Raw genomic sequence first — 136854 nt, forward strand, 5'->3', positions numbered from 1 at the left:
GTCAGGGAAACGGTGACTGACCTATTCTCAGGGAAAAAGTGATCCTGTTGCCAGGGAAACAGTCGTGTGATCCTGTTCTCAGGGGAAACAGTCGTGTGATCCTGTTCTCAGGGGAAACAGTCGTGTGATCCTGTTCTCAGGAGAAACAGTCGTGTGATCCTGTTCTCAGGAGAAACAGTCGTGTGATCCTGTTCTCAGGAGAAACAGTCGTGTGATCCTGTTCTCAGGAGAAACAGTCGTGTGATCCTGTTCTCAGGAGAAACAGTCGTGTGATCCTGTTCTCAGGAGAAACAGTCGTGTGATCCTGTTCTCAGGAGAAACAGTCGTGTGATCCTGTTCTCAGGAGAAACAGTCGTTGTGATCCTGTTCTCAGGAGAAACAGTCGTGCGATCCTGTTCTCAGGGGAAAACAGTCGTGCGATCCTGTTCTCAGGGGAAACAGTCGTTGCGATCCTGTTCTCAGGGGAAACAGTCGTGCGATCCTGTTCTCAGGGGAAACAGTCGTGCGATCCTGTTCTCAGGGGAAACAGTCGTGCGATCCTGTTCTCAGGGGAAACAGTCGTGCGATCCTGTTCTCAGGGGAAACAGTCGTGCGATCCTGTTCTCAGGGGAAACAGTCGCGCGATCCTGTTCTCAGGGGAAGCAGTCGCGCGATCCTGTTCTCAGGGGGGGGAAGCAGTCGCGCGATCCTGTTCTCAGGGGGGGGAAGCAGTCGCGCGATCCTGTTCTCAGGGGGGGGAAGCAGTCGCGCGATCCTGTTCTCAGGGGGGGGAAGCAGTCGCGCGATCCTGTTCTCAGGGGGGGGGGAAAGCAGTCGCGCGATCCTGTTCTCAGGGGGGGGGGAAGCAGTCGCGCGATCCTGTTCTCAGGGGGGGAGGAAGCAGTCGCGCGATCCTGTTCGCAGGGGGGGGAAGCAGTCGCGCGATCCTGTTCTCAGGGGGGGGAAGCAGTCGCGCGATCCTGTTCTCAGGGGGGGGGGGGGAAGCAGTCGCGCGATCCTGTTCTCAGGGGGGGGAAGCAGTCGCGCGATCCTGTTCTCAGGGGGGGGAAGCAGTCGCGCGATCCTGTTCTCAGGGGGGGGAAGCAGTCGCGCGATCCTGTTCTCAGGGGGGGGAAGCAGTCGCGCGATCCTGTTCTCAGGGGGGGGGGAAAGCAGTCGCGCGATCCTGTTCTCGGGGGGGGGGGGGGAAGCAGTCGCGCGATCCTGTTCTCGGGGGGGGGGGGGGGGGGGGGGAGCAGTCGCGCGATCCTGTTCTCAGGGGAAACAGTCATCTAATCCCGGTGTCAAGGAAATGATCCTCTAACCCTGTTGTCAGGGAAATGGTCAACTCATCCTGTTGTCAGGGAAACGGTGACCTATTCTCAGGGAAAAAGTGATCTTGTTGCCAGGGAAACAGTCAACCGATCCTGTTCTCAGGGAAACAGTCATCTGATCCTATTTGCAGGGAGACCATCAACCGATCCTGTTCTCAGGGGGGGAAGCAGTCGCGCGATCCTGTTCTCAGGGGGGGAAGCAGTCGCGCGATCCTGTTCTCAGGGGGGGGAAGCAGTCGCGCGATCCTGTTCTCAGGGGGGGGGAAGCAGTCGCGCGATCCTGTTCTCAGGGGGGGGGAAGCAGTCGCGCGATCCTGTTCTCAGGGGGGGGGGGGGGAAGCAGTCGCGCGATCCTGTTCTCAGGGGGGGGGGGGGAAGCAGTCGCGCGATCCTGTTCTCAGGGGGGGGGGGGGGGGGAAGCAGTCGCGCGATCCTGTTCTCAGGGGGGGGGGGGAAAGCAGTCGCGCGATCCTGTTCTCAGGGGGGGGGGGGAAGCAGTCGCGCGATCCTGTTCTCAGGGGGGGGGGGGAAGCAGTCGCGCGATCCTGTTCTCGGGGGGGGGGGGGAGGAGCAGTCGCGCGATCCTGTTCTCAGGGGGGGGGGGGGGGGGAAAGCAGTCGCGCGATCCTGTTCTCAGGGGGGGGGGAAGCAGTCGCGCGATCCTGTTCTCAGGGGGGGGGGGGAGCAGTCGCGCGATCCTGTTCTCGGGGGGGGGGGGAGGAGCAGTCGCGCGATCCTGTTCTCGGGGGGGGGGGGGGGGGGGGAGGAGCAGTCGCGCGATCCTGTTCTCGGGGGGGGGGGAGCAGTCGCGCGATCCTGTTCTCGGGGGGGGGAGCAGTCGCGCGATCCTGTTCTCGGGGGGGGGGGGGGAGCAGATCGCGCGATCCTGTTCTCGGGGGGGGGGGGGGGAGCAGTCGCGCGATCCTGTTCTCGGGGGGGGAGCAGTCGCGCGATCCTGTTCTCGGGGGGGGGGGGGGGAGCAGTCGCGCGATCCTGTTCTCGGGGGGGGGGGGGGGGGAGCAGTCGCGCGATCCTGTTCTCGGGGGGGGGGGGGGGAAGCAGTCGCGCGATCCTGTTCTCGGGGGGGGGGGAGCAGTCGCGCGATCCTGTTCTCGGGGGGGGGGGGGGGAAGCAGTCGCGCGATCCTGTTCTCGAGGGGGGGGAAGCAGTCGCGCGATCCTGTTCTCAGGGGGGGAAGCAGTCGCGCGATCCTGTTCTCAGGGGGGGGGAAGCAGCCGCGCGCTCCTGTTCTCGGGGGGGGGGGGGGAGCAGTCGCGCGATCCTGTTCTCAGGGGGGGAAGCAGTCGCGCGATCCTGTTCTCGGGGGGGGGGAAGCAGTCGCGCGATCCTGTTCTCGGGGGGGGGGGGGGAGCAGTCGCGCGATCCTGTTCTCAGGGGGGAAGCAGTCGCGCGATCCTGTTCTCAGGGGGGGGGAAGCAGTCGCGCGATCCTGTTCTCAGGGGGGGGGAAGCAAGTCGCGCGATCCTGTTCTCAGGGGGGGGAAGCAGTCGCGCGATCCTGTTCTCAGGGGGGGGAAGCAGTCGCGCGATCCTGTTCTCAGGGGGGGGAAAGCAGTCGCGCGATCCTGTTCTCAGGGGGGAAGCAGTCGCACGATCCTGTTCTCAGGATTTGTTTGAAGTATTGTGTTGATTTTTATTTGTTTTTCATATGCAAGGCAGCTTTCTCGTGTACATGTGACGTTTCGGTCCTACTTGGACCTTTTTCAAACACTAAATGAGAAAATACAAGAATTCATATGAGTATCAGAGAATTTGACAAATTGAGACCTTTGGATATATGGATAGACTATACTCTGCTCAAGGGGACCCGGCAGAGTATAGTCTATCTAATAGGTCTCACTTTGTGAAATTGGATCTATCTCATAATATGTAACAATATTGTCATCCTTAAAGGGATTCTGTCACCTCATTTTACCCTATAGAGCTGCGGACATGCACAGCTAGATTGCCGCTAGCATGTCCGCAATATACCTGTCCCATAGGGCTGTGTGCTTTTATTGTGTTTAACCCCTTAGGGACGCATGACGTACCGGTACGGCATGTTTCCCCGAGTCCTTAAGGACCCATGACGTACCGGTACGTCATGAGTTTAAACCGCGATTGCGGCGCGGCGGGGGTTAATCGGAACAGGATGCCCGCTGAAATCATTCAGCGGGCATCCTATAACAACGCTGGGGGGGGGTGACCCCCCGTATCGGCGATCGCCGCAAACCGCAGATCAATTCAGACCTGCAGTTGCGGCGGCGGTACCATCAGGTCCCCATGCGGCTGTGGGGGGGATCCGATGGCATGGAAGGCAGCGCGATGTCTAAGGAATGCATTGTAAAGGAATATACCACCCAAAGTTCAAGTCCCAAAGTGGGACAAAAAATAAAGTGAAAAAAAAGTTGAAAAAATAAAGTTTTCCCCCCAAAAAATTAAAGTTTCAAGTAAAAATAAACAAAAATTAAATTTTCCCCAAATAAAGTAAAAAAAAATTGGTAAAAAATAGGGGGGAAAAAAAGTATACATATTAGGTATCGCCGCGTCCGTATCGACCGGCTTTATAAACATATCACATGACCTGAACCCTCAGATGAACACCATAAAAAATAAAAACTGTGCTAAATAAACAATTTTTTGTCACCTTACATCACAAAAAGTGTAATATCAAGCGATCAAAAAGTCATATGCATTCATATTCCTAGACTCTTTTTTCACAATCTTTTGAAAATGTTGATCCAGTTTCTTCAAGTTGTTCCACATATTACAGTGTGGTATCCCATTGGGTACTGTGCTTCTTTGCCTAAAAATTGCCATTTGTTATATTACCACCTTATTCTGTGAACTCCGTTCAATCTCGGATTCATGACTGTTTTGATTCTTGGTAATTGAAAATGAAAATGGAAAATCTTAAATAAAGAATTTACAAAAAAAAAAAAGTCATATGCACCCCAAAATAGTGCCAATCAAACCGTCATCTCATTCTGCAAAAAATGAGATCCTACCTAAGATAATCGCCCAAAAACTGAAAAAACTATGGCTCTCAGACTATGGAGACACTAAAACATGATTTTTTTTTTTATTGTGTAAAACTTACATAAATAAAAAAAAGTATACATATTAGGTATCGCCGCGTCCGTATCGACCGGCTCTATAAAAATATCACATGACCTAACCCCTCAGATAAACACCGTAAAAAATTTTAAATAAAAACTGTGCTAAATAAACAATTTTTTCCCCTCCCCACGACAGCACCATAGAGAGAGGGATCCACCCCCAGGGACAGGAAACCTACAGAAATAAAAGGGTGGAGCCTCTCCTCCTATTCAGCCTTAAAAAAACACAAGGGGATGTTGAATGTCAGGATAAAAATTTCAGACACAACCAGAAGGAGTCTATCTTTGTGGCTGGACAGGGACAATCTAGTTCAGGGGGTTCCATGGTCCTACCCAGATCCTATGGTCCTGACCACGGATGCGAGCCCTTGGGGGTGGGGTGCCCACATTCGACAATACAATTTTCAGGGTCTATGGTCCCCTTTTCAAAAATCATTCTCTTCCAACTGGAAAGAGTTGGTAGCTGCAGGAAAATTATCAGCGATGCTAGAGAAACAAGTCAGCCACGTATCGGCCCTCCACATAAAAGGAAAGGAGAATGTTCAAGCAGATTTTCTCAGCAGACATCCATTAAAGCAAGGGGAATGGTCCCTGAACACCTCAGTATTTTCCAGGATCAGTGCGTCATGGGGCATGCCAGTCATAGATCTCTTCAGTACAAGCCAGAACAAGAAGGTGGAAGTCTTTTGTTCCCTAAATCCAAGAGAATCCCCATATGGGGTGGATGCTTTTCTACTGAAGTGGGACTTTCCCCTAGCATATGCTTTTCCCCCCTTCCAGTTGATTCCAGCAGTCCTAAGAAAGATCAGAGAGGACAGGGCAAGGGTCATCCTTATTGCCCCCTTTTGGCCCAAGAGGGCATGGTTCACCCTGCTCCGGACGATGTCGATCTCAAAACCCTGGATTCTGCAGGACCTGCCGGATCTGTTGTCCCAAGGTCCAGTTTTTCATCAGGCGGTCAGTGGTCTCCATCTGACTGCATGGAATTTGAACGGAGCTTATTGATCAAAAAAGGTTTCTCCCAGGAGCTCATCACGACCTTGCTTAAAAGCAGAAAACCTGTTACCATTTCCATCTATGCCAGAACTTGGAAGAAATTTATTGAATTCAGTAATCTGAACCCAGGGCATTTACCCTTGTCTGTCCCTATTTCCCAGGTTCTGGAATTTTTACAGAAAGGCCTTTCCTTAGGTCTTGCTAAGAGTACCCTTAAGGTACAGGTCTCTGCCCTGTCAGTTCTATTCGAGCAGAACTTTGCCTCCAATCCATGGATCACTAGATTCTTTAAAGCGGTAGATAGGATGACGCCAGTTTTATCCCCTAGAGTTCCCCCGTGGGATCTTAACATTGTGCTTAACTCCTTAACCAAAGTACCCTTTGAACCTATTGATTCTGTAAGCATAAAGCTTCTTACTTTCAAGCTTGTTTTGCTAGTGGCCCTCACTACTGCTAGAAGGATAAGCGAGTTACAGGCCATTTCCATTAACCCCCCTTTCACTATAATTCTGGAGGATAGAGTTATCATTTTGCCTGATCCGGCCTTTTTACCCAAGGTGTCATCTAAATCAGCGGTCCCCAACCGCCGGGCCGTGGAGGATTGTTAGCCGGGCCGCGGCGATCAGGCTCTGTACTAATGAAGCGCTTCCATTATGGAAGCGCTTCATTAGTACAGAAGGACCAGGAAGCGGTGAGGGATCTGTACTCACCGCTTCCTGGTCCTCGGCTATCGGCTGTGCAGGGCTGCGCACAGCGTAAGGTCGCTCTGTGACCTCACACTGTGCGCCGCTATACACAGCCAGAGTCGACAGCAGAATGAAGAGGATCGCGATGGTGACCAGAAACAGGAGAGGTAAGTGTTTTATTATTTTATTTTTATTTGCACTGGGGGCTGATGGCTGACATGAGGGGCTAATGGGGGGCTTATGGCTAACATGAGGGGCTAATGTGGGGCTTATGGCTGACATGAGGGGCTTATGGCTGACATGAGGGGCTAATGGGGGCTTATGGCTGACATGAAGGGCTAATGGGGGGCTTATGGCTGACATGAAGGGCTAATGGGGGGCTTATGGCTGACATGAGGGGCTAATGGGGGGCTTATGGCTGATATGAGGGGCTAATGGGGGCTTATGGCTGACATGAAGGGCTAATGGGGGCTTATGGCTGACATGAGGGGCTAATGGGGGGCTTATGGCTGACATGGGGGGCTTATGGCTAACATGAGGGGCTAATGGGGGGCTTATGGCTGACATGAGGGGCTAATGGGGGGCTTATGGCTGACATGAAGGGCTAATGGGGGGCTTATGGCTGACATGGGCTAATGGGGGGCTTATGGCTGACATGAGGGGCTAATGGGGGGCTTATGGCTGACATGGGGGGCTTATGGCTGACATGAAGGGCTAATGGGGGGCTTATGGCTGACATGAGGGACTAATGGGGGGCTTATGGCTGACATGGGGGGCTTATAGCTGACATGAGGAGCTAATGGGGTGCTTATAGCTGACATGAGGGGCTAATGGGGGGCTTATGGCTGACATTGGGGGGCTTATGGCTGACATTGGGGGGGTTTATGGCTGACATTGGGGGGGTTATGGCTGACATTGGGGGGGTTATGGCTGACATTGGGGGCTGATAGATGGCTAAAGGTTTGGGGGTTGATCTGAGACATTGGGGGTCTGATCTGAGGTCTGATTAACATTGGGGGTCTGATTGCTGGTCTGACCTGAGGTGTAATGAAAAATATTTTTTTCTTATTGTTCTCCTCTAAACCTAGGTGCATCTTATAGGGCGAAAAATACGGTACAGTGCAGCAGAGACCATAGTCAGTTTATATAGTCAATATATAGTGTTATATATTTTAATATGCACCTTGTGTTTTGTTATGCACGTGAATCAGTCAGCCCCCCCACCCCCTAAGCCCCGCCCCAGAACCCCCCCCCCCCCCCCCCCCCCCCCACCCGGTCCCTGGGAAAATTGTCTTGCATAAAACCGGTTCTTGGTGCAAAAAAGGTTGGGGACCACTGATCTAAATTTCATAGGTCTCAAGAGATTATTCTTCCCTCCTTTTGTGACCATCCCAAAAACTCTGGAGAGTTGACATTTCATACTCTAGATGTACGGAGATGCCTAATTCAGTATCTCAAAATTACGCAAAAATGGAGAAAGTCTTCTGCTTTATTCATCCTCTTTTCAGGACTGAATAAAGGGAAGAAGGCTACCAAAAGTACCCTGTCTAGGTGGCTTAGACTGGGCATTATACAATCTTACCTGGAGGAGGACCTGTCTCCTCCAGTCTCGGTGAAGGCTCACTCTACTCGCTCTGTTTCCACTTCTTGGGCAGAAAGGTCAGGGGCCTCTATCGAGCAAATTTGTAGGGCAGCCACGTGGTCTTCTCCCTCTACTTTTTTCCATCACTACCATTTGGATCTGCACTCTTCTTCTGATCTTTCTTTCGGTAGAAAGGTTTTGCAAGCGGTGGTCCCTCCCTAGGAAGGGTTCTTCCTCTGTAATTCTCTCTATGGTGCTGTCGTGGGGGAGGGGAAAAAATGAAGATTACACTTACCGGTAATCAGATTTTCCAGACCCCACGACAGCACCCTTCCTAATTCAAGATTTGTATTGTTTATGCGAATATATGCTGTTCAGCTCAGACTGATTAATGGTGTAGGAGTCCCTCTCTTGCTCTGTAATCCACTGAATAGGAGGAGAGGCTCCACCCTTTTTTTTCTGTAGGTTTCCTGTCCCTGGGGGTGGATCCCTCTCTCTATGGTGCTGTCGTGGGGTCTGGAAAATCCGATTACCTTCATTTTTGTCACCTTACATCACAAAAAGTGTAATAGCAAGCGATCAAAAAGTCACACGCACCCAAAAATAGTGCCAATAAAACCGTCATCTCATCCCGCAAAAATCATACCCTACCCAAGGTAATCGCCCAAAAACTGAAAAAATTATGGCTCTCAGACTATGGAAACACTAAAACATGATTTTTTTTGCTTCAAAAATGAAATCATTGTGTAAAACTTACATAAATCAAAAAAAAGTATACAAATTAGGTATTGCCGCATCCGTGACAACCTGGTCTATAAAAATATCACATGATCTAACCTGTCAGATGAATGTTGTAAATAACAAAAAATAAAAACTGTGCCAAAACAGCTATTTCTTGTTATCTTGCCTCACAAAAAGTGTAATATAGAGCAATCAAAAATCATATGTGCCCTAAACTAATACCAACAATACTGCCACCCTATCCCGTAGTTTCTAAAATGGGGCCACTTTTTTGTAGTCTCTACTCTAGGGGTGCATCAGGGGGGCTTCAAATGGGACATGGTGTCAAAAAAAACAGTCCAGCAAAATCTGCTTTCCAAAAACCGTATGGCATTCCTTTCCTTCTGCGCTCTGCCGTGTGCCCGTACAGCTGTGTACGACCACATATGGGGTGTTTCTGTAAACTACAGAATCAGGGCCATAAATATTGAGTTTTGTTTGGCTGTTAACCCTTGCTTTGTTACTGGGAAAAATTGATTAAAATGGAAAATTATCCAAAAAACTGAAATTCTGAAATTTCATCTCCATTTGCCAATAAGTCTTGTGGAACACCTAAAGGGTTAATGATGTTTGTAAAATCTGTTTTGAATACCTTGAGGGGTGTAGTTTCTTAGATGGGGTCACTTTTATGGAGTTTCTACTCTAGGGGTGCATCAGGGGGGCTTCAAATGGGACATGGTGTAAAAAAAAAACAGTCCAGCAAAACCTGCCTTCCAAAAACCGTATGGCATTCCTTTCCTTCTGCGCCCTGCCGTGTGCCCGTACAGCAGTTTACAACCACATATGGGGTGTTTCTGTAAACTACAGAATCAGGGCCATAAATATTGAGTTTTGTTTGGCTGTTAACCCTTGCTTTGTAACCGGAAAAAAATTATTAAAATGGAAAAATCTGCCAAAAAAGTGAAATTTTGATATTGTATCTCTATTTTCCATTAATTCTCGTGGAACACCTAAAGGGTTAACAAAAATTGTAAAATCAGTTTTGAATACCTTGACTTCAGACCTGAACTGGTCCCTAAAAATTTGGTTTTTGAAAATTTCTGAAAAATTTCAAGATTTGCTTCTAAACTTCGAAGCCTTGTAACATCCCCAAAAAATAAAATATCATTCCCAAAATGATCCAAACATGAAGTAGACATATGGGGAATGTAAAGTAAAAACTATTTTTGGGGGTATTACTATGTATTACAGAAATAAAGAAACTGAAACTTGGAAATTTGCAATTGTTTACAAATTTTTGGTAAATTTGGTATTTTTATATAAATAAAAATGAATTTTTTTGACTTCATTTTACCAGTGTAATGAAGTACAATATGTGACGAAAAAAACAATCTCAGAATGGCCTGGATAAGTCAAAGCGTTTTAAAGTTATCAGCACTTAAAGTGACACTGGTCAGATTTGCAAAAAATGGCCTGGTCCTTAAGGTGAAATAGGGCTGAGTCCTTAAGGGGTTAAAAAAGGATTTTATAGATATGTAAATGAGCCTGGTAAGGAGCCCAAGGGTGCCCAGCCATGCCCCCCTGTGAAGAAGCCCAGAACCACCTCCGAATCTCCTCCTTGCTCACAGTCAGATCGCCGTAATCTCGCGATGTGCAGTTCCTTCCCTGAGGCTGATGCCAGCACAGGGAAGGAACACTATGCCGACACTGCGCATGCGCGAGATTACGGCGATCTAACTGTGAGCAAGGAGGAGATTCGGAGGACGCAGGCGGTGCTGGGCCCCAAGAAGGTTAGTGCAGCCCCTTGGGCTCCTTACCAGGCTGATTTACATATCTATAAAATCATGTTTTGAACACAATAAAAGCACACAGAGCTATGGGACAGGTATATTGCGGCGATCTAGCCGTGCATGTCCGCAGCTCTATAGGGTAAAACAACGAGGTGACAGAATCCCTTTAACCTCGATCTACAGTGAACCATGTAATGTCTGTTTTCACCTTATCACGTATTATTGTAGGATCAGCCCGAAACAAATGTCTGTGTCATATTTACACGCTTTGCCCTATTTTTTTTTTTTGTCATTGTCGTCTTTCTCCGTTTTTGACTAGCTTTATTTTCGTGTATACCTATCCATAATGTGATGTATATAAGACAATGCAGCCCCTACAGGAGGATTCCAGCCTTTGGCGCTTATACTCTGCCTCAGTAGTGCTCTTTTGAACTTGGCATACCACTTGATATCGTATGCCCTGTAAGGCTACTTTCAACACTCACGTTTTGGGCGGATCCGTCATGGATCTGCACCGACGGATCCGCTCAGATAATACAACCGTCTGCATCCGTTCAGAACGGATCCGTTTGTATTATCTTTAACATGGCCAAGACGGATCCGTCTTGAACACCATTGAAAGTCAGTGGGAGACGGATCCGTTTTTTATTCTGTCAGTGAAAACGGATCCGTCCCCATTGACTTACATTGTTTGTCAGGACGGATCTGTTTGGCTCAGTTTCTTCAGACGGACACCAAAAAGCTGCAAGCATCGTTTCGGTGTCCGCCTCCAGAGCGGAACGGAGGCAAACTGATGCCTTCTGAGCGGATCCTTTTCCGTTCAAAATGCATTAGGGCAAAACTGATCCGTTTTGGACGGCTTGTGAGAGCCCTGAACGGATCTCAGAAACGGAAAGCCAAAACGCCAGTGTGAAAGTAGCCTAAGGCCCCTTTCACACGGGCGAGTATTCCGCGCGGATGCGATGCGTGAGTTGAACGCATTGCACCCGCACTGAATCCGGACCCATTCATTTCTATGGGGCTGTGCACACGAGCAGTGATTTTCACGCATCACTTGTGCGTTGCGTGAAAATCGCAGCATGCTCCTCTTTGTGCGTTTTTCACGCAACGCAGGCTCCATAGAAATGAATGGGGTTGCGTGAAAATCGCAAGCATCCGCAAGCAAGTGCGGATGTGGTGCGATTTTCACGCACGGTTGCTAGGATACGATCGGGATGGAGACCCGATCATTATTATTTCCCCTTATAACATGGTTATAAGGGAAAATAATAGCATTCTGAATACAGAATGCATAGTAAACTAGCGCTGGAGGGGTTAAAAATAAATAAAATTAAACTCACCTTAATCCACTTGATCGCGCAGCCCGGCTTCTCTTCTGTCTCCTTTTTTGCTGTGTGCCTGTGGTGACGTCATTCCGGTCATCACATGGTCCGTCACATGATCTTTTACCATGGTGATGGATCATGTGATGGACCATGTGATGAGCGCAGTGACGTCACCACAGGTCCTTTTCCTGCACACAGCAAAAAAGAAGACAGAAGAGATGCCGGCTGCGCGAGCAAGTGGATTAAGGTGAGTTAAATTTTTTATTATTTTTTAACCCCTCCAGCGCTATTGTACTATGCATTCTGTATTCAGAATGCTATTATTTTCCCTTATAACCATGTTATAAAAGAAAATTATACAATCTACACAACACCGATCCCAAGCAGTTCGGGTTTGGGTACCAAACATGCCGATTCTTCTCACGCGAGTGCAAAACGCATTACAATGTTTTGCACTCCTGCGGAAAAATCACGCATGTTCCCGCAACGCACCCGCACCTTTTCCCGCAACGCCCGTGTGAAAGAGGCCTAAGACTTGTTTTGACTCTACTAGGCCATCCTATATATATATAGAATATCACAGACGGATGTCGTATAATCGTGTTTTCTCATTTCCTGTAATTCTCTGAAACTCATATGAATTCTTGTATTTTGTCATTTAGTGTTTGATAAAGGTCCACGTGGGACCGAAACGTCACATGTACACGAGAAAGCTGCCTTGCATATGAAAACCAAATAAAAATCAACACGATACTTCAAGCAAATCTCAAGGAGTGCCTACGTTTATTTTACCCCCTGTCTTCTACGGGGTTGGGACCCCACAACTAGAGCACCCAATTAATAGGACACGAGTGCCACATGCTACCAAAAGTTCTCAGGAGTCAAATACACTATTCATACGCAGTAAATGTCTATAAGGACTCATGCACACGACCGCTGGGTGTTTTTTGGTCCGCAAAACAAAGATACCGGCCATGTGCATTTCGCATTTTGCAGGACGGAACGTCCGGCCCCTAATTGAAAAGTACTATCCTTGTCCGTAATGCAGACAATAATAGGCCATGTCCTATTTTTTTGGAGATCGGACATGGAATTCACACGGCCCCGTTGAAGTGAATGGTTCTGCATATGGGCCGAAAAAATTAAAAAAGGACACGCCCTAATGGGTGTATTCTTACAGGTGGCCAGTAGTTTTGGACCTGGTGGCTGTGACCTAACCCTGGTTTAGCAATTGTTGGGCTTTTTTTTTTGTCACGTGGATGGAGGCCAAGCCTAGCAGCAAGGAATGCAATAGATGAAGATTTTTAGAATAACAACTTTTCATATTAGTTTGATTAGGTTGATTCTGCATTCATAGGTTTGTAGAAGTTAGGATTAAGGTCTTTTTCTCAACTCTGAGAACATTTTTGCTGTGAAGAAGAGGCATGTGATCTCTGCTGAGTCAAATTCAGTTTTGAAAACTGCAAAAGTAAACCAAGCATCTGTGATAATATCTTGTAGGCACAGAAACTGCCCAATAATCTTAGGCTACTTTCACACTTGTGGCAGTGTGATCCTGCGGGCAGTTCCGTCGTCGGAACTGCCCGCCGGATCCGCCGATCTGCCGCTGACTGAAAGCATCTGTGAGACGGATCCGGATGCGGATCCGTCTTACAAATGCATTGCAAGAGCGTATCCATCTCTCCGCTTGTCATGCGGACAGACGGATCCGTCTTGTATCTTTTTTCAAATTTTTACCGGTCTGCGCATGCGCATGCCGGAAGGACGGATCCGGCATTCCGGTATTTTGAATGCCGGATCCGGCACTTATAAATTCCTATGGGAAAAAATGGCGGATCCGGCATTCAGGCAAGTCTTCAGTTTTTTTCACCGGAGATAAAACCGTAGCATGCTACAGTTTTATCTTTTGCCTGATCAGTCAAAATGACTGAACTGAAGACATCCTGATGCAAACTGAACGGATTACTCTCCATTCAGAATGCATGGGGATATGCCTGATCAGTTCTTTTCCTGTATAGAGCCCCTAGGACGGAACTCTATGCCGGAAAAGAAAAACGCAAGTGTGAAAGTACCCTTAGGCCCCTTTCACACGGGCGTTGCGGGAACATGCACGATTTTTCCACGCGAGTGCAAAACATTGTAATGCGTTTTGCACTCGCGTGAGAAAAATCGTGCGTGTTTGGTACCCAAACCCGAACTTCTTCACAGGAGTTCGGGCTTGGGATCGATGTTCTGTAGATTGTATTATTTTCCCTTATAAAATGGTTATAAGGGAAAATAATAGCATTCTGGATACAGAATGCATAGTACAATAGCGCTGGAGGGGTTAAAAAAAATAAAAAATAATTTAACTCACCTTAGTCCACTTGATCGCACAGCCGGCATCTCCTTCTGTCTCCTTTGCTGAACAGGACCTGTGGTGACGTCACTTCGGTCATCACATGATCCATCACCATGGTAAAAGATCATGTGATCCGCTCATCCCTAATAGCCATCACAGAACAAAACTGGCAATCTAATTATGTAAAAAAAAATAATTTTTAAATACCCCTTCTCAGTGCCCCCGTAGATGACCCCATAGTGCTCCTTCCCCCCACCATAATATGCCCCTATACAGAGCCCCCCGTATAAAATACCCCTTCTTTTTAGCCTCAGTAGATGCCCCTATAGTGCCCCCAATCATGTGTCAGTAATATGTGCCCCCATAGATGCCCCCCAATCATGTGCCAGTATTAAGAGCCCCCCCACCATCATGTGCCAGCAGCCAGAGCCCCCCCACCATCATGTGCCAGTAGCCCCCCCCTTATGTGCCAATAACCCCCCCTTATTATGTGGCAGTAACCCCCCCTTATGTGCCAGTAGCCCCCATATCATGTGCCAGTAGCCCCATATCATGTGCCAGTAAAAAAATAAATTAAACATTTCTTACTACCCCTATCATGTCCTCTTATCACCAGTACGGATAAGACCGCCATGCCGTCTTAAGGATTCTCTGCATCCGCGCTCTCTCCGTCCTATATTTCACTTCCCTCCTGTCCTCAAAGCCTGAGGCATTTTCTGCATCAACATCTGTTGCAGAGCTTTAGTGCCGTTACCATGTGAGAGGTCCTTAATTATTAACCCTGTGTGGTCAGAGGAGGTACGAGCAGCGCCTCCACAGAGCCAGGAATAGCCAAGTACCCTATAGAGTTAATGTGCAGGAAATACTTGGAGAAATGGGATTTATTCATAAAGCTTGAGAAATGGTGGGAGAGGAGCAGCGTGTGAATGTGTTAGGCATAGCCGCCTATCTCCGTCTGGTCTGCTTAGGACTGCCGAAAGGGCATCGAGACTGGGGCACAATGCCGCACAATAGAATATTTTTGTTTCTCATTTTGATTATGGAAAAGGGGGACACCGTTTCATAGCGCCATAATAGGGGTTTCCTGCTGGGAAGGCCACTGATCACAGGGATCGTTATTCCCCCGGTGGACAGGTGTGACCGGCGCTCCTTTGGGATTTGTGGGACGGCTGATTACAACAGTGATAATAAAATCAAATGGAGCGGTGGCCAGGCACTTGCACTACAGCGCCGTTCCTACGGAGGACTCGGGGACCCCCCAGTCTCATTCTCAGCAGTCGGACCCCCCAGTGATGATGCATTTATCACATAAGCGGTGGGCATGCACTTGCACTAAAACTCCATTCCCGTTCTCAGCAGTCGGCCAATTTCATGTCGCCTGCCACCTATACAAATGAATGGCCATCCATGGGTTCATCACGTAGAGGAGGGTCATGAGTGGGGTTCCTGACACGCCATGTGGAAGCTGTCGTCATAAGAACTCTTGGCGGCCGCCAGTAGAGGTGATCTGTATACGGCCATGTACTGTTGATATTCCCTTGATCAGGAAGTGCAAACAGGTCAGTCCGGAGTGTGAGTGGGGGGTGTTTTAGGAAAAATCTTCCCCCTCCTTTCGCTTTAACTAATCATGGCTGCGGATATAATAAAAAGCAGCTTCTTTGTGGGGGGTCTCCACCAGGATAGTCCGGGGGGCACAAAGCCTCTGAATCACGCTCCATATTTTATTATATTTACAGGCAGACAAAAGAGCACACCACAATGCACTGGAGCGCAAGCGCAGGGACCACATCAAGGACAGCTTTCACAGCCTAAGAGACTCCGTCCCTTCACTCCAAGGCGAAAAGGTGAGCTGAACATCGTAATCGGATGTGTGATATGTAAGGGTTAGGCTAGTTTCACACCTGCTGCTGTCCGCCGGGCAGGCTGTTCTGGCATATAAGGCCAGGAATTGGCCAGACAAAAACCGTTGCGTGCAGTCGTTTTTGTCCAGCCGATTCCCAACAACGTGGCCGGTCTTCTGGGGTCCGGTGGGCAGTCGGCAGAATCGGGAGAACTCCAGCAGGCTGCTGTCTGCCGGGACAGCCTGCCGCAGATGTGAAGCTAGCCTTAGCGCTTAGATCTTAGAGGACATGTCCCCTCTCCTGACATCCGTTTTTGTGACTACTTGCATTCCCCATGTAATAACCATTCTGGAGCATCTATTCTTACGACTCTATGATCTTCCATTCCTTTTTTATTCGTAGTAGAAGTTTATTAATGATTTGCAATCCAGGTTGGTGGATATTACCAGTTAGTCTGAGAATATCCAGTCAGTTCTGCTGGTGTCGGACTGTGCACGGGCACGCCCCCAACTGGTTACACTCCTCTGAACCTTCATTGGAAACTGCTGGCATTTCATTCATAACGTGTGGATGGAACAACACAGCAATAGATGCTCCAGAATGGCAATTACATGGGAAATGCAAGGAGTTACTAAAACAGACAGAGGTGACAATCAGATGGTATTAGGCAGTCAGCAGTTTTGACCCGTCCCGGTGATAGGGGGAGCAGTGTGAGCATAGCTGGGGCGATGCTGATGCAGACTGCATGACCACAAGTGCCATGGAGGCGGTCGCCCTCCGCTCTGTGCACTGAACACCTCGTCAGCCCCTCCCCTCTGCTGTGAGTGACAGCTCTCGCTGGTTCCTGATTGGACGCAAAAACAGAAGAGCGGGGCTGGCAGGGGCACTGAACGCATGGCGGGACTAAGAGTTATTTTTTATTTATTTTTTAGTCCTACAACCTGTATGATCCTCGCCCCAGGTCTGGCTTACACTGCTCCCCTGTCACCTACATGGCGCGGTCAGCAGTATTGAGGGGTCAAACCTGCTGATAGACTCGCTTTAAACCCCAGAAGCTTTGATTTAAAATGCGGGTGCAACACTTTTATATTTGAAGTCTGGGAGCAGCATTGAAATGTGTAGTTCCTGGTTGGGTCTGTGTGTAAGGGAGGTGGGGGGAGGGGTATGATGCAAGTAACGGCAGGAGTCAGACAGCACGCTTTCTTTCGTTTTCATTTTACAATCATCGGGAGGGGTTTGAACAAACACGCGATCACTCATTCCACACCCGCCTTCCTGTGTCTTAATTAATCTGACAGACATTAAAGGGGTTGTCCAGCTTTTATTAAGTGATGGCCTGTCCTTAAAATGAGCCATCATTAGCGGATCAGCTTCGGCCCAACATCCAACACCCCTGCCGATCAGCTGTGCCGCCGAATCTCCAGCACTGACTCACGGCAGTCAGTGGTATCTGTGCTGCAGCGATGGGCTGTGTAGTTTTGGCGCTGGACTTACTCCCAAACAGCTGATGGGTGCGGGTGCCGGGTGTCAGACCCCTGTCAGTCCGCTAGTGATGGCCTCTCAGTGTATATGCTAGGAGAACCTTCCGCCATATACGCCAAATATCTGCATCCTTTAAGGCAGGTTCTCCATTAAATTGGTGTTCCGGGACCTAGTGCGTTACACACCTGTAGGAGAAAGTTTGTAATATACTTAACCACTCTGAAGTTGCGTGGATCAGCCACACGGGAACCGAGCCACGTGACACCCCTCTTCTGAAAGTCCTAGATCCACCGACGTCACATCCTTTACTAAGTTTTTGGCCTGGGCTTTGGATGGGATGTCGTTCTGCTGTGGACGGGACCAGAACTGTAGCTCTCCCTGGTCCAAGCGAAGATGAGATGGATTCCGGATTTTGTGTAGGCGCCATGAAGAGGACTAGTTCTGGTCCGGCCCATAGCTCAGACTGGAAACCTGGTAAAGGGTGCGACCACAGCGGAAGCTGGATTCTCAGAAGAGGAGTGTCACATGACCACGTTCCACGCACCTTCCGAACAAAGTATATTACAAACTTTCTGCTGCAAGTGTGTTCTGTGTAATTAAGGTGGCTTTGAGGGACTCGCTGGGTCCTGGAAAACCCCTTTTAACACTTTTTTTTTTTTGGATTACGTCTAGGTAACAGTCTATGGAAAGGTTGGTATTCGTTAACTGAACGGTATTGGTCTAGTGACAACTTTTCATTAACTTAGGAGGAATAATGTTGATAAAGGTGATCAGGTGTAACCCTTTTACTTCATCCCTTCAAGGCTTCACGGGCTCAAATACTGGACAAAGCCACAGAATATATACAGTATATGAGAAGGAAAAATCACACACACCAGCAGGACATCGATGACCTAAAGAGACAAAACGCTCTGTTAGAACAACAAGGTATGGACGTGTATTCCAGGAGGTCCACCAGGTCCATCCGGAGGTTTCCACCCATTAATAGTGGGGATATCTCCAACGATGCAAACCACGTCTGGACATGTCCCCTACTCCAGGGCTGCATCACAAGCATCTCCTCCAGTCTAGTAGTGCTCAGTATTGGGGAGGGGCAAGAACCCCAAAATAGCTGTCCACTGATGGGTGTCTGTGGTGTGGCTGATATGAGATAGTCTGTAGTCAGCACCTTAGGGTGCCTTCACACATTCATTTGCATCTTTGCCTCCCATGGACCATTGCCCGTAAATAAGTCTTTACACATCAGCTCGGTCTCCCTAATGAGTCTCCCAAGGACATGGGACAACCCCTTAAGGGTGCCTTCGCACACTGCACACTTAATAGTGGGGATATCTCCAACGATGCAAACCACGTCTGGACATGTCCCCTACTCCAGGGCTGCATCACAAGCATCTCCTCCAGTCTAGTAGTGCTCAGTATTGGGGAGGGGCAAGAACCCCAAAATAGCTGTCCACTGATGGGTGTCTGTGGTGTGGCTGATATGAGATAGTCTGTAGTCAGCACCTTAGGGTGCCTTCACACATTCATTTGCATCTTTGCCTCCCATGGACCATTGCCCGTAAATAAGTCTTCATAAATCAGCTCGGTCTCCCTAATGAGTCTCCCAAGGACATGGGACAACCCCTTGAGGGTGCCTTCGCACACTGCACACTTCTGAGGCTGACAACCAGAAAGTCACGTGCCAGTGAATCAGATGAATGGAACTCATTTTCAGTTTACGGAAATTTCTGCAGAATAGTCTTCCACGTGTGAAGGCCCCCTTAAGGTTATGTGGCCCTATTTGTGGGACCCTGAATACGTCTGGGTTAGGCTAGTTTCACGCTAGAGATCCGGCAGGCTCTGTGGATCCAGCATTGCCGGACGCTTCCTGAATGCCCAATAATGGAGACCGGCCGAGATCCGGCCTCAACCCGGTAAATATGCAGAGAATCGGCTGGACAAATATTGCTGCGCCAAATCTCTTGACGCTGGTGTGAAGCTAGCCTCATTCAGCGATACGATGATTACTTCATGTAGGCCGCAGCTATGCTTTGATCGGCGGCACAGTTTGATCGTGGCTCAAACGTTCAGCCATTGTAAAAACCAGGGCATGTTTTTTTTGGGACAGGGCCACCAACCTTTAAAAGGGGTATTCCAGTGTAATAAAAAATTATATTTGTAAGCCCTTAGCAAAATCTATATTTTTTTCTTCCAGCATCATTTCCGCGAGACCAGACGTTCAGTAGTTACTTGCCTCTCAACACATATGAATCAGATTTCACTCTCGCATTTAATCAAGTGACCAGTAGGGGGCTTTACTCGCACACCGTGCTGATAGTCGGGCCGATTATCAGGGGCGAGGCTTCTGCAGCCTTCAATGTACTGTGAAACGTAGAAGGTGCAGAAGCCAAACGAGCAACATTTTTTATAAAAACGCTCAGGTGTCTGTAGCCTTAAAGGGGTTGTATCACGTCAGCAAATGGCATGTATCATGTAGACCAAGTTAATACAAGACACTTTCTAATGTATTTTGTGTCACATGACCACGTTCCATGCAACATCGGAACAAAGTATATTACAAACTTTCTCCTGAAAGTGTGTTCTGTGTAATTAAGGTGGCTTTGTGGGACTCGCTGGCTCCCAGAAAACCCCTTTAACACTTTATTTTTTCCTATCGCCCATGACAGCACCACCGGAGAGAGGAGGATCCGCCCCACAGAGACAGGAAACCTGCAGAATAAAACGGGCGGGCATACTCCTCCTCGTCAGTGTGGTTTCCTGTCTCTGATGGGAAGCCTGCAGAGCGACATGCTGGATCCTTCCCTCCGGTGGGTCCCCCACTTACCTGCGATCCTGGAAGCTGCAGAGCCAGCAGGGCACATCTGAGCTCCGGAGGGGGCGGCAGTGTGCGGGGAGACGGCGGCATGTGTGGCGCCGGAGGAAGAACGCTGACCACCAGGGGGAGGAAGAGGAGCGGCTCCGGCTGTGAGTAGGCCGTGGAGCGCTCCTAAAGTCACATGACGCCGGCTGTGACGTCATCTGCAGGCGCCTATGAGAGGTGCACGAGTTGTCGGCCCGGCGTCTATTCCGGCTAGAGCATGGAGGATGAGAGCCTTCAGAAGCGATCTGAGGATCCCACAGTTCCTGCCCCAGCTAAGCCCAAGAAAGTGGGGGCAAAGAAGAAAAATAAAGAATGTGCGTTATGCAGCAAGGGCTTGCCATCTGAATGGGATAAGAAGATGTGCCAGCCCTGTATAGATAGGACGGTGGCTGAAGAGTCTCCCTCATTTTATAAGTGTTTGCAGACGTTGGTGCGCTCTGAGATTAATGCATCCCAGGTAGCCCAGAAATGGCAGAAACCTAAAACCAGAGCACCTTCCAGAGAACCCCCATCGTCAGACGAGGGTGAGATCCCTTCTTCAGTATGTGGTCCTTCTGATATCTCGTCACAGGACTCGTCAGGGGAAGAAGAAATAGGGGGGAGACCCTGTTTTCCGGTTGAGGACACCGAGAAACTCCTTAAGGCTATTCGCTCGACTATGGGCATAGAAGAAATTCGGGAGCCCCGCTCAGTTCAGGATATTATGTTCGGGGGGTTGGAGTCCAGGCAGCATGGTACCTTTCCAGTGCATAGGAATGTATCAGCTCTGATTAAAGGAGAATGGAAAAAACCCAATAGGAGGGTATTTATTTCCAGGAGTCTCAAGCGTAAATATCCTTTTAAGGAGGAAGATTCTGCGTCTTGGGATAAGGCACCTAGGATAGATGTGGCTATATCCAAAGTTTCCAGGAAAACGGCCCTACCATTTGATGACACGGGAATCTTGAAAGACCCGCTGGATAAAAAGGCGGATGCCTTTCTGAAAGGGGCCTGGGAGGCATCTACCTCTTCCTTTAGGCCTAGTATAGCCTCCACTTGCACGGCCCGGTCTCTTATTGTATGGTTGGATGAGCTTGAATCCCAATTAAAAAATAGATGCCCCCGTGAAGAGATATTAGCCTCCCTCCCTACAATTAGGAAGGCAGCAGACTTTCTGGCAGATGCCTCAGCCGACTCAGTTAGATTGGCGGCCAGATCAGCGGCTTTGTCAAATTCTGCACGGAGATCTCTTTGGCTGAAGGGATGGTCTGGAGACATGTCTTCTAAATCCAAGCTTTGTGGTGTTCCATGTGAAGGGGAATACCTTTTCGGTCCAAGTCTGGACGACCTGCTAGATAAAGCGGCAGACAGGAAGAAAAAGTTTCCGGGGTTTCAAGGATCCTTTTCTAGCAGAAATAGGTTTAGTCGGTCCTTTCGTCCCTTTAGGGGTAGCCAGGAACAGGATAGGAGAACTAGGGAGGACCGATTCAGAGGTCAGAGGAAAAATAGAAATTTTTTCTTTAACCAGTCCTCCGCAGACAAGAGAAAGCCTGAACAACAATGACGCCAGGATTCCGGTTGGGGGCAGGCTGAAGGGCTTCTTAACGGAGTGGAAGAAAATTTCCCTAAGTCCGTGGGTTTTAGATACAGTCAGCCAAGGGTTAAAGTTGGAATTCCTTCAGTCCCCTCCGGCCCGATTCCTTCCAACCATAGTCCCCCCTTCAGTCCTAGGGAAATCAGTGATACAGGCAGAAGTGCTGAATTTAATAGAGAAATCGGTCTTGATCCCAGTATTAAAGGAAGAAGTAGGCAGAGGATTCTACTCTCCACTTTTTTTGGTAAAAAAACCAGACGGTTCTTTCAGGACCATTATAAATCTGAAAAGATTAAATCAGTTCATTCAGCCCAAAAGATTCAAAATGGAAACAATACGATCAACAATCAATCTTCTTTATCCATTATGCTTCATGGCCGTTCTCGACTTAAAAGACGCATACTACCACGTCCCCATTTCAATAGAACACCAGAGGTTTTTAAGGGTGGCCATCCAGTTGAAAGGTCAACTGGAGCATTTCCAATTCCAGGCTCTACCCTTTGGCCTTTCCATGGCCCCAAGGGTGTTTACAAAACTAGTGGCGGAAGTAGCAGCCCACATAAGGGAAAAGGACATTCTCTTCGTCCCTTACCTGGACGACTTCTTAATAGTAGGTCAGACAGAAGAAGCATGCATCTGGGCAGTATCAGAGATCCGGGTTATCCTGAACAGGTTAGGGTGGATAATAAACGAGGAGAAGTCAAGACCCCGTCCATCGAGGAGGCAGACCTTTTTAGGCCTAATACTGGACTCTTCTCTCCAAAAAACCCTTTTACCTACAAGCAAGGTAGTAGTTATCCAGAACAAGATCCAGGATCTAACCCGGAGACCGGTTACTTCAGGAAGAACAGCAATGTCGGTCCTCGGCTCCCTCACATCCTGTATTCCGGGAGTAAGGTGGGCTCAGCTGCACTCCAGAGCCTTACAGTGGGAAATCCTGTCTGCTTGGAAGGAAAGCCGGTCCTTGAATGCGAAAATGGAGATCTCAGCGCAGACCTTACAGAAACTATCATGGTGGCTGGATACGGAAAATCTCGTCCAGGGGATCCCGTGGAAAACAGGAAGATTGGTGTGCCTGACTACAGATGCAAGCCCGTGGGGGTGGGGTGCCCACATTCAAGGAACCTCCTTCCAGGGTCGTTGGGACCCCCTACAAAAAGTAGAGTCCTCCAACCTGAAAGAATTGATGGCAGTCGGCCTTGCGATGAGGGCCTCCCTCCTGAAAATAAAAGGGAAGGACCTAAGGATCCTTTCGGACAACAGGACTGTAGTCTCCTATTTGAACAGGCAGGGAGGGACAAGATGCAGGGCTCTTATGGAGGAAGCCTATGTCACTCTGAGTCTAGCAGAAAGAATATGCACCTCGATTTCAGCAGTCCACATCAGAGGGGTAGAGAACAGACAGGCAGATTTTCTGAGCCGCCATACCCTGTCCCCAGGGGGAATGGTCCCCTAGACCCCATTGTTTTCCAGAAGATAGTAGATCTCTGGGGAGTTCCCGAAATCGACTTGTTTGCCACGTATTCAAACAAGAAGGTGGCCAGGTTCTATTCCCTAAGCAGAGCGGGATCCCCCTGTGGGATAGACGCCCTGACACAGGAGTGGGAATTTCCGCAAGGCTTATGCCTTTCCCCCTCTTCCCCTGATTCCCCGAGTTTTACGGAAAATCAGGGAGGAGCGGGCCACAGTAATCCTGATCGCGCCCTTCTGGCCCAGGAGGTCCTGGTTCACGGGACTCCGAACCATGTCGATCGCCGATCCCTGGGTGCTTCCGACGGTCGGGGCCTTCTGAGCCAGGGACCAGTGAGACATCCAGCTGTAGACAGCCTACATTTAACGGCCTGGATTTTGAAAGGTGGTTATTAGAGAAGGAAGGGTTCTCTAATGCCTTGGTTTCTACCCTGCTAAAAAGTAAAAAGGAGGTTACTATAAAGATCTATAGCAGAGTTTGGCATAAATTCTTAAATTTTGCCCAGATCCAGTTAAGGAGCCTACCTAGGGTTGCTCCCTTGCTTTCTATTCTTGAGTTTCTCCAGAAAGGTTTAGAAATGGGTCTATCAGTCAGTACCCTGAGAGTTCAGGTCTCTGCCCTGTCGATTCTGTTTAATCAGAACATAGCTAGTAGCCCTTGGGTTGCCAGGTTTTTTAGGGCTGTGGAGAGGTCTTCCCTGGTGGTAGTTCCAAAAGCCCCCCCCTGGAGTCTAGAGGTGGTATTAAAAGCTTTGTCTGGGCCTCCCTTTGAGCCCATTGATTCTATTTCGATTAAGCACCTTACCCTAAAGCTATCTGTTCTGATAGCCTTGACTTCTGTTCGGAGGATTGGGGAGATCCAGGCCATCTCCATCAACCCTCCGTATACCTTGATTTTAGAGGACAAAGTTATCATCCGTCCTGACCCGGCTTTTCTTCCAAAAGTCGCCTCCAAATTCCACCGCTCTCAGGAGATTGTTCTTCCCACTCTCTGTCAAAATCCTTCCTCTGAGAAAGAAGAATCTCTCCACTGTCTGGATGTCAAGAGAGCCCTTTTGGCCTATCTGTCCTCTACCTCTTCCTGGCGAAAATCTTCCTCACTCTTCTTACAGTTTCAAGGGAGAAACAAAGGTTCTGCTGCCTCAAAGAGTTCTATATCTCGGTGGGTCGTGTCAGCCATCTCCTTATCCTACCTTTCATCGGGGTTGTCTCCCCCGGGGGGCCTAAGGGCCCACTCAACCAGGGCAGTGGCTGCCTCCTGGGCTGAGAGGTCTTCTGTTCCAATGGAGAAAATTTGTGAGGCAGCAACCTGGTCTTCCCCTTTGACCTTTTTTAGGCACTATAGGTTGGACTTGAACTCTTCTGGTGATCCTTCCTTTGGTAAAGGGGTTCTTCTTTCTACTTCCCACCCTTATGGATTACTCTAGTAAATCTCCGGTGGTGCTGTCATGGTGCGTTAGGAAAAAAATGGTATTACTTACCGGTAATTTGATTTTACAGAGCCCATGACAGCACCCTGGGTTTCCCTCCCTGGTGGTTCTTCTTTATTACACGGGTGTGCAGAGAAAAAAAAAAATAAAAAAAAATTTTATATAAAAAAAAAAAAAAAAAAGAATATATATAATATATGTTCCGGCCTTCCTCCGATACTTGGAAAACTCACTGACGAGGAGGAGTATGCCCGCCCGTTTTATTCTGCAGGTTTCCTGTCTCTGTGGGGCGGATCCTCCTCTCTCCGGTGGTGCTGTCATGGGCTCTGTAAAATCAAATTACCGGTAAGTAATACCATTTTTTTGGGATAACCTCTGGATAACAGTCTATGGACAGGGTTAGATGTATAGGCTAGGTTTGGTATGTTTTTTTTTTTTGTTTTTGTGAGACAGGGCCACCAACTATTAGTCTAGTGACAACTTTTTATTAACTGAAGACAAATAATGATGCTGGCTTTATTCATTTTTCCATCACATTATACCCTTCTCGGTTCCATGGTTACGTCCACCCTGCAGTCCAGCAGTGGTGGCCGTGCTTACACACTATAGGAAAAAGCGCCGTATGTGACAGGAAGTAGTCTTGTGTAGTGTTCAATGCAGAGTATCCGAATGCCGACTGGAGTGTCCTCAATGGGAGTCTATAGTCACAGGCAGCCCACCCCCTACTTGTACATCATAGCTCCACTCAATAGAGAGGGGGTTGTTTAAAGGGCAGTCCCCCAATATGGTCTGATCTCCTTCCACAGTCAGATCCAGAGCAGGATGATCGGCTGATCAGCGATCGGCGACTTCTGTAGTGTGAAGGGGGCAGCCGCTGACTTTGTGCAGTTTGGATATAGATATAATCCACCCCCCCCCCCCCCCTAAGCTTTTTCTGGTATTAGACCATATTAGGGGATTGCTGTTTGAGCAGTTGCCCATATGTCTTGTAAAAGTCTATTCCAAACTACAGCTTTATGTTGATGTTATTTTTTCCAGTTTGTATTTTTTCTTTATTATGTCTTTTTGGAGTGTTTTTACATCGTGATGTATTTTGTCTGTGAAATCCGCCATTTGCTAGAGGAGGTTCCCTTCTTAAAGGGGTTGGCCCATCTGCACCTATATGCTGTCAATGTCAGATGGGTGCAAACCCCACCTCTGGGATCTGCTCCTTTCTAGAAAGCGGGGCCCCTGAAGTGATGGAGAGCCGCGCGCTCTTCATTCATCACTATGGGAGTTCTGAAAATGGCCACTAGAGCGCGCTCCTCTATTTTCAGAAGTCCCATAGACGTGAATGGACAGCGCACAGTGCAAGCGCGGCCACGTCTCCATTCACCGCCACGCGACTGCTGGAACTAGCCGAACCAATGCTCGCAGCGCAGCGAACGCAGGGTGGCCACCCATGAATGGCTGCTCTGTGCTCACTTCGGGGGGGTGTCCCAAGTCTGGGACCCCATCCTATCTAACACGGATTATTATCCTAGTGATACGCCATCAATGTCCCAGATGGGAACTTTCTGTATCATTTAATGTGTATGTCCACAGGGCTGGAACTGCTGTGCGTTTCCCATCCAGTTTTGCGGTCGGACCATCCTCCATAAGATACCGTAGCCGTGAAGTGGGTGAGATCTAAAATTTCTGCACGGAAATGTTTAAATCCACAGCATGTCCATGCCTGTTGCGGACTTCACAGGGAAGTGAAAATCCGCCATCATACGCTTATGTTGCGTATTTTGCTGCAGATTACACACGGAGAATCGTAAAAGTATATTCACCTTTCCAGTCTTTTGCTGCTCCTTTGGCGAGGCTTTGCTGGACCCCTGGCCGATTTCAGATTACTAGCCCCTTCCAGTGATGTGTAGTGTTGACATGTGAGTGCTGCAGCCATTCACGGGTTTCAGCGGTCAATGGGTCAACACGTCATCGCTGGAGCTTGCAACTACACTGCAACATGTGTCTCACGACACATAGGGCACAACTACACTGGACACGTGAGATACAGAGGTATTGAATGAAAGTCATGAATTTCTCCTCAAACACATTGAATACTAGATGCACAAGCTAAGACATTACTGCTGAAATGTAGACGGTACCAATACGGTGGAGAAGTCTTACCTGGATGACTCGAAAAGCAATTCCAAAGCCTTCTTCTACATTCTTCCCACCTAATATGACCTACAGAAATTGTGTAAGAAAACAAAATATACATATATCAATTTGATATACATCCAAGCAAGGGGGCTTGTGGCGGGATCTTCTGTGATGGACTTGCAGCCGTGCGTTCACATTACATCGCTATTCTGAACAAATGTCATAAAATGGCGCTACTAGGGTCACGTAACATGCCAGGGCCACTACTTCTGTCACACACAATGATCCCTCAAATGTAATTTACCAAGGGGTTTTGTACACTATAGGTCAAGGACAACTACTGCTATACACTATAGGTCAATGTTACTGGGCTGTACAGCAGAAGTTTCCCCTTCTCTGACATCACTCACTATCAGCTGAAGCTTCATCTCACCAACTTCCTGCTCGGCCCGACCCCTGCACATAATACTGGTAATACAGAGACTGGATTGTTTTACGGCTTCAGCTAAGGCACCTGCCTGAGCAATACGGTTCCTAGCTTTCCTAGTCACTCCAAAGAGTCATCAGATCTTTCATGCCTGACTTGACCGTGTTAAACCTGTTCCGCTTCCTAGACATCTCCCTGTTTATTATATCGACCCTCTGCTGCTTGCCCTGACCATTGGCCTGATTACCGGATTGAACAAATGTTACCTGCCCTGACCTTGGTTTGTCCAATGACTATGATTCTGCCTGTCCCTTTTGGTGGTGTCTCCTGACCTGCCTGGGTCTCCTGACCTGCCTGGGTCAGGTGTCACTGAATAGAGACTACTCCAAAAGTTAGCGGCCTGGTGGTTCCCCTGCAGCGAAGACCAGATTACTGTATAGAAGTGAAAGGGTGAAAAGCAGGGGGGCATTTAGATAACAGCCTAGGAAAAATCTGTTCCGTGACACAGTGAATCCACAACCACTGCATTAGACTGACACAAGGGCAATGGACTATATGAGGACCTCATTAAATAACCAAAATGACTAGGACCCCTGAAAGTACGATTTGAGGCAGAGTGACACTGTGCTTAGCTGGATCAGACTTTTTTTTATTATTATTCTAGTTGTGGGGATAGGTGCGGTTCAGTTCTGGATTTCATTTGTTTGTTTTTTTGTAAGCAATGCAAGAACAGATCACACCGAGAAGACAAGATGATATTTTCCTTTATCCTTCTACCCTTTCTGGGGTCAGTTCATGTTCTTATATAATAAAGAGAAACTCCAGAAACGATTGATAGACTACGGGCATTATCATTTGCTAAAAAAGTCAACAGGGCACTCACGCTGCTGGCCACATCGATCATCATGGCGCTGTTTCCGAACAGCGTGGGCGGTGGTTTGTCGTACACCTGAGCAGTCCGCAAACTCTCACATCTCTGCAGGAACTTGGTGATCTCCATCTGCAGTTCAACAGTGTTGATATGCCTAGAAGACAAGGTCAAGTAGTCCCTAATGCAGTCAGCACGAGTTCACCTCTCCTGCTGGGGAGATTTGGATTTCAGCCACTTCCTTTATAGGGATCACACCAACTCCATCCTTCGAGAGGTGGTCGGAAAGCCGAGTGGACCATGCTTCCCTGCCCTAAAATCTGCTGTTAAAATTTCCTACCTCCCTTCTGAACAGTGGAGGTGACTTCAGTGAACCCATTCCCGCATCATTTTACGCTAGACGAAGCGCTTACTTTGTAGAGTAATTACCTGGAGACATCTGTTGCAGACATCTTTTTCCTGAATGTATCAAATGATTTTCTTCTATTGCTTCGGGACACTTCCTGTAGGTAGATTTTCAGATGCTCCTTGGATTTTACCAGCCACGTCTGATTGTTACCCAAGTCCCGGTAGCTCTTAGCTTTGTGTGAGAAAAACCGTATGCAGGTCATGGCTGCACGTACATGGTCCTGTCAAAAACCGAGACATATCTCATTTAGGAATGGTCACCTTACATCTCAGAGAATTGATCGCCTCTGGTCCTCAGAAATGAGAAATGGTGCCGCTATAGCAGGAAAGTCCCAGACAAAGCTCATTATTCCTGATCCAAGTAAAGGGGTCTTAAAGCAAATAGATGGAGACCAGAAGAGTTGCTTGGACGGCTATACTACAAACAGATATAAACTCACCTTCATAAACTGCTGCAGTTCATACAAGATGTTGTAGTAGTTCTTCTGCTGGAGATGTTTGCAGGCATCGATGAGGTAGGTGCTCCAACTCTCCAGAGTCGAGTCTATAGATTCTAACATCGTTTCAAGCGTTTGCAACTTGCCACTTTCATAGCTGGGCACAAAAATGCCTTCTATGAAAATATCTCCCGAGCATTCCTACACGAAGAGCAGTCAACCAAAATCAGCAAAAGCAATGCAAATGCAGAAAACAGATATGAGGGGGAAAAAAAATGGTATGGCCCATTTTAGTCCGGTAAAATGCATCCATAGGAGAAATAGATAGGACCAAACATGACATCAGTCATGTGAGACTCGCATTTATCATCTGACCTGGCTTTCAGTTAACTGACCAGGTGATATGTACAGTATATACATTATTACTACCTCATCATGGCTACCAGTGTCTGTGGAGAAGCAGATCTGTGTGTGTGTTGGGTTTGTTTTTTTCCACTAAACTTTATGAACAATGCAAGATCATCACCTAGAGCCAGACAGGCAGTAATTTTACAACATCACCTAGAAACAGGAGGTCATTTTACAAATACCATTCTACATTCATATAGGGGTCGACTTCCTGATATAAGAAAGGTATGTATGCAGAATTTTAAATACATACAGTATATATACAGTGTATTAGATTACAACATCACCTAGAAACAGGAGGCCATTTTTACAAATACCATTCTACATGCATATAGGGGTCGACTTCCTGATATAAGAAAGGTATGTATGCAGAATTTTAAATACATACAGTATATATACAGTGTATTAGAAAATAGTCAGATCAGATTTCCTATTATATATAAAAAAAAAGATGGAATACTCCTTTAAGAACAAAAGGATCGGGATTTCACCATCCGCTGTTCGTGAAGAGCTGGAATACTCCTATACATATTAAATGGTTGGCTGGTCCTGTTAAAAATCAGCAGGTTCAGCCAATGTTAACCTAATTAAAGTGATTGTGAACTAAGGCCTCACGCACACGACCGTTTTGCGGTTCGCAAACCGCAGATCCGCAAAACACGGATGGCGTCCGTGTGCGTTCCGCAATTATGCGGAACGGCACGGACAGCCTTTAATATAACTGCCTATTCTTGTCCGCAAAGTGCGGACAATAGGACATGTTATTTTTTTTTTCGCGTTGTCACGGAATGGAGCAACGGATGCGGACAGCACACGGAGTGCTGTCAGCATCTTTTGCGGCCCCATTGAAGCGAATGGGTCGGCACCCGAGCCGCAAAAACTGCGGCTCAGATGCGGATTAGAACAACTGTCGTGTGCATGAGGCTTAACACAGAGGGATCATATAGATTTTCAGTTTATGTGAATAAGACTTACGACTACGTAAACAAGGCGGCAATTTTCCAATACACTTTGGGGGACATTTACTTGGGGTACTTTCACACTTGCGTTTTTCTTCTCCGGCACTAAGTTCCGTCCTAGGGGCTCAATACCGGAAAAGAACGGATCAGGCATATCCTAATGCATTCGGAATGGAGAGTAATCCGTTCAGGATGCATCAGGATGTCTTCAGTTCAGTCGTTTTGACTGATCAGGCAAAAGATAAAACCGCAGCATGCTACGGTTTTATCTCCAGCAAAAAAAAAAACTGAAGACTTGCCTGAATGCCGTATCCGCCATTTTTCCCCATAGTAATGTATTAGTGCCGGATCATTCAAAATACCGGAATGCCGGATCCGTCCTTCCGGTCTGCGCATGCGCAGACCGGTGAAAATGTGTAAAAAGATACAAGACGGATCCGTCTGTCCGTATGACAAGCGGAGAGACGGATTCGTTCTTGCAATGCATTTGTGAGATGGATCAGCATCCGGATTGCTTTCAGTCACATCCAGATCGGCGGATCCGGCGGGCAGTTGCGACGACGGAACTGCCCGCCGGATCACACTGCCGCAAGTGTGAAAGTAGCCTAAGACTGGTGATTTAGATGCTGGTCTTGGTCCATGTCCGCTGGAGCCTGATGCGCCTCAGTTATGCCGAGCCTCCAGCCTCTGGCCGTGCGACTTGCTTAAATCTACGCCAGCTCCCTTGCTGGAGTAGATTTAAGTATTTTTCTACGCCAAAAACAGGCGCAGAAAATGATAAATGACACCGGCCGGCCGTCTCATTCTCTTTTTCTGTCAACTCAGAAAAGTGTTGCGAGCGGGGAAAAAGTCACAGATTTGGTCGCAAAGAGGATTTGCGAGTGAATCTGCTACAGAAGTACACCAAAAAGTGCATCATAAATGACCCTCTTTTGTTTAAATTCCTCACTGTTTTCAAGATCTCTGCTTGCTGTCTGTAAATTAGGACTTTTTTTTTTATTTTTTATCTAGCGGCTGAAACCTTAACCTGTATCCAGTCCAGGCAATAAGGACATGTACAATACAAAGCTCTCTCCTATTCTAATAGTTTCCTTCAACGTATTTATCAAAGGACACAAAGGGTTTTTGCATAACTCACCAACACAGCTTGGTCCCCTCCACCGGGCTGCAGCAGTGACATCCCATACACCACTTCAGCCAATCTATAGCCTCAGCAATCTCATGCTGTACACCTCTGAGGCCAGACACTGGCTGCAGTAGTATATGGGATATCAATATTGGAGCCGGGAGGAGAAGACCAGCACTCTGGGTTGGAGGAGGCTGGGAAAGGGAGTTAAAGGTTTTTGCCTTTTTATTTTAATGGGGTTTTCCAGGTTCAGAGCTGAACTCGGACATACCCATAATTTCACCCAGGCAGCCCCCCTGATGTTGGCATTTCATGCTCCCATGCTCTCCTTTGCCCTGCGCTGGATCGCGCAAGACAAGGGCTCTTATTTACAATAACACACTGCCAGGCGGAGGCTTCAGCCCAGCAGTGTGTTCAGCGACGTCACCGGCTCTGATGGGCGGGCGTTAGCGCTGCCCTAGCCGTTTTACAGGCTAGGGCAGCACTAAAGCCCATCCATCAGTGTCGGTGACATCACCGGTCTCACTGCTGGGCGGAAGCCTCCGCCTGGTAGCCCCATGGAGAGCCCGGTACGTCACCGGAACTCCAGAAAATGCCTTTGCCCTGCGCAATTTAGCGCAGGGCAAAGGAGAGCATCGGAGCGTGAACTGCTCCGATGCTCAAGTCAGGGGGGCTGCCTGGGTGAAAATGGGGATATGTCCATGTTCAGCTCTGAACCTGGACAACCCCTTCCACCCTGTCCTGTAGTTGGCCTGTAATAAATATAACTTGGAAAACCCCTTTAAACTCACTGAAGTAATCTAGAATGTCCCTATTCATAGACCGCAAACTGAGATCTTGAAAACGATGCTGTGTAGAAATACATTACAAAGTCCCCGAACTGAATTTTGCAATGATTTGCTTACATAAGATCTGACAACCTTCAGGATACCCTACCTTGTTCAATAGATGCAGCAAAGCATCCCGCATGAGGTCATGTCTCATATAGAACTGTATAATTCCCAGGTGGGTGCCATACGTGTGCAGGTAATACAGACACTCCTGGTAATAGGCGTTATTTTGGATCTTCCCCTCAGGCATCATCTCGTACCAAAGGCAGCGCGCTTTCAGGGTAACTTCCAGTTCTTTCAAGGTGGCAAAATACTCGTCGTCTTTCTGCAAGAATGGAGACAGTAAAACCCGCCACAATGAAAAGAAATGGCTACCCTTGTACAAAACATTGGTCTTTATAGCATTCTGAGCATCAAATCCCATGTGTAGACATCAGATTTATGTCATGTAGACATATCCCTCCCAGTAACATATGCTGCATGTGAGACTTGTGTGTCTAGGATACTGCTGCCTTCACTAGCTGACATATCAGCACAACTTTCTTCCAGGACTGATTTCTCCTTCTTCAGCCCATGAGGGATGTCCTCTCATTTGTACTGACAGACATTGATGCTGAGGAGCACAATTCCCTCTTCCTTTCCATTTTCCAGTCTACAGTGGGCGCTCTCCTCCCTCTCTACATCCTTCTCTTGTACACAGCCCATGTGATTCGCTCTTCCTGATCTCCGGCAAACATTTATCACCTATCCCCTAGCGTTTTGTGAGATAATCCCTTTCATTAATACAATTAAGCTCCCCCTAGTGGCAGCTGCAGACGGACAGAATGTTATCTTTTAAATCGCTGTATTCGGGAAGAATTAGGAGCCTTTAATCAGAAAAAATAAATAAAATGGAGCTCCAAACAAGATCTAAAAACGACACGATGATCATCTTACACATACAAAAACCCATTTCCTTATTCTAAGTGTCACTATAAAGCAGTGGATCATTTTAGGTTCTCTCTCACATTTTGCAGTAATAATTGACCAGTCAGTCTCTAAAACCCCTTGACCATACATAAATCACAGAAGAGGACATCTCACCACCAGTAGAATGGGTTTGGCTGCAGACTCCAAGTGCTGAACAACATCTTCCAAGAGCTTCGAGCCAATATTCTTTTGGTTCAGATCTAAAGGAGCTTTCATACATCTGCTAAACTTCTCCCTGGCTCCGGGTAAGTTATCAGACTTCAGACAAGCCATGCCCCAGGCGTGCCACACACCAGAAGGGTCCAGTCCGGTCTTTGTAGATACCTAATGTGGAAGCAATGCAAAAACTATGCTATGAAGCATACTGGAAAAAAAAGGTATGCTACAATAAATTTTATACAATACAACAAAAAAATTAAGCTTAAATGTTATGGACACTCCCGGGGGCATATTTTGCTAATTTGGGGCTAAAAATATTTTTTTGTTTTTTTTTGTTTCTATTTTCTTTGAATCCCGTCACCTGATGCCTCATGTGTAGCTCTTATCTCTGATCTCCTGACCTCATAAACGGTTATTATAGCTCAATTCTTATAAAAACTGGTAAGAATATGGCTTAAATAAGTGTTAAGTATGAGCGCTGAGACCCCCACCAATCACTAGAACAAGGGAGAAGCGCTTGCTTAGCTCACTCTCTCCTCGCTGCGCGAGATGGGCCCATTGACTTTTTGGCTATTAATCACATTTTATGCATTTCACATAGTTAAGTTTTACCGGAACCATGGCTTTTTTATTCATCATTTTTAAATTCTAATTTTGATCACTTGGCTGACATCATGATTGTATAAATGATTGTAGTGTAATGACGTTTTTTTGGAGTATGCACTTGGCACTTTACACGCACTGATGGTCACCTATAATTGGTAATCCTCATACTAGTCCTGTCGTTTCTTTTTGGTTACGCCTTGCTTTATTTTGTTCCAGCCTTAGATATACATTGAGAAGCCCCCTCCAGCTACCCTCCAGACGAGACGATTCCTATATGTGCGCTGTGGCCCAGCATAGTTGTGCGCTCAGCATTGCCGATTCCCATAGCTACGAGCGGCATCCGCGCTGACGTGGCCAGGCTGATCACGTGGTGCGCTTCTCACGAAACGTCAGCTGGGGGCGGGCAGGAGCGCAATGGCGATGATGTGAGCCTCATCACATTAGGTTTGTGTCTTTATGTCTCTTAGGTGTGCTTGGCCTATTTAATACCTCACTCTTTACTGTGTTACTGCCTCCTGACGAAGCCAGTGAGATTGCTACTAGTTCTGGAGGGCCCGTATAAACTCTAGCACTGCTATACAGTCAGGTCCATAAATATTGGGACATCTACACATTTCTAACTCTATACACCACCACAATGGATTTGAAATGAAACGAACAAGATGTGCTTTACCTGCAGACTGTCAGCTTTAATTTGAGGGTATTTACATCCAAATCAGGTGAACGGTGTAGGAATTACAACACTTTGCATATGTGCCTCCCACTTGTTAAGGGTCCAAAAGTAATGGGACAGAATAATAATCATAAATCAAACTTTCACTTTTTAATACTTGGTTGCAAATCCTTTGCAGTCAATTACAGCCTGAAGTCTGGAACGCATGGACATCACCAGACGCTGGGTTTCATCCCTGGTGATGCTCTGCCAGGCCTCTACTGCAGCTGTGCTCTGTTCCTGCTTGTTCTTGGGGCATTTTCCCTTCAGTTTTGTCTTCAGCAAGTGAAATGCATGCTCAATCGGATTCAGGTCAGGTGATTGACTCGGCCATTGCAGAACATTCCACTTCTTTCCCTTATAAAACTCTTTGGTTGCTTTTGCAGTATGCTTTGGGTCATTGTCCACCTGCACTGTGAAGCGCCATCCAATGAGTTCTGAAGCATTTGGCTGAATATGAGCAGATAATATTGCCTGAAACACTTCAGAATTCATCCTGCTGCTTTTGTCAGCAGTCACATCATCAATAAATACAAGAGAACCAGTTCCATTGGCAGCCATACATGCCCACGCCATGACACTACCACCACCATGCTTCACTGATGAGGTGGTATGCTTAGGATCATGAGCAGTTCCTTTCCTTCTCCATACTCTTCTCTTCCCATCACTCTGGTACAAGTTGATCTTGGTCTCATCTGTCCATAGGATGTTGTTCCAGGACTGTGAAGGCTTTTTTAGATGTCGTTTGGCAAACTCCAATCTGGCCTTCCTGTTTTTGAGGCTCACCAATGGTTTGCATCTTGTGGTGAACCCTCTGTATTCACTCTGGTGAAGTCTTCTCTTGATTATAGACTTTGACACACATACACCTACCTCCTGGAGAGTGTTCTTGATCTGGCCAACTGTGGTGAAGGGTGTTTTCTTCACCAGGGAAAGAATTCTTCGGTCATGCACCACAGTTGTTTTCCGTGGTCTTCCGGGTCTTTTGGTGTTGCTGAGATCACCGGTGCGTTCCTTCTTTTTAAGAATGTTCCAAACAGTTGTTTTGGCCACGCCTAATGTTTTTGCTATCTCTCTGATGGGTTTGTTTGTTTTTTCAGCCTAATGATGACTTGCTTCACTGATAGTGACAGCTCTTTGGATTTCATCTTGAGAGTTGACAGCAACAGATTCCAAATGCAAATAGCAGACTGGAAATGACCTCTGGACCTTTTATCTGCTCATTGTAATTGGGATAATGAGGGAATAACACACACCTGGCCATGGAACAGCTGAGAAGACAATTGTCCCATTACTTTTGGTCCTTTAACAAGTGGGAGGCACATATGGAAACTGTTGTCATTCCTACACCGTTCACCTGATTTGGATGGAAATACCCTCAATACCGTCATGTGGCGCATCACTCACTGCACAATAAAATACTGTACCTCTATGGCTAAATTGTAGTATTCTGCCTCCAAGAGCCGATTCCTTAACCGTACGACCGCGGCTGGTCTAACGATCTCATCCAGAGAAGGGATGTCCTGGTAGGATGCTGCCACTAAAATCTTCAGCAAATCCACCTTACTGCTGTAACTGCGGGAGAAACAGGATAGGAGAAATCGAATGCGTCAGATGCGGACCATTGTGATGCTAATGGAGGTTTGAGCTCGGGCGCGTACTACTTACCTGTCGCACAGGGCCAGGTCGTTACTCCTTGCTGCTTTGACAAAAATCATTTTGGCACTGAAGAGCAAATTCTTCATGATGTCCAGCAGAAGACGACTGTCCATCTCGGGGTTGGTCAGCCCCTTGGACAAGAGGCAGCAGCGCTCAATCAGCTGGTAGCCACATTCATCGCTTTTTGAGTGCAGATTAAGGATGGCGGAGCACAATGATGAACTTGGGGCCTGCAGACATGAAGTAATGCAGATTTATACCACATACGTGCTTTAGAGTTGACTTTATACAGAATGGAGCAGGCGCACACATGCTCGACCACCGCGCCATTCAAACTCTTTCTCACGGCAGCCATGCTTTATCCCACTGAGGGTCGATCTGATGCTGGAAGTGAAGTCAACTTTCTTTATCTGCTACATAACCCAAAAGGGTGGTGCCCCTTGAAACAACATCTATCACTGTGTGAATGCAGCAGTAGTGCACCAAACACGTCTACGGGGTCTGCCATAGATAGCTCTGATTACACATGGGACTCGGGGGTCCCCCGGTGTGGGGCTCCCAGGTATCATACATTGCTCATGGGCCAACTCCCTGAAATAACAGAACGCTGGAGAGGTTACTAGATCCTAAAGTAGGCAAAACACATTACGTAGCAGGCACCTACCGTCCAGACCCCCCCCCCCCCCCATAGGAATTTATTTCACTGAGGAAAAGGGAATAAGCAACTGGCAGACGTCTCTCTGGTATCAGCTCATCTCGGATCGACATGTTGAAATCAACCATTCTCTCCCATCATGGCAGAAGTCAGGCTGCCCCATGCACATTATACTAGCAGCTAGGCTGACTGCAACCATTGTGTTGACCCTGGCATTATTATATGGAAGCGCACATACCTGCTCATAATAAAACTCGCTCCTCTCCACTTCATTTTCAGCTTCATTCAGCGTCAGCCACCATTGCACCTCAGCAGCTTTAGAAAGCCGGAGGACTTCTGAAAGATCCAAGATCCCAGCTGGTTTTTCTGTGGGAAACAACAATAGTCAGACTTAATAACCAGTGAACATGAAGGTGAACAGGCCCTTACCGTGTTTGTTGAATGCCCCCCCCCCCCCCAGTGCCATTGAGTGAGCCAAATCCCAAATTTCTTAGGAACGGGCAAAATCCACTCGCCAGTGCTGACAAACAATGGCATCAATGTCCACATTAAAGGTGAGATCAGAGGCAAAAGTCTCTGCTCGTGAAAAACACACCAGCCGTTTAATAAAGTTTAGCGGTTTAGTCACAGGTCACAGTTACGTTATCATTTCTATTATTTCAGAAAAACGAAAGCATCTCCTGGGATCCAAAAAGCAGAACAATAGGCTGATACAAGCCTATCCCCGTTATAGATAAGCTCCGTCTCTGATGCCACCAGATGTAAGGCAGCTATCCTATAAGTCAATGTTTGACCTTGAGACGTGACTCGGATATTAAGTAAGCCAGCATCTCATCTGCAGACAGTGCAAAGCAGAGAGCACTGGCTTCACTGGGCGAGAGGTCCAAGTCAGGATTCAGGGGATATTATATTTCCTTGTCTCCTTATTGACTTCTAGGATAGCTGCCTTACATCTGGTGGCATTAGAGGCAGAGCTGGTTAAGAGCTTATTTGCATCCCTTTCTTCCCAGCGGAGCGTGTATGGTCTATAAGTCTCCCGACGCCGTTTAATACGCTGTGACACAGTAAAGGGAGTTGTATGGGGAGGCAGTTATTTCTCCTGGACTGATTAGCGGCCAGGTGGGGTCAAACACCGGACTGGACTCATGTGCCGGTCCGGGTTTTGACAACACCTAGCTGCCTTTAAAAGACAGCTGGGTTCAGCAGAAAGGATCTCTGTATTGGGATCTGAGGCTTGTGCTGGGCTTGGAGGTCTGAGACCAGTGTCTGTTCACGGACTCTTTGAGGCAGAACTGCCAGCTGGGTGTAAACTAAGACCAAAACCAAAAGGTGACTTCTTGTTTATGAACTTGCCAACTGTTTGGTGCCTCCATACTGCGTCCGCTCATCCTGTCTACCAGAGAGAATCCCCACAACGCTCTCTATAAGGAGATACTGTATTCCACAAATACTATCCCAGTTATAAGCATAGTAATATGGCTTCACCAGCGGACGATCTAACTCCCTATTCACCCTCCTCGTCTTCTCTCTCTGTCCCTGCTCTTTGCTGAGCCTAAAAAAAAAAAAAAATTACCTTCCAATTGCTCTGAATCCTCGTCTGTCTTGTTAGCACTAGAATAAAAAAAATCAAATATTAAGTAAATGTATGAGTATGCTTTAAATTATGAACACACATAATCTTATCCCAAAGATATAATCTCATCCCATACGTAAATGCCCGATGGGACCCCCACCGATCGTCAGTAGGGAGCAGCGTGTTGCTGGTCCATTCACTTGTATGGGACCGATACCCTTTGGCAGTTTCACAGAGATGAAGGGAGTGGAAGCACAAGGGGTGGTCCGGATTCAGAGCTGAACCTGGACAACCCTTTTAACCAGCGCTCCATTCTAATGGAGGTGGCACAGGACTCCTTTTCTCATCATAGCCGACTCCCACCAGACACTTATCACCTATCCACAGTTGACACGAACACCGATCTGGTCGAGTGATCATCTGATGCTCAGACATCTCCCTTGCAGAGAACTCTACAGCATACACGTAGCATTACAGTACATGGTTCAGCTAGGTCTGCCAGACCGCAAACTGCTCTTACATTCCCGAAAAAGTTTCTGATCAGGTACCCCCTCCTCCCCAATTATGTCCACATGCCCTCAGAGTACATATGGTCGTCCTAGGAAGCCAAGCACTTTGCTAACTTGTGCAGAAGACGTCTACACTTGCCTCCAATAGTGAAAAGATTTGGAAAAGGTAAAGGAGCCTCTAGAGATGTCCGACTGGCCCAGAGCACCAGGTCATTGAGCAGATGCTTTCTTAGAGCAGATATCATGGACCACGGACTATCAGTAATGGAGAGCTATGGCAGGAAGGAGCTTCACGGACTACCATATCCTTCCATCTCCTTATGAAACCAAATACTTACTTTGCAAAGAAATAGTTATGACACTGGTCACACACGCGGGCAGGATTTTCCCGGCAGCCTTCAACCACCATCTTCTTCATGGAGCAGGAGCTGCAGACCAGTCTTCCACATCGCCTGCAATGATGTCTGCGGTTGAACTACAGGGGGGAGACAAGACAGACCCATGAACATATGGACCATAGGCGAGCATGGAGAGAAAAGCGCATGCCTGGCCATTCATGGTGGAACCGTTCTTGAGACAGGAGTGGATTCCAGATGCGGGACCTGCACATATGGCATATTCTGTAGATCTGTCATTAAAGGGGTAATACGGGAATTGATATTAATGATATATTCTTCAGGTCATCAATATAAGAGCTGCAGAGGTCCAGCTCCCGTCAGTTAGCTGTTAGACGAGGTCCGGCACTCCGTGAGGAGTAGGCCAGTGATGTCTCCGTACCTCAGTCACATTCAAGCCGATGGGGCTGAGTCTGCAATACCAAGCACAGCCACTATACAATGTGTGGCGCTGTGCTTGGTGAGCTGTGAGGAGGCCATGGGGCTCACCAGAGATCCGGTGAGTGCTGTGGCTATCTGAAACAGCTTCAGACTCAGAGAACCCCTTTAAGTAGAGGCAACAGATTTCATGCATTATATGGGGATTTACGGTATATTTTTGCCCATGGTAAGAAGCCTACAGAGCAGACGTGAGATCGGCCCACATACTTACCATGGTGAACCTCTCGTTCTTGCAGACCATGCAGATGGCTTCCGTTTCATCTGGAATCCACTGTGTTTTAGCTGGGGGTTTGTCAGGAGGTACAAACTCTGGAGAAGACTTGTTCCTCCTGTGCCCTTTCTCCGATGACTGCACCCGAGATCGATCTGGAGCGGGCAGGACAATAGAGTAGAGGAGGTAGATACTCGGACCCTCTGCAATTCCTGCAAACGTCTGTAAGTCACATCACTTACATTTCAAAGTACTTACCTACAAAAGGAGAATTGGTCTGGTCTGCAGGGGAGGACGAGGTGACTTGTTCTGGATCTGCTGACTGACTGCTGCTTTCTGGGATGCGACTGACAGAATCTAGAGAAATGGAATTTACTGCATCAATGCAAACGCTACGATGCCGGTAAGTGGTCATACACATTAAAGGGATTCTGTCAGCTAGTTTGAGCCTATAGAGCTGAGGACATGTGCTGCTAGCATGTCCACAATATACATCTCCCATAGCTGTGAGTGCTTTTATTTAAAAAAACAACGATTTTTTATATATATATATATATATATATATATATGCAAATGAGGCCAGTAAGGAGCCCAAAGGGCTGTTACTAACGTTTCAGGAGCCCAGCCACACCCACTGTGAAGGAGCCCAGCACCGCCCGCATCCTCCGCATCTCCTCCTTGCTCCCCCGACGTCACAGACTTGAAGTGCTGTAATCTCGAGTATGCCGCAGGTGAGTGCCGGCACGGTGTTCCTTCCCTGTGCTGGCCTCAGCCTCAGGGAATGAACTGTGCATGCCGAGATTACGGCGCTTACACTCTTCTTGCATCGCAGGGCAAGGGGGAGCATCAGAGCAAGAAATGCTAAATGAGTGAAGATGAGGTTATGTCCGGGTTCAGAGCTGAACCCCTTTAAAGCCCAATTCTACTTGCAAAGCCACTTTCATGTGACCTAACAACAATCAAATCTTTCCCTCCTGGCTGAGCACCCCCTCACTGATCCCCATCCCCACCTCCCCCCATTTCCGCACTTTTGGGTCTGGTTTCTACTTCCTAGTCCTAGCTTTGACATGTTGGAAATGTCCACTCAGCTGATCACTGGCGAAGGCCTGTCACCACTGCGGCCGATGAACAGTTGCAGGCATTTCCTGTGTCGAGACAGGACCAGAGAGAGACCAGCGGGCAGACAGTATGTGGGAACGGCGGTAGGTATGGATTCTTAAATTTTTTTTACCTAGCCTGAGCCCTTTCTAAAAAAAAAAAATTCTGTCTTAAGACTCATTCACACGGCCGTGGAACACGGTCCGTGAGATACCGGACTGTCATCCAGCTTAGTGCAGGAGCGCGCGGCGTCATTGGTTGCAATGACGCCGTGCGCTTTGTGCCACCGCCGCCGCAGTACAGTAATACACTGGTATAGATCATACATACGTACTGCGGTGGCGGCACAAAGCGCACCAATGACGCCGTGCGCTCCTGCACTAAGCTGGATGACAGTCCGGTATCTCCCAGACGTGTGAATGAGCCTTTACTGGAGAACCTTTTAACGAGGCGGACTTAGATCTGAAAAGCAGAGACTTAGGCCTTATTCACACAGTCAGTGATTTCGAGCCAAAACCAGGCGCGGCTCTAAATACAGAACAGGAGCAGATCGTTCCCTTATACCTGATCTCTGTGGAGGCTCCAATCCTGGTTTTGGCCACAATCACCGACGTGTGAATGAAGCATTACCTGTACGTTTCTCTCTGAAAGAGAAGGGGATGGCCAAGGCTTTGCCAGCGTAAGTGCACAGCAATCTGTCCACATCTTCAATAGAAAAGGTGAAATCGGACTCAATGGGAAGCTGCTGCAGTGTCTGTACCGCCGCGGAGACCCACTCGATCTTCATGTTCATCAGCAGCTGCTCCACCATCAGCAGCGGGCTGGAGATGAGATGTTCATAGTTGGTGTGGGCGCATTCTGGAAGGGCCAGCAGCAGCTGTAAGAGAGGCCATTAACAATGAAACAGGTCCGTAGGCGTCTCGTGTCAAGTCACAGCTCCTAGAGATCCTATCATCTACCTTTGATCCCAAGTACACATTCCGGATTTCATTGCATCGCATCTCCAAAAGACCATTTGGAAAATGGGCCAGCAAGTACTCCGATAAAAAATGACTAGCAAATATGCCAGGAGTCTGAAGGAGCGCCTGCTCCGTGACGGCGAAACGCAGGTTCTGATCCTCGACTCTCTTCAGCAGCTATGGAAGACAGAAGAAAAAAAAACAAAACGGTGCAGGTCATAAATCCCGTATTATAAAGGAATCCCTGGAGCACAAGAAGCCCAAAGCATCTACAGGACTAAGGAACTGAACAAAAACAAGTAAGCAAGGAAGGGATTGGCTTTTCTGAAAATCCCAAAGTCTTCAGACCCTTCCATCGCGCCCCCAATGCCACCATCTCCGCTGGCTGCGGACTTTTCTGCTCAGGTCCTGACCTGCTGGTCAGGAAGAGCCCCCCACCTAGTCTGAGCACGGCAGAGGGTCTAAGGACTTCAGAAAATTCCAGAGAACCCCTTCGAGAAACCCAAGGCAATTTGGACAATCCCTTTTTATTAGGAGGGACCTCGCACGACAAGATGATCAACAGAATGTCACGCCGGGACCCCCAGTGATTTCATGTAATCTGCAGCAGAAGGTCAATTTCTTTGCAGCCTCCCCACAAGGTGCTAAGCCATGAATTCAAAGGGGTCGTCTGAGATTTTGATATTTACCATGTTGGGGGTCCGACACTAAGCCAGTGATGTCACGTTTATCAGTCGCGTGGCCAAGGCGCAGCTTAGTCCTATTCAAGTGAATGGGACTGAGCTGCGATACCAAGCGCAGCTGCTATCCAATGGACACCACTGTGCTTCACTCACCGAAGTCCGGCAGCCTCCTCAAACAGCTGATCAGCAGGGGTCTCGAGTGCTGGACCTCCGCCCATCTAACATCGATGACCTGATCTGAAGATAGGTCGTCAATATCAGAATCTCGGAAAAACCATAAAAAAAAAAACACTTCTTAACTAACTGACTGGCTTATCTGGAGGACTTTCCTCCCTTGCTGTGGGTGGGCAGTAGCTCACATGATACAATCAGGAAAATTGTAGGAACCCAGCCCTCCGGTCCTAGAGAATCGCAGTGTACGTGGGCAGGCAGATCCGATGTATGGTGAAACAGAATACCGGCACTCTGTATTTTCCTATTAAAGGGGTTCTCCAACCCTTTAATGACCCCCCCCCCAATGCTCGGGCCTTCATATAGATTATACATACCCCGCTCCCTGACGCCTGCATCGCTCCTGATCCCTGCATGGCCGCCGCTGCATCCCAGCGACGAGAACATGGAGCGGCGGCCGTGCAGGGATCAGGAGCGATGCGGGTGCCCGGGAGCGGGGTAAGTATAATCTATGTGAGGTGCCCAGGTACTGGGGGGGGGGGGTCATTATATGCCTTTTACTATTATTTTACTTTCTCAACGGCTACACAGGATACAATCAAGCATCTGCATCTCGCAGTGCAAATAGCTCCTGTTAACCCCTTCCTTTTCTGCATAGAAAAATGGCCCCTAAGGTATAGCTGCAGAGACACATACGCTATATAACGCCAACCAAAATTTCCTTCCCTGCTGTCTACAGAGAGATAGAACTATAATAAATGTAAGAATAGGGATCAATGAAAGTCTTCACTATGAGACTGGTACACCGGCTACTGAGCACGTCAGTCCACCTCCGAACGCAGGAGAAGGTGGACAAGAAGGAGAAACGGCAGGGGAAAATGTAAATGCCTCGCCAAGCAGGTGCCACCAAATTCTGAAGTCCGCCAGTAACTGCTGTTCATATGTATGAGTTAGGGCTCTTTCACACTTGCGTTGTTCTTTTCCGGCATACAGTTCCGTCGTCGGAGCTCTATGCCGGAAGAATCCTGATCAGGATTATCCCCATGCATTCTGAATGGAGAGAAATCCGTTCAGGATGCATCAGGATGTCTTCAGTTCCGGAACGGAACGTTTTTTGGCCGGAGAAAATACAGCAGCATGCTGCGCTTTTTGCTCCAGTCAAAAATCCTGAACACTTGCCGCAAGGCCGGATCCGGAATTAATGCCCATTGAAAGGCATTGATCCGGATCCGGCCTTAAGCTAAACGTCGTTTCGGCGCATTGCCGGATCCGACGTTTTTAGCTTTTTCTGAATGGTTACCATGGCTGCCGGGACGCTAAAGTCCTGGTTGCCATAGTAGGAGCGGGGGAGCAGTATACTTACCGTCCGTGCGGCTCCCGGGGCGCTCCAGAGTGACGTCAGGGCGCCCCAGGCGCATGGATGACATGATCACATGGCACATCATCCATGCGCATGGGGCGCTCTGACGTCATTCTGGAGCGCCCCGGGAGCCGCACGGACGGTAAGTATACCGCTCCCCCGCTCCTAATATGGCAACCAGGACTTTAATAGCGTCCTGGGTGCCATAGTAACACTGAACGCATTTTGAAGACGGATCCGTCTTCAAATGCTTTCAGTACACTTGCGTTTTTCCGGATCCGGCGTGTAATTCCGGCAAGTGGAGTACACGCCGGATCCAGACAACGCAAGTGTGAAAGAGGCCTAAAGTGGACCGGAAACTGCGCTCCCTTACCTCCAGGTATAATGCGGAATAGGTGATCGTAAGCTTGTGTTCACATGTCGTGGCCATATTGCCTTTACTGCATTTTTGCCACAGTATGCCACGTGTGACCACAACCTGCGACTGGAAGCCATAGTAGATGTCAGGATTACTACCTGCAGGGACCTCTCCGTGTCCTTTTCCTCCAGAAGATGTAAGAGATGCTCGCGGTACAGGCTTATGAGCAGATCCATCGGGATTGGATAGAAGAGTCCCCAGTCCTCACACAGCAGATAATCCTACACAGATAAAATAAGGACATCACGTCCGTGGTCATCTGGGCGCAGCAGACGGGAAAGAGGGCAGAAGGGCAGGAGGGGACCTTAAATTCTATACAGCAATTGCTGCATTAGGTTTTAGATTAAGGCCGCTAGCACACGGTCAGTGTTTGGTCAGTGATTTCCATCAGCGATTGTGAGATCTTTCTTTTATACCGTATCTCTGAGTGGCCACCACTCCTCTTGGCTCACAATCACTGATGGAAATCACTGACGAATCACTGACCGTGCGAAATCGGCCTTAGAAACACATGAAAAAAAGTATATTTTAAAGGGAGTCCGCTACCAGGAAAGTCACTGATAAACCAGGCACAGTGCCTAGTAGTGTTAGCTCAGTTCATTATAATGAGGTTTTACGTAGGGATCCGTAGCTTCACTCTGGAGAAAAAGTACTATGCAAATGAGCAGATAAGTGCACCAGGGGCGGGCCCAAGCCACTGGGTGCAACCTTGCTCCTCCTGCTTAATCTGCCTGTCCCTCCCTCTCCTCCTTCATGGACAGGGTCAGGCTCCTGTGTAGTTATCTCATCTGGCTCCGTCACTTAAGAAAAGGGAGAGGCTGAAAGCAGGAGGAGCACGGGTGCACAGAGTGGCTTGAACCAGCCCTCAGTGCACTTAAAGGGACTAAAAGTACTTTTTTTCTACAGAATGAAACAACGGACCGCTAAGTGAAAGCCATCAGAGATGTCCCGACTTTCCTGGCCTCATGAAGATAACTCTTGCCACGTGTCCTATTAGAGCAGGCAGCCTCAAACTGCGGCCCTCCAGCGGTTGTAAAACTACAACTCCCACAATGCCCTGCTGTAGGCCGATGCCTGTAGGCTGTCCGGGCATGCTGGGAGTTGTAGTTTTGCAACAGCTGAACGGGCCGCAGTTTGAGGATGCATGTATTAGAGGATATAGAGGAGGGTCGATTTTGGGCAATACCTTCGCCTCTAGGATAATTGTGATTATGGCCTGAGGATCTCTAGTGCAGTCTTCCTTTAAATCTTGCCAACTTGCCCAGGCTACATCTTCACGCAGGCTCAGAATCTATAAGGAAGTAGTAAAAAGAAGAAACTCAGGGTTACAAGTTTTGTGGGTAACTTATTAAAGTATTTCCCATATTCCAGAGAAGTGTCCTACAGTGTAGGTCAGTGTTTCCCAACCAGTGTGCCTTCCAGCTGTTGCAAAACTACAACTCCCAGCATGCCCGGACAGCCTTTAGTTGTGCGGACATGCTGGGAGTTGTAGTTTTGCAACAGCTGGAGGCACACTGGTTGGGAAACACTGGTGTAGGTTATCAAGTGCACATGCCGAGTAAGAGGCCACACTGCTCTCCTGAGCTACGCAGCCCCTTCCAACAACTGATTGGCATGGTTGCTGGAAATCAGACCCCCCCCCCCCCCAATCAGATATTGAGGACCTACACTGAGAATAGGTCATCAATATTTAAAAGGATTTTCCGATATATTTTTACTGAGGTCCTGTCCTTAGGAGAGGTCATCAGCATCTGATCGGTGGGTGTCCGACACCCAAGACCACAGATGATCAGCTGTTTGAGAAGGCAGTGGCGCTCGCAGTAGTGTGCAGCCTTCTCACAGCTTCCCCTAGGCCAGTGATGTCACGTTCATCGGTCACATGCCCTAGCCCCATGGAAGTGAACAGGGATGAGCTGCGATACCAAGCACAGCTGCTATACAATGTTGTGCTTGGGGAGCTGAGAGAAGGCCGTGCTGCTGCCTTCTCAAATAGCTGATTGGTGGGGGTCCCAAGTGTCGGACCACCCCCACTGATCAGATACTGAGGTAAAAATACCTCTGAAAACAAGTGCCTATTTTGCTAGAAAAAGTTTAAAAAAATAAATTAAAAAAAGATATATATTTATAGTTTTAATAAAGCGTAGGTGAAGGTTTATGTGCACTTTAATCACTGCCAATGCTGCTGTGATCACAGGGATTTACTAGCTAGCAAGTTCTAATTCTCTGGGTAATATATTAAAGTTATTATAGCTAGATCTCTAATAAACCTTTGCTCTCTAACGTGGAAGGAAGTAAAGGACTGAAGTCATTCAACACCCCTCCTACTCTGGCCAATATTAAAATAGACTGTGCAAGTTTTTTTGGACAAGAAACCTGAAACGTTGATTTCACAACTTTATGAAGTACAAACTACAAGAGATCTCTCTCTACCTTCCTGTACACTTCCAGTTCTTTCCTTTTGGTCTGCAATTCCCCTTTAAGGCCGTCTTCCATATCGGTCTCACACGCACAGTAAGACAAGAGCTCCCTGCACGCCTCCAAAGGCCATCTGTCCAGAAAACGAAGGGCCAGTCTGCTCCTCAACGTGGGGTCCTGAACAGCGAAAAGGTATCTCCAGCCTTCTTTTTCTAAATAGATCAGTAATAAGGACTATTAATACAAAAGACGACAACATTTAATAAATGCCAAGCTTACAATATAGGCTCCCCTCAAAGGGCACTCTACTGTTATTAGAGCTGTCACCCATGTCCATGACCAGGACAGCTTCCTATCCACTTACAGTAAACAATGGAGGTTCCTATTGAATGACTGCAAACAGAGATCTGGAAATCTGCAGAAATAGAAGGGAAATGTGCCGCAAACCGGAAAACCCTTTTAGAACGTTTACCTTCAGCAGCTGCGCAGCACAAAAGGGCATCTCTGACTTGTTTAAGATCGAAATCTCCGACGTAAAGGCTCAAAAACTGCAGCGCGCTCCTCCAGTCCTTCCTGGAGAGCACATCTTGGAAAGCTTCAGATAGCGATGCAGACGCCGAGGACGCGTGCAGCCCTAGGAGGACTGAAGCAGTGCATGGCTTCCCACACAGAAAACCACTCAACCCACTGAGTTCCTGGGAACTGTCTCGAAAAGGTGCCGACATTAAGGTAAGGAACCTCTGCAAGACCGGGAACTCTGCCAGCAGTAGGTCACACTCCTTAGCGATGATATCCATCTCCAGCGTTTCCTTCTTGCTGCCTCGTAACTCCTTCCAGGACAGGCCAGACTTGGCCGGCTTTAGGCTTTTGGCGGCACTTAAGCACACTACGACTGCGTTTAATGTAGATTTAGCCTTTAAAAAGTTGAGAGCTGATGCTGTAAGAGAGTACTGGCTGGAGTCAGAAGAAGAAGGAGACGTAGGTCTACTCTCAGCGGTGTCCTCAGAGTCCTGGGGACACATAGACATCACAAGGTCCACGTCAGGAAGGGAAGCGTCCACGCACTGCTGTGCGGACTGGACCAGGCTCAGTAACAGACACTGGGCTTGATTCACCCTCCTCAAGTTGCAGAAGGACAGACTCTCACAGCAGTAATCTGCAATCACCTGCCCCACATCCAAGACCAGATTCTCCTTCTTCAACAAGGACGACAACCTTAAAGACAAGGAAACGGGACATTAATAATCACCAAAATCCTAGAAAAATCTTCAAAAAAAACGTATCATTATTAGTAGATCTCACAGGACAGAAAAAGTTGGTCCAACTGCCCCAGTAAACGGCCCATGATGGTGCAGATCAGGGAGTCCTAAAGGCTTTGGACACCTTCGGGGCAATTTTTTTATGAATGAATTTTTCTCATTTAATCATTTTTTCAATTGGTCCTCATCAAAAATGTTCAGCCGTTTCTGTTATCCAAGGCTTAAAAATCAGTCTGAGGTTGTTTTCTTTAAATCCTGTCATCTGACGGCTCATGTATAGCTCTCATCTCTGCTACCCTGACCTAAAACGCTTATGAAACCTCAAATCTTATCAAACTGCTAAGCAACAGAGTTAAATAAGTGTCCATTCACACGTCCGTGGTGTGTTGCGGATCCGCAATACACCAGTCCGACACCCCCATAGAAAAGCCTATTCTTGTCCGCAATTGCGAACAAGAATAGGACATGTTCTATTTTGATCGGCGGCGCGCTCCGGGAATACGGATGCGGACAGCACACTGTGTGCTGTCCGCATCCATTCCGTCCCCATAGAGAATGAATAGTTCCGCACCCGTTCCGCAAATTGCGGACCCATTATTACGGACGTGTGAATGGAGCCTAAGTGTTTATGAGATCAGAAATAAGAGCTACACATGAGCCGTCAGATGAGGGGATTCAAAGAAAAGACAAAGAGACAGCTGATTTTTAACACTTGCATCTCAGAAGTGGCTGGACATTTTTGATATAAAAAATGCAATCAGAAAAAAGGTCTCCGAAAGTGTACATAGCCTTTAAAAAAAAAAAAAAAAAAAAAAATAAATAATCGAGATCCAACCCTTAAAGGGAAGTTGCTAGAATTATGCTGCCCTATGTGTCAGCAGGATATGATGAAGAGAGAGAACCCGACCTCTAAGACATATTGGGTTATAGGAGTAAAAAGCAGAATATATCCTGACAGGACTCCCAGGAGAGAATGAGGGTCCCGATTACCCCGTCCACCCAGGGCAATTGAGACCTCTTCTCCCTGTTTCAATGTGTATATAGAGAAAGCTGTCAATCATCCCATGTGGACGGAGCAATCAGGACTCTCACTGTCTCTCCTAGGAGTCCTGTTGGGATTTACTCCAATCTGGCCTTCAGACACCACTGAACAAAAGGATCCGACATGCTGAAATTTGCTGGAAGGTCTTCCATCCACACCGCAGCACAGCGAGTATTACCTTTCTGGTGGGACCTGCCGTTCAAACAGCAGATGGGATGCCACTTGTGATGGCTTTTGATGCAGAAGAACAAAAGGATTTGCCACCTTTACTTCCAAAGAGGTTTCTACAAAACAAACTCAAATTAGAAAAAATGTTCCTGGACCGCCCCCCATGCCAGTGAGAGGCAAGTGTATTAGAACAAGGTAAAGTAGAGCGTCCCCACCCATCCTTTGGTTGAACTTGATGGACTTTTGTCAACCGTATTAACTATTTACAGCATGTCCTAAATTATTATTATAAGCCGCTCAAGCGCTCAACACCCCTGTCCATATGCCCTACTGAGACATACCAACTTTAAAGGGGTTCTGCAGTTTGTTTAAACGGATGATGATCTATCGTCTGATCGGCGGGGGTCCCGGGGGTCGGACCCCCGCCGATCAGTTTAAACAAACTGCTGAACCCCTTAAAGGGAGAATGGGTCTCCAGCTTTAGAACCCCCTAAGAGCCGGCTCCTGTTCTGGCAGACTTGAGCCATCCTTGTAGTACTTGAACAGACAGGTAATTGACTGGCTGCAGCTTCCATGGCAAAGTCAACTGTTCGGCAAGGGAGCGGTAACCCTGGTCAGAGCCTAACCTCATGCAAACCCCTAACAAACTTAATGGGGTTGTCCCATCAGGCATTTAGGACAAAAGGGCCTCGCGAGGAAGAGAAAAATGCTTGGCACCCCACCTCAATCCGCACAGATCAGGCTTCGCTGTATTCATTTTCTATTGTTCCCTACGCAAAACTTGTGCAAGTGGCCACTCATAGGAGGAGAAGACCTGCTGACATTTGGCCGTCAGCAGTGATGAGCTAATCTACAGTAGACTGGTGCGGTCCTTTAGCTTCCAAAAGTCGGGGGTGCCCCCAAGTAGAAAACGTCATGCACTGACCTGAAAACTGTATACTAGAGTGGTCTAAAACCATTTACTCCCCCTCCTGGGAAACTACAGTTCCCAGCAGCAGGGAAAGGGATCACTTAGGGTCCACTCACACGTCCGTGGTGTGTTGCGGATCCCCAACACACCCGGCCGGCACCCGCTATAGAAATGCCTATTCTTGTCCGCAGCTGCGGACAAGAATAGGACATGTTCTATCTTTTGCGGAGCTGCGGACTGGAAGTTCGGGGCCGCGCTCCGCAAATGCGGAAGCGGAGAGCACATAGTGTGCTCTCTGCTTCACGTCCGGGGCTATAGAGAATGAATGGGTCTGCAACCGTTCCGCAAAATTGCGGAACGGGTGCGGACCCTTTTGTAGAGGTTTCTCCTACACCAGCTGATCACGGGTGACCGCAGGAGCTGGACTAGTATCTCTTCAGATACCTGCAGTCTAGAAAGTAGGAGGACAACTTTAACATTGAAGACTGTATAGCCAACCCTCAGTCTCTGCCCACTTACCTAAATCGGAATTTAAGCTTTGAATAATGACTTTGGCCAAAGTGTCCATGTAGGTGAAAAAGCAATGAATGGGGCTGAAGGTTAAGCCCTGATTGTCCGACAACAGTGCGAGTTCATCCAGGTTGCTCATGAGAAGAGTCATTTGCTTGCGGACAGGATGGGTCTGAACATCTGGAGGTTTCATCGACAGCTGATCCATTAAGGAATGGACCAGATTTCCTTTTGGTTCTGTTGAAAACATAAAATCAGACAGACGATGCTATAAGGTACAGCAACTAGGTAGAGGATGCGGAGGATTACACACGGCCAAATATAGGTGCATCACAATTATCGATGTTACTTAACTGTCCGGGATCCAGCGGCGAGCACTACCTTTCTCTCCTCCTCTGGCCGGTCCAGTCGTTTCTCCAGAGCGTTAGGTTGCCATGGCAACCCAAGGCGCGCCTATAATGGCACTTGGCCAGGTTATTATTGAGGATTGTCACGGGTGTCCCTGTACACCGGCCGCTGGTCATCAACTCTGCTACTTTAAGATTTTTGTTCAGCTCCACTTCCTTGTTAACTCAGCTGCAACTCTGCTACATCACTAAGGCTACTTTCACACTGGCGTTTTGGCTTTCCGTTTCTGAGATCCGTTCAGGGCTCTCACAAGCGGTCCAAAACGGATCAGTTTTGCCCAAATGCATTCTGAATGGAAAAGGATCCGCTTTGCCTCCGTTCAGTCTCCATTCCGCTTTGGAGGCGGACACCAAAACTCTGACGAAACTGAGCCAAACGGATCCGTTCTGACACACAATGTAAGTCAATGGGGACAGTTTTCTCTGACACAATCTGGCACAATAGAAAACGGATCCATCCTCCATTGACTTTCAATGGTGTTCAAGACGGATCCGTCTTGGCTATGTTAAAGATAATACAAACGGATCCTTTCTGAACGGATGCGTCTGTGCAGATCCGTGACGTTTCCGCACCAAACGCAAGTGTGAAAGTAGCCTAAGCTACACAAGTCTCCAGTCTGCTGCTACAACCCTGCTACATCACTCTGCTATGCTGGTCTCCAGGATGCTGCTCCAGCTGTGCTACATCATCACTGCTACACCAGTCTTCTGTTAGACTCCACTGCATCTGGTCTCTAGCTTCATTGCATTACGTCTACAGTTCGGAGTACAGGGCCGTATTACACCAACAGATTATCTGACCAATATCTGACCAATCAGACCATCTGTGTGTGTAATTGGCCATCTGACCAATGATTAGGTCAGAAAGTCCATCAGATAATCTGTTGGTGTACTACAGCCCTTAGGGTCTATTCACATTTTGCATGAACAGACACTGACTGGACTCACCGAGGGAAGCGACTGCAGCTTTGAGTTGTGCGCTGTTCTTCTCCAGCTCGTGGCTCAGGGTGATATGGCGCACCATGTGTTCATCTCTTAGCACAGAGTAGCAGGTATGGAAGAGCTCCGTTATGCTACATCTCAGCTGGCCGCTTATCTTCTCCTCTGCAATGTCAGGGGTAGAATAGGATTACAACTCACTAATTCCTTTTTAAGGGTGCAGAGGAATAAAGGATAGGCAAGAACTGGAGCTCTCCTCAAAGACTCAACCAGTGGTCTGGGGAGAAGGTGTGACATCAATGACATTCAGAGGTTCATGATCAGATCGCTCTAATTATTAGGACCCTCAGGGTTCGTTCACACAGTGTCTTTTGCTGGTGGTCAAAATTTCACATGGTTTCTGCCTCTAACTTATTTCAAAGGGAGGCAGAGCTAAATATTGTGAAGTGGCGGTTAAAGTGGCAGAACCTTCACAGTCTTCTCGATTTTTATTTTTGATGGGCTATCTTTAGAATAGGCCATAAATATCTGATCGGGGGGGGGGGGGGGTCAGACAGCATGCATACGTGTCGATTATCTGTTCCCAAGTAGCTCCGGCGACGGAAGTACACAGCTCCATCCAATATGCAATGAACAGAGCCACGTAAACGGACACAGCTGATCGGCAGGGGTGTTGGATCCCAACCAATCAGATGTTGATGGCCTATCCAGAGGACAGGCCATCGATAGTAAAATCCTTGAATACCCGTTTAATGATCAAGATTACTACCATAAAACCCAGAATGCCACAATGGTCTCCACTGGCTCAGCTGACCTGGGAAGACCACTGACATAACTTAAAGGGGTGTTCCTAACTTGGACACTTCTAGCGTCTCCCTAGAATGTGCCTTAAATGTCTGATAGGTGCAGGTCCCACTTCTAGGAACTGATCTCTAGAATGTAGCCACAAAGTGAAGGGACGAGCAGCCACCTTCCATTCACCACTGTGTGACTTCTGAAAATACCTAAAGCACTGGCTCAGCTATTTTCAGATGTATAGTAGTGGTGAATGGGCGGGTGGCCTACCTTGGGCAGCTAGGTCTTCATTCACTGGTACAAGACTTGCGACCACGGGCGAGCTCCTTACTCGGTTATTTTTGGAAGTCCCATAGCAGTGAATGGAGAGCATGGGTGATGTGCCCACATGAACTAAAACACACTATTTGCAGGGGGGAAAAAAGACCACAAAAAGGCAAGTAACAGGAGAAAAAATCCAGACCAAATTTGTGTGAAGGAAGCCTAAAAGGTGGATAAGAGGAGATACACATTTGGCTACTAGAAATAATCCACCGTCTGTGTACTCAAAAGACAATAGTGTAATTCAGAACTACCTATCTCCGTCTGTCCTTGTGGCAGGCTGGGGTAGTTAATGATTTTACTCATCTGCTGAAGAACCGCTTGGACACCTCTGATGCCTTCAGGATGTTCCTTCATCACCTCGGTACTCCGGCCTGTAGAAATGAAACACTTAATCCTTAAAGGGGGTGGCTCACAAGTAACACTGATCAACTACCTAGGAGACTGCCGAGCGTAGGGCTCTGCTATGTCCACCAGTGCCGTGGTCACGTGCTCACTACAGCTCTACAAAGGGGCCTAGAGGATCGTATTCTTGTGATCGGTGGTCCGAACCCCCCGTCATCATAGATTGATCACCTATTCTGTGAATGGGTGATAAATGTTTTTTAAGCCAACCCCATCAACCTTTAAGTCTCTGAGGACACCTTTTCAAGAAGGGATTACTGCAGGTCTGGCACTGGAGAAGCCAACATGACATAATTGCTATTGAGGGGACGCAGTGGACGTGGTATTACATCGATCCAAATAAACGAGCAACTCTATAATACAATTATAATACAAAAATTTGTTGAAGTTTGCCTATGTACATTTTTAGGTGGTTGTCCACCATAAGAAGTTATCCACAGCAAAGTATCTGACTTAGCTTTTGGATTTTGATCTGGCCCTGGTTTTGCCCCCTTTCTGTTTTTTTACCCCACTAGGTTTAGGCACCTGCACTTAGCCAAGTCAGGGACCGTCGCCAAGTTGGAGGGTGCCATTTAGGGCGGATTGTCCAAGTAGGACGGGACAGTGGTGCAGGTTGAGTATTGCTGGGAATTCCCATTTTATAATAAACAGGCGCCGAAGCGCATGGAGTGAATTAGAGTGGCAGTCATGCATGCACGCAGCTGTATTCGGCTTCTCTTCGGCAGTCCCACAGAATGGTAAGCTAGTGAGCGAGCATGACCACCGATCCATTCATTCCAGGGACCTCATTCTTGTGATACTTACCCCTATCTTATGGATATGGGGGAAGTTCTTATAGTGGGACAACCCGCTTTAAACCGTCTATTCATCATCTGCCCTTCCTTCATCTTGGGAAGGAATTTAATAATTTCGCTTTTACCTTTGCTCTCCAGACAATTTTGCAGACGTCTCTCCGCCGCCTCGAGCAGCTGTTTGCACGTTTTCCAGAGATGGGCTTGTGTGCATGCCAAATCAAAAGCTGCCATTGCGGCTGGATTCATCTCTTCCACCAGACGTCTCCAGCGATCAGTCTTCTCCAGGCGCGCACTTCTCAGCCAGAAGTCATCTTGTAAAGTCGGTAACAGGCAGTCTGATGGAGCGACCAACCTGTCCGTCACATCAGATATAGAATAGAAGACCATTCCTGGGAGGGTTAATATCAGAATGTGATTTTGAGATCAAAACGGCAAAATAAAAGAATAGGAACTGCCTTTTCTGTGTGTAGGGGGCTGTCAAAGTACAAAGACCCAGGAAGCTGCGGGCAGTCATAAATGCCTCCAAGTCCAGCAGGTGTCATGTCTACATTAATAAAAGTTTACTGAGAGAGAAGAAGATGTGCACACACCTAAGACCATACACATGAATGTTGGAGAAACACGCCGATATCTGCAGGTGTCTTTCAGCGCCTCATTCTCCTTTCCCATTCAGAACGTATGCAAGCTTGGTCAAGCTGGGCATGCATGTGTACGGGGCAGTCAGGAAGAGCTAACGTCCCAATGCACTTATTTACTTCCCTAGTAAACCACGAGGCTCACCTGCTGCCGCCGCGCTTCCTATTGCTTGCAGAGTAGAGCGGCTGCTCCCCAGCTTTTTGATGCTAACCTCGGAGGTCTGATTTTCATTTTTTTTCTCCACTTTTGAGAGTTCGCGTGTGACTTCTTGATATCGCTCCATAAAAACGAGCTCGCCGTGGTTTGGAGAAGATTGCAGATTAAACATCCTGGAGACCTAGACAATGTAAAATACATATAAATAAAACCTGGGGAGGTGAGAAAACCACCAGGTATGCACATCCTCTTCTACCCTCGACCACCAGGTATGCACATCCTCTTCTACCCTCGACCACCAGGTATGCACATCCTCTTCTACCCTCGACCACCAGGTATGCACATCCTCTTCTACCCTCGACCACCAGGTATGCACATCCTCTTCTACCCTCGACCACCAGGTATGCACATCCTCTTCTACCCTCGACCACCAGGTATGCACATCCTCTTCTACCCTCGACCACCAGGTATGCACATCCTCTTCTACCCTCGACCACCAGGTATGCACATCCTCTTCTACCCTCGACCACCAGGTATGCACATCCTCTTCTACCCTCGACCACCAGGTATGCACATCCTCTTCTACCCTCGACCACCAGGTATGCACATCCTCTTCTACCCTCGACCACCAGGTATGCACATCCTCTTCTACCCTCGACCACCAGGTATGCACATCCTCTTCTACCCTCGACCACCAGGTATGCACATCCTCTTCTACCCTCGACCACCAGGTATGCACATCCTCTTCTACCCTCGACCACCAGGTATGCACATCCTCTTCTACCCTCGACCACCAGGTATGCACATCCTCTTCTACCCTCGACCACCAGGTATGCACATCCTCTTCTACCCTCGACCACCAGGTATGCACATCCTCTTCTACCCTCGACCACCAGGTATGCACATCCTCTTCTACCCTCGACCACCAGGTATGCACATCCTCTTCTACCCTAGACCATCAGGTATGCACATCCTCTTCTACCCTAGACCATCAGGTATGCACATCATCTTCTACCCTCGACCACCAGGTATGCACATCCTCTTCTACCCTAGACCATCAGGTATGCACATCCTCTTCTACCCTAGACCACCTAAGCCTCTCAGTTCTCCTCATTGCACCACTATAGGAGGAAAAGGGGGACCTCCATGAGACAGGTGGACCGATGTTAAATGTTTTTCACAGAATATGGCTTTTAAAGGGAATCTGTCACCACGATTCTGGACCATTATGTGCAGTAAAAGATGATTAATACTGCAGGTAAGGAGTCCAGATCACTACTTTTTAAATTTTCCTACTGCCCCCGATTCCCCTACTGTCTGCATTCAAAGCTAGTCTGAAATACAGTCAGGACTGCTGTGCCACGCCAACATAATGAAGAGGACTAATGTGCGCATGCGCAGCAGTCCTGACAATGTATTTCAGCTGACACTATCCTAGGTGTTTTTCTTGTCTAAACCTAGGTGCATCCCTAGCTGCATAGGCCTACAGTATGAGTGTGAATAATGTCAGATCCTGATATCAGTACACATACACAGATAAGGGTCCATTTTCAGTCGAACAGTCCCACAAGTAAGTTCCATATTGTGGGAGACAAGGCAACAAGAGTGCAAATGTCAGCACAGGAATAAAATACGGCGGCACGACCACTATGCCGTTCACCTACATCATGGGCATCGGTATAATTTCCTCGCAATATACACGAAACGAGCAGGGATTCTGGTGGTGAAAGCATCATAGGGATCAGGTTATTTCGCTGCTGGAGGTAGCTCCTGCCGTCCATGTCAGCTCTGGCCGACAGGTTGGTGGCACTGCTCTCTGTAACACAAGACGTAAAACTATTCAGACTAGTGTAGGCGTGAGGAGGACGTGCAGTACTCGGGGTCTCGCTGCTCGTGCTCGTTACCTGACGTGCTCAGTTCGCTGCTCGTGCTTTCAGTCTGTTTCCTGGATCCTGCTGCGTTAAATTAAAAGAAAAAAGGTTGATCACAAAGAGGTGTCAGGTCACCACACATCGAGCAACGGACAGAGATGAAGAAAAGTCGAGAAGAGAAGCTCTGGTAACCTCCCTGATCTTCTGGGGGAACAGATGATTGGACAGGCTGAACACCAACATGCCCAATTTGTCTTCTCTCTAAGCTTTGCCGTATGCCCTCCGAGATATACGGTCCGTGAGCGGGCCACATGTCCCGGAGCGGCATACATCCTGCGCACAGGAGCGCACAACATGATAGGTTACTATCGTGGCGCCCACGGGACTATTGTCCGGCACTCATATGATCTTTTGAGTGCGGGAAAGATTTCAATTACTTACCGGTAATTGGTTTTTCCTCTAGCCCCCACAGCGGCACGTAACAGGAGGATACCCCGCCTCCCCAGGGACAGGAAACAACATGGAGATCTTTAAATAGTCCCCTCCCCTTACCCGCTCCAGTAAATAACCGAGAAACTCTGGAAAGGATGCAACATATTAATATTTATGTATTTTCCAAATTGAACAAAACTTGAAAAAAGAAAACTTTCAATATAGAAAAAAGGCAAAATATAATGGGGGGGAATTCCCCGTGACGGGGGCTAGAGGAAAAACCAATAACCGGTAAGTAATTGAAATCTTTCCAAACCCCCCCCCCCCCCCCAGCGGCACGTAACAGGAGGAATAACAGAGAAGCTCTAAATTAGGGTGGGACTACCGAAGATAACACTCTACGAGCAAAGGATAACTCTCTATTCTTTAACACATCCAACTGATAATGCCTAAAAAAAGTGGAAGGTGAGGACCAGGTGGCTGCCTGGCAAATCTGCTCTAATGGAACATCTGTTGATTCAGCCCAAGATGCTGCTACCGACCGAGTTGAATGGGCTTTAAGACCACAAGATTGCCGATCTGATCCATCGGCTGATAGATGCTTTGCTTGCCGCGTTACCCCCGTTTGGGCCTGAAAATTGAACAAACAGTCTGTCCGTTTTTCTGAAGTCCTCCGTGGCTTTAAGGTAGGTCAGTACTGCTCTTCTCACATCTAGGTTATGAAAGCCTCTTTGTTCTTGACTGCCAGATGGAGACCCAAAGGATGGAAGAGACACTTCCTGTAGACAGTGGAACTTAGAGAGACCGCCTTGGGCAAAAAAGAGGGAGAGCGTTTTAATACTATTCTATCATCTCTGATGGTTAGATAAGGAGGTCTGCACGAAAAGGCTTGTATTTCCCCCACCCTTCTAGCCGTGGTAATAGCTATCAGAAAAACTGTTTTGAAAGTAAGCAATTTTGAGGATATCTCCGGTAAGGGCTCAAAGAGATTGTCTGTTAAGGCAGATAGTACCAGGTTTAAATCCCAAGGGGGAACAGTGGGCCTAACCATGGGTTGTTTTCTTCAGGCCCCTTTCACAAATCTTTTGATGAGATCCACTTCTGCCAGTTTAATGTCCAGAAAGGCACTTAGGGCAGATATCTGGACTTTAATTGTGCTAACTCTAAGACTCTTTGTAGACCTGACTGGAGAAACTCCAGAACCTTAGCGATCATAAAGGGGCCCCTGGTATCACCATCTGTAAATTTCAAAAATAACTGCCAGATTCTGTTATAGATCTTTGATGTCACATTTTTGCGGCTATAGAGAATCGTGGAAATTACTGCATCGGAGAGGCCTTTCTCTCTTAATAATACCCGTTCAGGTTCCACGCTGCTAGCTGAAGTCTGGCTGCCCTGGGATGCCAAACTGGGCCCTGGTGAAGGAGATCCGGAACATCCGGTAGTAGATAAAAGTCCCCTGCTGACATCTTCAGTAGTAGTGGGAACCAAGATCTCCTGGGCCAATAAGGTGCGATCAGAAGCAACCTGTGGTTTCCCAGTAGCACTCTTTGTAGAACCTTGGGGATTAGCACAAATGGAGGAAAGGCATACAAGTTTTCGTCCGGCCATGGTTGGGAGAGGGCGTCGACTATGAATGAGTGACCCGTGTAGGACAGAGAACCGAACTTTTCTGTCTGTCTAGACGCGAAAAGATCTACTTCTGGAAAGAACCACTTTTTCGATATCTGAAGAAATATTTTCCGGTTCAGGCACCACTCGCCCTCTTTCAAGACATCTCTGCTGAGGAAATCCGCGACCTCGTTGTTCTCTCCCCTTATGTGAACTGCTGAGACTGATAGTACATTTCTTTCGGCCCACTGGAATATTTATTTAGCGACTTTTGCTAGGGCTGAACTCTTTGTGCCTCCTTGTTTGTTCAAGTATGCTACAGTTGTGGTATTGTCCGATAATACTTTTATCTCCTTTCCCCTGAGTTTTGGGTGAAGGGCTTTTAATGCTTCCCAAACTGCGGTTAATTCCCTTAGGTTGGAAGAAGCTAAGCTTAGGTGTTTCTGCCATGTACCTTGCACTATGGACTGATCTGAAAAGGCTCCCAAGCCGCTTCTGCTGGCGTCTGTAGTTATTGTCACAACGTCTGTTTGCTGCCAAGGAACGCCCCTGCTTACGTTTTTTCTGACGAGCCACCAGCTTAAGGAGTCCTTTACGTATTGAGGAATTTTCACTTTCATCTCCAGGGAGTCTACCCTCTTGTTCCATGCTCTGAGCATAAATGACTGGAGGGTCCGAGAGCGAGCTTGGGCCCACTTTACTGCTGGGATAGTTGAGGACATCAGACCCAAGATCTTCATTATCAATCGGATTGTCACCTTGTATTTGCTGCGGAACAGGGTTAATTCCTGATTGATCTTCTGGATCTTTTCTTGTGGAAGAAAAGTCTTCATGAGCTCCGAGTCCAACATCATCCCTAAAAAGACTTTTTTCTTTTCTGGACGGAGATCTAACTTCTCTGCATTTATCAACCACCCTAGATCTGGTAGACTCTGCTTTACCAATTCTATGTGTCCCAGAAGTAGATGTTCTGATTCTGCGGCAATAAGGAAGTTGTCTAAATAAGGGACAACTAATATTCCCTTCAGATGTAGGACCGCTACCGCATCTGCCATAACCTTGGAGAAGACTCTTGGTGCGGACGTAAGGCCAAATGGGAGGACCTGGAAGTGATGTACTACCGTCTCTGACCGAACTGCAAATCTGAGGTATTTTTGGTGATCTCTGCAAATTGGAATGTGGTAATATGCATCGGTGAGATCCAGAGTTGCTAAAAAGAGGTTTCTTTTTAACAGACCGATTGTGGATTTTATACTCTCCATCTTGAAACGCTTGTAAAGCAGATGATGGTTCAGCCCTTTTAGATTTATAATTGCTCTGTAAGAGCCGTTCGGCTTTTTTACAAGGAATATAGGGGAATAATATCCTGTTCCTTCTTCCCCCGGGGGAACTGGAACTATGGCTTCTTTCTGTAATAGGACCTTCACCTGGTCTAGGATCAAAGATTGGACCAGTCTGGTCTTTTCGGTAATCCGAAAAACATCCTGGGGTAGAGAGGAAAATTCTAGCTTTAGGCCTGACGAATTTACGTTCAGCACCCACGTAGAGCTGGAAATATTTCTCCAGGCCTGGACGAAATCTTTTAACCTTCCTCCTACCTTGCCTCTGGCGTCATTGTTTAGATGATTTTTGGGAAGAATCTGAGGGGTTGAATAAAAACCCTTTTCCTCTTCCCCTCCCCAAATGCCATCGGGACGAAAAATCTCTTTTTTTCTGATCCTGCCTGCCTCTTGATGCCGCAGGAAAGTTTTGTTTTTGACGAAAATTTCTCGGGTCCGAGGGAAAACCCTTCTTTTTATCCGTGGCCTTTTCTAAAATGTCATCCAGGACTGATCCGAACAATCTATCTCCTTCACAGGGGATGCCGCACAACTTATTTTTAGATGCAAGGTCCCATGCCCAAGACCTCAGCCACACTGCTCTTCTGGTGGCATTTGAGAGGGCCGCTGATCTTGCTGCCAGTTTAACCTTTTCTACCGAGGCATCTGCTAAAAACTTTGCCGCCTGCTTAAGCATTGGTAAGGAGGCCACAATATCTTCTCTGGGGGTCCCTGCCACTAGGTGTTCCTCTAACTGGCTTATCCAAATTAACATGGATCTGGCCGTGTAAGTGGAAGCTGCACTAGGCCTTAGGATGGACATAGAGGCTTCCCATGATTTTTTCAGTAACGCCTCACCTTTTTTGTCCATAGGGTCTTTCAGCAGACCTAAATCCTCAAAGGGTAGCGCTGATTTTTTTGTAATTTTTGCAACTGGGGCATCTACCTTTGGACACTTATCCCAAAAGGCTGTATCTTCCTCTGCAAAAGGGTATTTTCTTTTTAGAACTCTAGAAACCCCAGATCTTTTTTCTAGGTCGACCCATTCCTTATTAATTAATCCCGTTATATTGGAGTGAAGGGGGAAAAACTCTTTTCCTTTTTTCTCCTATGCCCTTGAACATAAGGTCCTGCACCGTCTTTGGTTGTTTGGATAAATCTTCTAAGTTTAGGGTTGCTCTAATAGTTTTTAATAATGCGTCGGTGTCCTCTATGGAACAAAGCGGCCTTCCAGACTCATCCTCTGAGGAATCCGACTCAGACCCGGAGGGGAGTTCACCATCTAATTCATATTCCTGACCGTCAGTCTCTAAGGAAGCGGACAACTCGGTCATGGAAGTAGAGGGTCTTTGAGACGTGGAAGCAAAATTTTTGATCCACCGCACCGCTCACTTCCTCCTTTATAATGTGTCTGATGTTATCCAACAGGGAAGGAGACTCATCAGAAACAATCTTTTCCAAACACCTTGAACAGAGGTTTTTTTTTATATCCAGACGGCAAACCCTTTTTACAGATGGAACATATTTTGACCCGCTGGGAAGATTCCGCTGATTTCTGAGCCTCCCTGACCTAGGAGATACATAAGAGTGCTCTTTCAGAAAAGGGAGGCCGCCCCAGAACACAAAAAGTTAGACCCTCACCCAGGTGCAAGTAAAAGAGGGGTGCACAGATAAGAAAGGACTGCAATCGTTTTGACCTCCCAAGGAGTTTGGAAAATAGCCCCGCGGGTGGCCCGATGCGCACAGCATCATAGTAACCCATGATGCTGTGTGCTCCCGTGCGCAGGGTGTATGCCGCTCCGGGACATATGGCCTGCTCACGGACCATATGTCTCGGAGGGCGTACAATCGTGTGCATGAGCCCTAAACCTCTACAATCCTCATCCACAAGGAGCAAGTCAGTGGAGGTGACGTGATTCATCCATGTCACTGCTTTCTGTGATGTCCATGGACAGATCAAGCACTGAACATGCTCATTTATGGTCCAGCGCTTACGCAGGAGAGGATCCATCCAGGGACAGCACAGAAAGTGGCGACACAGACAGGTCACTCCACCGTCGCCATCTTGCACCCTTATACGTGCAGCAGCTTGCAGTGCCAACACATGGGAACTCGTGGTAAGTCAAAGTCAATCAAAGTCAAGCAGTAAGTCACACAAAAAATTAATAAAAATTAGGCACTATTGGAAAATATTTCTAGAAATTTGCCTTCCGCTTTAACTACACTTCATATTTTACTACTGAAGTATGATTTTCTAAAAAAAAAACAAAAAACAAAAAAACACACTAAAATGAAAGTGAAATACTAAAATATAAGACTGAGCTGGACGCAAGCATCCTATATACTGAATGTGTAGGGAGGAAGCCCATGGGCTGGATTTTAATTCACCCTTGGAAGGAGCTTCTCCCTCTTTTAAAGGGCACCAGTGCATAAATCACTAGTACTAGGGAATATATGACATTTTGCATCCTGTAGTCCCTTTCCCTGCAGGCTCTGACCTCAGTTAGCAAGACGTTGGTCTTCAGTAACTCTGGCTCTCCTCTCATCTACACTGAGGCTTCCACGTACAACAGAAGCCAGAACGTTCTGCCAGATGCGTCAAATGAGATACCAATAGAGCCCAACGGAACCCACCGGCTTACACAAGTATGTCAGTTGAACCTCCACATTTTGGTGGGATCTGCCGACCATTCAGTATGTATGAGGGCCTGCTGACCATCTCCTATGACTGATGCCAAGGAAGAGAAGGGTTGACATCCTTTAAAATCCTGAGATCCTTTTATTTTCGTGAAGACAAGCCACCTGCCGGAGCAGCAGCTTTCTCCCCTCTCCCATTCACAACATATGCATACTCGGGGAAGCAGGGCCATGCATGTATTTGTATGGGGAGATTAGGAGAGATATCTGTTGGCCGAAAGAGTGTTCGACAGGGTCTTATGTGCAAGGTTGGATTTAGAACGGAGTCAAGAATAGTACCGTAGGCACTACTATTCCTCCCATTAAAGGGCAACTAGACCTGGCCAAATGAAGGTGCGGAAGCACTGAACTGCTTCCATGTTCATCAGTTCTGCTTGGCTGAAGCATGTGGCGTATACAGCGTAGGGGTGGGCGATATGGCCTAAAATCTATATTGCAATATAATTTTAAGCATGTGCAATATGCGATATATAGCGCAATATATTGTTTGCTATATTTGGGGGGGGGGGTTTAAACTTTTTTTTTTTTTTTTTACTTTTTATTTAATAACTATTAGCCTCCTTAAGGGCTAGAACCCTTGTCATATTCACCCTAATAGACCTCTATTAGGGTGAATAGGACTTTACACTCTCCCTGCTGCCCTGTGCTTTGCGCACACAACAGCAGGGAGCTGACCATGGCAGCCAGCCTCTGATCCGCCCCCCCCAGCCACTCTGATCCGCCCCCCCCAGCCACTCTGATCCGCCCCCCCCAGCCACTCTGATCCGCCCCCCCCAGCCACTCTGATCCGCCCCCCCCAGCCACTCTGATCCGCCCCCCCCAGCCACTCTGATCCGCCCCCCCAGCCACTCTGATCCGCCCCCCCCCAGCCACTCTGATCCGCCCCCCCCAGCCACTCTGATCCGCCCCCCCCCCAGCCACTCTGATCCCCCCCCCCCCCAGCCACTCTGATCCGCCCCCCCCAGCCACTCTGATCCGCCCCCCCCAGCCACTCTGATCCGCCCCCCCCAGCCACTCTGATCCGCCCCCCCCAGCCACTCTGATCCGCCCCCCCCAGCCCCTCTGATCCGCCCCCCCCCGCCACTCTGATCCGCCCCCCCCCCCAGCCACTCTGATCCGCCCCCCCCCCCCAGCCACTCTGATCCGCCCCCCCCCCAGCCACTCTGATCCGCCCCCCCCAGCCTCTCCCTCTTATCAGCCCCCTCTGGTAACTTGAACCCCGCCCCCCCGCCCCCAGTATTAATCATTGGTGGCAGTGGCCACAGAGTCCCCCTCCTCCCCCCCATCATTGGTGGCAGTGGGCAGTTCCGATCGGAGTCCCAGCAGTGTAATGCTGGGGCTCCGATCGGTTACCATGGCAGCCAGGACTCTACTGAAGTCCTGGCTGCGATGGTATGTTAGTGAGCAGCATTATACTCACATGCGCCGTGGCTGCCGAGCGCTCCTTCTTCTCATAGGTCTGTGCGGCGCATTGCTAACGCTATAAGCATTAGCAATGCGCCGCACAGACAGAAGAAGGAGCGACCGGCGGCCACGGCGCACGCGAGTATAATGCTGCTCGCTAACATACCATCGCAGCCAGGACTTCAGTAGCGTGACTCCTGGCTGCCATGGTAACCGATCGGAGCCGCAGCATTACATGCTGGGACTCAGATCGGAACTGCCCACTGCCACCAATGCAGAGACTGAAGAACATTCCCGGCACCCGACCTCTGACAGGACACTGTGATCCGCGCGATTAACCCCTCAACTGAGGGGTTAATTGCGGCGGATCGCAGCGTGCAGTCATAGGGGCTGGGATATGGCCGGCACATGAACGCTACGTTGGTATTCAGGCATTTATTGGTGGCGCAGTGGCCACAGTCCCTCCCCTCCTCCTCCTACTCTGTTCTTATTGGTGGCCAGCGGCAGCCGCGCACAGTGGGGAGGGACTCCCTCCTTCTCCACTGTGCTGGCTCAGGAGAACATAGTGCGCCGAGAGCGCGATCATTCACTACTGCTCCGTGGTCATATCACGGTCCGGCGATATGCACAAAATCCATATCGTGGCACAAATTTATATCGCCCACCCCTAATACAGCATGTCGATCCATATACAACACGCTCGGTTTTCAGAGGACAGCTGAGCAGAACTGTTGGAACCTGAAGGAACCAGTGCTCAGAGCACTGATGAAATGGCCACGATAGGCGCGGTGATACTATGCACCTCTATGGGATCACCGCTTATCAGTGAACCTGGCTGCGACGACTGTCGCGTGACCCATGTAGCCGTACCCTTAAGCGTAATAAGAAAATCTGAAAAACAAGCTGATTTTTGGATGTAGATTTCAGTGTATGATTTTTGATGGCATGAGAACATATGGGGTAAAGGAATCTTTTAGAAACACAATCGGAGTGGTTTCACTTTACACATCATAATGCTGGTGTCTACTTACATCCTTTGGCTCTTCTACGTCTTTTATTACTTGAAGCTTTGTAAGTTCTCAGTTGCAGTCGTGCAGAGACAAGCTCGCACTCTAGAGGAAACATGAATGGAAGAACACTGACATAAATGAACACGTCAGGGAGAGGGTCACTTCATAAGATCCTTATCCCACAGGAGGGCATCATGCAGTCCGCAAGCCGCGAATCCACAAAACACAGATACCAGACACGTGCGTCCTACACATCCCGCCCTACTGTAAAAATGGACAAAAAGGACACGTTCTATTTCTTTTGCGGGATGGACATACGGCCTCATGGATGCGGACGGCACGCAGGTGATATCTGTGTGATGTCCACATTTCTTGGGGCCCCACAGAAATGAATGGGTCCGTGTGTAATCTGCAAAAAACATGGATAGGACGTGACCAATGATTCCGGCATCACACCAGAATAAAACCCCTTTAACATTGTGGTTCGATTATCCATCATTTAAAGGGGCAGGAATGGATAATGATGGTCAGCGGAGGTCTGAGTCCCGGTGTTCTGCCAGATCTCCATACCTTGCGAAAAGTCTATACCGGAAGTGATGCGGCCGCACCAGAAGTGCCTCCCCCTGAGTGCGCAGGCGCCCACAAATCATCAGTTGCAGTTCATCCTTACCGCAGAGCTGAGTGCTGGATACCGAGGTCACCAGTCGCCTGCGCACCCAGGGGTAGGGAGATCTGATGCAACATTTTGCGCTGCAAAATCTCTATACCCTTAAGTGCGCACGCAAGCCAGCGGATGTGCGCTTGCGCAGCGCACACCCTCCTCCAGCTGATTCCTGTGCGGCTGCGTCACTTCCGGTATAGACTTTTCGCAAGGTATAGAGATCTGGCACCACGCTCACCCGAGCTCTGGTGAGTGCAACCAGCTCCCAGCAGCTCTCCAAGCACAGCGTGGTATATTGTATAGTGGCTATGCTTGGTACTGCAGCTCAGTCCCATTCACTTCAATAGGGCTGAGCTGCAACTAGGTCATGTGACCGATGTACGGTGACGTCACATGGCCTAGAAAAACTTGATTTTTGTATAACTTACCAGTAAAATCTCTTTCTCGCTCTTCATTGGGGGACACAGAGACCGTGGGTATAGCCATGTCCTCTAGGAGGCGTTGACACTAGATAAAGCTGTTAACTCCTCACCTGGCAGCTATACCCCCTCCAGCCTGGAGAGAGAGCTTCAGTTTGTGAACAAGCAGTAGGAGAAGCAAGTAAACCAACGAAAAAAACGTGGAACAGCAACAATGCCAAGAACCGAACCAGGTTCTAACCAGCAACAGCGACAACTGTGGCCGAACAACAATACTGGGTGGGTGCTGTGTCCCCCAATGAAGAGCGAGAAAGAGATTTTACTGGTAAGTTTTACAAAAGTCTCGTTTTCTCGATGTGTATCAGCTGTAGGAAGGGGCCACAGCCCTCAAAATAGCACAACAACGTAGATTGCATAGTGGTCATACTTGGTATTGCAGCTCAATTCCATTCACTTGAATGGGACTGAGCTGCACAAAGGCCATGTCACCGAAAGACTTGACGTCACAGGTCGGGTAGGAGGTTGCAGCTCCCGTCCAAGCTCTGCAGCCTCTTCCAACAGGAGTCAAATCCCCACTGATCTGATACCGATTACCTATCCCAGGGATGGGCAAACGGCTCTCCAAGCTGTTGTAAAACTACAAATACCATCATGCCCAGTCTGCCTACAGCAGGGCATGATGGGATTTGTAGTTTTACAACAGCTGGAGAGCCGCAGTTTGCCCATCCCTGACCTATCATGATCACTGGTCATCAACACTGAAGAGAAAGGAAACTCGTGTCACGTACCCGCATTCCTGTTGCTCATCACCACTTTGTACCTCCACTGGGCTTCAGAGATATACTTCGACAACTGGATTACTCTATTCTTGAAGTCTTCTGATGTAAGCAAGCCTACTTCATCGCCAAGGTTGGGATTGTCCATGCGAATGGCCTCTATAATTAGGTCTACCTGTTCTTTCAACATTTTCAAGAACGTGTCCAACACAACCTCATCCACCAAAAATCCGCTCAACCTACTGGTGAAATGCTTCAGATCTATATAGTTCGATCCCACCAGGTCCCACAAATTGTTCGGGGAGTTTTCTAAAGCACACAGTGTTGATGCCTGAGGTGTACCATTCAGGTAGGTGATGAAGGCGCTACTGTTATTATGTAAGGAACTTTCTAGCGGAGACCTGGTCGGTGTAGACTCCACTTTTTCAGTGCTACTGTCCAGGCTACTCAGCCTGCCGACCTTCACTTCCGAGTCTTCTTCACCTTCGTTCCCAGCACTGCCCTCTGGAAGGGGAGACTCGGAGTTGAGATCAGCCAAGGAAGTAAACATTAAGGAGAAGATGTTTTCCAGCAGCTCCAGTTTTAGTGGTAAAGGCAGAGGATATAAATAATACTGGCACTTGGTTAAATACTGAACAAAGAGATTTGGAGATTCTGCAAAAAAAAAGGAAAAGGAAATATTGTGACCACCATGAAGACCGGTTTCTACAAGTGATGAATGGTACCTTCACAGGTGTCCCTCACCTGAGCTCTTCCCACACTCGCTGTCATCCAGTGAGCTGCTCTGCTGGTTGGTATGGTGGTCCTTGTACTGGGCATTACTGGGAGCACTGCCGCACAGAGCGTAGATGGCATACTTCATGGCACAGAATGCCCGAAACACAACTATGTTCCGGTGTTGACTCTGCTCATGTACATCGTGATGTTCTGCATAAACTGTAAGAGAAAAGAGAAGTCCATCCACAATCTGCACTAAACAAAACCCTGGACACTTCGCCAGGGATAGAGTATTAACCTCTCCACTACCATAGAACTCCTGAAAAAAATCATATATTTAACCCTTCATACTACCCTATACCACCTCCATCCTCCAACACCATAAAACTATAGGGAAATAATGTAATAACCCCTCATGCACTAACCTCTTCTACTACCCTAGACCACCAGGGATGGTGCATGAACTTAGCTGCTACTCATTAACTACTCTAGACCACCAGGGATAGAGTATTAACTCCTCCACTACTGTATAACTCCTGAAAAAAAAATCATATATTTAACTCCTCCCGCTACCTCAAACCACCAGGGATCGATCTCTAAGCAAATAGTGTATTGATCCCTCATGTACTAACCCAGACTACTAACCTGACTTACACCTCCACTTCCTCAAAACCACCAGAAATATTGATACAGATGAAGAAAAAAGACATTTCTTTACATGAAAGAACTATTTCTATATGTCTAGCGAGTCATTATCACTGCATAAGACCAATCAAAAATAGCCTCCTATTTCTTGCGGCTAGAGAACGTGGCCTCTAAACCTAGAGCTTATTAGAGTAGAGGGGAATATCACACATTAATGTTGTGCTCCCATGGATTACATTTTAGTAAGCCGTATAAGAACAAATCCCAGCACCTTCCTGTGGGAGTCCTCTGTGCAGAAGCTTCAGAACTTCGTCTTCGTGAAGCTGAGGCAGGTTGGTGAGATGATGAAGAATGTACAGAGCAGAGTGGCTGTCCAAGGTGCATAAATGTCGGAGAACGTCTTTTTTGGAAATCTCCTGCCTGTATTATTACATAATAGAACGAGGTTAAAGGGGTTATCCCATCAATAATTTTCATGCCAAAACTCCTGAAATGCTGTTATAGTCGCTTCAAGGTAATTCACTGTTTTTTGTATAATAAATATATTTTTCACCATTTTTGATTCCCAGTGCCCGCCCCACAGATAACCTGCACTACTGGGTTCTGGGTTCTGGAAAGAATCAGTCTCCTCCATCCCCTGGAAGGTGACAAGATAGTCTCTAATTTTCTGTGCAGAAGGGATTTAAATGGTCACAAACTTTTCACACGACTTTGCATAAAGCAGTAGCAGAAGCAGCCACAAGAAACTTCGTAATATATCTTCTCTGAGAATTGTCGAGTTCTCCCGTTATCTCGTTAAATACTTTTCATCGCATTCTCCCGGGCCGACCGTGGCTCCCCTGACCCAAACTGGCTTTATCATAGCAATTTATGACACAATGAGTTTGTATCAGACTGTGGGGCTAATGCAGTGTGAAAAAAAATAACTTATTCTGGTCAATATCTCAATGTAAGTCTGTGGAGAGGGAGGGGGGGGGGTGGGGGGGGACGGGAGAGTAAGCAGGAACTCAGAGACAGCCATGCAAGGACCAGACTGCACAGCTACATAGGAAGGTTAAGGCTTCATTCATAAACATACAGGTCAATACTCCTCTGTAATGTCCTCCATTATTCTGGGGCTGCTTGTGAGTGACTGTGTAATGCCACCGACGGGGCGGCCTCTTGTTTGTCTGCCGCGGTCCTCTGCGTTCCACCGTGGAACGCGGAAGACGCACGAACTCAGGGCTGTGGCGCGGCGGATGCGTTCCACGCTGGAACGCGGGAAGGTCGTCCCTGGACCAGGTCAGCGATCACCTTCACACTTCCTGGCCCTACTTAAGGGCACTCATGAGGCAGCATGGCGTGCTGTGATTGTTGTCTGAACGCCTGCTGCCTCATGAACCTGTGTTTGGGAACTATTCACCAACCGGCACCTCCTCATCTCTCAGCTCCATGTGGAAGACGGACCCTGCTCAGTCCTGAGACTAGAGTCACCTGGGAGTCTCACCCATCACGCAGCATACTGCCAATCGCAAGTACACCCTATCGGAGAGAGAGCACTTCTCCTCTGCCTGCATGCAGGCTGCCAATCACTGTGTAATAGACTTACTGCGTACCCGATTCATTTAACCCTGCCGCAGCCACTGCATTATAGTGTTCTACACTACTATAACCCACCGTCTATGAAGCAATAGTACTGTGTTGAATTGTGTTGGTCTTTCCTTTGATCACGTGATGGTAGAATCTCTAACTCACCGTTGAGATTGTGAGTGACGCCTGAGATTCCTATCTGATTGATCCTATTACTCCGCAGTTGAGATCCACTACTGTAGAAACTGCAGGCGTGACAGACTGTGAGCCAGCTAGAAAGTAGATTTTCCTCTACTTTCTGTGTGTAGAGTGGATGGCAGCTAGTCTCCATCCACCATGTGTGGGAGAACCGCAAACCAGATATTCAGCAAGCACAAAAGGAAAAGAGCTAGTGCTACCTTTAGGAAAAGCTTTTAATATTGGATCAGTGTCTGAATCCCAGCGCTCCTGCCAATCACGCCAGGAAATGTCATGCCTCCATCACTGCTTACAAGTCACAGTGCCATATATTCAGTGGTGGCTTAGCTTGTTATTGCAGCTCACTAATATTCACTTGAATAGGACCGAGCTGATGTACCAGGCACAAACACTACTGAATGTATGACGCTGTGCCTTGTAAAAAGTGAATGGAATGTAGTACCTTAATGGCGGGGCATGAGATTGGACCACAGCCAATAAACCTCTGATGGCCGATCCTAAGGATAGATTTTTAACAGCCCCTCTCTGTCCATACATTAGAACTATATTTGTATTCTTGACGTTGTCAAACCACTGTCAGTCATTTAGTGAGAGCTAACCTGGGTCATCTGGTACCCCACTGGTAGAAAAATTCCTGCTCTTCTAACTCCCTCCAGATCTGTCACCATTGACTATTTTCCCATGTCAGTCACAATTTAAAAGGTCTTCGATGACTCCATACACCGTGGAATTAGCAATGCCGACTCCTCTTCTTAGGGTTTCTATTCATTCTAATGGAGGTCATAAAAATCAAAGACGAGGAGCAGTAGATAGGACCCTTGAGTGCACTCCATATTTGCTCTGTAATTCAGGTACAGTCCTGATCAAAAGTTTAAGACCACTTGAAAAATGGCAAAAAATCTTATTTTACATTGTTGGATCTTAACAAGGTTCCAAGTAGAGCTTCAACATGCAACAAGAAGAAATCAGAGTGAGACCAAATATTTTTTGAGCATTCAATTAATTGAGAATAACGATTAAACTGAAACAGGCTGTTTTTCAGCTGATCCAAATTTTAGGACCACATACCTTTAAAAGGCCAAATCTGTGCAAAGATGTGGATTCCATTGTCATTTTCTGTCAGGTAGTTGATGGCAAAGGCAAAAAACTCTCCCTTTTGAACTTGGTCGGGTTGTTGAACTGCATAAGCAGGGTCGCTCACAGCGCGCCATCGCTGCTGAGGTGGGACGCTGTAAGACATTCATTTGGAATTTCTTAATGATCCTGAGGGTTATGGAACAAAAAAGTCAAGTGGAAGACCCAAAAAATGTCATCAGCACTGAGCCGGAGGATCCAAATGGCTGTCCGTCAAGACACTGGACGATCCTCGACCCAAATTAAGGCCCTTACTGGAGCTGACTGCAGCCCCATAACCATCAGACGGCATCTGAGACTGAAGGGGCTTCAAAAACAAAAAACGTCTTCAAAGACCTCGTCTCCTTGAACGCCACAGAACTGCTCGTTTGGACTTTGCAAGAGAGCACCAAACATGGGACATTCAAAGGTGGAAAGAAAGTTTTATTCTCTGATTAGAAAAAATGTAACCTTGATGGTCCTGATGGTTTCCAACGTTAACTGGCCATGACAAGCAGATCCCACCAGAGATGTTTTCTACGCGTCACAGTGGAGGGGGCGCCATAATGGTCTGGGGTGCTTTTTCCTTCAGTGGAACAATGGCGCTTCAGGAAGTGCAGGGGCGTCAAACGGCCGCTGTCTATGCCCAGATATTGTAGAGAGCATTCCTCATGACGGAGGGCCCTCGTCTGTGTGGTAACGACTGGGCTTTTCAACAGGACAACGCTACAGTACACAATGCCCGCAGGACAGGGGACTTCTTCCAGGAGAATAACATCACTCTTTTGGCCCATCCTGCGTGTTCCCCTGATCTAAATCCAATTGAGAACCTTTGGGGATGGATGGCAAGGGGAGTTTACAAAAATGGACAACAGTTCCAGACAGTAGATGGCCTTCGTGCGGCCGTCTTCACCACTTGGAGAAATGTTCCCACTTACCTCATGGAAACGCTTGCATCAAGCATGCCGAAACAATAACGGCGGAGATACTCATTACTGAGTTCATGTTTGGAAGTTGGATTTCTGTTTTGGGGGGGGGTTTATTTTTTTTTTGGAGGTGTGGTCCTAAACTTTTGATCAGCTGAAAAACAGCCTGTTTCAGTTTAATCGTTATTTTCAATTAATTGAATGCTCAAAAAATGTTTTGTCTCACTCCCATTTCTTCTTGTTGCATGTTGAAGCTGTACTTGGAACCTTGTTAAGATCCAGCCATGCTAAATATGATTTTTGGCCATTTTTCAAGTGGTCTTAAACTTTTGATCAGGACTGTACTAATTAAAATAATCTATCTAGCATTTAACATACAACATATACACATTACACATCAACTGTATAGAGACGATACAAATACAGTAGTGCTGACACCCACCGGCTGTGCTCTATGCACCACTCCAAAGCTTCCACCTGGTACAGGAGGCCATCACAGAACTCTTTTAATAATGAATCATCGGGAGATCCTGTCAAGAATAAAAAAATAAAAATGTATAAACTCTGTAAAAATCTTTTATCAAATAACTGGCTCCTATGAAATGGACACGGAGCTGCATAATTCCACTACCTGGTTCCAGCACAGCAGCTCCCTGAAATCGCTGATTGCCGGGGGGGGGGGGGGGGGGGGGGGGGTTGGGGGGTGCAGAGAGCTGGACCCTGACGATCTCATATTAATTACCTATCCTAATGATGAGTTAAAGGGGGTTGCCTGCTTTATTCATATTAATGACCTATCTTCAGTATAGGTGATCAATATCAGATAGGCGGGGTCCGAGCGCTGCCTTCTCCTTACCTGCTCGCTACATGCAGTGTAATTACAAGCCATCCCATTCGCCTTCTTGGGACAGCTCCTGCCTATACTATATGAATAAGACGGCTGAGATTTAACGACACCTGCGATGTCGACGGCGAGCAGGTAAACAATGAGGAGAAGGCAGAGTTCGGACCCCCGCCTATCCGTCACTCGCCTAGTTTTTGTAGATCAAGAGAGACAAGCTCGTTCCCTCAGGTCCGATTCCTGGACGGACGAGAAGGAGACACCTAGACCCTCTATTGTGCCTTAATACACGTACCATATTTTTGTGCATGACGTGCAGCAGTGATTTGGCGGACTCTGTACTCTGCAGGTGGGTCCATCCCAAGAGAACTAGAAGACGTCTCAAAGGCGTAAACTCGTTAGACAGGAGCATGTGTAGACTGGAGAAATCTTCTTTTTTCAAGAGGGCCAAGGCAGTAAGCTGGAAAACAATCAGTAAGCAGACAAGTCAGGTAACGGATCTGTGCTATGTATTCTTTTATTACAGTCACAGAACCCCACTCCAAACCATGAGAATTATTCTGTGTGGTCAGATGACGTGTAATGACATGGGGAATAACAGAGGGATGGCACCATGTAACATACTAAGAAAATATGCCCCAGAATTGTTATTAAGCTGCAATACCTCACACAAACTGTGGAAATTGACCTGTGTTGGGGATGTTCAATCGAAAAATCTCTGCAAAATCCATGACAAATATGCAAGTACTGTAACTGTAAGTGCCGAAGAACCACAGCAAAATCCACTGTGGAAATCCGTATACTTAGGAGTATTTTTTATTTTTCGCCAGAGGCAGTTCTGTCCCCTACTAAAATGGGTTGGCCCATCGAGGACAATGATGGCATATCGCTAGAATATGCCATCAATGTCAGATAGCTGCGGGTCCCCATCTCTGGGACGAGCACCTATCTGGATTCTGAGTCCAGAACAGGGCCCCAAAATGGGCTCTGCTGGAAATAACCAAGCTTGCCCTTGGCATTTACAGAACTCTCGTAGCGGTGGACAGAGGGTGACTGTGCATGCGTGGCTGCTCTCTGTTCACTTTCCGGGGCCGCTCTAGAGATAGCAGTGGGTTGCAGGACTTGGGACCTGCACCTATCTGACATCTAGTGACATGCCATCAATGTCCCAGATGGGCAAACTTATTTAAGTTTTAAATTGCCAGGACAGATGGGTTAAAATCAGCTGAACCCAATGGTATCTAACAACCATGGGGGGCCCGCTGATTTTTACCCTTGACCGCAGACGTAGAGGGAAACAAGGATCGGGCATGTTAGATTCTGACTGAGTTATCTCATGTGTAAGGCAAGGTTAACTCAGTCCATCAGTGTGGAGGTCTACTAAGTAGTAACTGAGGATCATGAGTGATCCAGTAGCAGGAGCCGGTACAGGAAAGAAGTCCTCTACGTTCAGTAATAGAGCGGTGATACATGACTGACCAGAATCTGCAACAGGAAGTGTTTGTCTGTAGACAGACTGTAGAAATAGATCTTCTTCCACGGCCTTGCCTGCTCCCGGTCATAGAATAAAGTAAGGACTGCTCTTTCTGCATCACTAAGGTCCTGAGCTGCTCCTGGTCCTTGAAGAAAGTGGAGAAGAACATGTTATCATGGAAAGACGATGCAGCCAACGATACATCCAGAGTGAATGGAGGGAGTATTTCCTGGTGTCCACCTGTGACTGACGCCATATTATATAATGTATAATGTGTGGTATACAGTACTGAATATTACAGCAGACTGCTCCGCTACAAACAGCTGGAAAAAAGGTATACCAAAATATTCCAGGGCAACGGAGGTGGACCTCCAGGGGTAAATGGAGCCTATAGAAACCTGACATTTATGTCTATGTAGCCTAAAGTAAGTCAAAAGCCTAACATATGGTTCTACAGACCTTTTCCCAGGAGACTTCTGAGTGATTATTTGGGCCTTTATCTTCTCCTTAGACACAGTACCATACAAGGTAACGAGTCCACAGTTCTGCTTCCTCAGCAAGCACGCCTGAACGTGATCTTCTGAGAGAATTCCCTTGTCAGAACAAATCTCAAAGAGCTCCTCACATAAATAGCGGAGCTCGCTGGCCTGGAGCTCCATACTGAAGTGCATAGAGCCTAAGACCCTGTATATCTGACTGACAGTATGTCCACGTGTGGCCCCAGCCTCATCTTTCTCCTGGAGTGACGATAACAAGTCTAAGAGGAAGTTCACAGTGATGTTCAGAAGGTAGTGGTTGTATTCACTAGAGGCATCATCCACTAATAGAAAACCTATCAGTGCCTGCACCAGCCGAGGGTTCTGGGATAAACCCCCCCGGAGAGATGAGATGGTAGCCTCGCTGAATCGAGGACTTGGGTTTTCCCTTCTTTCCTTTACTTCTGAGTGACTGTATAGAAATGCTTCATACAGCTCCTATGGAGAAAAACAGTGTTAGGAAGATATAGGAACGCAGTAGCAGATGCTTTAGAGGTCATCTTAACCAAATGCATCAGCAAAGTCTCTAGTGGAGGTGAGGGCCTGCTGCGACTACTGGAGAGGTGGAAGGGGCCTACTGCGGCTACTGGAGAGGTGGAAGGGGCCTGCTGTGACTACTGGAGAGGTGGAAGGGGCCTGCTGCGGCTACGGGAGAGGTGGAAGGGGCCTGCTGCGGCTACGGGAGAGGTGGAAGGGGCCTGCTGCGGCTACGGGAGAGGTGGAAGGGGCCTGCTGCGGCTACGGGAGAGGTGGAAGGGGCCTGCTGCGGCTACGGGAGAGGTGGAAGGGGCCTGCTGCGGCTACGGGAGAGGTGGAAGGGGCCTGCTGTGACTACGGGAGAAGAAGTGGAAGGGGTCTGCTGTGACTACGGGAGAAGAAGTGGAAGGGGTCTGCTGTGACTACGGGAGAAGAAGTGGAAGGGGTCTGCTGTGACTACGGGAGAAGAAGTGGAAGGGGTCTGCTGTGACTACGGGAGAAGTGGAAGGGGTCTGCTGTGACTACGGGAGAAGAAGTGGAAGGGGTCTGCTGTGACTACGGGAGAAGAAGTGGAAGGGGTCTGCTGTGACTACGGGAGAAGAAGTGGAAGGGGTCTGCTGTGACTACGGGAGAAGAAGTGGAAGGGGTCTGCTGTGACTACGGGAGAAGAAGTGGAAGGGGTCTGCTGTGACTACGGGAGAAGAAGTGGAAGGGGTCTGCTGTGACTACGGGAGAAGAAGTGGAAGGGGTCTGCTGTGACTACGGGAGAAGGAGTGGAAGGGGTCTGCTGTGACTACGGGAGGAGAAGTGGAAGGGGCCTGCTGTGACTACGGGAGAGGTGGAAGGGGCCTGCTGCGACTACGGGAGAGGTGGAAGGGTGCCTGCTGGACTAGGGGAGAGGTGGAAGGGGCCTGCTGCGACTACGGGAGAGGTGGAAGGGGCCTGCTGCGACTACGGGAGAGGTGGAAGGGGCCTGCTGGACTACGGGAGAGGTGGAAGGGGCCTGCTGCGATACGGAGAGGTGGAAGGGGCCTGCTGCGACTACGGGAGAGGTGGAAGGGGCCTGCTGCGACTACGGGAGAGGTGGAAGGGGCCTGCTGCGACTACGGGAGAGGTGGAAGGGGCCTGCTGCGACTACGGGAGAGGTGGAAGGGGCCTGCTGCGACTACGGGAGAGGTGGAAGGGGGCCTGCTGCGACTACGGGAGAGGTGGAAGGGGCCTGCTGCCTACGGGAGAGGTGGAAGGGGCCTGCTGCGACTAGGGAGAGGTGGAAGGGGCCTGCTGCGACTACGGGAGAGGTGGAAGGGGCCTGCTGCGACTACGGGAGAGGTGGAAGGGGCCTGCTGTGACTAGGGAGATGTGGAAGGGGCTTTTTTGGCTGTGACTACGGGAGAAGTGGAAGGGCCTGCTGTGATACGGGGAGAAGTGGAAGGGCCTGCTGTGACTACGGGAGAAGTGGAAGGGCCTGCTGTGACTACGGGTGAAGTGGAAGGGCCCTGCTGTGACTACGGGAGAAGTGGAAGGGGCCTGCTGTGACTACGGGAGAAGTGGAAGGGGCCTGCTGTGACTACGGGAGAAGAAGTGAAAGGTGTCTGCTGTGACTACGGGAGAAGAAGTGGAAGGGGCCTGCTTTGACTACGGGAGAAGAAGTGGAAGGGGTCTGCTGTGACTACGGGAGAAGAAGTGGAAGGGGTCTGCTGTGACTACGGGAGATGTGGAAGGGGCCTGCTGCGACTACGGGAGAAGAAGTAGAAGGGGTCTGCTGTGACTACTATAGTTGTAGAAAGCGCACTTATATGACTACCTCAAAGTGAAGGGCTGATGTGACAACTTTATTTGGTGGGAGCACTGCTGTGACTACTGGAGACGTAGAGAGGGCAGTGATGTGACTACTGGGGAAGTGGGAGGCTGTTTAAACTACTAATAAAATTAGGGGCCGTGCTGTGTTTGCTGGAAAAGAGAGGGGCAATGCTGTGACTGCTGGAGACATAGAGAGGGCACTGTGGCGACTATTGGTAAAGTGGGACCTGCTGTGACTACTGGAATAGTTGGGAGGACCATGCTTTGACGACTACAGACGTGGGAAAGGGGATTTTACTACTGAGTGGGAAGGTACACCATGGGGACTTAAATACTGATGACCAGTGGGGTCTGCTCTAACCTCCATTAAGGGAAGCTCTACTGGAGAGAGGAGCACAATCTCCAGTCAGGAGTAAGGTCAGGCTCCTCATTCCTGGAAGCAATCTATCAGTCACTGTGAACCAGCGAGGTCTCCCACCGGAGTGTCACAGCTGGACTTGCACAGGATGTGTCCAGGCCCGATTTCATGTATATAAGGTGAGAGGTGACAACAGATGTGAAGCTCCTCGCTGTGATAGTTGTCAGATTCTCTCGCTTTGGACAGAACGGGTTCTGAAACTAGTTCTCCAGACTTTACCTTCACAGCTTGCTCTGATGCTTCATCCTGAAACTCCTCCAGCAGAAGAAGGAACTCAGTTTCATCTGTGAGAACATCCGGCGGCCGCTTCTACAATACAAAGGAAGGAGGAGGAGAAGAACGTTCACAGAGGTCCACACTGGATGAGCAGCCGACGATGAAGACAGGAACAGGTTTTCTTTGGTTGAAGTTATCCTTAGTGTCCACCAGTCAACACCTCTGGAGCTGAGCAGTGTTATCATGGGGACACTGTGTGGTCCTAAAATACAACACATCTGAAAGTCCTCACTGGCCCTGCTGTGGATGGAGATCTGTAGTCACACCATGTCCCTAGGACAACCATCACGTTCTATGGTGCAGTAAGAATGTCATCCCATAGTGGCCCCAGCGGAAATAATGTCATCCCATAGTGGCCCCAGCAGTAATAATGTCCCATAGTGACCCCAGCGGAAATAAGGTCATCCTATAGTGGCCTAGTAGTACAAATGTCCGCCATAGTGACCCCAGCAGTAATAATGTCCCCCATAGTGGCCCCCAGCAGTAATAATGTCCCCCATAGTGGCCCCAGCAGTAATAATGTCCCCCATAGTGACCCCAGCAGTAAGAATGTCCCCCATAGTGGACCCCTGTAGTAATAATGTCCCATAGTGACCCCAGCGGAAATAAGGTCATCCCATAGTGGCCCCAGCAGTAATAATGTCATCCCATAGTGGCCCCAGCAGTAATAATGTCATCCCATAGTGGCCCCAGTACTAATAATGTCCCTCATAGTGAACCCCTGTAGTAGTAATGTCCCCCATAGCGGCCCCCAGCAGTAATAATGTCCCCCATAGTGGCCCCAGCAGTAATAATGTCCCCCATAGTGGCCCCCAGCATTAATAATGTCCCCCATAATGACCCCAGCAGTAATGATGTCTCTCAGTGACCCCAGCAGTAATAATGTCCCCCATAGTGGCCCCAGTACTAATAATGTCCCCCAAAGTGGCCCCAGTACTAATAATGTCCCCCAAAGTGGCCCCAGTACTAATAATGTCCCCCAAAGTGGCCCCAGTACTAATAATGTCCCCATGTGGCCCCAGTACTAATAATGTCCCCCATGTGGCCCCAGTACTAATAATGTCCCCCATGTGGCCCCAGTACTAATAATGTCCCCCATGTGGCCCCAGTACTAATAATGTCATCCCACAGTGGCCCCAGCAGTAATAATGTCCCCCATCGTAATAATGTCCCCCATAGTGACCCCAGCAGTAATAATGTCCCCCATAGTGGCCCCCAGCAGTAATAATGTCCCCCATAGTGACCCCAGCAGTAATAATGTCCCCCATAGCGGCCCCCAGCAGTAAAATGTCCCCCATAGTGACCCCAGCGGTAATAATGTCCCCCCATAGTGACCCCAGCAGTAATAATGTCCCCATAGTGGCCCCAGCAGTAATAATGTCCTCCATAGTGGACCCCAGCAGTAATAATGCTGCACTCATGTGTAAGAAGAGGTTTAAAAAACTGTCCTATAGATGTAAATAGGAAAACGGACAGAAATAGGACGCGTCCTATTTTTTAACGGTCTCTATTCACTGGCTGTAAAAAATGGCCAGTGAACAGTCCTATAGTCTGCAATGGTTCTGACAATGGCCGTTTTTCACTGGCGTGTGAATGTAGCTCAGTCCTAATGAAGTGAATGGACCTGGGCTGCAATACCGAGCACAGCCACTACACAATGGAGGGCGCTGTGCTTGGTATACTATGAAGAGGCTGCAGCAGTCACTGAGTGCACTGTCGGCGGGGGTGACAGGAGTTGGACCACCGCTGATCAGATACTGAGGAGAGGTCATTGATATTTCATCCCTAGAAAGCCCCTTTGCCTGCAGTATAAAGCAATGTTCATGCGGAGTCCGCCACGGATTGTCCGTCTGTACACGGCCTTAGGTGCACCTACCATATATAGGATTACTTACCTCAGCCTGGCCCAGCCAAGCGTCCAACGCGTCATACCAATACCAGGCGAGCCTCTGAGGCGAGCGCTCCTCATCACACCTGCGGGGAAAGCATCAGATGAAGACAACTGGATAATCCAAGAACTGGGTCACAGCCAATATGGCCGCCGACGCAGCTTCTGCAGGGATGAGGTTATTATTGTGGGGGGCACTGTGGAGGTTATTATTATGGGGGGGCACTGTGGAGGTTATTATTATAGGGGGCACTGTGGAGGTTATTATTATGGGGGCACTGTGGAGGTTATTATTATGGGGGGCACTGTGGAGGTTTTTATTATGGGGGCACTGTGGAGGTTATTATTATGGGGGGCACTGTGGAGGTATTATTATGGGGGGCACTGTGGAGGTTATTATTATGGGGGGCACTGTGGAGGTTATTATTATGGGGGGCACTGTGGAGGTTATTATTATGGGGGGCACTGTGGAGGTTATTATTATGGGGGGCACTGTGGAGGTTATTATTATGGGGGCACTGTGGAGGTTATTATTATGGGGGCACTGTGGAGGTTATTATTATGGGGGCACTGTGGAGGTTATTATTATGGGGGGCACTGTGGAGGTTATTATTATGGGGGGCACTGTGGAGGTTATTATTATGGGGGGCACTGTGGAGGTTATTATTATGGGGGCACTGTGGAGGTTATTATTATGGGGGCACTGTGGAGGTTATTATTATGGGGGCACTGTGGAGGTTATTATTATGGGGGGCACTGTTGGAGGTTATTATTATGGGGGGCACTGTGGAGGTTATTATGGGGGCGCTGTGGAGGTTATTATTATGGGGGGCACTGTGGAGGTTATTATTATGGGGGGCACTGTGGAGGTTATTATTATGGGGGGCACTGTGGAGGTTATTATTATGGGGGGCACTGTGGAGGTTATTATTATGGGGGCACTGTGGAGGTTATTATGGGGGGCACTGTGGAGGTTATTATTATGGGGGGCACTGTGGAGGTTATTATGGGGGCTCTGTGGAGGTTATTATTATGGGGGCACTGTGGAGGTTATTATTATGGGGGCACTGTGGAGGTTATTATTATGGGGGCACTGTGGAGGTTATTATTATGGGGGCACTGTGGAGGTTATTATGGGGGCACTGTGGAGGTTATTATTATGGGGGGCACTGTGGAGGTTATTATTATGGGGGGCACTGTGGAGGTTATTATTATGGGGGGCACTGTGGAGGTTATTATTATGGGGGGCACTGTGGAGGTTATTATTATGGGGGCACTGTGGAGGTTATTATTATGGGGGGCACTGTGGAGGTTATTATTATGGGGGGCACTGTGGAGGTTATTATTATGGGGGGCACTGTGGAGGTTATTATTATGGGGGGCACTGTGGAGGTTATTATTATGGGGGGCCTGTGGAGGTTATTATTATGGGGGGCACTGTGGAGGTATTATTATGGGGGGCACTGAGGAGGTTATTATTATGGGGGGCACTGTGGAGGTTATTATTATGGGGGGCACTGTGGAGGTTATTATTATGGGGGGCTCTGTGGAGGTTATTATTATGGGGGGCACTGTGGAGGTTATTATTATGGGGGCACTGTGGAGGTTATTATTATGGGGGCTCTGTGGAGGTTATTATTATGGGGGCACTGTGGAGGTTATTATTATGGGGGGCACTGTGGAGGTTATTATTATGGGGGGCACTGTGGAGGTTATTATTATGGGGGGCACTGTGGAGGTTATTATTATGGGGGGCTCTGTGGAGGTTATTATTATGGGGGCACTGTGGAGGTTATTATTATGGGGGCGCTGTGGAGGTTATTATTATGGGGGCGCTGTGGAGGTTATTATTATGGGGGCGCTGTGGAGGTTATTATTATGGGGGCGCTGTGGAGGTTATTATTATGGGGGCGCTGTGGAGGTTATTATTATGGGGGCACTGTCACAGGTCAGCAGTGTGTGAGTACTAGGCCGTCCAGCAGGGGGGCAGTGTGGAGGTTATTATTATGGGGGCGCTGTGGAGGTTATTATTATGGGGGCACTGTCACAGGTCAGCAGTGTGTGAGTACTAGGCCGTCCAGCAGGGGGCAGTGTGGAGGTTATTATTATGGGGGCACTGTCACAGGTCAGCAGTGTGTGAGTACTAGGCCGTCCAGCAGGGGGCACTGTGGAGGTTATTATTATGGGGGCACTGTCACAGGTCAGCAGTGTGTGAGTACTAGGCCGTCCAGCAGGGGGCAGTGTGGAGGTTATTATTATGAGGGCACTGTCACAGGTCAGCAGTGTGTGAGTACTAGGCCGTCCAGCAGGGGGCGCTGTGGAGGTTATTATTATGGGGGCGCTGTGGAGGTTATTATTATGGGGGCGCTGTGGAGGTTATTATTATGGGGGCGCTGTGGAGGTTATTATTATGGGGGCACTGTCACAGGTCAGCAGTGTGTGAGTACTAGGCCGTCCAGCAGGGGGCAGTGTGGAGGTTATTATTATGGGGGGCGCTGTGGAGGTTATTATTATGGGGGCACTGTCACAGGTCAGCAGTGTGTGAGTACTAGGCCGTCCAGCAGGGGGCAGTGTGGAGGTTATTATTATGGGGGCACTGTCACAGGTCAGCAGTGTGTGAGTACTAGGCCGTCCAGCAGGGGGCGCTGTGGAGGTTATTATTATGGGGGCGCTGTGGAGGTTATTATTATGGGGGCGCTGTGGAGGTTATTATTATGGGGGCGCTGTGGAGGTTATTATTATGGGGGCACTGTCACAGGTCAGCAGTGTGTGAGTACTAGGCCGTCCAGCAGGGGGCACTGTGGAGGTTATTATTATGGGGGCACTGTCACAGGTCAGCAGTGTGTGAGTACTAGGCCGTCCAGCAGGGGGCACTGTGGAGGTTATTATTATGGGGGCACTGTCACAGGTCAGCAGTGTGTGAGTACTAGGCCGTCCAGCAGGGGGCAGTGTGCTCACCTGAGCAGGTGCGGGGCTGTGACCAGACCTCTCAGTATTTCCTCCACTTCTTCAGCATCAGGACCCCGGGAAAGTTGGGGCAGACAGGCCCGCGCCAGCTCCCAGTGCCCCCGCCGCAGACTCCGGCAGAAGAACTCCCGCAGACGGCTCAATGACGCCGCCTCCTCCTCCCCGAACGGCGCCTGCAGTGACATCTCCCGCCGGGCACGCTCCCGCTGCCAGCCCTCACAGCCAACCGTGCGCGCCCCCAACGCTCTCTCACCCCTGCAGGTCATGTGACCAGCAGGCAAGAACCTGCCGAGATCATGTGACGCGATCACGTGATATCAGTGGTCCTTCAAGCAGCCGAGATTGTGGTGGCGTTATTCTATCCTACCAGCAGGTGGCGCCATTGATTTCTAGGAGAAGAGTACACAGCGCCTTCAGCTGCGCCTGCACTATAGAGATTACTATGTGGAGGATATGGGGAGTTGTAGTAGTGCTCTCCTCCTATGCTCCCATAATAATAGCCTGGACATGCTGGGAGTTATAGTTCTCCTATATTCCCAAACAGTAATATCCCATAATACCAGCCTGGACGTGCTGGGACTTCTAGTTCTCTTATACAGGGCTGTATTCATATTTATTAACTCTTAGACTACCTAGCAATTTTCCGTTTTTTTGGTGTTTTCGTTTTACGCTCCCTTCTCGGAGCTATAACTTTTTTTATTTTTCCGTTCACACAGCCGTATGAGGCCTAGTTGTACTTCCTATTGGCGCCACTTAATATCGCATACACGCAGGTAGTGAGATCCTGGAAAAAATACCAAATACGGTGGAATTGGGGAAAAAAAAAAATGCAATTTGGCCACCCTTTTACGGGATTTGATTTTATGGAGCTCCTTATGCGATAAAACCGGTTACCTTTATTCTCCAGGTCAGTGCGATTACAACGATACCATATTCATATCATTTTTCTTGCGGATTAATACTGAAATTTTTTTTTTAATTATGGGGGGAGGGGGTGATTTGAATTTTTATATATTTTTTAATGTTATGAAAAACGTATTTTTTTAGGCCCCAATTGGACTTCAACATGAAGTCGTCAGATTTGCCGTTTCTATTCACTAATGGGACTTAATGTATGACTGGTTAACCCTTTCCCGACATGTGACATCTGATACTTCGTCACATGTCGGGTCTTTGAAGATGGCGCCCCCGGTCCTGAGCGGAGCAAAGTGGGTGCCTATTGCTTCATAAGGTAGACACCCCGCAGCTAATGTCCGCGATCGGCGGTAATGCCGATCACAGACGTTTTACCCCTCAGATGCCGCGGTCAGGCATCCGAGCGCGTGTATTGCTGGAAGTGCGCACTTCCGGTCGTGCTCAGGCTCCCCCGCGCGGTGATCGGAGGAGCCGGAGCTTGTGTGCAGCCGCCCCTGTCTTTGTGAATGACAGGAGGCTGCTGCACAGTGTTTCCTATGGAGCCTTTGCCTGTAAGGCTGTGTTCACACGGGCGAGATTTCCGCGCGGGTGCAATGCGATAGGTGAACGCATTGCACCCGCACTGAATCCCGACCCATTCATTTCTATGGGGCTGTTCAGATGAGCGGTGATTTTCACGCATCACTTGTGCGTTGCGTGAAAATCGCAGCATGTTCTGTATTCTGCGTTTTTCACGCAACGCAGGCCCCATAGAAGTGAATAGGGCTGTGTGAAAATCGCAAGCAAGTGCGGATGCGGCGCGATTTTCACGCACGGTTGCTATCATGTGATGACGTCACTCCGGTCATCACATGATCCATCACATGATCTTTTACCATGGTGATGGATCATGTGATGACCGGAGTGACGTCACCAAAGGTCCTTTACCTGTAATGAATGCTCACCACAGGTCCTGTTCAGCAAAGGAGACAGAAGGAGATGCCGGTCTGCGCGATCAAGTGGATTAAGGTGAGTTAAATAATTTATTATTTATTTTTAACCCCTCCAGCCCTATTGTACTAAGCATTCTGTATTCAGAATGCTATTATTTCCCCTTATAACCATGTTATAAGGGGAAATAATACAATCTACAGAACACCGATCCCAAGCCCGAACTTCTGTGAAGAAGTTCGGGTTTGGGTACCAAACATGCGCGATTTTTCTCACGCGAGTGCAAAACGCATTACAATGTTTTGCACTCGCGCGGAAAAATCGCGGATGTGCCCACAACGCACCCGCACATTTTCCCGCAACGCCCGTGTGAACCCAGCCTAATAGGGTTCCATAGGAAAGTAGTAAAATCATCCTAGACTCCAATGCTAGTGCACTGGAGTCTATGAGAAGAGCAATCAAATGACTGGTTGTTTTAGTTCCCTATGGGGGACCATAAAAAAAAGTGTAAAAAAAATAAATAATAATAAATTTAAAAAAAAAAGAAAGAATAAAAAAACTATTTAAAATTAATAAAAAGAAAAAAAAAAATTGCGTGCGAAAACGCCCGTACCATGAAAATATAAAAGTATTGATCCCATACGGAAAAAGGCGAAACGAAAAAAAAAGCATCAAAATGGCGAGCTGGCAAGTGTATTTGGTGTGACATCCAGCGCCGTTTCACCGCTGCCGTGACCTGCTCACGGCACACCTGAGATGACACTACCGGATGAATCGGCAGACACCCCTCCATGCACTCCAGAGCCACCGCTCAGTGGGAGCCATCGCCTACTGCTGTCCGGAGAATCTGTCACCTTCTAGCAGATATTGATCCTGTGGCTCCAAATTTCACCCCAGTATAAATGATCCGTTATCTTTATTCTGCGGGTGTCGGGACAACGACACAGATACCAACGTGAAGTCGATTTTACTACTTTTACACAGTAAAAATACTTGGAAAAAAACATGCATTTTCGAGTCACAATATTCTGACAGCCATAACTTTTAGTTTTTTTTATAGGTTAACTATAAGGGCAGATATTGGGGATATTGTTAGGGCCCCTGGCTGCCATGGCAACCCATCAGCATCAGGAGCCCCCTCTCTAATCCCGTAAATGCCATGGTGGCTAAGGGGTTAAACAGGGTGACAGCTGCATAATACCGCCACCTCTCACCCATGGCCAGTACATATGGTGGTGAGGAAAAGCTGTTGGGGGCGCTATCACTTCTCTCTCATCCCCCCCAATAGAAAACATCAAACTGACTTTTTTTTTCAAATTGCATCTGTCAACTGCAAAGGGCATGTGCACTACAACTCCCAGCATGCTCTTCTAGTGTCAGAAAGGACTCTATGGCATGGGTAGATTGAGACTTTCATACTTAGTGTGGCAAACCTAGCCACTTACAGAATGTCTTTCTTGTCTGTACCTCTTCCCCTCCCCCCTTTTCCTGTCCCATTGTTTCCCCAGCAGGGTGTTGTCTCAGGGACACTGGGAGACCAGTGTAAACCAGCTGCAGTGTCCCCCCTCAACCCCCCATCAGCCCTTGCTATTGTCTGACCCCACTTCTCCTTGTACCATAGTCATCTATGTGTTGTATGTAAATGAGGCTGTTGGCGGTTTGACACCAGGTGCGCATGCCGAGTAAAGTCAGTTGACTCCCAAACTGTGTGTCGTCCAGTCACTGGGGAGATTGTCTCTTGGTTATTGACCTGCTTCTTCAGCTACAAGGGGATTTAAGTGAAGATATTGAGGGTATACCTTGAATCTCCGCAACACAGCCCCACCCCCCAAACCCATCTGTAAACACCCGCTTCTGGGCGACGCTTGTGTCATTTTCTACCCTGGTTTGCCAGGAATGTCTCTAAAAATTAGGCCAAGTCCCTGCAAATTCTGGACTGTGAAGAATACAACATCTCCGCTGGCTCCTCATAGAACTGAGAAGATGGAAGAAAAACACATTGGATTCAATACTGTTAAAAATCTGCCCCTTATGTCAGTTTCCTGCCCTACACAGCTAGGATGGGTTTGGTTGCCATGGGGGGCGACACCGTTGTTTAGCAACCTGTTGCCGAGCGTGGCTTTATGACATCACAGAAGCGTTGCCCTTGAGCCCTGGAACACTGGGTGAGATCGGTGAGTGTGAGGCGAGGATTGCGGAGAGAGGAGGCTGACCACTTTTAGCGAGCGATTTATTGTATTTCTTACCTTTTTATCCCGTTTTTTTTCCCCTTCATCCCCCCCGCCCCTTCCCCAGATACACCTTTATTGGTGTGTTGCGGAAGAGGCAGCCACATGGCTGCTACGGGGGCTGGAGGAAAACTCCAGCCCCGGAGACATATCTATCGTCCCCGGAGGACCCCGTACGGCCAGAAGCCAACAACATCTGGCTTCACAACGCGCCATCTGACAGCAGGATTGGAAGGTATCGTGCCGTTTATAACATCACCGTCTGAAACACCTAGACCGGAAACTGGCCGATACCTTCGACTGCAGGGAGGAGCACCACTACCGCCGGCAACACCACCTGCCGAGACCATCATAGCAGCACAGGAAGAGAAAGAACATCAGGTACCGGAGCCCACCAGAACACCAGGTGAGGTGCAGACGCATCCCCACATGCCCAGGTTACCATCTATCTGGAGGTTTCTGAGACTGTTATCAGGGAAAGTAACATCTACAGTCCGCAGTGCGCCTTACGCCCTACCACCGCGCGTTAAGGTCACTGCGAGACCGCGCTATGACACCAGACTAGGCGCCCCTATCAGTTACGAGGCTCGGGAGATCATGAAAGCCATTCCATCCAGAAACTTTGTGAGGGATGATGGAGAAAACACCATAGTCCGAATCAAAGTACATTTCATCAAGGTAATATATCCTGGTGCTGCGTAGTAATGTAGTGGTGAAGCTCCCTGCAGCGTGCGAGTACCATCTTAGCACACTGCTGTTATTCGGATTGATTTTCTCGGTTTTGACCTCGGCTTGACTAACGGACTATGTTTTTTGACTGCTGCCTGCCCTCAGTGCCCTGACCCCGGACTGTTTTTTGACTATTCTTGTTTGCTGCCTGCCCTGACCACGGCCTGTTTTATTACTATGATTGTTTGCCGCCTGCCCTGACCCCGGCCTGTTTTATTACTATGATTGTTTGCCGCCTGCCCTGACCTTTGCTTGCTCGACTACTCTTCTGCCTGCCGATTTGGTACCTTATTATAAATGACTGCGGCATGGACAGTCCTCTCTCCAAGCCTCACCTCTGGGCAGATTTCTTGTCCTTTCACCCTCATATAGGGAACTATCGAGGGCTCCTCTCTCCGACACTGCACATGCCCCGAGTGAAAGCTTTGTAGATGCCATCATTTGCATCATCCTGACTGTCAGACAGCCATCTTTTTTTCTACTCTGCCCATACTAAATTGTTTTCTTGCCCATGTAGTCATTTTTGCTTTGGGCAACAGGCAGGCAGACACACTGACAGTAGAATAGTGGACTGGATTTAACATTACCTCCTGAGAGAGGAACCAGGCCTGGACTGGTTATCTCCCCCTCAGGACCGATTCCCGGTTGGCCTGTCAGTCAGGGGGCCCACCACCCTGGTCAATTTGAAACTGCACTAATAATGTCAGTACGGCATAATCAGTGCAGTTTCCATGGTCAGAAGACGTAAAGGACCTGTGGTGACATCATGTTCTCTTGACCACAGGTCCTGCACCCAGTAGTTCTGGGGAAGCCTGGATAGCTCTCCTGACACTCTCCCTTCCACCTCCAGCAACATTTGGGCTCCTGGGGGTGGGAATGAGTAATGTTGCTGCCAGTAGGTAGGAAGGGAGAAAATCTACTGTCAGTGGACGAGGGGAAGAAAGAAGGACAATACTGCTGTCAGTAGGGGAGAGATGGGAAGGGGGACAATGCTGTGATCAGTGGGGGAGGGTGGAAAGGGAGAAATGCTATATCAGTGGTATAGAAGTGAAAAGGGGGAAATGCTCTGTTACTAGGGGAGAGAAGGGAATGAGGAAACACTCTGTTAGTGGGGGAGGGTGGGAAAGGGGAAAATGATCTGTTAGTGGGGGAGCGGGTGGGGAAGGGGAAAATGTTCTGTTAGTGGGGGAGAGACGGGAAATGTTCTTTTATTGGGGGAAGAGTACAATGCTACTGCCAATGGGGAGATGTGGAAAGGAGAAAATGCTACTGCCTATGAGGGAGGGGTGGGAAGGGGTACAATGTTGCTCCCTTGTGGCATTTGGGGAGGCACTCTGTGCTGCTTGTCTGGCACTGCTGGGGAGGCATGTTGGGTTGCACCGGCTGCATGTGAATCCCAGTCCGGTCCTTCATGTGACGTCTGCACAGTGCAAGTGTCAGGACATACACACGTCTGGACCGGCCGTTACCTTCTGCTCCCTCCCTGGTAACAACAGTGAGACAGCTCTTTCAATATGTCCAGAATAAGAACCCAGTGGTCGACCTGAGCGGTGGTGTCATCTCCTCCACGCAACTACTACACCCATTGGACCTGATCAAGATCCACTCTACAGGTAAAACCACAGCGCTTATATCATCCATCATGGAGGTGAAGGACATCTAGCACATCACCACTGCCTCTATGTAGTGTTTCTGTAAATCTACGGTGGGCATCCTGAGCTTTGTAGTCCCACGTAATAGTTTAATGACAAGTTAGGTCACATTAAAATACAATTTGTACTTAAAGTCCTCACCAATTTGAAGATCTCTGCTCCTGTCAGTAAATGGAGTACAATAAGTAACATTAAGTACAAAATTTAAGGGCCACAAGGGGCGTTTATGTTTATTCAGGGGCCACAAGGGGCGTTCATGTTTATTAAGGGGTCACAAGGGGAAATAATATTAAGAAAAATACTTGGGGGCACCTTGCGGTGCAACAGGTTCAGTAACAGGGGCAGATGAGGGTGCAACAGGCACAGAATTGGGGGTGTCAGCAGGATGGGGAGTTTTTGTAGGTTTGGGAAAAGCAGGATGGAGGCTACAAAACTGAGGACCTGTCCTTCATGACTTCACCAGGAAAAAGCTGTAGAACGTCAATTCCCCCAAGCATGGAAAGTGGAGCAGATTTGGTGGAGAAATTTCTGAGACGGAAAATCAGCTGTTTTGGCGGAAATCACCTGGATTTCTGCAAGCTCCATACAGAAGAAGAAACCTCTGCAGAAAATCTGCTGTGTGTGAATACACCCCAGGAGAACAGATCACATGGGGGCAGGTATAGCCCTGGTCCAGCTTTAACCATTGCACCGCCATATATAGAGTCTATCAGGTAATTGTTGCTCTTGGTTTGTACCTTGTGAGGATCATTTCTATCATGCAGGTGCCTTAACCCTTCCCTGTACTAACCCAATATGGATTACAGACTCGTCTTGCTCTTCAGTACGATGATGACGAAGACTCTTCAAGACGACAATCCAAAGACACGTTCCCTGCTCTGGCTGCAATCTATAGGAGGAAGGAATTCCCTCCTGGACAAGGTAATTGGTGTCTATAATGTCCTACCATCATCGCGGACGTCAGGCTTTTCCATCCGTCACCATCATGTCCTGTATTTGTAGGGGTTTGTACCAGGCCTGCTGGAGACGTCACACTGGGCCCTCCAGGATATGTCCTACGAGGAACTGAAGATACATTGTAATAAGAATTACATCCACCCAGTGCCCCAAAACTGGTAATAACCCATCTCATTATCTACGTATTGTTCTGAGTGGTAGGTCTCCTGAGCAGTGGTGTAACCATCACAGGGGGTGCGACCAGACCAGGAGGGGTAGGGGGCTCATCCAGATCCATAGTGCCAGGTATAAATGTATCCGCCTCCTAAGGAGGCATGAAGGGGATAATAGTAATGTAGGGGGACATTATCATATAGAGGCCCATATGAGGAGGTTATTATTGGCACAGTGGGGGGGGGGGGGGGGCATTAGTATACCGTATAGAGATAGAAAAGGTGCTCTGCCACTGTGTAGGGCATAAAATAGGGTATTATTACTGTGTAGGGCACAATACGGGGCATTTTTACCGTCTAGGGCACTATGGATAGTCAGCATTGAGGTGGGAAAAAGGTACAGAGGACGCTGGAAAGCAATAGATTCAACTATATCTGTGGGTTACACTCTGCAGACACAAGTGGGGGCTGGAAGAAGTCTTCATGGCAGTCTGGGCCAGAAGGAGAAGAAAATGGACAGTGAACGACTCCAATCAGAGACATTACCTGTAAGTCACTAGATATAACTGTACTGTACCGTATGGCCATGGTGCCCATATTGTGGCCCACAAACAGCGGGTCCGAAAATAGCCAGTGCCTGTGTGAACTATGTTGTTCGGATGGGTCCATGATCTGCAACATACGACCGAAGATAGGACTTCATCTATCTTTTGTGGAGCGAAGGCACAGATCGGGTGCACCATGGAAGCGCTACCATAGGCTTCTGATCCGTGCCTCCGCACCCCAAAAAGATAGAACATGTGCTATCTTTGGCCGTATGTTTCAGATCGCGAACCCATTCAAGTCAATATGAACCACCTTTACACCACACCTTGGAATACTTCACAATGGCTGCCTCGTCGCGGATATTTGCTGTGACGCTACTTACCCCATAATGAATGCTGGAGGGTTATAGATGTTATCAGATAGACATGGAGGTAAGTCGATGTGAGCTGTGCTCTAGGATGTTAAAGGCTCTGGTCTGGAACATGTGTTAGAAGCGGTGATTTATACACTGGTCCTAATCTCTGTCCCGCTGGCATCAGATGCACCACAATTACGGAGATCTTCAGGCCTCCTAATGATTGTGACTCTGCCTGACAGGTCCGTGCGACAGAAGTGAAATCTACACCAGCTCTCAATGGTCAAATGTTGGGGGTGGCCCACTGTATGGAAAAGTGCAGTCTGCTGTGGTCAGGCCTCAGGCAGGTGAATGGGGGTCTACGGCTATGTCGCCTTTGTCTCATACGTAATCTAAGATACAATGAAGTATGAAATCTGAAGCGTATGGAGATGTAGGAGGCCCCATAGACTCCTTCAGGTGCCACATGATGTAACTGGGAGGTTGTAGGGAGCTGGAATACCGTTGTGTACATGAGGACATAATCCACATCTCGGGGGTGCTGGGAATTTTCCAGAGGATTCCCCTAGTATTAATGTAATGGGAGAAATCTGCGGTCTCTACAAGAACACGGCACTCTGCCCATGTAGTCTGGAGCGCCCCCTAGCTGCCCAATAACAAATGAGTGGGGGCGGGCCAGACTACACAGACTGATGTGCAGCCGCTAACAGAGAGGACGGGGCGCTACCTTACAACATGAGGTCCTATTCCTGTCTCTTCTGTCTTATAGGAAAGGTTTCCACCACTTCTACCAGGAAACAGCCCCCAACGTGCTGGGAGTGACCCCCGCCTGCTGCATCTCCTCACTGCTCTATGAGAACGTCTCTCACCTCCTGCTGGAAACCAATAATAACCATTTCATACAATCCCATTCTACGACCACAGTCCAGATGTTCTGTAATAAAGATGAATGTAAAAACCATCGACAAGCCTGATTCCGATAATCATTTATTATATGGACGCTGACTTACTATTACAGTGACATTTCTGTAATCCGGCATCTAATAATACAGAAGGTCTGATTATCCGCCATTTGTTTCTAGGCGACATCTGAAGTGGGACAGGCCTGTGATAAAGAATTTGGTTTAGTATTTGTATGTTATATCTCTTAAATTCAGCCAATAATCTAGAATATTTGATAGATCGGCATCTGTCAGGTTCCGTTGATGCCGGATTAAAGGAATTTTCCTGCATTCATTTTGTTGCTGCAACTACAATAGAAAGTAACACTTTCCATTGTAATAATTCATTAAAGGGGTGCTTCTATAATATCAAGTTTTCTCCTTTTTACATGATAGGGTTAACTATTAGATCAGTGGGGGTCCTAGTACTGGGACCCCACTAGTCACAAGAACAGAGGGCCCTGTACAGAGCCCCCCAAAATAGCTGTACTGGGCAGCGCTATCTCCAGCAGTCCCATACAGAAGAATGGCACAGCAGTGCGTATGCCCATCCTGCCGCTCAGTTCATTCCAGGAGTCTGCAGGTCATGAGTACCCTGTTCTCGTGGTCAGTGGAGGTCCTAGTGGTGGGACCCCCACCAATCTTATATATATCCCCTTTCCTGTATAAAGGGAATAACATGAAATTACTGGAATACATCATTAAGCGGAGTGTAATTCTTTGATGATACATTCCCCTTTAAAGTCCTTTGCACTATCCTGTGGAAGAAGGATCTTTTGGTTAATGCTTACTCGCCGCTCTCTCCACCAGTGCCGCTGTCTCTGCTGCAGTCACACAGGCTGTGGGCTGTTCTTCCTGGGTCCTGATCGGATGTGCGCCTTTCTCTTCCCATTCAGCCGCAGAGTGTCCCAATGGTCACAGCTCTGTAGTGAGTCTATGACCAGGAGATAGGAGCGAGCTAGTGTAATTACATGCCAGGGAAGAGGTTCTGAAATAGAGGGAGTCCTGTAAAGAAAAGGGGAGTGACCTATGTCCAAAAAGCTGGTGCACCACTATCTGTCACAGATGATGTTGCAGATAGCTGGAAGTTATGGATAAACATCCGACTGGCTTGATCCCAAACTAAGGAGCATAAAGGTGACCCCTATAAAACCCTAAGAGCTCACCCTGACTGCTAAGCACATACAAGGGTCTCAGAGGTAGACGATTGCATGCCCTCGTACCTAGACTGTGTGACACCTGAAAACCCTATAATAGTGAGGGGACACGACCACCGGCTCCCTGCACTTAATACGGAGGGAGTCAGGGTCACCTAGAATCAAGCCAACAAGGAAACACAATACATTAAAGGACTTATCTGAACAAGCAGCAACAGAAGTTTCCAGCAGTGAACACTTCAATCCAGGATGTAGTATAAACGGCAAAGTGAGGCAGTATGGGAAGGAATATAAAGGAAAGAGGATTAGTCTAAATAGGTGACACCTGGGAGAAGGAAATGAGATGACAAAGTGAAATCAAAACAAAGAACATCATGCAAGAGGTAGAAAAGGACGTCTGTCAGACCTTCTCACAGAAGTGGCGGTGACACTATCTCAAATAATGCAGGGGCGGCTATGGGACACCCTGGGGAGAGGGAGGCCCAGCACTAAACTGCCTCTTCTTGTGTTCCTGACATAGATCCATGACATTTCACAGCAGCTGCCACAAGAGGTAGCTCAGTGCAAAGATATTTTTACAGCTTCCATTACATGCAATGGTAACTGTATATAGTCCAATGCACTGAGCTCCCCCTAGTGGTGCCTGCAGACAGACAGTTATATCACTTACTATGTGAAGGGAAGGAGGAGACACAGAGCTGTATGGGAGGAGATTTATCATTGGATGTATGCCAGTTGAGTGGTGTAAATGCACTGAGCAATATCGTGATCTTCTATTTCCTACATAGAAGTCGTGTAAAGTGGGTGATGCAAAAGGCCACTTTTTTTTTAAGTTAGTGACCATTCTCTGACATGTCCTACACTTTGGCAGACATCACTAGCCGTACATGGGGAGAGCAGCCGGTGTTGGTGACTAAGTCTCTTTTACTGGTTAACAGACAGCGCTAGGACGTCTCCGATTCTGGACGAGTATAGGGTGGCGGTGGGCAGGACTACTCTGGAGGTCAGTGGCTTCTTGGTAAACTGAGGCCCTTTCCTGTCATCCATGAGGAGTGGTAAGTGTTCACTTACTGTATTCTCTTCTCCTCAGGACATCTACTACCGACAGGACTGCATGTGGACTCAGACCCTTCTCAAGTCAGTATGATTTTTAATAAGATTTGACTATGAAAACGTGATCTGAATTAAAGGTTTAAAATGATCTGAAAAACTCATTGGGGGAGATTTAGCTGGTCTATGAGATCCACTGCTTTGCCCGGAGGATGCATCTAATTTATGATGAGGTGCAGGCTCCTAATCTGAAATCTATGGAAGCTCGGAGCTGCCTTTGATTTCAATCTTCTTCTATGCCATGAAACTAGTGTAAAAGAAGATAAATGTGATGGTCCAGATGCCCCACCCGTCCTTGCCCTTACCACTCCCCCTCCCTGCCCTCACCATGTTCACTTTTTGAAAGTGGTAAGGGCAGTGCAGAAAAACCACTTATAACAAAAATTGTTGAAAGTGGCGTTTTAAAAATTTGCAAACACTGCGTTTCACACTTTTCAAGTCAGATAAGTGGCATGGGTGCAATAATAAATTCCGCCCTTTGTCTGGTTGTCTTTCCCTCTTCAACTTATCCTTGCACCGTGGAGGAGAGAGACCTACAACGCCTCATCTACTGCATGCGATTCCTCCCATCAGCAGTCTTCAAGATGGAGGTCAGTGACCCTACTGCCTATCATGCTGTCCATATACCCAATTCTTCCATGTTCTGTTGATAGATGGGAAGGTTTCATAAGAACGCCTCATAGACCACTGACTGAATCTGCTCTTGGCGCCTCATGCCGACCAACTACGAAGCTCATAAGAAATACCTGTCTTGACCAGGTAGATGATCCAGAACCTGCACTGATGACAGAAAGCCAACTGTGCAAAGACCTGAAGGTGGAGGAGGACAAGAGAGAGCGAGAAAACTCAGAGACATCCCGGAAGCAGGAAGATGAGACTACTGAGAATAAGTCCAAAGAAAAATTGGATAAAAAGACCAAGACCATGAGAAAAGTTCAAAATCAGGCAGGAAGAAGACAGAGGATCCGCCAGCAGTCCATCCAGCAGTACAATAAGACCAACCTCAGAGGAAAGAAGTCTGGACCTTCCTCTGACCATTCTGCCGATGATGGACGGCAACAAGCTGCAATACCACCAGCAGCAACAATCTACAGTAATAAGATAAATAGTGATGACAATAATATGAGTCTAATAATAATTGTAAGGTTAGGAAAGATTAAAATATGACAGTAATAAAAGCAATGTAATATTGTCAGGTGTAGTAATATAGTATATAATATAACTGTCATAATAAAGCCAATAACATCTGTTACTCGATAATGATAAGTAGAGGTCTAGAAATAATATTAGGAGGTTTCATCCAGGGTTCTAGGACTGATCTTCTTTTCCTGGGGTCGAGGAGGAATTTTTCCCCTGTCACATGAATTGGCCGAATGTGTCCAGGGGTTTTCGCCTTCTTCTGGATCAACAGTCTTAGGGATAGGGATCTAGTTTTGACAAAGAGCAAAATATCATGGTCAGGCATTAGGGGTTTGATCCAGGGTTCTAGGACTGACCATGAAGGTCATGGAGGAATTTTTCCCTTGCGATATGATTTGGCCGTATATGTCCAGGGCTTTTTTGCCTTCTTCTGGAACGGCTTTATGTGTAGGGATGTAATTTCTGATAGGAAGATATCATTATAAATGTTGGTAATAATATAATAGTAATACATCTATACATTGCCTAGGATCATATAGCAGTCATATAATAAGGAGTATAATAGTAATCATTACAATAGTATAGAATACTATAAATAATAATAATATAGTCATTATAATGTTAGTGTAGGGACCCACTTGACAGAGGTCGCTGTGACGTGACAAGTGGACTTATACATTATGATAAAAGAACCTCCTGTTGATTGTTATAGCAGTGGATTTGGGTGATCTGTTTACAAATGGTGCGGTGCTGCATGACGTCTATTGGTGCTGCGGCCAGGGCCGGACTGGGGATAAAAACCAGCACTGGAAAAAGTTGCATACCAGCCCCAGAGCTTTGCGTCATTATTTACTTGTTTATAATAGGAGAAAGCATTCATTTTAAAACACGTGTGTAAACACGAATATGAACTTTGCCCCACGATAGCTCTTTGTAGAACCCCCATTGTTCATATTATCACAGCGTTTTCCCAACCAAGATGCCTCCAACTGTTGCAAAACTACAACTCTCAGCATGCTCAGACAGTGTTTTACCACGCCCTTTGACCCGCCCCTTTTTTGTTGGCCACCTATTTAATGATTGTTGCATGCAACGTTTTACTTGACCGGCTATTTTAGATATTCTACGGCAGTCCTGTTACAATCCCCCCTCCCCCCCAATGAGCCTTTCGACCAAATAATAAAAATATTTATAAAATCTCACCCATATGCTGCAAATTTTTTTTAAAATCTGCAATGTAAAATCGATAATAAAGATCAACTACAAACATAAACATATTGTAACAATCCTACAGGCTCACCTGAGTCAGAGGACCGCTGGCTGGAGGTAGGAGTGGAGCCCAGTGGCAAGGACCGCAGGCAGGTAGTAGGTAGGGACAAGCAGAAGAGTAGTCGGTAGGCAGGCGGTGGGTCAGGGCAGGCGGCAGTAAGCGTGGTCAGACAATCCGGATAGCAACGGTGGTAGCAGTTCAGTAGGTAGGGACAAGCAGAAGAGTAGTCGGTAGGCAATTCCTGGTCAGCAGTGGACTTTCAGTAGTAGCAGGAGCAGCAGATGAGGAGAAGCTTGATCAAGGCTCAGGAGCTCAATAATCAGCAAGCTAGAGTGCAAGGGGCTGGACTTATATAAGGAAGTACCAGGTGTGGGGAATCAAGGGTGATGAGCAAGGCTTGGCAAGACTGAGGTTACATAATAGGTTTCAGGGAGTAATGTCCAGAGAGGACGGTAGCCTAGTAAGCAGGGCTACCGCCTGGGATGTGGCTGGTCACGGGTTCGAATCCCGACAGTACTCCCCCCCTTCCAAGGTGACCTCCGGGCACCGCAGGGGCAGGCTTACTGGGGTGCCGTTGGTGGAACTCTTTTACCAGTCTGGGGGCGTGGACATTTTCTTCTGGCTCCCAGGAGTTATCCTCGGGAGGGTAACCCTCCCACCCAATTAGGTATTGTAGTCTTCCCCGGTGGATCCTGGAGTCGAGGATCTTTGCGACAACGTATTCTTCTTCACCCTGTACCCTCACGGGTGGTGGAGGGGGCGAGTGGCGGCCTGTGAAGGTGTTCTCCACGTATGGCTTGAGGAGTGAGCAATGGAAGACAGGGTGCACCCTAATGGAGTCCGGAAGGTCGAGCCGGAACGTGACCTCGTTGATTTGTGCGGTGATCCGAAACGGACCCATGTATCTTTGGGCCAACTTTTTGGAGGGGACCTTCAATCTGAGGTTCCTGGTGGACAGCCACACCTTGTCTCCCAAATGGAAGCCCGGGGTGGGTTTGCGACGTCTGTCTGCTCCCTGTTTAAAACACCTCTGGGCGAGCTGGAGGTTGTCTATAATGTTCTTTTGTGCCTCCTGTAGGGTTGTTAGGCGTTCGGCCACTGCTGGGAGGGTGGAGGCGACGGGCAGGTGGGGAATGAACACCGGGTGCGAGCCTGTGTTAGCAAAGAAGGGGCTGTGCTTGGTTGAGCTATGCTCAGCATTGTTGTAGGCGAACTCGGCCGTGGGGAGATGGTCAAGCCAGTCATCCTGCAGGTGGGAGCTGAAACAGCGTAGGTACTGCTCTAGGGTCTGATTAGTTCTCTCAGTCTGCCCGTTTGACTGAGGGTGGAAAGCGGAGGATAGGTTCACTTTAACCCCGAGCGCCAGGCAGAAGTTCTTCCAGAACTTTGAGGCAAATTGTACGCCTCGGTCGGAGACCACGTCGTCCGGGATCCCATGCAGCCTGAAGACCTCTCTGAGAATTAGATCGGCCGTCTGTTTGGCGGTGGGTATGCCTTTGTAGGGGATGAAATGGGCCATCTTTGTGAGACGGTCGACCACGACCAGGATAGTGTTCATCCCTTTTGAAGGAGGAAGGTCTACCACAAAGTCCATGGAGATCGAGCCCCAGGGGCGGGAGGGAATAGGGAGGGGTTGTAACAGACCCACGGGGGAGGAACGAGGAGTCTTATTGCGGGCAAAGACCGCGCACGAGGAGATGTACCTCTTGATGTCCTCCTTGTATGTTGGCCACCAGAAGGAGCGGGAGAGAAGCTCCTGGGTCTTTCTTGTGCCAAAATGGCCGGCCAGCTTGGAGTCATGGTTGAGTTTGAGCACTTCGAGCCGTGCGATTTCTGGTACATATAGTTGTAGGTCCTGATGAAACCAATGACCGTTCTTAAACGTAAGGCTGACATTCCCTGTGGGGTGGGCGAGGAAGGGGTCATTTTCGTATCCTTCTTTGATTGTGCCCAGGAGTTCTTTAGAGTAGGTGGCCCCTACGACCCTTCTCTCGGGTAAGATGTTATTTTGGCCCTTGTTACTCTGTGAGGGCTCGGAAAACATTCTGGAGAGGGCGTCAGCCTTGCCGTTTTTTGATCCAGGGCGATAGGTGATGAGATAGTTGAAGCGGGAAAAGAATAGGCTCCATCTGGCCTGTCTGGCTGAGAGTCTCTTAGCGCTGCGGATGAACTCGAGGTTCTTGTGGTCAGTTAGTACGATTATGGGGTTGGTGGCTCCCTCCAGCAGGTGTCTCCACTCGGAGAAGGCATCCTTGATCGCCAGTAGTTCTTTGTTCCCGATGTCATAGTTCTTCTCGGAGGGGGACATCTGGCGGGAGAAATATGCGCACGGGTGTAATAGCATCCTCTCCCTTGTCCGTTGTGACAAAACTGCCCCCACCGCAGAGTCTGATGCATCCACTTCGACTGCAAATGGGAGCTCGGGGTTCGGGTGGATTAGGATTGGGGCAGAAGTGAAAAGAAGTTTCAACTTGGTGAAGGCCTCCTGGGCCTCGGGTGTCCAGGAGAAGGGGACTGCCTTCTTGGTGAGTTGGGTGATTGGTGCTATGACCTTGGAGAAGTTCCGGATAAACTTCCGATAGAAGTTGGCGAAGCCAATGAATCTTTGTATCTCCTTCTCGTTTTTCGGAACGGGCCAGTTCATCACAGCTTGGACCTTCCCCGGGTTCATACTTAGGCCCTCTGGGGAGATGATGTATCCGAGGAACTGAGTGGTGGTTCGCTCAAACTCGCATTTCTCTAGCTTGATATAGAGAGAGTTCTGTCTGAGTCTCTGCAGTACCCTGCGGACGTGTTCGCGGTGCTGCTTGAGGTCTTCAGAGAAGATCAAGATGTCGTCCAGGTAAACGACTACAAACAGATCCAGCATGTCCCTGAGGACGTCCTTAATGAAGTGCTGGAAGGTGGCGGGAGCATTGCAGAGTCCGAAAGGCATGACCAGGTACTCGAAATGACCATAACGTGTCCGGAAGGCGGTCTTCCATTCGTCCCCAGGGCGGATTCGGACGAGGTTGTAGGCCCCTCGAAGGTCGAGTTTGGTGAAGATCTTCGCTTCCCGGAGTCTCTCAAGGAGTTCGGAAATCAGTGGGAGCGGGTACCGGTTTTTTACAGTTATGTCATTAAGCTTTCTGTAGTCTATGCAGGGACGCAGGGAGGAGTCTTTTTTCTCTACGAAGAAAAAGGGGGCTCCCGCGGGGGAGGTGGAGGGCCGGATGAACCCCTTCCTCAGGTCCTCGTCCAGGTACTCTTTCAGAGCCTTGAGTTCAGGCTCTGAGAGGGAGTAGATACTGCCAAAGGGTATTTCGGCCCCGGGCAACAGTTCTATAGGGCAGTCGTAGGGTCGGTGTGGTGGCAGCTTGTCTGCGTTTTTCTTGTCGCAGACATCCTGGAACTTGCGGTATTGAGGGGGTAGCAGATCCTTGACGGATAGTTTTGAGATGGTGGTGTCTTCGGGTGGAAGGACGGGTTTGTGGGAGCAGTTTAGCGTGCAGAACTCGGATGGGAATCGTATGCAGCGGGTTTCCCAGTCCACCGAGGGGTTGTGGGTGGCCAACCATGGGATGCCCAAGATCACTGGGAACTTCGGGGAGGCGATCAGAGAGAAGTGGATCTTTTCACGGTGATCTGGTTCTATGAGGAGTTGTAGTTCGGTGGTCTCGTGAGTGGCCGGCCCCGAGGAGAGTGGGGATCCGTCGACGGTTTCCAGGTCAACGGGGGCTGCCTTGATTGTCAGTGGAATGTTCTTTTCGCGGGCGAAGGTTAGGTCCATGAAGTTGCCTCCCACCCCGGAGTCTAACATCGCTGAACAGGGGAGTTGTCGCCCCTCAATGTCGATGAGGATGGGGACGATGAAGTGGGATCCATGAGCCGCCGTGTTGTTATTTTCAGGGGCTGCTGGCGGGGTTGGAGTCTGTGGTTGCTCCTTTAGCTCCGTGACGGCAATAGTCTTTCGGATCTTATGAGGACATTTGATGGCAAAATGACCCGGCTCCCCACAGTAGAGGCAGAGGTTTTCGGCCAGCCTTCTCTCCTTCTCAGCTGTGGATAGAGACCTACGTAGAGCGTCGACCTGCATAGGTTCAGTTACTGACTGGGGGTCGCGCTGGGCGGTGGTAGAGAAGGAGTAAGTGGGTCTGTGGTCCGAGGACCAGAGTCTTTCTTTCTTCCTCTCGGAGAGTCTTTGATCTATCCAGATGCATAACTGAATGAAGTCATCCAGATCATCCGGGGCCTCAACTCTGGCGAGTTCGTCCTTTATTAATTCTGACAGGCCTCGCCGGAATTGGCTTCTCTGTGCCGCTGGGTTCCAGGTGGTGTCCGTGACCCAACGGCGAAACTCGGCGGTGTATTCGGCGACGGAGCGTCTCCCTTGCCGCAGACCATGTAGTCGCGCCTCGGCTGTCGCACAGCGGTTGGGGTCATCGAAGACTTGGCTCATGGCGGTGATGAAGTTGTTTAGGTTGTCCAGGAGCTGACTGTTAGTCTCCACGTATGGTGATGCCCATGCTAATGCTTCATCCGTCAGGAGATTGACCACGAATAGCACCTTCTTTTTCTCGGTGGTGAAGGGGGCCGGGTACATCTGAAAATAGATGCGGCATTGGTTTAGAAACCCCCGATACTGGCGTCTGTCGCCGCTGAATCTTGAAGGGAGTGGCATGCGGGTGTCTGCGGGTGCGCCGCGGACGTCCAGGAGTTGCCTCTGTAGTTCAATAATCTCCCTCTGTTGGCTTTGGACTACGCCTTGGAGCTGGGCAAATTTCTCCTGATATGTAGTACCAAATTCTTGAAGTTCGGAGACCTGCTTACGCAGAGTGGCCATTGCGGACTCCATAGTGGGGCTGATTATTCTGTAACAATCCTACAGGCTCACCTGAGTCAGAGGACCGCTGGCTGGAGGTAGGAGTGGAGCCCAGTGGCAAGGACTGCAGGCAGGTAGTAGGTAGGGACAAGCAGAAGAGTAGTCGGTAGGCAGGCGGTGGGTCAGGGCAGGCAGCAGTAAGCGTGGTCAGACAATCCGGATGGCAACGGTGGTAGCAGTTCAGTCGGTAGGGACAAGCAGAAGAGTAGTCGGTAGGCAATTCCTGGTCAGCAGTGGACTTTCAGTAGTAGCAGGAGCAGCAGATGAGGAGAAGCTTGATCAAGGCTCAGGAGCTCAATAATCAGCAAGCTAGAGTGCAAGGGGCTGGACTTATATAGGGAAGTACCAGGTGTGGGGAATCAAGGGTGATGAGCAAGGCTTGGCAAGACTGAGGTTACATAATAGGTTTCAGGGAGTAATGTCCAGAGAGGACGGTAGCCTAGTAAGCAGGGCTACCGCCTGGGATGTGGCTGGTCACAGGTTCGAATCCCGACACATATTTTACATGAAAACTTACAATTACTTGGCTTGACCCTTGGAGATCTCGGACGCCACTTCAGCACTTTGGCCGGGGGCTCGGTGGAGCTGATGTTGTGTTTTATCCTAATGAGAAAGATTTCATAATAAGGATTTGGAGAAGGGGCAGAGGAATAGCAGAGCAGGGAGAGGATGGTGCTGCTACTAGGGGGGTCATACCATGTGGGAGTAATAAAGCCCGCTATAATACCCCCCCCAGTAGAAATAATTCTCCTTATAATGTGCAGAACATACCCCCTTGTAATGCCCCCAGTTGAGCTAATGTTCCCATAATGTTCCAATATAAAATACCCCTTCTCAATGCCCCCGTAGATGACCCCATAGTGCTCCTACCCCCCCCTTCCCCATAGTACCCACCATAATGTGTCCCAGTATAAAATGCCCCTATACAGAGCCCCCATATAAAATACCCCTTCTTTTTAGCCACAGTAGATGCCCCTATAGTGCCACCCAATAATCTACCAGTAATAAGTGCCCCAATAGATGCCTCCAATCATGTGCCAGTAAGATGTGCCCCCATAGATGCCTCCCAATCATGTGCCAGTAAGATGCCCCCCATAGATGCCCCCCAATTTTGTGCTAGTAATAAGAGCCCCCCAACCATCAAGTGCCAGAAGCCAGAGCCCCCCCCCTATCATGTGCCAGTAGCCAGAGTGGCCCCCTATCATGTGCCAGTAGCCCCCCCTTATTATGTGCCAATAGTCCCCTTATGTGCCAGTAGCCACCCTTATGTGCCAGTAGCCTCCCTTATGTGCCAGTAGCCCCAATATCATGTGCCAGTAGCCCCCCCATCATGTACCAGTAGCCCCCCATCATGTACCAGTAGCCCCCTTATCATGTGCCAGTAGCCCCCCCTTATGTGCCAGTAGCCCCCCATCATGTGCAAGTAGCCCCCCATCATGTGCCAGTAGCCACCCCTTATTATGTGGCAGTAACCCCCCCCTTATTATGTGCAGTAAGTCCCCCTCATGTGCCAATAGTCCCCCTTATGTGCCAATAGTCCCCCTTATGTGCCAATAGCCACCCTTATGTGCCAGTAGCCCCCTTATCATGTGCCAGTAGCCCCCCTTTATGCCAGTAGCCCCATATCATGTGCCAATAGCCCCCATGTGCCAGTAGCCCCCCTTATGTGCCAGTCGCCCTCCCTTATGTGCCAGTAGCTCCCCCTTATCATGTGCCAGTAGCCCCCCATCATGTGCCAGTAGCCCCACTTATCATGTGCCAGTAGCCCCCCCTTATGTGCCAGTAGCCCTCCCTTATGTGCCAGTAGCCCCCTTATCATGTGCCAGTAGCCCCCCTTATCATGTGCCAGTAGCCCCCCCTTATCATGATCCAGTAGCCCCCCCCAATCATGATCCAGTATTGTACCTATATATATATTTTAAAAAAAACTTATACTTACCTCCAGCAATGCGATGCAGGCCTCTTTCGGCCTGTGTCCCTCGCTATATGGCTCAGGCGGCGCTGCCTGCCCCGGCCTCTGATAGGCTGCCAGCACTAGGCCGGCAGCCTATCAGAGGAACAGGAGGGGACACACCTCTCCCTCCCCTGCCGCAGCATAGACATCTGTATCGCTGTCCTGAGGACGGCGAAACAGATGACTATGGAGATGAGCGCTTCCACAATGGAAGCGCTCATCTCCTGCTGTGCCCTGCCGCCGGCCACCCCCACTTGTCACCAGGGCCGCGGCCTTGCGGCACTCAGGACTGCTGGCCTAACGGGAAATTTCCTGGTATCCCGGCAGGCCTGGTATCCCTGCACTAAAGAGGCTTGTGATGGCAGCAGGATTTCTTTTGGACTGCTGGATCAGCCCCCTCTCCACACAAACACTAATAAGAACAGATAGGGTAATGATTAGTGTTGAGCGAACTTGTGTTTTCAAGTTCGGCGTACAAAGAATTCTGTTATGGATTCCTATGACGGCATGCACCACAGAAGCCTATTAGAGGCATTCCATCATAATAGAAGTCTATGACCAGAATTGTTTCTTTCTCCCTTCACCCTCCCCAAGCTCTTGGACGCAATAGTAAGTGACACTGACATATATAGCTACGGGTAAACACATGTCCTACAGCATAAATACACTGCCTGTCCAAAAATAAAGTCGCCACCAAAGAAAAGCCTTTAGCTTTGATTACGGCACGCATTCGCTGTGGCATTGTTTCGATAAGCTTCTGCAATGTCACAAGATTTATTTCCATCCAGTGTTGCATTAATTTTTCACCAAGATCTTGCATTGATGATGGTAGAGTCTGACTGCTGTGCAAAGCCTTCTCCAGCACATTCCAAAGATTCTCAATGGGGTTCAGGTCTGGACTCTGTGGTGGCCAATCCATGTGTGACAATGATGTCTCATGCTTACTGAACCACTCTATCACAATTGGAGCCCGATGAATCCTGGCATTGTCATCTTGGAATATGCCCGTGCCATCAGGGAAGAAAAAAATCCATTGATGGAATAACCTGGTCATTCAGTATGTTCAGGTAGTCCGCTGACCTCATTCTTGGAGCACATACTGTTGTTGAACCTAGACCTGACCAACTGCAGCAACCCCAGATCATAGCACTGCCCCCACAGGCTGGTACAGTAGGCACTAGGCATGATGGGTGCATCACTTCATCTGCCTCTCTTCTTACCCTGATGCACCCATCACTCTGGAACAGGGTAAATCTGGACTCATCAGACCACATCACCTTCTTCCATTGCTCCAGAGTCCAATCTTTATGCTCTCTAGCAAATTGAAGCCTTTTTTTCTGGTTTTCCTAACTGATTAGTGGTTTCCTTACGGCTACACAGCTGTTCAGTCCCAACCCCTTGAGTTCCCTTCGCATTGTGCGTGTGGAAATGCTCTTACTTTCACTATTAAACATAGCCCTGAACATATCTATTAAACATAGCCCTGAGTTCTACTGTTGTTTTTCTTCGATTTGATTTCACCAAACGATTAAGTGATCGCCGATCACGATCATTCAGGATTTTTTTCCCGCCACATTTCTTCCTTGAATACGATGGGTCCCAACTATCCTTCCAGTTTTTAATAATGCGTTGGACAGTTCTTAACCCAATTTTAGTCGTTTCTGCAATCTCCTTAGATGTTTTCTCTGCTTGATGCATGCCAATGATTTGACCCTTCTCAAACAGACTAACATCTTTTCCACGACGAGATGTGTCTTTCGACATGGTTGTTTAAGAAATGAGAAGCAACTCATTGCACCAGTTGGGGTTAAATAACTTGGTGCCAGCTGAAAGATAATCGCCCATGCAGTAATTACCCAATAGGAGGCTCATAACTATTTGCTTAGTTAAATCCAGGTGGCGACTTTTTTTTGAGAGGGGCAGTGTATAAAGATATGAATTGCATATAGGCTGTGGATTAGGACTGATAAATGTATGCCATTTAATATTATATCTAGTTCAATACACCTGAGATATATATATATATCTACGTGCTATTACTTATTTAATTGCGCTCACTTTCACTCTTCCAAGGCACACCTGCTTATTATCTATGTATAATCTTGGCAGTCTTTTATATTGTTGGTCTGTTGCACTGCCCATTAATATCATAGTAGGCCTTTATTGAGAGATATTCCCTCATAGGACAGTGTATTCTTAGAGCCACATTGATGTTACAATAATGATTCTGATGGACATTGTCTGGTAATGTGCCCCATGTATTTTTCTGTATCAAATTGCCATTGTGTCGTCCTTCCTTCCAATGTCTGATCAATATTATGAATTTTGATTAATAAAGATTTCTATATATGGTACATGCTGGAAGACAGTAGCATGATAGCCTCAGCAGTAGCAGCCATATTGAACATGATTGTAAACTAGCAGGCAGGCAGCAACAGCGACAAGATGAGACACCGTCAGCAAGGCTAGATCTATTTATCAGCCTCAGCAAGAGGAGTGTGATAACCCTCCTGGATCCATGCCTGGCTCATTTTGACAACACTGATACTTTGGACACAGGCGGAGGACAACTTGGTCCAATTGGGTGTCACCAGGCCCCCTGCCACGCTGAAAACCTTCTCTGAGATGACACTGGAAGCTGAGCAAGAAGAAGACAGAGAGCATACTGGGCCAGTTTGGGCCACTGTTCTCATCTGCCTGCCTAGAAGTCCATGGGTCAGGAAACAGGGTATGTGCCAACGACAGGCCAGAGTTTAGGTAGGACTGAACCTGGGCATTGAGACGGGAGGTCTCAGTTTGTTGATTTGCCTCAGCCTGGTGCGGCACATGAAAAACTGCTCCATCATGTTGAGGAGACTAAACTGGCTTCTTCGGCGGCAGGAGGTGAATGACGCAGTGAAGCGGTGGCAAGTTGTGTACACAGGGCTTCTTGGTAAAAATAGAATTTGACCTCCCTTTCGGCAGATGGAAAACATTCCTCCATTTTTGCTTTGTGTAAAAGTATGGCTGTCCAGTAATCATCAGAGTGCTTCATGTGTATGCCTGTCAGTGGGTAAGCAAGCAAGCATACAGGTTGCAATTCTGGCCAGCTTGCCCAGTAGCCAGTTCTTTCCGGCTATGCCTCCCACTGAGACGATTGGGTGTAGTGGCTGGTATCATCCTCCACCTTCCACTCCTCCTCCAGTGGCAGCTCCTCAACCACCTCCTCCATGGGAGTTTCTCCTTGTGGGTCCCTTGTGGGTCCCTAACAGCTATACCCAAGCCAGACGGGAAGTTACGATTCTGTAACGACTTCTGCAAACTTAATGAGGTTTCCAAGTTTGACGCATATCCCATGCCTCGAGTGGATGAGCTTATCGAAAAGTTAGGCCAAGCCCGTTATTTTTCTGTTTTGGACCTCACCAAAGGGTACTGGCAGGTACCCTTGATGGAGGCTGCCAAGGAAAAAATGGCTTTCATAACACCAGAGGGGCTGTATCAGTACAAGGTATTACACTTTTGTCTACATGGCGCCGCCGCCATGTTTCAAAGGCTAATGGACATTAGCCTTTGAAAGTCACCTGCCTAAAGTACAGGCTGTAGTGGACTCCCTTAGGAAGCCTGGCTTAACCGCTAACCCAAAAAAGTTCTCGATAGGGTTGGAAGAGACGAAGTACCTGGGGTATGTAATTGGGCGTGGAATTATCAAACTTCGGGTGAATAAAAATTGAGGCAATTCGGAATTGGTCCCGACCTGTCACTACTCGGCAAGTACAGTCGTTCCTGGGAATGGTGGGATACTATATGAGATTTGTCCCCCACTTTGCTAGAGTGGCCGCACCTTTGACAGGCCTTTTGAAGGGACATAAGTCAGGGACGGTCCACTGGAATGAGCAGGCGGAAAAGGCTTTCTCCGCTTTGAAGTCGGCACTGTGTGAGTCCCCGGTTTTGGTGACGCACGACTTTAAAGGGGAGTTTATAGTGCAGACCGATGCCTCCGAGGTAGGTCTCGGTGCTGTACTGTCTCAGGAAGTCAACGGGGAGGAGCATCCCATTGTCTTCCTCAGCCGGAAGCTTACCCCAGCCGAGACCAGGTATAGTATAGTGGAGAGAGAGTGCCTGGCTATCAAATGGGCACTCGAGTCTCTCTGCTAATTTTGGTTGGGGAGAAAGTTTCGTCTGGTGACTGACCACTTCCCTCTCAAATGGATGAGCCAGGCCAAGGACAGAAATGCCCGGGTCACCTGGTGGTTTCTGTCTTTGCAAAATTTCAAGTTTTCTGTGGAACACAGGGCAGGCCGGTTACTAGGAAACGCAGATGCCCTGTCCCGGGTACACTGTTTAATGTGTGTATACCCCCTCAGGGTTAAACAAAGGGGGGAGGTATGAAGGAAGGAACAAGGGGTCGTCATTGATGGTCGGTACATGTTCCTGGCCTTGGTGAGGTAAGAGACGGTTTTTCTCAAAGTGTCAGTTTTGCAGTCTGACACTTCAGCTGTTTTAGTATGGCTGCAAAGCTAACCCTGGACGGCTCTTATTGGGAGTAGTCAAAGTGATGGGTGGGTGGCTGCTCCCTACGTTCCAGGCCAGGTCTTGGTTTGGGATATAAAACACAGGCAGCACTGTCAGGTGGGGTGGATTACTCCTCTCTGACAGTGGAGCGCTGCCAGTCTCTGTGTTGGGGCCTAGGAGTTTGGGCTGGGATTAAGGCCTGCTACCTTGTTTGTGTGAAAGCACGTGGATTCTGCTTTATACAAGGACTTCTGCGTTACTGCCTGGTGTGAACGAACACCAGAATCAAGGTGACTGTTTTTTCTGGAAGCAGATTTTTTTTTGTCACTTACTTAGGCCTCATGCACACGACCGTTGTTGTGGTCTGCATCCGAGCCGCAGTTATTGCGGCTCGGGTGCGGACCCATTCACTTCAATGGGGCCGCAGAAGATGCCTTCATTGCTCCGTTCCGTGGCCCCGCAAAAAAAAATATAACATGTCCTATTCTTGTCCTATAGGCATTTCTACAATGGGCCGCCTGTTCTGTTCCACAAATTGCGGAAGGCACACGTGTTCCCACTTAAGATCCTTTAGCCTCTCACCCAAAGGAAGGAAGCAAATAAAACCAATAGTGAAGCACTGCCACGTTGTGTATCTCAGGAAAAACAATTTATTCTCTTACCAAATATAAAAACACAATGCAGGTATAAAATAAAAAAAAAGTCTTCTGAGGTCGACTCGCCCATCTCATGGTTTTACATCCGCTTCACTAGGGGATGTGATGAAGAGGATGTGAAATCCTAGGTTGGGCTCTACACATATATGTATATTCCTCTGGCCCTTAAAGGGCCGGCACGTGCATTATAATCTGTCCAGCCTATGGCTAGACTTCCTAAGACCATGGTGGCGAACCTATGCCAGAGGGGGCACTCAGAGTCTTCTCTATGGGCACACATGCCCTGGAAAAAGTCTATGGTGTTCCAATATGCCTTGGACTTTTCCTGCCATATATCAGCGCAGGGCGTGCTTTGAACGGCATAGGCAGAGCAGCGATGCCGCTCCGTCCTGCACACTGTTTTTTAAAGATATGGAGGGGGAGGCTCCTGCAGTGCCACGTGATTTTCACCAAGAGGCGCCGGGCAGGGTATGCAGACTTGCTTGGCATTAGGGTGAAGTTGCACTGATTAGCAGTCGGCTTTAGCGAGGGTCCCAGCTTTGAGACCCCCGCTGATCTCGAGCCGTCTAAAGCGCGGTGCTTCTCCTCAATGCTGAGCGCTGTAGTGAACACAGTCTCAGTATAAAGTCTATGGGACATCTTTACCATCCTGCTCAGCAGTGAGGAGAAGCAGTTCTCTGCTGAGCGCTTCAGAGTGCTCATTATAGAGATCAGCAGGGGGCTCAGAGCTGGGACCCCCACTATCAACACTTTTGATATGCATATCAACAGTGTCAAAAAAGTGTAGTAAAGTTATAGTGTTGGACGGGGGCCCTGTCTGGGGGAGGGGGGGGGGGTCTGGATTTAATATAGGCAGGCTATTATAGCTAATTGATAAAGTTCATGAAAGATATACTATATTGGAATGTAGTATTCAGGTTACATCACTTTGCGATAAAGAAGGGGGTTTTGGGTTGCAGTTTGGGCACTCGGTCTATATAAGTTTTGCCATCACTGTCCTAGGGTATTTATTTCCACTGTATGAGGGTGCCTGAGCAATAGGTTCTCTAGCTTGCTAGTCCATGGGAAGGTGTGCTATATGTCCTTTAGACTTCCTGAGCTTGACTTCTGCCTGTTGACCAGATTTGACTCTTGTCTTGAGCCTGTGCTACATGCCCTGACCTTTGGACTAATAACTGGATTGCACTAACCCTGCCTGCCCTGACCTCAGCTCATCCTATGACTACAACTTTTCCTGTGCCCTCCATGCCACGCACCGCTGTCACTACTTGACCCACTTGGGTCAGCTGTAGAGGTAGCAACCTGGTGGTTCCTCTGCAGTAGAGTCCAGATCCAAGTATAGGAGTGAAAAGGTTAAGACCAGCAGGTCACTTCAATAAAACCCTTAGGAGTAGGCCCAAGCCAAATCTGTTCATCGACACAGCGGATCCACATCTGCTTTGTAACAAATTCCTCGTTTTGCTTTACCATTAAATGATTCCCAAAAGTGTTTCTGCTCAGATCTCCAGACAATTGAATTGTCACTGAAGGTTTTGTCAGAAAGTATAAAAGGCGTCATGTTTTAAATGTGTATAGGGAAGGGATCAGCTTAGATTTATAGGTTATATTTTCTGTTGACCTACAGGTCCTACTGGGAAGATGCAGGAGGATGTTGTCCAGACGGTAAGTAAACCATTCAACTCATCAGAAGACAATTTCATGTGCCCTGCACTGATATATAAGATTTGCCATACATGAGCCCAAAGTTCTAAGATCTATACAATTATATCTACAGTACGGGGTAATTACACCGAAATCCTTCTCTACCTCTAGAGAATCCAGGTTCTTTGAGAAACATATTTTCTTGATTTTAACATTTCCACATTCAACATAATCCAAGATCAATATTCTTAGACATTAAGACAATTTTGGTCTTCATGACTGAGATTTTTGTCAGCAGATTTTATTAATTGAAATCATAACTATAATAAAAATAATAATAAAATTTTATATAAAAAAAAATGGATTTATTGTTTTTCTTTTGCTTTGTTACTTTGTATTCGCTTTATTTTTTTGCTTAGGACTATATATCACACATGTATCTGTTAGACCTCTTTCCCATGAGCGCAACATTTCAGGGTCTGATGATGACCCTGCGATTGCATTACAGCTAATTCCACACCATTGAGTTTTCCGACCGGATGCTTTACGTTTTGTGAACGGATAGCATCAGGACTAAATCCTGACCCATTCGTATCAATAGGTATTTCTAGATGAGCATTGTTTTTTACTGACCGTCTGTCCGTTCAGGAAAAATCGCAGCATGTTCTATAGGCCTCATGCACACAAATTTTTTTTGGTCCGCATCCGAGCCGCAGTTTTTGCGGCTTGGAAGCGGACCCATTCACTTCAATAGGGCCGCAAAAGATGAAGACAGCACTCCGTGTGCTGTCCGCATTTGTTGCTCCGTTCCGCAAAAAAAATATAACCTGTCCTATTCCGTGCCATTCCGCAAATTGCGGAACGCACACGGACGCCATCCGTGCTTTGCGGATCCGCAGTTTGCAGATGGCAAAACACACAACAGTTGTGTGCATGAGGCCATATTGTCTGTTTTTTAACGCAGGACTGGTCCATTTAAGTCAATGGGTCAGTAAAAGAAAACTGACAGCACACGCATGACATCCAGAGGCAGTCCGTGTTTCATTGATTCTTGCCAGGAGATGCTAGTAACATAGTTTGTAAGGCAGAGTCCATCTAGTTCAGCCTGTTATCCTGCAAGTTGACCCAGAGGAAGGCAAACAACCCCTGTAAGGTAGAAGCCTATTTTTCTCATTTTTAAGGGAAGAAATTGCTTCCTGACTCCAGTCAGGCAATCAGAATAACTCCCTGGATCAACAACCCCTCTCTAGTAACATATTATAGTTATAGAATATAAGGCCGAAAAAAGACATTTGTCCATCCAGTTCGGCCTGTTATCCTGCAAGTTGATCCAGAGGAAGGCAAAAAAAAAACTGCGAGGTAGAAGCCAATTTTCCCCACTTTAGGGGAATAAAGATTCCTTCCCGACTCCAATCAGGCAATCAGATAACTCCCTGGATCAACGACCCCTCTCTAGTAGCTATAGCCTGTAATATTATTACACTCCAGAAATACGTCCAGGCCCCTCTTGAATTCCTTTATTGTACTCACCATCACCACTTCCTCAGGCAGAGAGTTCCATAGTCTCACTGCTCTTACCGTAAAGAATCCTCTTCTATGTTTGTGTACAAACCTTCTTTCCTCCAGACGCAGAGGATGTCCCCTCGTTACAGAGATCTCTGTACTGACCCCTAATATATTTATACATAGTAATTAGATCTACCCTCAGTCGTCTTTTTTCTAAAGTGAAAACCCTAATTTTGATAATCTTTTAGGATACTGTAGTTGCCCCATTCCAGTTATTACTTTAGTTGCCCTCCTCTGAACCCTCTCCAGCTCTGCTATGTATGCCTTGTTCATAGGAGCCCAGAACTGTACACAGTACTCCATGTGTGGTCTGACTAGTGATTTGTAAAGTGGCAGGACTATGGCACGGGCATCTATGCCCCTTTTGATGCAACCTATTATCTTATTGGCCTTGGCAGAAGCTGCCTGACACTGGTTTCTACAGCTTAGTTTGCCATTCACTAAAATTCCTTAGTCCTTTTCCATGTCAGTGTTACCCAATGTCGACACCTTCAGATTTGTACCTTTTACCATTTATATAATTGAACATTTTAAGGTTAGTTTTACTCTCTTTGGCAATGAATCTCTCGGTCTCTAGTTTGGCTGTTTTTATTTGTCTTTTACTTATTCAATTTTCTTCCTTACAGTTTTTCAATGCTTCCTCGCTACCTTCCTGTCACCGCCAGCTCTCTGAGAAGCTGTTGCAGACGTTCTTCTGTACCTCTTGCATGATGTTCTTTGTTTTGGTTTCACTTTGTCATCTCTTTTCCTTCTCCCAGCTGTCATCTATTTACACTGATTGCCTCCCTTTATATTCCCTCCCATACTGCCTCACTTTGCGGTTTATACTACTTCATGGATTGTGTTCACTGCAAGAGGCTGCAACTGCTGGTTCCTTAGATAAGTCTTTTCCTTTATTTGTGTTTCCATGCTGGCTTGATTCTAGGTGACCCTGACTCCGTCCGTATAAAGTGCAGGGAGCCGGTGGTCGTGTCCTCTCACTATTATAGGGTTTTCAGGTGTCACTCAGTCTAGGTATGAGGGCATGCAATTAGCTATCATAAAGATATTTGCATGGGCAAAGCAGTCAGGGAGAGCTCTAGGGGTTTTATAGGGTTCACCCATATGTTCCTTAGTTTGGGATCAAGTCAGTCAGATGTTTATTTATAACTTCCAGTTTTCTGCAACACCACCCGTGACACTTCCTGTTTTAGTGATTTACATACTTTCTTTTTGTCATTCATTGCTCCCTTTACATTTCTATTTATTCCCATAAGGTATGTTCCTCTCACAATTAGGGTTTAGGATGCCTTTAAAAATATTCCATTTTGTGGCTGCATTCCCACTCCCGAGGACATTGTCCCAGTTATTGAGGCTAATGGCCTCCCTTAGCTGGTAAAATTTTGCTTTTTGGAAGTTCAGTATTTTTGTGCCTCCTCTTTTGAATGACAATTGAATTCCCAGGTGTCCCCTAACCTACACGTCTGTTGTTCTGTCTGGTTTATTGGTTAATACTAAGCCCAGTATGTGGCAGGTGCAGCACTATGAAGTGCCTTTGCGCTGTGGCATTAAAAGAATTTTGATATCTCTGACTTTTAGTCTAACCAGACTGTCTATTACTCTGTAATTCCTCTAGCGCCGTTGTATGGAAACAGTAGGTTTAAAGAGCACACCAAATACTTGAAATAACTTTATTAACTTCAACTTTTCTTCATATATAACACTGCCGCCTCCACAGCAGATAGTCCATGTACATAACACGTGTTGAAAAAATATCACAAAATGGCGGTATGCATAAGATGGTGGTTCAACTGTTCAATCTTGTCATTCAACATAAAATGGTGGATATATTTCTCTCTTCAGTATCTGTACTCTCACTTTAAGTTATTTAAGCACTTTATGATCTCTCTGAGAGGTATATCTGAGGTCTAACTAATAGATCACTTGCTGAATTTGGTCGCAATTTGCAGTATGCAGTTAGCAGTAACTATTTGCAGATTGGTTGAGTATGATCTGGTATGGTTGTATGCAATTTGGATTGCAATATGGAATTTGAATTTGGATTGTGAACTGCAGTTTGCAATTGGTGGAACTGTAAGTAAACACATATAACTGGTTCAGTATACAGTTCTTATCACTATATTAACAGTAGGAACATTATATAACTGTTTTGAATACCTATTTTGGCCTCTCTGCTTCCAAAAAACACAGCTCTTAGTGGAGTGAATGTCTGTTCAGCTTCTCTCCTCTGGTGTAATGATTCTAGCAGCTCCTGCTAGGGAAATTTCCCACAAAGGCTGTGTGTGAGGCTGGCTGTGATTGGTCAAAACTCTTGCTGTGTGTGAGGCTGGCTGTGATTGGTCAAAACTCCTCCCAGCAACAACAGTTTAACTCTAGGCTTTCTGTTGTTTCTGCTGTGTCATTGAGCTTATCTTACATTATATAATGCATCTTAAAGGCATATTATCTTTTCTGCTTCCGTGAACACAATATATAACAGTTTTATCCAAACATAAAGTCACTGTAAATAACTCTGCTTTTGTTTTTAACACACAAACATAGGAACTGTATTTAGGTTATTGGCAGGTTTAGCTGTATAAACATATAAGCTATATAAGCAACCTAGGGCAGGTCTTAGCTGGCCAGCTACACAGTATGGCCGTCTATCTAGTCGGGTCCTGAACCAGTTGGAAAAGGTAATTGTGTTAGCTTATTGTCAAGAACCTTTTTCCTTTATAAGATCTACAGGTATGATTTTCCCTGAACGTACAGATAGTCAATGAAAAACAATGCTCACATGCACATACTGTAAGAAGGTACCTGGAATCATCGTGGATGGAAGGTATGTGTCACCGAGGTTCCTGGCCTCGGTGAATTAAGAGACTGTATTTTATGTGTCAGCAGCTATTGCTAATTGACACCGTGAGTCATAGCTGATCCGGGGCGGCTCTTACTGGGAGTAGTCAAAGTGCTGGGTGGGTGACTACTCCCCATGTTCTAGCCCGGGTTTTGCCAGGCATAACAACCAGCCAGCACAGCCAGGTGTGGTGGATTTACCTTCCTCTGACAGTGGAGCTCAGGAGTCTGTGTGCTGTGAACTGAGGTCTGTGCTGGGATTTGAGGTTTGAGCCGGGCTAGAGGACTCAGACCCCTCTAACGGCGAACAGGCCACCTATGGACTTGATGAGGCAGAACTGCTAACAGGGTGTGAATTAACACCCAGGAGAAAAGGTGACTTTTATTGTGTATGGACTTTCCTTGTGTGTAAACAAACACCAAGCCCCCTCCGTTTTGTGATACACCTTATCTGCATTTTGTTATACACCAATGTGTGAATAAACACCGCTGTCTGATTCAAGAACTGTGTACTTTGCCTCTATACTGCATCCGCTAGTCCTAACTACCAGAGCGAATCCCCACAATACCCATTGAAATAGATGGGTCAGGATTTTAGTAATTTCATACACATAGCATTAAAGTGGTTGTCTCAATCCAGCAGTGGTGGCCATGCTTGCCCAATAGAAAAAAGCACCAGACTCTCTGATAGCCAAGACCATGGGAGCTCACATAGGCATACATGTGCAGCAGCACCTGTCCTGGCTACCTTGTATGTGGCATGTACCAGCCGGCGTAACATCTGGAAACGAGCAGTGTATAATGTGATGGAAAAATGAATAAAGCCAGAAAAGGAGGCAATATGGACAATCACAATACATTCGTAAGTACCTTGTATGACCTTTGTCTACACCATTTAACGTTTTTGGTTTTGAGGACATGTTCCTTTTAAAGAGAATCTCTGATGGTGGCAGACTGTTTTTTAAAATTAGGGCTACTTTAGATTGTAGTACTTCAAGAAACTGCATGCTATATGGTGATAAGTAAGGTCTCCTCAGCTCATTTGGTGAGGGGGTTCAATTGCTGGCTTATATCATCTAGGCTATATTCACATTTGTATTGGAGACTCTGTTAGATGCAGGAGTTGCAGATTTTGTCAAACATACAGGACAAAAAAAATATGTGACAAAATAGCGCAACCCAATGGTTGGATGGGGTCTATCCAATGCTGTTAGTCTCTGTTTCCCTTTTGTTATTTTCATTGTTCTGCTCCTATACCAGAGAGTACTACAGAAAGAACAATACTGGTGTGAACCCATCTCAAGTCTATCTGACAGATACCTTATTTAAAGGGGTCTACCATCATGACCTACTGTATGAGGGAAACCACCATGGTGCTCTGGAAGCAGACACAGTGTGCCAGGCTCATTCTCTCATGACTTTAGTGAGGTTTTGGTTGACGCTTTAGAGAAGAAATGTTGCTATACTGACCGTGATAATGTACTTCCAGGTGAAAGACAACTGCAGTACAGTTCAAGACATACTTTTGATGGGATTACAAATTGACAGCAGTCTTAAAATCCCTTCCTTTCTACTATTTCTGATACTCTACAGCGTGACATTATATGGGAACATCACGATCGCCACACTGGTGTCCATATCTCCTAATCTCCAATGCCCAATGTTCTTCTTCCTGGGACATCTTTCTATTTCAGACATCATGTTCACTACCAATATTGTTCCTATGATGTTACATGCCATCATGAATAAAGGGGGCACCATATCTCTTCTCGGGTGCCTTGTTCAGCTCCAATTCTTTGGTATTTGTCTAGCTGCACAATGTCTTCTCCTTGCTGTTATGTCTTATGACAGATACGTGGCCATCTGTAATCCCTTACATTATGTCTATATCATGGGCATCCATCGCTGTGTTCAGCTTGCTGCCACATGTTGGTTCTTAGGCTTTGCCATCTCATTGGTGACTGTCATCATGACAAGTAAGCAAGATTTCTGTGGGCCTCGCATCATTGACCATTTTTTCTGTGATTTAGTTCCTCTTCTTAAGCTTTCTTGCTCGGACACATCGCCAGTGATACTGGAAAATATATTGTTGGCTACTCCCTTAACGCTGTGTCCTCTTGTTTTTATCTCAGTGACCTATGTCTACATCTTCACCACCATTCTCAAAATCCCCTCCACATCTGGAAGACAAAAAACTTTCTCCACCTGCAGCTCTCATTTGACTGTCGTAGGGATCTTTTATGGGACATTGGTTTCTCTGTATGTAGTTCCATCTGATGGACACTCCTTGAACGCTAACAAAGTCCTGTCTCTACTGTACACTTTTGTCACCCCACTGTTGAACCCTATCATATACAGTTTGAGGAACAAGGAGATAAAGTTGGCCATCAAAAGATATGTCTTGAAAATAAAGTAAGAAATATTAGGGAGTCATAACATTTTGTTTTACCATTACCATTTTTTAAAGAAACAATGCCATCCGTGTCCACAGGTTGCGACTAGGATTGTAGCTCCGCTTAATTTTCCAATTTTATACATTTTTATGGAACCGGCATGGGGGAGAGGTCCCACGTTCAGGCCATAGTGGCCTTGACAAAGAGCACTTGTCACTCTGGAGAACCTATCCTTCCCTGCCTTACACAGATCACCCATAAATTTGAACGCGCACTGTGTACTACTTAATTTCCCCAGTGGTGACGCTGCAGGGAAACTGAATATGTACTATTAGGATAACATACAAATTATAGCTGATAGCTGGGGGTGTCAGCTGGGGGTGTCAGCAGGGGGACATTGTGTGAATCACTCATTTTCAAAGGAATCCTGCGAATCAGTAGGGGCTGTACAAAGCAGAGAGCCCCTTTAAATGAATGAGGCTGAATTGCAATACAAGACATAACCCATGAGAGTTGGGTAAATTATAACCCTTTCTTGACATGTAATGCAACGTATATGCACAGCGCAGCTACCAACTCATTCTCACAAACTACCCTACATGGCGCTGTAAGGGTTCAGGATCCAATCCTGTCCATAACTGGTATCCCCAAATCCGTAATGTCAAAGACTCTAAAGTTATCAAGTTTTTTCACCCGCTGAGTGAATGCCATTTGTGCCGCCTCCGCAAAAAATGTAAAAATAAAAGAATTGATAAAAAAAGTTGTATGTAACCAATAAAAATTAGAGCTGGTCCCGCAAGAATGGAGTCTCTAGTTTCCTCCCTACAGATTGTGAGATTAGCTGAGTTCTCTGAGATCAAGAACCCCTTTTGATATCGCCATGCAGGGTGCAGGGGTTAAAAAAAAAAAAGACACCTATCACAGGTGCTCCGATTCCAGTGCCAAGTTCTCCTTTCCTCTGCTTCAAGTCCCTGTTGAATTGGAAGCGTGACATACTGTCTACAGGCCCATCACCGCTGCTGTCTACAAAAGACACCAGAGTCACCACAGCTCAAAAAATATATGGAAAATCTTTATTAAATAAATATGTATGACATGAACATGATTAAAAGAGATGAAAAAACTACAAAAATAAAGTGTGGTTCCCCTGAGGGATGGTATAACAGTATACTAGTACAATATACTGTACATATAATTGTTTTTCAGATATTTTCTGAGATATGGAGACTCTGGTGTCTTTTGTAGGTAGTTGTATTGATATAGAGTTGGCTCTGTTTGAGGGGTTTGGATACTTTGTTCATCATATTTTTATGTTTTTTGATGGCTAACCTACTTTTAATAATCTTTATTGTTACTGTGGTTTTCACAGATTCTCAGGTTACTGACCCCATGGATTTGAAGGCAAGAGAATGTACATCGCAATCTCGCCTTGCAGAAGTATTTAGAGATGATAACCCAATGGATGTTTATAATATCCGGAGGAATGTGAGTGAACTTCAGAAAACATTAACCCCTTAGTGACCAACCATACGCCTTTTTAAGGCGGTCACTAAAGGGCCGTAGGCTGGGCCGCCGCGGCCCAGTCTAAGCACTGCAGCGGTGTCACGGATGGTGTTGCAGAAAACTGGAAGTTATAAATAAACATCCGACTGACTTGATCCCAAACTAAGGAACATATGGGTGAACCCTATAAAACCCCTAGAGCTCTCCCTGACTGCTTTGCCCATGCAAAGATCTTTATGATAGATAATTGCATGCCCTCATACCTAGACAAACCCTATAATAGTGAGGGGACACGACCACCGGCTCCCTGCACTTAATACGGAGGGAGTCAGGGTCACCTAGAATCAAGCCAGCACTGAAACACAAATAAAGGAAAAGACTTATCTGAGGAACCAGCAGTTGCAGCCTCTTGCAGTGAACACAATCCAGGAAGTAGTATAAACCGCAAAGTGAGGCAGTATGGGAGGGAATATAAAGGGAGGCAATCAGTGTAAATAGATGACAGCTGGGAGAAGGAAAAGAGATGACAAAGTGAAACCAAAACAAAGAACATCATGCAAGAGGTACAGAAGAACGTCTGCCACAGCTTCTCAGAGAGCTGGCGGTGACAGTACCCCTCCCTCTACGAGTGGACTCCAGACACTCAGAGCCCACCTTCTCAGGATGGGACCTATGGAAAGCCCTGATAAGACGAGTGGCCTTAATGTCCGCCACTGGGACCCACATCCTCTCCTCAGGACCATAACCCTCCCAATGAACGAGGTACTGGAGAGAACCGCGGATAATGCGAGAATCCACAATCCTAGAGACCTGAAATTCAAGATTACCATCAACAACAATCGGAGGAGGAGGCAAAGAGGAGGGTACAGTGGGTTGGACATAGGGACCTGTGAAAAACATTATGGATCTTCCAAGTCTGAGGAAGATCAAGATGGAAGGCAACGGGATTGATGACGGACAAAATCTTGTAATGCCCAATAAACTTAGGACCCAACTTCCAGAAGGGAACCTTCAGTTTGATATTCTTTGTAGACAACCACACCAGATCACCCACATTCAGGTCCGGACCAGGCACACGTCTCTTATCCGCCACACGCTTATATCTCTCACTCATCCTCTTCAGATTACCCTGAATCTTTTGCCAAATAAATGACAAAGACGAGGAAAATCTAAGGGACAAAAAAGAATGCCAATCCTCCTGATTCTCTGCCACAAAACAGCGCAGATATGTCTCCAGATTCTGATTGACGCGTTCGGTCTGACCATTTGACTGCAGATGAAAAGCAGAAGAGAACGACAACCGAACCCCCAAGCGAGAACAGAAGGCCTTCCAGAATCTGGAAACAAACTGCGTGCCCCTATCAGAAACGATGTCTGAAGGAATGCCATGCAATTTAACAATGTGATCAACAAACGCTTGCGCCAGCGTCTTAGCATTGGGTAACCCAGGTGTTTTTTTAATACCAGAATAGCACAGCAGTATCTAAAGGGTGTATCTCACACGTACAGATGCAGACAAGGCCGCAAATTAAGATTTTTGCCCTAAATGGGTGTTTTTTTAACATATGCCACTTATACTGCTCATGTCATTATTAACCCTGACCTCTAAGGGCACCCATGAGTCAATCCCCACCTGGGACATTTTATTAATCATAGAAACCTGTGGAGACTGCACGTCCACCTCTGGTACGTGTGGTACACCCCTCAGCATTGCCACAGTTTCCTGCACATTCACTACAGTGGGTTTACTCAGCTGTGAGCTCTCAACATCAATCAGCATTTTTATACCACATACATTTTTACCAAGAGGGGGAGCTCCTTCCCCAATCACAGCCTGCAAATGAAAAGGATCATCATCATCATCATCACCACTATCATGATATTTTTCACTTGTATCCACATTGCCATTATGCCTATCCACAAACTTGGCACCATTGTTTTCAATGGTCATATCACTTGAACCATTGTGCAGCTTCCTGGCATAGTACCCAGCTATCAAGCTGGCATGTACCAGGCTCATCTGGCTTTCGGTGTCCACCAACACTTGGACTGGACTGCCCTTTACCATAATGTCACACATTTGTTTAGCAGTCTCTATTCCCGGTGTCTCAACACCTCCCGGCTCGACGGGTAGCAACTGCCGCCGGCTCACACCCCAGTTCACGGCTTCTGAGGTACCAGGGCACGGGTCATTAACATGCCCACCCTCCAGAGCTGAGCTCACTGTCACTTTGTCAGCTATACAAGTAATTGCTGGAACGATCTTACTGCTTGTAATCAACCATTCCGGTAAAGCAGTGACATTCTCTCCCGCGGACTCATCAAGGTTGTGGTTGCTCCTAGCAACAGCTTTACTCCACCTCCGCACTCCCTCTCTAGGACTCCGGACACAGTCGCAGGGAAGATATGCACTAAGAACCGCACCGCTCTCCACCTCTTTGTCTTCCTGACGGTTGCCCTTGGCAACGGCACATATCTGCTGTTCATCGGATTCTCCAGGTACACAATTTGTAGCATCTTCTCCGCTCCACAGCTGCCAAAATAATGGGAAGTCTTTGCCAAGGACAAACACTTCCAGGGTCTCACATTTTAAGAGCTCCCATTGCACAGGGCCATAGTCTGTTATAAAGGTAAGTGACACCTTAGTTGTTGTCTCTGGCCCTCTTGTCACAAAGTCCAGAATTTCAGGCAGGACCTGAGACACTTGTTGGCGGGAGTCTAGTATAAGCCCCAGCGGGATCCCCCCGATCATCATCATACAGGACTTTTCCCACGTGCTCCACCATTTGGCAGCCATTTTGTCAGGTCAGTTTCTTTTACTGTGCCCTTTAAATCCCTGCACAGCTTGCACCTCAGAAAAAAAAAGTCCAGATTAACCAGCAGTTTTCCAGCAGCACCTGCTCCAGCAAACAAGCAGGCTTCCGGCCCTTTAAATCACTGCACAGCAACACAGCAATTCCTTGGCAACATTCAGCAGCACCTGCTCTTTTCCGTCAGGTCGTTGCCCCTAGCAACCTGCTGTTGTTATTGCCCGCATCCTCCACGATATGTAAGGGATTGTCTCTTATTCTGGGGTCATTCTCACAATGATCTTCATCGACCACAGGGTTAGGGGCCAAACATTGCTTTTATTTGGCACCTCAGAAAAACCAAAACAAACAATACAAATAAAACACCTGCCCGGCTGGGCTCTAACTAAACATGAGGACTCCCTACCTTACTGAAAGCCCCGTTCACACACGGGAAGAACATGCGGCTTTTCCCAGCCTAACAATCCAGCACTTCCAGGCTGTAACAAAGTCCAGTACCTTTTTGGGGGATTGTGGCCCAGAAGTCCTCCTGACTCTGGCCTAGCGACTGTCGATTCCAAGACCTCGCGGAGTCCCCCAAAGTTCAGGCTAACACCTAGCCCCGTGGCCCCTCAGCCAGCTCGGCTGAGCCCACTTGTACAGAGCCTTCCCAGGCCTCTGCTGCACACAGACTCTTCCTCCTCCTAACAGTCTGGACTGGGCTCTTATCCCAGACTGATTGTTCCACCTGGTGCGGCCTCTGACCTGCTGATTGACAGCGAAAAAATGGAAACTCCTGCCATATCTCTCCCCTAGCAGCCGTGAGGCCTGTCACTGCCTCACAACACGTACAGATGCAGACAAGGCCGCAAATTAAGTATTTTGCCCAAAATGGGTGTTATTTTAATACCAGAATAGCACAGCAGTATCTAAAGCGTGTATCTCACAATGACAGATGCAGACAAGGCCGCACATTAAGTATTTTGCCCAAAATGGTTGTTTTTTAAAACCCAGAAAATTATAGCTGTATTTCTAGCTTAAATTGCACACTGATGGAGGGTATTGCCAAAAATGGGTGTTTTTTAAAACTCAGAAAATTATTAAAGTATTTCAAGCTTGTTTTTAACAATCACACATTATTTTGCACAAAATGGGTGTTTTTTTCTAACAGAATATGATTTCAGTATATAACACTTGAATTTCACACTGACAGATGCAGCAAGGGCTGTAAAATTGTGTATTTTGCCAAAAAAGGGTGTTTTTTAAAACCCAGAAAATTATTGCTGTATTTCTAGCTTAAATTGCACACTGACAAATGCTGCAAAGGCACCAGATGTAGGCTATTGCAAAAAAATGGGTGTTTTTTTAAAACTAGATTATTATTGCAGTATTTCAAGCTTGGATTTGAATGTCACAAAAGCAAATATGCAGTGCTGGTGCACTGAGCTTGCATAAAATGGCCGCCGCCGCCCACCTAACTAACAGACGGATATAAGTTATTTTACTCTGTCACTGGGCCCAGGGCAGAATAAAAAGATTGTGCACTGCACCCACACAACAAAATCTATGTAGATCGCTGAGTTAAATTGCAGTTCTCATTAAAGTTTATTTTCTATTCTCTCCCTCACAGCATCAGCATCCTCTCCCTACACTAGTAAGAGCAGAGTGACGTGCAGCGCTACGTGACTCCAGCTTATATAGAGGCTGGGTCACATGCTGCACTGGCCAATCACAGCCATGCCATTAGTAGGCATGGCTGTGATGGCTTCTAAGGGCACAAAGTTAAAAGCTTGTTGATTGGCTGCTCTGCAGCCTTTTAAAAAGTGCCATAAAATCGCCGAACACCGAACCCGAACTTTTACTGAAAAGTTCGGGGTCCAAAAATCCTAAAGTTCGGTACGAACCCGAACTTTACAGTTCAGGTTCGCTCAACCCTAGTCTATAGGAGTCTGGTAGTTTTGGGTCCTTTCCAGGTTTGGGCAGAACTATAATTAGCACTTCTTGCATGGAGGCAGGCAAACAGCCTACCTCCAAGGAATAATTAAACACCTTCATCAATTCAGGGAGTAGTGTGTCTGAAATTGTCTTGTATATCTCGACATGAAGACCATCCATCCCCGGAGCCTTTGCCATTGATCTTACTGCCTCCTCTAATTCCTAATTCTAAGGGGACGTCCAGAAGCATGCAGGCCTCATGCGACAACCACGGGAGATCCGTCCCCTGCAAGAATTCCCTGATATCTCATTCTGAGCATGACGTCTTTGAGGAATACAAAGACGAGTAAAAGCCTACCAGAATTTCCAAGATGCTACTAGTGTCCTATCTAAGCTGTCCCCTGGAATCTGTCAACCCTGTAATACAAGTATTAGATATCATTGAAAGCATATGTCCCACTCTTTCCCCTTCTTTAAAGAACTTCTGTTTGTAAAAGAGGCATTTCCTCTCTGCTGCCTGTAAAAGATGGCTTGGCAGTGCCTCCTGCGCAGTGCGTATTTTAGCACTATTCTCTATGGATGGATCTTGAGTAAAAGCTACCTCTGCCGCTCGCAGTCCTGCATGCATATTGACATCCACCTCCCTAGATCTAGCCTAATCCTACTAATGGATTTAATTAAGATCCCTCTCAGATAGGCCTTCATGGCCTCCCATACTGCATGTACTGAAGCCGAGCCCTCATTAAACTCAAAGTATTCCTTTATCGCAGCTTTAGCCTCATCCATATCTCCCATGAGGGTCAACCAAAAGGCATTAAGACGGCATACTCTAGGCCCCCGTCTGGCATCCCGGGACAGGTCCAACTCAACACTCAGAGGTGAGTGATCCAACAGTGTTCTAGGTAAATAATCGGATAGACGCACTAGTGGGTACATAAGTGAGTTTGCCAATCCCAGATCTATCCTAGAGAGGGACATATAGGTATATGAACAACAAAAGTACCGTCTCTCCCCTGGATGGGTTTCCCTCCATAGATCCGTCAGTCCCACTTCCCGTAACAATCTACCAAGGGGGTTTTAGTACCATTCATAGCTCCCATTGTCCCCCTACATCTGTCCACTTCTTCATTCACTACATTGTTAAAGACTTCAACAATCAAGCCCGGAATATCTGGATATTTAGCCATGAACTCCAGCACCATTCGCAGAGGTACTGAGGTATATGGCGGAGGGATATACTGTAGATCGCCACCAACACCAGCCGCACCCCATTAATCGCACAATAAATGCAGACAAACCTGCCTTCAGAGTACACAAGTTCTCTCATACATTCAAAACAAATATTTTTGTTAACCAATACACGAACTCCCCTGGAATGTGTGGAGAAGACCGAGTGCACAGAATAGCCAACCCAAGGTTTTTGTAGCATCTGCACTTTTGATTTGATCAGGTGCGTTTCCTGTAGACAACAGATGGAAAGCTGGTAATGCAATAGATACTGAAAAATACCATGTCGTTTATTGACCTCTGCCATTCCCCGCACATTCCAACTAAGTACCCTAACCGGAGACGCCATCATATCACTTTAGTTTACATAGATATCTGTCAGGGGTCCATACTAGTCCATCTCTGTAATATCTCACCCTTGTTATTTGCATGCTCACACCGGAATGCACCCACCCTCCCTTCCCCCCACCACCCCTTAAAGAAACTAAAGTATAGTCGGAATTAGTAATAATACTGTCATAGGTCTAACAAAAACGATCAAGCCCAACATTTTTTGCAACATGCTCTAGTCCAGTTCAGTTGCACACAAAAGACTAGCACCAGAGTGTAGATAGCGTCCATTACTCACGCTCCTGTAGTGATACATTCCCAGCAACATGCCCGAGATGTCCATACTTAGTCCACTACAGCCACGGCAGGTGAATTAACCACCAGAAGTAGGCCAATATTGTATTCACAGGATGAGTGAATCCTTTCAAGTGTCCAGATTGTGGCTCCTGAGCTGCTTTTCATTCATTTCCAGCCACTGTAGCGCAGAATCCGGGTCTTCAAAAAAACTGCGTAGATCCTAAGGCCACCACTCTCAGCTTCGCTGGAAACATCATAGGATATTGTACTCACAATCCATGGAGTGGTCTTTTTATATCCAAAAAGCGGGCTCTCTTCTTTCTGTACTTCAGACGAATAATCCAGGAATATAGAGATCTTTGCCCCATTTATCGTGAGCTCTGGGTGATCCCGGGATTGATTTAGTATAGTGTCTCTATCTTTGTAGTGTAGGATCTTCTCAAGAATCGGACAGGGTGGGCGACCACGAGGAAGCGGTCTGGCGGGAACTCAATGAGCCCGTTTAACTGCATATAGAGAAGAGAGTCCTCTATCTCAAAATTTTTCAGCTAGCCACTTTTCTATGAATTCCGTGGCATTCAGGCCTTCTGCTTTTTCTGGAATCCCGACAAGGCTGATATTATTCTGACGTGACCGGTTTTCCAAGTCTAGAGTTGAGCGGACTCCTGGATGTTCGGGTTCGGCAGGTTCAGCTGAACTTGAAAAAAAAGTTTGGGTTCGGGACCCGAATTTGACCCGAACTTGACCCCGAACCCATTGACGTCAACAGGGACCCAAACTTTTGGTCACTAAAATAACTCTAAAATAGTCCTGGAAAGGGCTAGAGGGCTGCAAAAGGCATCAAAATGTGCTTAAGAGCATGGCAACTGTTCTGCAAACAGGGATAGGGAAATGACTTAAAATAACAGAAAATACAGAAAAATAACAATCTGGATCTAGGAGTAGGAGGTTGAGGTGGATGGGTGGATGTGGCGGTGTAGGTTGACGTGGTGGTGTAGGTGGAAGCGGCGGTGAAGGAGGAATAGGTAGCCAACACTGATTTGTGTTATTTTATTTTTTTTAATTGGGGTATCCCTCAAAATATTGGGACATATAACAAAATAAAACAAAGAATAAATGCACTTGAGTACAAGAATGGATGGTTGAGGCTGGTATAAATGTCTATTCTGCACAAGGTACGGACAAGTCCTGTGGGATCCATGCCTGGTTCATTTTAATAAACATAAGCTTGTCCACATTGGCTGCGGCCTGTGATAATGCTCTCTGCCGTGCTAAACACACGTTCACACTATACACTGGCTGCAGGGCAGGTCAGCACCTCCAAGGCTGACAAAGCTTTTCCACATTTTGGCCATGCTAACCCTGCCTTCTCAGGTGCTGGTGGTGCCCCAGCTGCGTTGGCGACCTCTTCCTTCTCCTCTGCCTTCGCCTTGTGCTTCCACTGTGCCCCCGCTGTCAGGTGGGAATGCCATCATCAGCGTGCGCTTGTAGTCGCGCATCTTCCGATCAGTAACAGATGTTTTCACTAAATTTAGTTCCCTGTCAGCAATGCCGAACAGGGGTTCATTCACGGCAAAAGGGGGTTCTTGTCACCCAGCAATAGAACAGAGGATTTTGAGAGATTTAGGCCCCTGTCACCCACGCACAGCAGGGGTTCATTCACGGCAAAAGGGGGTTCTTGTCACCCAGCAATAGAACAGAGGATTTTGAGAGATTTAGGCCTTGTCACCCAGGCACAGCAGGGGTTCATTCACGGCAAAAGGGGGTTCATATCACCCAGCAATTAAACAGAGGATTTTGAGAGATTTAGGCCCCAGTCACAGCAGGGGTTCATTCACGGCAAAAGGGGGTTCATGTCACCCAGCAATAGAACAGAGGACTTTGAGAGATTTAGGCCCCTGTCACCCAGGCACAGCAGGGGTTTGTATACGCCAAAAATGGTAAAATCTCACCCGACAATTGAAAATAAGAATTTTTTCAATTTAGGGCACTAAAATTGGCATTTTTTTTTTATTAAAATGGCTCTAAAATACTCCTTGAAAAGGCTAGAGGGATGTAAAAGGCAGTAAAATGTGCTTAAGAGCATGGCAACTGCTCTGCAAACAAATGTGGATAGGGAAATAACTTAAAATGAAATAAAATAACTAAAAATTACAAATTATTAACCTGCAACTCAGAGAAGGAGGTGGATATGGAGTCGGAGGTTGAGGAGGCAGTGAATGTGGTGTTGTAGGTGGAGGCAGCAATGGAGGAGGAACAGGTAGCCCCCAAAATATTGGGACAAATAAAAAAAAAGAAAACAAAGAATCATTGCACTTGACTTGAGTACAGGAATGTATGTTTGATGGTGGTATAAATGTCTATTCTGCACAAGGTACAGACAAGTCTTGTGGGATCCAAGCCTGGTTCATTTTAATGAACGTGAGCTTGTCCACGTTGGCTGTGGACAGGTGGCTGCGTCTGTCTGTAATGACGCCTCCTGCCATGCTAAATACACGTTCAGAGAGTACACTGGCTGCAGGGCAGGCCAACACCTCCAAGGCATACAGGGCAAGCTCTGGCCATGTGGACAATTTGGACACCCAGATGTTGAATGGGGCAGAACCATCAGTCAGTACGTGTAGGCGTGTGCACAGGTACTGTTCCACCATGTTGTTCAAATGCTGCCTCCTGCTAACACACTCCATATCAGCAGTTGGGGCCGGTTGTTGCGGCGAGGTGACAAAGCTTTTCCACATGTCGGCCATGCTAACCCTGCCTTCTGAGGTGATGGCGCTGACACAGCTGCGTTGGCACCTCTTCCTCCTCCCCTGCCTTCGCCTTGTGCTTCCACTTGTCCCCCGGCGTCAGTCGGGAATGCTCTCAGGAGCGCGTCTACCAGCGTGCGCCTGTAGTCGCGCATCTTCCGATCACGCTCCAGTGAGGGAATTAAGGACGGCACATTGTCTTTGTATCAGGGATCCAGCAGGGTGGCCACCCAGTAGTCAGCACACGTTAAAATGTGGGCAACTCTGCAGTCGTTGCGCAGGCACTGCAGCATGTAGTCGCTCATGTGTGCCAGGCTGCCTAGAGGTAAGGACAAGCTGTCCCCTGTGGGAGGCGTATCGTCTGCGTCCTCCGTATCCCCCCAGCCACGCACCAGTGATGGGCCCGAGCTGCATTGGATACCACCCCGCTGTGAACATGCTTCATCCCCATCCTCCTCCTCCAGTAGTGGGCCCTGGCTGGCCAAGTTTGTACCTGGCCTCTGCTGTTGCAAAAATCCTCTTTCTGAGCCACTTCTAAAAGACTGGTCTGAAAGTGTTAGAGATGACCCCTCTTCCTCCTCCTCGTCCTGGGCCACATCCTCTTCCATCATCGCCCTAAGTGTTTTCTCAATGAGACATAGAAGTGGTATTGTAACGCTGATAATGGCGTCATCGCCACTGGCCCTGTTGGTGGAGTACTCGAAACAGCGCAACAGGGCACACAGGTCTCGCATGGAGGTCCAGTCATTGGTGGTGAAGTGGTGCTGTTCCGCAGTGTGACTCACCCGTGCGTGCTGCAGCTGAAACTAAACTATCGCCTGCTGCTGCTCGCACAGTCTCTCGAGCATGTGCAAGGTGGAGTTCCACCTGGTGGGCACGTCGCATATGAGAGCAGGAAGGCCGAAGTTACGCTGTAGAGCAGACAGCCGAGCGGCGGCAGGATGAGAACGCCGGAGGCGCGCACAGCCGGCCTGCACTTTATGCAGCAGCTCAGACATGTCGGGGTAGTTGTGAATGAATTTCTGCACCACCAAATTCAGCACATGCGCCAGGCAAGGGATGTGCGTCAAACTGGCTAGTCCCAGAGCTGCAACGAGATTTTGCCCATTATCGCACACCACCAGGACGGGCTTAAGGCCCACTGGCTGCAACCACTCGTCGGTCTGTTCTATACCCCGCCACAACTCCTGCGCGGTGTGGGGACTGTCCCCCAAACACATCAGTTTCAGAATGGCCTGCTGACGTTTACCCCTGGCTGTGCTGAAGTTGGTGGTGAAGGTCTGTCGCTGACCGGATGAGGAGGTGGTAGAAGAGGAGGAGGAAGCCGAGTAGGAAGAGGAGGCAACAGGAGGCAAAGAATGATGCCCTGCGATCCTTGGCGGCAGAAGGACGTGCGCCAAACAGCTCTCCGCCTGGGGCCCAGCCGCCACTACATTTACCCAGTGTGCAGTTAGGGAGCTATAGCGTCCCTGGCCGTGCTTACTGGTCCACGTATCTGTGGTTAGGTGGACCTTGCCACAGATGGCGTTGCGCAGTGCACACTTGATTTTATCCGATACTTGGTTGTGCAGGGAGGGCACGGCTCTCCTGGAGAAGTAGTGGCGGCTGGGAACGACGTACTGTGGGACAGCAAGCGACATGAGCTGTTTGAAGCTGTCCGTCTCCACCAGCCTGAATGACAGCATTTCAAAGGCCAGCAGTTTAGAAATGCTGGCATTCAGGGCCAGGGATCGAGGGTGGCTAGGTGGGAATTTACGCTTTCTCTCAAAGGTTTGTGAGATGGAGAGCTGAACACTTCCGTGTGACATGGTGGAGATGCTTGGTGACAGAGGTGGTGTTGTTGGTGGCACATCCTCTGTATGCTGGGCGGCAGGTGCCAACGTTCCTCCAGAGGCGGAGGAAGAGGCCGAGGCAGCAGCCCTTTCTTGGTTTTGAAGGTGCTTACTCCACTGCAGCCCGTGTCTCGCATGTAGATGCGTGGTCATGCAGGTTGTGCTAAGGTTCAGAACGTTAATGCCTCGCTTCAGGCTCTGATGGCACAGATTGCAAACCACTTGCGTCTTGTCGTCAGCACATTGTGTGAAGAAGTGCCATGCGAGGGAACTCTTTGAAGCTGCCTTTGGTGTGCTCGGTCCCTGTTGACTGTGGCCAGTAGCAGGCGAACTGTTTTGGCGACGGCTGCTCTGCTTTTGCACCCTGCTACCGCTTTTTTGCTACGCTGTTGGCTCGGTCTCACCACTGCCTCTTCCTCCGAACTCTGAAAGTCAGTGGCACGACCTTCATTCCATGTGGGGTCTAGGACCTCATCATCCCCTGCATCGTCTTCCACCCAGTCTTCCTCCCTGACCTCCTTTTCGGTCTGCACACTGCAGAAAGACGCAGCAGTTGGCACCTGTGTTTCGTCATCATCAGAGACGTGCTGAGGTGGTATTCCCATGTCCTCATCAGGAAACATAAGTGGTTGTGCGTCAGTGGATTCTATGTCTTCCACCCCTGGGGAAAGGCTAGGTGGATGCCCTTGGGAAACCCTGCCAGGAGAGTCTTCAAACAGCATAAGAGACTGCTGCATGACTTGAGGCTCAGACAGGTTCCCTGATATGCAGGGGGTGATGTGACAGACTGATGGGCATGGGTTTCAGGCGCCAACTGTGCCCTTTCTGCAGAAGACTGGGTGGGAGATAATGTGAACGTGCTGGATCCACTGTCGGCCACCCAATTGACTAGCGCCTGTACTTGCTCAGGCCTTACCATCCTTAGAACGGCATTAGGCCCGACCAAATATCGCTGTAGATTCTGGGACCTGAGGTAGTAGGTTCAGTAGGACGTGTAGCTGTGGCAGAACGGCCACGTCCTTTCCCTGCACCAGAGGCTCCACCAACACCACCACCACGACCATGCTCACCCCAGTATGCCAAAGCCGTATTTATGGCCTAAATGTGACAGTGACTTATGCACGTGTAATCACAGATGTGCAGTATATTAGAGGATTTTTTTCACCATAACCAAAAAGCTGTATTTCTGTCCTAAATGTGACATTGACTTATGCATGTGTAATCACAGATGTGCAGTATATTAGAGGCTTTTTTCACCCCAGTAACCAAAAAGCTGTATTTCTGTCCTAAATGTGACAGTGACTTATGCACGTGTAATCACAGATGTGCAGTATATTAGAGGGATTTTTCACCCCAGTAACCATAAAACTGTATTTCTGTCCTAAATGTGACAGTGACTTATGGACGTGTAATCACAGATGTGCAGTATATTACAGGCTTTTTTCACCCCAGTAACCAAAAAGCTGTATTTCTGTCCTAAATGTGACAGTGACTTTTGCACGTGTAATCACAGATGTGCAGTATATTAGAGGCTTTTTTCACTGTAACCAAAAAGCTGTATTTCTGTCCTAAATGTGACAGTGACTTATGCACGTGTAATCACAAATGTGCAGTATATTAGAGGGATTTTTCACCCCAGTAACCAAAAAACTGTATTTCTGTCCTAAATGTGACAGTGACTCATGGACGTGTAATCACAGATGTGCAGTATATTAGAGGCTTTTTTCACCCCAGTAACCAAAAAGCTGTATTTCTGTCCTAAATGTGACAGTGACTTATGCACGTGTAATCACAGATGTGCAGTATATTAGAGGCTTTTTTCACTGTAACCAAAAAGCTGTATTTCTGTCCTAAATGTGACATTGACTTATGCACGTGTAATCACAGATGTGCAGTATATTAGAGGCTTTTTTCACCCCAGTATGCCAAAGCTGTATTTATGGCCTAAATGTGACAGTGACTTATGCACGTGTAATCACAGATGTGCAGTATATTAGAGGATTTTTTCACCCTAACCAAAAAGCTGTATTTCTGTCCTAAATGTGACAGTGACTTATGCACGTGTAATCACAGATGTGCAGTATATTAGAGGCTTTTACACCCCAGTAACCAAAAAGCTGTATTTCTGTCCTAAATTTGGCAGTGACTTATGCACGTGTAATCACAGATGTGTAGTATATTAGAGGGTTTTTTCACCCCAGTAACCAAAAAACTGTATTTCTGTCCTAAATGTAAAAGTGACTTATGCACGTGTAATCACAGATGTGCAGTATATTAGAGGGTTTTTTCACCATAACCAAAAAGCTGTATTTCTGTCCTAAATGTGACAGTGACTTATGCACGTGTAATCACAGATCTGCAGTATATTAGAGGGTCTTTTCACCCCAGTAACCAAAAAGCTGTATTTCTGTCCTAAATGTGACAGTGACTTATGCACATGTAATCCCAGATGTGCAGTATATTAGAGGCTTTTTTCACCCTAACCAAAAAGCTGTATTTCTGTCCTAAATGTGACAGTCACTTATGCTTGTCTAATCCCAGATGTGCAGTATATTGGAGGGTTTTTTCACCCCAGTATGCCAAAGCTGTATTTCTGGACTTGCAGATAGCCTATGCTGGTGCACTATCGTTGCATAAAATGGCTGCCGATCATGTATTGATATTGACTAACTGAAGAAAAAAAAGTTTGTTTTCAGCAGTACTTGGCTCAGGGCAGGCTTAAAAAAATTGTGCACTGCACCCACAAAACACTTTTTCTGTAGATCGCTGAGTACATAAACCAGTTCTTGATGAGATTTCTCCCTGATCTCTCCCTCACAGCAGCTGCAGCCTCTCCCTACACTTATCCGAGCAGAGTGACGGGCGGCGCTACGTGACTCCAGCTTAAATAGAGGCTGGGTCACATGCTGCAGTTGGCCAATCACAGCCATGCCAATAGTAGGCATGGCTGAGATGGCCTTTTGGGGCAAGTAGTATGACGCTTGTTGATTGGAACGGGTGCTATAACCGCCGGGTTTTACACAGCATAGGCCAGGGGCCAATTGGCAGTAATGTTGATCACAGTTATTTAACCTCGCATATGTGACCACAGCATCTGAGAGCGCTAAAGCCATGAGCTGTGTTTTCTGGTCTGGCCCGCCTTCCCCTGGCTGAGATCGGGGAAGGTGTCCCGTACTAGTAATAGGCCTGAGCCTGTATGAGGTTTCCAGGCCAATTACTAGTATATTCCAATTCTGGCATGCAGATGGCAGCACATCATTGCAATATACTGAGTCCAGTATTCTGAAATGAATCGTTATATATTACTCATCTATGGTAACTTAAAAAAAAGTAAAAACAAATAAAAAAAATATAAAATTTCAAATCAACTTCAAAGAATAAAAAAAGAAATGGCTAATTTGCCAGTATTTTGGCCTCTTCATCTCCCAAAACAAACTGAAAAAAAAAGTGATTAAAAAAATCATACACACTCCAACATGGCATCAATACAAACTGCAGATCATCCCTCGAAAAAATTAGCCCTCAAACTATAAAAAAAAGTTATGGGGGTCACAAGACAAACTATATAAATGTGGTATTGTTGTAATTGTACTGAACCGGAGAATGAAGAGAATGAGTCATTAATGTAAAAAAAAAAATAATAATTAAAACTGGCGGAATTGCATGTTTTTCCATTTTGATGCAATATTAACCCTTTCAACCCCGGGCCAGTTTTCACCTTCCTGCCCAGGCCATTTTTTTGCAAATCTGAAATGTGTCACTTTATGGGGTAATAACTTTAAAACGCTTTTACTTATACAAGCCATTCTGAGACAGTTTTTTCGTCACATATTGTACTTCATGACAGGGGTAAAAATGAGTCAAAAAGATTTAATTTTTATTTATAAAAAAAATACCAAATTTACTAAAAATTTAGAAAAATTTGCAAATTTGCAAATTTAAATTTCTCTACTTTTATAATAGATAGTAATACCTCCAAAAATAGTAATTACTTTACATTCCCCATATGTCTACTTCATGTTTGGATAATTTTGAAAAATATATATATTTTTTTGGGACATTAGAAGGCTTAAAAGTTTAGAAGCAAATCTTAATATGTTTAAGAACATTTCCAAAACCCAATTTTTTTCAGGACCGGTTCAGTTATTAAGTCACTTTCTGGGGCTTACATATTAGAAACCACCCATACATCACCCCATTCTAGAAACTACACCCCTCAAGCTATTGAAAACTGGTTTTACAAACTTTGTTAACCCTTAAGGTGCCCCACGAGAATTAAAGGAAAATGGAAATGAAATTTCAAAATTTCACTTTTTTTTTTGCAGATTTTAAAATTTTATCTATTTTTTCTGCAACACGTCAAGGGTTAACAGCCAAACAAAACTCTAAATCTATTACCCTGAATCTGGAGTTTATAGAAACACCCCATGTGTGCTCAAAAACTGATGTATGGGCGCACAGCGAGCTTCAGAGTGGAAGGAGAACCATCTGGCTTTTGGAGAGCGGATTCTATGGGTGGAGTGGAGGGTCACAGGGCACAATTACTTTAATAGCCACAAATGAAACAGCTGTAACACAGGTTTTCATTCAACCCCAAGGGGGACATCGTGCGTAGTGTGTGAATCCACAGGGCCTCATGCTGTAGCAGAGTCAGGTCCCAATCACCTCCACGTATCGGTGGTCGGACAACTTCGATACCGATAGCTTTATTGCATTTGGGGTTACCAGAATGGTGATCATTCACGTGGTGGGACACAGCCGTGTCCCTCCTATTGTTAATGTCCCCTAAATGTTCCCCAATGCGTCTACGCAGTTCTCGCTTTGTTTTACCCACATATTTCATTGGACAGTCACACGTGATTTTATAGATGACTCCCCGAGTCCGACAATTAATGAAATCCATTATGGGGAAGGGCTGTTGTAGGTTAACACTGTAAAAAACCTTGCCAGTCTATTGTGTTACAGGCAACACAGCCACTGCACCTTAAGCTACCCATGGGTTTACGATGTAGACAAGAACCATCCTTGGTGGCTGTGTACCAAGATGTCACGCAAGCTGATTAAAAGTTATGTTTTAATGAGTAACACCCTGAGGTACCCCTAGAGTGGAAACCCCCAAAAAGTGACCCCATTACAGAAACTACACCCCACAAGGAATATTTTAAGGTGTGTAGTGAGCACTTTGACCCATCGGGCGTTTCACAGAATTAGGAAACGCTTGGCTGTGAAAATGAAAAATGAATTTTTTTTCCAGAAAAAGTTGCTTTACACCCACATTTTTCATTTTTCACAAGGGGTAACAGGACAAAATGCACCTAAAATTTGGTTCCCCATTTCCCAACGATTACGCCAACACCCCATATGTGCTCAAAAATTATGTATGGGCGCACGGCAGGCTTCAGAGTGGAAGGAGCGCCATATAGCGGTTAGGAGAGAGGATTTAGCTGGAATGGTAATTGGGAGCTATGTCGCATGTGAAGACACCCTGAGGTGGCCCTACAGTGGAAACCCCCAAAAAGTGACCCCATTCTAGAAACTACACCCATCAAGGAATACTTCAAGGTGTGTAGTGAGCACTTTGACCCATCAGGCGTTTCACAGAATTAGGAAACACTTGGCTGTGAAAATGAAAAATGAAATTTCTTTCCAGAAAAAGTTGCTTTACACCCACATTTTTCACTTTCACAAGGGGTAACAGGACAAAATGCACCCCACATTTTGTTCCCCATTTCCCCCCGAATACGCCAGCACCCCATATGTGCTCAAAAAATGATGTATGGGCGCATGGTAGGGCTGTAGATTCAAACAGCTAAATATGGATTTTGCTGACCTGAATCGGCAGACATGGATTTTAGCTGCCATGTCGCATTAAATAAATTCCTGAAGTCCCCAGAAATGAAAAATCCCAACAAGTGACCCCATTTTGGAAAAAGCACCCCCGTACAAATTCTACTTTTCAGCAAACAGGTGTCTCACAGAACCCAGAAATACTTGAGAAAGCATTTCAAAGCATAGATTTGTGAAAAACAATAATTACTAGCAGACCCCAATTTTTTTCCCCACAAGGGGTTAAAGGAGAAAATTCACCCCAGGTTGTGTACCCTATTTTCTCTCCATTCAGGAAACACCCCATATGTGCTTGTAGCCAGCTGTAAGGGCGCACATCAGGGATCTAGAGGCAAAGTGCAAAAACTGTTTTTTGCAGGCCTGAATAA

At 47.6% G+C, this 136854-nt stretch overlaps 2 protein-coding genes across 3 annotated transcripts; one reads left to right on the plus strand and one right to left on the minus strand.

The window, feature by feature from the left end:
* Window positions 1–26592: 26592 nt before the first annotated feature.
* ZFYVE26 (zinc finger FYVE-type containing 26) lies at window positions 26593–83765 on the minus strand. 2 transcript variants are annotated; one of them, XM_040411549.1, is made up of 38 exons: window positions 83492–83765; window positions 80541–80619; window positions 78589–78678; window positions 75601–76112; window positions 75144–75279; window positions 73956–74124; window positions 73266–73353; window positions 69289–69437; window positions 68400–68591; window positions 67668–68309; window positions 65821–65901; window positions 57360–57410; window positions 57120–57271; window positions 55444–55636; window positions 54789–55052; window positions 53719–53838; window positions 52358–52513; window positions 51012–51239; window positions 49593–49698; window positions 47586–48328; window positions 47129–47325; window positions 45885–45989; window positions 44797–44919; window positions 42067–42243; window positions 41738–41984; window positions 40268–40366; window positions 40010–40164; window positions 39301–39437; window positions 38454–38491; window positions 37119–37246; window positions 36235–36455; window positions 35994–36141; window positions 33204–33413; window positions 32227–32445; window positions 28801–28998; window positions 28382–28581; window positions 27968–28109; window positions 26593–26741 (listed from the first exon to the last, which is right to left on the minus strand). In XM_040411549.1, the coding sequence occupies exons 1-38, from the start codon at window positions 83683–83685 to the stop codon at window positions 26628–26630; spliced, it is 7203 nt and encodes a 2400-aa protein (XP_040267483.1). In that variant the 5' UTR covers window positions 83686–83765; the 3' UTR covers window positions 26593–26627. The 2 variants fall into 2 exon arrangements, with proteins under 2 accessions (XP_040267483.1, XP_040267482.1); XM_040411548.1 differs by lacking the exons at window positions 78589–78678; window positions 80541–80619; window positions 83492–83765 and having other exon boundaries at window positions 26597–26741; window positions 73960–74124; window positions 75144–75283; window positions 75598–75702.
* A 33322-nt stretch (window positions 83766–117087) lies between these two features.
* LOC120982186 (olfactory receptor 10A4-like) lies at window positions 117088–118002 on the plus strand. The gene has a single exon (XM_040412173.1). The coding sequence runs from the start codon at window positions 117115–117117 to the stop codon at window positions 118000–118002; it is 888 nt and encodes a 295-aa protein (XP_040268107.1). The 5' UTR covers window positions 117088–117114.
* Window positions 118003–136854: the final 18852 nt, after the last annotated feature.

Source organism: Bufo bufo, chromosome 11 (assembly GCF_905171765.1).
Source record: "Bufo bufo chromosome 11, aBufBuf1.1, whole genome shotgun sequence".
Lineage (NCBI taxonomy): Eukaryota > Metazoa > Chordata > Amphibia > Anura > Bufonidae > Bufo > Bufo bufo.

Coding starts and splice junctions, on each gene's coding strand:
- ZFYVE26 (XM_040411549.1), bottom strand. CDS start 83,685: ATGTCACTGCAGGCGCCGTTCGGGGAGGAGGAGGCGGCGTCATTGAGC. Junction 55,053..55,443: donor AGGAAGCGCGGCGGCAGCAG/GTGAGCCTCGTG, acceptor TAACCCTCCCAG/GAATGGTCTTCTATTCTATA. Junction 38,492..39,300: donor CATAACTATTTCTTTGCAAA/GTAAGTATTTGG, acceptor TTTTTATTCTAG/TGCTAACAAGACAGACGAGG.
- LOC120982186 (XM_040412173.1), top strand. CDS start 117,115: ATGGGATTACAAATTGACAGCAGTCTTAAAATCCCTTCCTTTCTACTA.